At 32.3% G+C, this 114701-nt stretch overlaps 15 protein-coding genes and 1 long non-coding RNA gene across 16 annotated transcripts; 11 read left to right on the plus strand and 5 right to left on the minus strand.

The window, feature by feature from the left end:
• Nucleotides 1-12777: 12777 nt before the first annotated feature.
• On the plus strand, nt 12778-13984 carry LOC139093875 (fatty acid-binding protein-like). The gene is made up of 2 exons (XM_070644727.1): nt 12778-13143; nt 13889-13984. The coding sequence occupies exons 1-2, from the start codon at nt 12778-12780 to the stop codon at nt 13982-13984; spliced, it is 462 nt and encodes a 153-aa protein (XP_070500828.1).
• A 12564-nt stretch (nt 13985-26548) lies between these two features.
• On the plus strand, nt 26549-29464 carry LOC139093884 (F-box and leucine-rich repeat protein 13-like). Its single transcript, XM_070644739.1, has 3 exons — nt 26549-26866; nt 27035-27393; nt 28198-29464. Exons 1-3 carry the CDS (start codon nt 26549-26551, stop codon nt 29462-29464), a joined length of 1944 nt encoding a protein of 647 aa, XP_070500840.1.
• Nucleotides 29465-52176: 22712 nt separating this feature from the next.
• On the plus strand, nt 52177-55926 carry LOC139094890 (pro-resilin-like). Its single transcript, XM_070646118.1, has 3 exons — nt 52177-52246; nt 54790-54907; nt 54966-55926. Exons 1-3 carry the CDS (start codon nt 52229-52231, stop codon nt 55712-55714), a joined length of 885 nt encoding a protein of 294 aa, XP_070502219.1. The 5' UTR covers nt 52177-52228; the 3' UTR covers nt 55715-55926.
• A 2629-nt stretch (nt 55927-58555) lies between these two features.
• Nucleotides 58556-63168, plus strand: tor (tyrosine protein kinase receptor torso). Its single transcript, XM_070646077.1, has 9 exons — nt 58556-59259; nt 59615-59848; nt 59948-60577; nt 60639-61110; nt 61321-61492; nt 61560-62066; nt 62133-62252; nt 62586-62882; nt 62949-63168. Exons 1-9 carry the CDS (start codon nt 59107-59109, stop codon nt 62971-62973), a joined length of 2610 nt encoding a protein of 869 aa, XP_070502178.1. The 5' UTR covers nt 58556-59106; the 3' UTR covers nt 62974-63168.
• Nucleotides 63169-64504: 1336 nt separating this feature from the next.
• LOC139094912 (uncharacterized) lies at nt 64505-65000 on the minus strand. Its single transcript, XR_011544805.1, has 2 exons — nt 64887-65000; nt 64505-64783 (listed from the first exon to the last, which is right to left on the minus strand). It is a non-coding gene; the product is annotated as an uncharacterized lncRNA (long non-coding RNA).
• A 2522-nt stretch (nt 65001-67522) lies between these two features.
• LOC139095124 (trypsin-1-like) lies at nt 67523-69752 on the minus strand. The gene is made up of 3 exons (XM_070646380.1): nt 69113-69752; nt 68228-68782; nt 67523-68163 (listed from the first exon to the last, which is right to left on the minus strand). The coding sequence occupies exons 1-2, from the start codon at nt 69717-69719 to the stop codon at nt 68625-68627; spliced, it is 765 nt and encodes a 254-aa protein (XP_070502481.1). The 5' UTR covers nt 69720-69752; the 3' UTR covers nt 67523-68163; nt 68228-68624.
• Nucleotides 69083-72820, plus strand: Vps51 (vacuolar protein sorting 51). Its single transcript, XM_070646368.1, has 4 exons — nt 69083-70198; nt 70261-72251; nt 72373-72514; nt 72580-72820. Exons 1-3 carry the CDS (start codon nt 70118-70120, stop codon nt 72491-72493), a joined length of 2193 nt encoding a protein of 730 aa, XP_070502469.1. The 5' UTR covers nt 69083-70117; the 3' UTR covers nt 72494-72514; nt 72580-72820.
• Nucleotides 72821-73768: 948 nt separating this feature from the next.
• On the minus strand, nt 73769-75810 carry stv (BAG domain-containing protein starvin). Its single transcript, XM_070646394.1, has one exon. It carries the CDS (start codon nt 75562-75564, stop codon nt 74356-74358), a length of 1209 nt encoding a protein of 402 aa, XP_070502495.1. The 5' UTR covers nt 75565-75810; the 3' UTR covers nt 73769-74355.
• Nucleotides 75811-75949: 139 nt separating this feature from the next.
• LOC139095043 (retinol dehydrogenase 14-like) lies at nt 75950-77126 on the plus strand. The gene is made up of 2 exons (XM_070646294.1): nt 75950-76060; nt 76123-77126. The coding sequence occupies exons 1-2, from the start codon at nt 75982-75984 to the stop codon at nt 76989-76991; spliced, it is 948 nt and encodes a 315-aa protein (XP_070502395.1). The 5' UTR covers nt 75950-75981; the 3' UTR covers nt 76992-77126.
• LOC139093893 (probable histone-lysine N-methyltransferase set-23) lies at nt 77043-77855 on the plus strand. The gene has a single exon (XM_070644750.1). The coding sequence runs from the start codon at nt 77043-77045 to the stop codon at nt 77853-77855; it is 813 nt and encodes a 270-aa protein (XP_070500851.1).
• A 792-nt stretch (nt 77856-78647) lies between these two features.
• Nucleotides 78648-81057, minus strand: LOC139095034 (probable cytochrome P450 9f2). Its single transcript, XM_070646283.1, has 6 exons — nt 80764-81057; nt 80244-80455; nt 79594-80177; nt 79232-79536; nt 79063-79173; nt 78648-79001 (listed from the first exon to the last, which is right to left on the minus strand). The coding sequence occupies exons 1-6, from the start codon at nt 80970-80972 to the stop codon at nt 78824-78826; spliced, it is 1599 nt and encodes a 532-aa protein (XP_070502384.1). The 5' UTR covers nt 80973-81057; the 3' UTR covers nt 78648-78823.
• A 201-nt stretch (nt 81058-81258) lies between these two features.
• Nucleotides 81259-83832, minus strand: LOC139095054 (probable cytochrome P450 9f2). Its single transcript, XM_070646305.1, has 6 exons — nt 83551-83832; nt 82898-83109; nt 82219-82796; nt 81857-82161; nt 81641-81751; nt 81259-81579 (listed from the first exon to the last, which is right to left on the minus strand). Exons 1-6 carry the CDS (start codon nt 83751-83753, stop codon nt 81402-81404), a joined length of 1587 nt encoding a protein of 528 aa, XP_070502406.1. The 5' UTR covers nt 83754-83832; the 3' UTR covers nt 81259-81401.
• A 2054-nt stretch (nt 83833-85886) lies between these two features.
• On the plus strand, nt 85887-87080 carry LOC139093905 (antizyme inhibitor 2-like). The gene has a single exon (XM_070644761.1). It carries the CDS (start codon nt 85887-85889, stop codon nt 87078-87080), a length of 1194 nt encoding a protein of 397 aa, XP_070500862.1.
• A 3807-nt stretch (nt 87081-90887) lies between these two features.
• Nucleotides 90888-98533, plus strand: LOC139095023 (uncharacterized). The gene is made up of 7 exons (XM_070646273.1): nt 90888-91256; nt 92888-93442; nt 95400-95816; nt 96012-96277; nt 96337-97669; nt 97737-98177; nt 98236-98533. The coding sequence occupies exons 2-7, from the start codon at nt 93361-93363 to the stop codon at nt 98454-98456; spliced, it is 2760 nt and encodes a 919-aa protein (XP_070502374.1). The 5' UTR covers nt 90888-91256; nt 92888-93360; the 3' UTR covers nt 98457-98533.
• A 1027-nt stretch (nt 98534-99560) lies between these two features.
• On the plus strand, nt 99561-101759 carry LOC139093916 (serpin B3-like). The gene is made up of 5 exons (XM_070644773.1): nt 99561-99635; nt 99837-100053; nt 100121-100704; nt 101233-101374; nt 101440-101759. Exons 1-5 carry the CDS (start codon nt 99561-99563, stop codon nt 101757-101759), a joined length of 1338 nt encoding a protein of 445 aa, XP_070500874.1.
• Nucleotides 101760-102659: 900 nt separating this feature from the next.
• VGAT (vesicular GABA transporter) lies at nt 102660-106364 on the plus strand. Its single transcript, XM_070646051.1, has 4 exons — nt 102660-103605; nt 103901-104126; nt 104197-104420; nt 104878-106364. Exons 1-4 carry the CDS (start codon nt 103226-103228, stop codon nt 105734-105736), a joined length of 1689 nt encoding a protein of 562 aa, XP_070502152.1. The 5' UTR covers nt 102660-103225; the 3' UTR covers nt 105737-106364.
• Nucleotides 106365-114701: the final 8337 nt, after the last annotated feature.

Raw genomic sequence — 114701 nt, forward strand, 5'->3', positions numbered from 1 at the left:
GATTACTCTAAGATATATCTAATTATAAACAATTTATAATGAAATTACATACATATAAAGTTTTACAAGTTCAGCACTACACATTCCAAAAGTAGAACTCCGTGGAAAAAGCAAAAAATCTGCACAATGTTGGCGTGAGTCTGACCATAGGCCAGATTTCACCGAGTCTAGCCTAGAGATTGAAGTAAACTTGAATTTTGTATGACCACAAGCAAGAATTACGCCTGTTTGGTGCTGAATTTTTCTCTTGATCTACGCCGTGTGCTTTGCGAGCAACTAATGGCGGCTATATTCACTCATATAAATTTTAGAAATTTTAAGAGGCTACAAACCCTCGGACAAACTATAAGGTTGCAGGCTTGCGCATCTCATATGCAAGAAATGATGGCATGTGGTTCTTGGCCGAGGCCAAAAATTAGAACCTTTTTGCAAATTTTTAATAACAACTGTGTGGATATGAACATAATTCTTAGATTTTCAAACATATTTTAATTGATAATAGCTTGTTGAATATAAATTGATAATTATTAATATGAATCATAAATATAATTGAAAATGAATTTTGAAAAACTTAACTCTACTCTTGAGAGCACGCTCTTTGCCTGCTAGGGATACCTATTTATAAATTTATAAACACATTTTAATTAAGATTTCCAATGAAATGGAATATGCTTGATAATTCAATTACAGAAGATTTCCTTGAATATTGAATTTTAAAGTGAACTAGGGTTCGTAAGAGCATTTTTAAGATATTTAAATTTTAGGCAGAGGTGGTTTTTTGTTGTCAGAAAATCATTTTTTCATGTAATATAGTCCAAAATGTTTTCAAAACTTGCAAAACTTTAGTTTTAAAATTCTTTTAAAAATTAGATTTAAATTCAAAAAAATTTTTTTAAATGTTTTTTAATGAATAGTGTTAAATTTTAATTTATTTAATCAAGTTTTAAATAATTCAAAGCTCGAATTCGACTAGGGAAAGTCGACTCAAGTCAACTCTATTTCATATAAAATTTGAGTCGACTTCGAGCTCTAAAAAATATTAAAATCTTTAAAATTTACATTTTAAAATTTATTCTTGGCAATGCATCAACACTGCAATTGTCAATTTAAATTTCCCATTAAAGCAAAATCAATTCATGCGTAAAAATTGAAAATTTCTTATTCAGTCGTTTAACACAACCAATTTTTACCCTGTCACTCCCAAAAAACTGCTCTTCATCTCTGACGATGAAGAAAAAATGCCATTTATCCCTTTAATAAAGCCACTCAATATTGTCATCTATTATTCTCGTCATTTTCCTCCCCTCCCACGTCTATACATAAATCTCCTTACAAGTAAAGTAAAGAAAATGTCAAAAACAGTTCATGTTTATTATTGATTGTAAACTATTGATGGATTCCCGAAAGGAACAAATAAATTTTCTTACAAGACTGATAAATAAATAAAAAATATCTTGCATCAATCATAAAATGAGCGAAAATTTTTTTTGTTATGTAAAAATTGAGAGGAAATGAAAAATGTGGATAAATTTTTATCAGCCTTGCTGCATATGAAGTGGTTTTGACTGTTGTATTTAGAATGATAAATCAGAATTTTTAAGTTTTTTAGCTTGGTTTTTTGGGAGAATTTTATAATAAAGACACGAAATTGTGTACCAATGTTGAGATTTGAAGGATTTGATAAGAATATTCCGAAGTCTAGGCTGTGAACAATATCTTGAGAACGAGACTTGGATTCAGGGGTGTAGCCAGAAGAAGGAGAGGAATACTGCATAGTTCGCAAGGCTAGTTTTGGAATTTTGTCACAAATTACTAGCAAATTAGAAAAAAATAGGGGTTGGGTGTCTGGGGTACTGCCACAACTATGAAAACTCCACGAAAGTCTCGAAGTCTTTGTTTCGATGAATTTTAGAGACAGAGTCAGTTATTGATGAGAGGTAGGGGAAGCGGGTGTTTTTCTGCTGAAACTGAGACCAAAAATACAAGGAAAGTCCTCAAAATTTTCGTTTACAGAGCCTCTAGATTCAACAGCATTAATTTCATTTTTTATGTGAAATTTCATATCCTTCACATGAATTTCAACTTCTCTATTATAGTAACAATTTCCTGTATAGGATTATAAAAGAAGCTACATCTAATCCTCAACATTAAGTGTTCATCATCATAGTGTAATTCTAGAAAGAATTTATCTGCATGAAAGCATTTCCTTTTTGCATAAATCTCTTCATTTACTATTGTACAAATATTTGGAATATTTCATACTAAAATGTCTATTGAAATGAGAACTTTCAAAAAAAAAAATCTGAATGGGAATTGAGATTCATTTCAACTTTTTTCAAAAAAAGTCATATTATAAAGGCACTTTTCAATTTCGTCATGACATTTTCAGATACAGAAGTATTTTTGCATTATTTTTTTTTTTGCAAAAGGGGTGTCGAGAGTATTCGAAAAAGAAATGAATGCACATCAAAGCTAGTGGCAGTTGGAAATATATATAGAATATTTCAAAAGAGTCAACAACAAATATTTTAAAACTCTTAAAAGGTAGCATTCAGATATTATGTAACATGCTTAATTGTATTTAATATGATTTGTATGTAAAATTTTATTTTTAAAAGAATTTACTAAATTTGTTAAATGGGATCAGTAGTTTAAATTGTGGAGCATTGCCTCTACGTGCCTAAAGTTCTGGGTTCAATCCCAGGTTTAATTCCAAATTCTTATTCATTATTGTTGTTCATGAGCAGCGTTTTATCCTAACAAGCAAAGAACGAACTTTCAAGAACTTACTCAACTTAAATACACTACCTAAACATGATCGCGAACGTGAACTCAGCTTACTCCTGAGAGGATGCTCTATGTCAGTTAGGATCAGTGCCTCTAGCTCATAAGAATAGTCTCCCTTCCAATGTTGCAAGTAAGTTTTGTAGCTCAAATTAGAATGGTTAGCTAATTCTCCCAAAACAAGAAAGTTACACCAAAAAGTGCACTGTCTACCCCATAGAGTGTCTATTCCTCTAATAGTTCCTAGTTACTAACACACCAAATCAACACAAAATATCTATATGATTATAAAAAGTTCAAATATTCTTAAAGACTCTTTTTCTCTCATCAAAAGCATGCAATTCTAAAAAAATGAACTTTTTCATCCTCCACATGTGGCAAAGGAAGTTGATAAATAAATTACATAATGTGGATATTTTGATGACATTCTGGATACAGAATAAGAAAGAATACGATATAAATGTGAGATTTAAAATAATGATAAAACCAGTAATTCATACCAGTTGTGTAATTTACTTTTTTTTACATGATAGAAAAAGTTTTGCTGAAAAAAAAAACTTGATTATCTCACAAAATCCTAAAAGTGAACTTTTTCATTAATTTATCTCTATTTTTCAACTTAGTTTAATTCATTTAATTTTTTTTATAGTTTTTATTTTGTTATCAGATTGTGTAAAAACCTTTCAATTTAATTTAGATTTACTTCCTTTTTTTCTGTGAGGAAGTTTTATTTTGAAAATAAATAGAAAAAGTATTGATTGAATTTTTTTTCTAAATTTGCAGCTTAACATTGCTATTATTTCATTAGCAATGTGCTGTAAAGTTGACAACTTGTTGACCATTTCTTCATATTGTCGATTGATGTTAGTTTAATTTGAAGTTTAAACGTTTATTTTGAAAGCACAAAATTGGTGTCTTTGAGAACAAGATCCTAAGAATCATCTCTGAACCTAGGAAGGAGAAGATCTGTCAGCTATACAGAGAGATAGAAGTATTCATTTACTTCTCTGACCATACTGATCAAGTGTGATCCATGAACTCCCTCTGTTGACGACTAAAGCTGGCTTTATCGCTGGCTAAGTGTGATACTATCTCTATCGACTGCTTCCTTCCAGAGAGACTGACACTATAGAACAAATTAACGTGAACAGACTTTAATGGGCTGGGCATGTTATAAGAAGACCTGAGGAAGCTCCTTCAAATACTTACTTGCTTCCTTGGCTGGGGTGCACGAGGGCCCATTGCTGCGCGTAAGAAATTTCTGAAGACAGCTCTATCCTTCGAAACCTTCTGCTAGTTCGGGATATTAAAGACTCTCGAGTCATTTTCAGCATATCTAATCCAGGAATTCTTCGGTTTTCCTCGTGATCTTTTGCCATCCACAAAGTCTGCAGTTGTAAGTTTTAGAACTGAGGCAACAGTTGATGCCTTCAAAAAAGATCTTTAAATCTGATATTGTAGATTGCAAAAGATCATGAGGATGCCCAAAAACTTAGCTCAATTGAAACAAAGACAGAGCACTATAGAATCACATTCTGGCGACATTTGAAGGCCATAAATCACAATTGATCTGTACAGCCAGCGAAGTAAGTAAGTAAGTAAGTACAAAAAAACATCCATTCAATTTCAACCGAAAAATCATTTTAAATCTCAAAATTTCACTAAAATCCCTTCAATTCATTGAACATTTAATAGATAATAAAATTGAGCAATAAGAAGAGCATTCTTACTTTCAAGTCCATTTAATGAACACATATAAATCCTTCTATAGACCACTAAAGAGAGTGGAAAAAATAACCAGCAAAAAAAAAGTATAAATAAATAATGATTCGAATGATCGTAAATCTGTGCAAATTTATCGCATTTACCATGAAATACATTCTCATCTCCTTCCTCGTTCATGTTCACCAAATGCTGCTGTAAAATTAAATTGACGAATAAAAAAAAGGAGGAAGAGACGGGAAAAAAAGAAAATTCAAAGGGATTGCATAGGAAAAAAGTTTGTCTCATAAATTTTCATCATTTTCCAATTTTTTCGATTTCCTTTTTTTTTTTACTTACAGTGTGCCATACACAAGGCATTTCAATCAAAAGACATTTGCTACAATGCTCGTTCAAACAGTTATTTTTTCATCGAAATATTTGCAAACAAAAAGGAAGTAAGGATGAAATGTAAAGGAAAGTAATAACAAATACGCATTTTCTGTTAGGTTTAGGCATTGAAATTATTGTACTGATTTTAAATTTGATCAGATCGTTAAGATCTGAAGGCTAATTTAAAACATTTTGTGGCTAATAATTGTGTTCCTAACAGGCAAAGAGAACACTTTCAAGTAACGTAATGGAATTTTTGTACCATGAAAGCAAGCTCTTTGCCTGGAAGGGTTAACGAGTGAAAGTGCGTCAGACTCTGTATTCAGGAGTCCTAGAGTTTAAAATGGAAATTATAACTGCTCTTTTGATGAAATTTGTGTCTGAAGCATACAAAAGAAGGCTGTTCACCGCGTTTCGACTGATTCACTGATGATTCGAATAAGTATAAATTTAAATCTTCTTCTGCCGTGGACTTATGATCTTGGGATCGGTATTATCATAATTAGCTACCAAAGTAGGAATGGTTACCGACCATTAGACTCACCCGAGCTTGTTCAAAATTTATTAACTTTGCTGAAAATTGGTCGATCTTGTTCAAAATTGTTTCAACTCTAATAAAAAGCTCCAAAGAGCTCTTGAAGGAGGCTGTTGGAAGTCACAGTCCCGGAAAGATACACCCCGATGTTATAACTAGTTAAAGGCAAGTTGATGTCTAGTAAGTGGGTAGTTCTAACAGGTTTTAGCTACTCTGGAGAATTATACTTGACATTTGTGAAAGGGAGAAGGAAGTCAGCGTCATCTGAAAAACGAAATGGCTCACAATTGACCCGTCCGCCCAGCGAAGTAAGAAAGTTAGACAAAATGAAATGAATCTCACTTAACAGAAGACTCTTCAAGAAATATCGAACTAAGAAAACAAAAGAAAACAAATTATTCAAATGAATTCACAAGATGAAATGTATTAAAATGGTCTTTAAAAAATTCATTGCCATGAAAATGGAAAAATCATAAAAAGAGAAATTTTGTTTGTTTTGTATTTTTTTTATTTGTGAGGCTTTTGGAAGGAAAATACAAAAAATGACGCAATTGAAAGGAAATAAAGTGCTGCATTAAAAGGCCCATGACAGTGAATAAATCTCCTCGCACTTCTTTTTATTTTTGGGGGTAGAAAAAAAGAAATTTTCACAATTAGGTTCCACTCTATGGAAATGTATAAATAAAACAGCACTGACTACCGATATAAAATGTTTATTCCGTAAATGTACGGAAATGTCTCTCTTAAGTGTCCATCGTTTACCAGAACAAAATATGTATAAAAGAGAAGTGCGGATGAAAAAGAAAAGTGGTATCAAAATATAAAAAAAATGTTTATTTGCTCAAAAATGATGGATTTTTTTGAGTTAAAATGAATCCTTAAAATGCTAAATTTTTAAATGCAAATTGATAAATTTGGACAAATTATTCAATCTTAGGGATCAAATATTAGGTACCTAAAGGGAGCTTAAATTGTTGAGAAAAGTCCAAAGATATCCTTCCTTAATTCTAGAATTCATCCAAAACTGCAGCACTAACGACAAAAAATGCAGTCTTGAAGACAAAATAGGCAAACATGCAGCCTTGAATGAACTATAAGATACTACTGAAAAATATATATCTGTGGAATTTAAATGGCATGAAATGTAGGCCTGGGTCATGGGGCTCATAGTGAAACCCTATTTTATTCATACAAGGAATCAGTAACCTAACCTCAAATTATGAGGATTAAGAAGTTGGAAATACTGTCGATCTGCCTCGGTTGCTGACTAAACTCCGAGTGTATCAACTACTAAGAACACCACTGGTGACCCAAGCTGTGCTGAGATAAGTACTTTAAAGAATACATTAAAAGCCTATTCATACTCCTTGCCAGCAGGGTCGCAGCCTCACTAACAGGCTAGGTATAGTGGGTCTACAATCTGATACATTCGAAACTTAACCATACAAATAAGCCCACAAGATGGTAAAAGTAGTAAATTATGAGACTGTGCATTCTATAAATTATAATGTCATTCAACATTTCGAGAGACATAACTCACAAACTTTCAAAGATTTTGTCCTAAATCGCTTTTCTAAACTCACGCAATGCACTCTCGTTCATCCTGAAACATTCGCAAATTTTCCCCATTAAAACCATATGCTACATGTACATCCATGTCTATAATTAAATTACAAGCCATTTTTCTAATCCGTTGAAGTATAAATTGCGTTATGATCACCAGCTACCATGATTTTATACACTTATTTATGCCACATATCACATTTCACAAAACATTTCTTTTCCCGTTTAAATGTGTGCCTTTTTTTTGCAACCATTGAACCCACATAAAACCGCCAAAGAAGAAAATAAAAAACAAAAACTTTTTTTTTTGATACCTGACAGAACCAGAAAAAGCAATTACACATATGGATATATATGCGTACTGTTTACATGTCCCGCTGATTTAAAATTCCACAGCTGTAACATTGTTCTGAAACAGATTCGGAAAAAAACAAGAGAGCGACGAAATTTCACGTTTTAATCAAATTTTTTGGGTTAAAATGGTGAATAGACAGCAAAAAAAAACTAGAGTAATTTTTCTGGAATCACGATGTATAAAATGGGTTGCATCATAGGAGCTTTAAATTATTTTGAACATGTCATGTGCTGTGATTTTGATAACATATCACTTTACATTTTTTTTGCTGCTTCCATTTTATGCAGTCGCGACAGAATTTTTATTCATTGTAATGGGTGCTGTTTTGTGGTGTTGACGGTTGTGAAAAGTGATGAGAAATTGCTATTGATTATTGTTCTATTGTGTAAAAAAATTTACTCGAAATTGTGGGTTTTTGCAATCAACATTGTGTAATGTTGAGTAACTGCGTATTTTCGAGAGTTTCCAATGGATTGGCGATGAGGAGAGCAAGGAAGTTCTTCTCAAATTAATGATGACTTTTCTGAAAAATGAGAGCTCCGTAAAGGTAGAAGGGTCATCTAGATGCATCTGCTGCATTTTTGCCAGAACGTTGCTGGTTTCAACTGTAAATGAAGAATTCGAGCTTTGGTCCAGGCAGAGTTGAAAAATGTCTTAGGTCTAAAACTCAAAGCAAATGTGCAAAATGTGGATTAAATTTAAAATAATTATTTCTGCACTTTTTGGGAGAATCTTACATAATTTAACTAGTACATTTAACTAGTGCATATAAAGACTCAAAATAGTTCAAATGAACCCCAAACTAGAGTGCCAAAATTAGAAATGTCCTGTTTTTCCAAGAGTCTTCGAATGTATTGTGAAGATCAGATGGGATCAGTCTTCCTAAGGTGTTTAATTTTGGAAACAATGCAACAGATCAAAAGCTCGGTTTCTGATGGGAATCAAACCCATGTACTCACAAAAAAGTGATGCAGATATCCGGTCTGTTGCCTAACCTCAGAGTCGACCTCAGATTCCTTACTCCCTCACTCTGGTAGATTTGCCTTTATATTACTTGATACCCCAGATTCCGCTCGGCTCAGTCATCACAATAATCTATTCCTTTAAAGATTTTGATATCAATTAAATTAATCCAAATAAAAAGAAAAATTCAAACCTTAAAGACCAAGTTAACCAACTGCTGAAATTCATTAAAACGTCAAAATTAAATTAATCAAAAAAGAAAAAAAAATTCGTCACACAGCCGAGAGCAATTGGAACCCAAAAAAATTTACTTTAGTCATGAAATTTGATACAGACCGATAGAAAAAAAAAGCTCGTAAATTCATCACGTCTTGTGTTTTTTGAAAAACGCGAATCTGCCGTATCACCTCAGCATACTCATTCATTATGATTCAACGTGAGCCTTAACCAGAGCACTTTTCTATTATTTGCTCAACGATTTGCATAAAAAATTTGTACACAGCCATAAAATTCTCACTCATGAACAGTAGTGGGTGGATAGCAGTGTATACTTTTGCGGATGATTTTCGCAAATTTAATTAAATTCAGGAAACGCTTCAAAATGGTTGAAAATGTTTCATTAGACATACAATTTACGTTTGGGCATGATACTCGAATTGAGCGCCTGTCTGTCTATATTTTTCTTTCACTTACTCACATTCTCTGTCTTAATGAAGCTAATAGAATTGCACGGGAAATTACAGCATCCTTGAGTGATGTGAGAAAATTGAATGAAAAATCTGTATCAAGCCAAATTTTATATGTCAATAAAAGTTTCCGTCTTGGCTCAGTTTTTCATCTGTCAGATTCGCAAGTCTGACTGCATTAATTCACGTCTGATGAAGTCGTGAACATTGAAGAAATAAAGGAAGATTTCCACTTTTTACGTATTTCCTTATGAGATGTGATTGTGAGTTTTGTAATTTTAGCTTTCAAAAGACATAAAGGCAGGGCTGGATTTGAAGGTTTTTGGGACAATGTGATTTTAGGTTCCGTTATTTGTCAATTTGGGTTTAAATTTACTCTTTGGAACATGACTCTCAGTTGACACTAAAGAGACTGTTTTCACGTCATAATGTTCCATGTTCCATGTCATGTTGCGTGTTGGTAAAAATGGGTCAAAATCAGCCATCACGATGCCATCAGAGCCATTTGGCGTCTTACTGGTAATGCAGCGTAGTCCCAGTGTCCTTGCAAACATAATGTGCTGTTCAGACTAGTCATGTCCAACTCTGAATTCACTCTGGAATTCACTTTTCACCTTATAAACTTGATCATCATCTCCAAATCCAGATAAAGTCATCCTACGTTCAGTTTTCAGTTTAAATCATACTAAAGAAGTCCAATGAAAATTCATCACTAGTACATGCTTGCAATCAGCATAAAAAAATATTTCAATGACATGTCTGCTTTATATCCATCCCCTTATTACTCATTCTCATCTCAAATTTCAATGCTAATAATCAACTTTGTCTCATCTTCTTGTTCCCCGTACCCCATTCTACATACCTTGATTGAATGAATATATATTAAATTAAAGAGTGAAAATACATTTTCAGAAAGATGAGTAATTTCTGTGAAGCAAGCAGATGAGTAAGTAAGTACTGAGAGTTTTATAAAGTTAAGATTTTATTCAGATACTTCAAAATTTTATTTTTATTTACTTTGTGCACTGAGTGGAGCTTTCTTCCAATTAAATTGAGAATTTTGTGATTTCTGTTAGACTTTAGATGATGTTGATTTTTGGTAGACATTCATGAATTTTTGGGAGATGGAATATTTTTTTGGGAAATAATCAAATGATTCTCAAGTTTCACAAATAAACCTCATGTCAATAAGATGGAAAATTTAAATTAAGTTTTGAGCTATTTTACAAGGTTATTTTTGTTGGAGCTATGAAAAATAAATTTAAGGATTTTTTTTTTGATTGAGGAACGTGTTCTTATCATTTGATCTCCAAATGTCCTGCCCACATAAAGTCTCCTTTATAAAATACTCCTACACTTAGGAGGAAATACTTATATCATTTATTCGTAGACAAATAGGATAAAAATCAGGATTCTCCTAAACAAAAAGCTTGTTGATCTGTCCAGTTGAACTACGATAAATGTTCCTATTTTCTTGATGAAACTAAGAACTACATTCTGAAGTTCTTAAATCGAATCTGATATAATAAGAAGAACTAATGTTGACAGGCTCTGTTGGAAAATTGGAGGAGCCAAAGTCTGACTTAGAAGCTGCCCAAATGTCCAGTGCATTTATTCTCATGGTATTCCCTGTTACCACTAATTTTACCGCTAGCGACCGAGCCTTGTACTGGGATAAAAAATAAACAAATATTAATTAAAAACTTATTCAAACCCTGCCTGAAGGGTGGCAGCCCCACATTTAAGATAGTAATGGCAAGGTTAACAACCTCCCATCTTCGAACGTATCATGTACAAAAAATGGGTGAGACATGTCGTAAGGTGACCTGTGGAAGCTCAATTAAACATGGTCTTTTAGTCAAATTTTGTAACAATGACAAATAATATACAAAAAGCATGACAAATGCCAAGGACCCCATGGGGTGAGCTCCCGAAAGAGGAAGTTTTGGATTTATTGGTAATTGGTAGACGGTTAGTGATAAGGCTAGCTTTAGTAGACGTCAAAGAGAGGTCATGGATCGCAATTGATCTACACGAACTGCGAATGTAAAGTAAACGCATAAGCAATCGTAAACTTATGAATCAAAATTAGTAAATAAGGCCAAAAGCACTGATTCCATATTTCTCAATCTCCAATTTCGAACTTTCCGTCTCTTTTGAATCGATTGATTATTAAGAAAAACACTAAAATATACCAATAAGAGAAAATTCAATAATATTAAAATAATTCCTTTGAGAGTTCAAACTTAAATCATGCAATTTGGATGCTCAAACTGAATTATCGGCGAATATTGATTAAAAAAAACTTTTTCTTGCTTCTTTGAATAAACATTTTTGCCAATTTGCCGAAATCATTTTCATTCAATTTCAGCACAAAAATATTTCTTAAGTTTATTGAAAAAATTTTTTGTTTTTATCCTTGTTGTTCCTCATTTAAGGAGTGAATGAGGGAGAATAAGACGATGAAAAACAAGACAAACATCGAGATTATTTGAAGCTTTTTTTTTTTGCCAAGTGCTTCCAAAAGGATAGGAAAAAAAGACGAGGAGAAAAAAACTTTATTAGCATCGTTAGCAATTTAACTATAAAAGCTTTTTAAAGTTTTAATTTCAGGTCAATGAATATAATGAAGGGGGGTAATAATAAAAAAGCGGAAAAGAATTACAAAAAGCTTTCATCTCGTTTTTTTCGTTTCCGAAAGATAATTAAAAGTCTTCTTCAATATTCTTCATTGTGATTTTATAGATTTATTTATCTCGTTGAATTTTCATCGCTTTATTTTAGTTTTTTCCGATTTTTGTTGGATTTATTTGTTCGAATTGCTAAGTTTTGCATACTATCTGTGCTTGTGGATGAAAATGATTCTTGTATTTTATGATGAAATTTGAGATTTTGGAATATTTTGCATACTAAATCAATGGTTGGCAACCTGTGTGTCGCGCCTGTTTAGTGTGCCACTAAAATATGTCGGAAATGGCATGATCCGTATGCTCCATCAATTTACTAAATATACTGTATCTTGAAATATTATAACCACAACGACACAATCGAATAAAGCTTCGCCACGGAGATCTCATTTAAGTTATATGTGGATGCCATATGACAGCTACCATAGCTTCCATTTGATGGTAATAAAAGAGCTTTAGTAGAGCCTTAAAAGCTCCTTAGCGGAGTCTTCGTCATGCATGTTGCTCGGGAAAGGACATATTGTTCAATAACAATCCCAAACAGAACATCGTGTTCATTCAATTGACGTACAACCGTAAATAAGGGGACCAGAGCAGTATCACAAGAATCTAGAAAATGTAGCTGTTTTGACCAGAACAGAAACCTGTTCAATTGCTTTATTAACACCCTACGATTCACAGTGGATCAATAGGAACCAATCGTCATCATCACTACATATTCATTAAGACATCACTACGTTACAATATTAACGATAAGACGCGAAATTACCCTGAATACATCATGACAGGCGATTTCGATCTATTTTTACGGCGATAAATGCGATTCTTCACAATGTGCTGCTCGGGATTGACAAAAAGTTTTGAAACCACCACGTATAATCAACTGATAAACTTAATACTTACCTATTAAATTACATTTTCTCCGCAGTTTTGTACTAAATGTTTAATCTCAAAATATCTCGTGATACGCTAACGTATTACACTCATTGATAACATAATCAATCACATGTAGTGGGCAATTTATTAGAGATAATTTTAGTATAAAGACGTCTGTTTGAAGCTAAAGTCGAAATATTCACAATAGTTAGTCACTATTTGTATTTTATCAAAATGGAGCAATTTCTCAACAAAAAGTACAAATTGGATAGAACCGAGAACTTCGAGGCAATGATGAGAGAATTGGGATTTAATTCGGTAATGATAAAAATAGCAAAAACATTCACAACTGTAGTTCAACTAACAAAAAAAGGAGATTTATATTCATTAAATTCAACAATCATGCTCTTCTCAACCAGTCAGAAATTCAAATTAGGCGAGGGAAAGAACGTCACAACATCTGATGGCAGAAAAGTAATAAATATATTTGAAATTGAAGGCAATAAATTGATTGAGAAGCAAATTGGAGAGAAAACGCTGATAATTGAGAGAGAATATTTTGAAGACCATATGATAGCAAAGGCTGGATTTGAGAATGGGGTAATAAAATTTAATTAGAATTTATTTGAACTTTTATTGATGAATTTAAACTTTTTTAGGAGGTTTGTACGAGCTGGTGCAAACTTGTGCCGAACTAAGTTACTAACCCGGAAAGCACACTGTGCAAAAGAGGCCAAGAATCGAGCCACAGGCCAGCATGACTCTGGTATCATTCCAGATTCGAGGAAATCCGGCATCAGGCTAGAGTCAAGTCTGCACGACACTAAAGAGTCCAAGCATTGGGCTCTGGTCAAGCATTGGGCTCCCCAGCTTGACTTGACTCTAGTCTGATGCCGGAACTCAATGAATAAGGCATGAATAAAGAGTCATGCTGGCCTGTGGCCGTATTTTTGACGCTGAACTCGATGCATATTCCGTTATAATCACATCGACCTGAGCCCGAATTTTGGATCAATCAACCGACTGGCTTGTGCTATTCGGGTCATCTACATGACTCCAATTTTTTTATAACTAACTCCATAAAAATTTAATCAATAATAAATTTATTAAACAATAAAATAAAAGTTGGACTGACAAAAATACTTCAAAACTATATTCAATTTCCAGCAGTAAAACTTTTTTTTCCATCCTTCCTTTCCATATTTTTTCAATTGCTTTTCGAACTTCAATATTTTAAAAGACCAATCAATTGCAATTTTCATCAATGCATCCAATGTGCTATCGCATAAATGAATGATGACTGAGAACTAAATAATTAAAAATAAAAAATCATAGCTATATGTAGCTTGACTATATAGCAACAGTACATCATAAACCAGCAACTGAGGCTATTAATGGAATTGAGTTGATGTCGATTGAAAATCGTGGAGAGGAAGTGTGATTTATGTATGGAAAACTCATGAATGCGGATATTTTACGTGTACAGCACACAAAGCGCATTTTATGTGAATTCATCAACTGTCAACATCATTTTAAAAAGAGCCTCTGCATGATTATTAATTAAACCATGACGTGTATACTTACCACACTTGCTGTGTTATGGATGATTGAGTGACATGAATGCAGTGAGTTTTAATCATAACGATGGATGATTATTTAAAATGGTTTGGTTGAAAGGCTTATGGGGTGGTGTGGATTAGGCGACTGCCTAATGCTGGCTTTAATAGAATCCACTTTTAAGTCAGAGCCATGCAGCTCTATTGTCGGATTTTCAGCAATTGTCGGACATTATTGATTCATTCACCAGCAAAACTAGGCATGCAAAGGACAAAGCACACCATTTTCCCATATAAACCATGCTACAAAGGAATAATAATTTCCATATCTCATTCCTCATCCCCCCACACAACAAGCCCTTTCATCATCAACAATTTTTAAAATAAGCGACACGGCACTGATATTTACAAAAGCGAGTAATTCTTTCTCATTTTCACACACTCTGTGAATTTTCAGTCAGAGCACATGAATATGGAATGTTGAATGTTTGTGAATGAAGAGAGATCCCTCTTCTGTTCACTAATCTGTTTTTTATTAACATACAACAAGCACCATTTAGGGACGAGAAATGGATGCGATTCAGTGCGAGAAATTAAGAAGAAAAGACGGTAATTTGGAGCAAATGAAATGAAATAAAAGAGAATGTTTAAGGAACATGTATATGTATATAGCATATATGTGAGTGTCAGGGGTGTAGGCAGACATATTTTGAGGGGGTAGATGGGGTTTTGGGAATTTAGAGAGGGTTTTTGGAATTTTTGTCTTGAAAAATACTAGAAAATTGAAGAACTACTTGGGGGAGAGGATAGGGGGTGTCTGACCTCAAGACCCCCACCCCTCTCATAAGTACATCCCCAAGGAGTATATTTGATTACATGGAATGTAAGTAGTACGAATGAAATGCTTTAAATCAGTGCTAAAAGAATTTTAATTAAAAAACTTTTTCTTATTTTCTTCGTTTTTTTTTCATTCATTTTCTTATCAACACCATCGTGAGATGAAATTGAGCGGCAAAGGAAGAAATATTGACTGCATATATGTGAATGCGGTAGTGATGAAAATCTCACATGAGGGAAAAAAATTCTTTCATTTTCACAAGAAACTCATCTCATTTTATCCAATTTTTCTTTACTTTCTCTTTCGTACTCAGTCAGTCACTCATTCTTGTGTGTTTCTTTGCGTTACAAATCAAGAAAAATTGAATTTTTTTTTCCTTCACATTTTATAATATATTAAATAAATGTGCTGAACAATGATGTGTCATGATAGGCAACATAATATGGAAATTTATTTTATTTAATGAAGTGAAATTTTTATGTGGGAGAAAAATTTTTTTCGTCTTCGATTTTCTCGACAAATTTTCATAAGAATATTATGAGCATTCTTGAAGACTCGTAGTGAGGCGGAAGCGAGAAAAAAAGAGAGATTAGAGCTTATAGAATTTGAGTTATTTTAATAAAGCTAAGCAGGAAATTTTCTTTATTGAAAAAGATATTATTATTTAGCAGAGAAAATTGAAAATGTCTTGGAAAATTGAAAAATGAAAGAATGTCAAGTTGTTACTTAAAATTAAAGATAATTTTAAGAAAGCACTTTTATGGCATGATAATGAACTTTATTATTAGGCAGGCCAAGTATACAGAAGGCCAAGTAATGCCTCAGTTCTTAAAGTAACAACTGAAGACTTTGTGAATTGCAAGATATTGTCCGAACTAGCAGAAGGTATCGAAGGATAGTCTTTCCTTACGCACAGCAATGAGCCCATGTGCGCCCTAGTCAAAGAAGTAAATAAGTAAGGATAGAACACAAAAATTTAAATTTTTTAATATTCCTTTATTCATTTTGTATTACTATTAATTTTGTATTCTGAATAGGTTCCAATCACTATCTTCAATATCATCATTTGTTATACTGCGAGATATTATTTTTGATTCAATTGAATAAAATCGTATCCGTTCTAACATGTCTGAATTCATAAATTTTGGGGTATATCCAACATTGTGAGATTCTACTGTTAAATGATTGCTTAAGTTGATCTTGATTTCATCCAACATAGTTCTTCCATGTTGAACTTGATGACAGCTCCAGTCGATATTCATAATTTTCTCCAAATCGATACTCTTTAACTTCTTGAGACCATCAAACACGTCTTTAGGTATATATGAGATTTGATTCATGTAAAATGAGATCTTCTCAAGATTTGGAACAAAATCAAAGACATCGGAACTTAACGATGTGATTAAATTTCCATTTAGAATCAATTGTTTAAGTCCAGTCATTCCAATCAAAGCATCTTTTGGCACAGTTGTCAATCCACATGATATGATGTGAATTGACTTTAAATTTGGAAAATATTGGAACAAATTACTTGGGAAATCTCCAATTTGTATACCAGCCATTATGAATACTTTGACATCAACATATGATTGGCCTTCTAGATGACTTCCATTGATGCTGTAGATACGACCCGATGGTAAGCATGGACGAGCTTGTGTGATTCGACAAACGTAAATAGTTTTGTCGCTCTTCATTGATGAGTGGTTGTAGTACTCACAGTTGAGTATCATTTTTAAGCTTGATTTTTGATAAATTTTGCACTTTTAAATTATTTAAATTTTTAATAATTTTTTGAGATTTTGTTTGAATTTGTTAAACAATTTTTAATATTTTGTTAGATATTTTAGATTTTTTAAAACTGTTGTTCAATTGAGCTGTTGTGTCTACTAAAAGTGAACAATGATTGATAACTTAAGAACAAAATTTAGATATTATATATTCATATTTCAGGTAGAATTGCACAATTTTCAGTCAGTTTCAATCACTGAAGTTTTGCAAATCGAATCTCAAAACCTCAGATGTTATTGAAATAGTTTTGTGTAATTTTACCTGAATTTGGCGGACTATATTTTTAGCGCATTTTTGAAATTTTTTTCAAAAAGGTAGCTTAATAAGACACTTTGTTCGGTCGTTCGTTCGTTCGGTCGGCTGACGCTAAAAACTTTTTAACTAGACATCGTAGAGAGCTCGGAATGGTTTTAAAAGATCAGTTCCATAAAGTTATTGCGGCGCCGGACATTTAAAAGTTTCAAATCAAAGCATAAATACTATAATTAACAATTTTTCATTTTCATAACAACAAAAACACGTTTTTTCATTGTTTTACAGTGTATTTCAATGTTCTTCTAATTTTTAACAGTGTTTACAATTTGAATTATAAAAATCCGTTAAATTATATGGAAGTGACCTGGATCCTACTGGATCTTGTTTGAAAGTGACTTATTAATCAATTACTGATCGCTGGGACAAAAATGCGCTGAAGTAACTCGGTAAGAACGAGTACTTTTGTAATTTTTTGAAACTACTTTTTTGGCATGGAATTTTTTGGAAAATATTTTTTGGAATTTAATTTATTGGAAATAAAATTACTTTGGAATAGAATTATTTGGAAAGGAATTTTTTGGAAATTTTTATTTGGAAAATATTTTTTTGGAAAAACTTTTTTTGGAAGAGAAGTTTTTGGAAAGTTCAAATCTAATAAATTCAAGTCTGTATTTTACTTTTCGCAACATTCCTCCTGTGCTCGGTAACTATTTCCAATAACGGACCTGTAAAAATTAAAAAATTCAAATGGTTAACCTTTGTTATTTTGTATCAAAGTAATAGTCTTACCAATTTATCCTTTACTTATTGCGATTCAGAAGCTTTTGCCGTCAACTGTGAAAATTCTTCAATCGATTCAGCTTTCTTGTCTAATTTTTGGTTTTTTTCCCTCCATCTCCAGGTCTCTTCAACTTTTTTTTTAGCTGCTGATTTAAATTTTTCAAAACTGCTTTTACATCTTTAATCGTTAATAAGTTCATAATTGGGACATTTACCAACCAAATCCTCAATCAAAGTTTATCTAGAAGAAGCTTTAAACGTGATCTTCTGATCATGATCCTGTGATTATGTAAATAAGTACGAAAGGTTATTAAGGCCATGATTGAGTACGGTTCTGATCATGTTCAATAACATAATCTTAAGAGGATGTTAAATAAGCGTACTGTCAAGCGTTATCTTTATCGAGAGCGCGCTCTTTGCCTGTTAGGGTAATAAAATGATAATCCTTGCGATTATGGATGGAGATAAAAAATATATTTATATGAAAATATGTAGAGAAAACAGCAAAGAATATGTCCTGTAAATTTCAGATCCCTATGATTAGCGGAAATTCGAGAAATTAATAGTTTTCATTATCATAACAATTCTTGTTACTTTTTTAACAAAATTTTAACTTTTCTATTAGTTTTTAGTTAAAAACCTGTAAAAAAAACCTAAATGAGGATCTAAAAATCTAAGAGTCTATGCTTTAAAAGGTATTTAAAAAGAAATATTTTAAGAAACATTCAAAAATATTGTTTTGTGTCTTTGCTGGACATAATTAATTATTATGGAATTAGTTCTAATTCCTTTGGAATTGCTTAGAAAATAAAATTCTTTATTTCAAGAACAAGATAAGTATATGCAAAGAATGTCAAGACGGATTAAATTTTTACAATTTTCCAAAAACTGTCGTATTTCAATTTCCACCAGTATACTTGAACGGCTCCTAAACTAATCATCAACTGTAGTAGGGATATCCGAAAAGATTCAAAGAATTTTGTCAAGTATCAGACTGGATTTTTAGTTTACACGCATAACATAAGGACTTAAAACATAACATAAATGTTTTTGAGAGCTAATTATCTACAATTGACAAATTAAGAATAGAAATACACAAATTTCAATTTTTAATATAACTTTATTCATTTTGTATTACTATTAATTTTGTATTCTGAATAGGTTCCAATCACTATCTTCAATATCATCATTTGTTATACTGCGAGATATTATTTTTGATTCAATTGAATAAAATCGCATCCGTTCTAACATGTCTGAATTCATAGATCTTGGGGTATATCCCACATTGTTAGATCCTACTGTTAAATGATTGTTTAAGTTGATCTTGATTTCATCCAAAATAGTTGTTCCATGTTGAACTTGATGGCAGCTCCAGTCGATATTCATATTTTTCTCCAAATCGATACTCTTTAACTTCTTGAGACCATCAAACACGTCTTTAGGTATATATGAGATTTGATTCATGTATAATGAGATCTTCTCAAGATTTGGAACAAAATCAAAGACATCGGAACTTAAAGATGTGATTAAATTTCCATTTAGCATCAATTGTTTAAGTCCAGTCATTCCAATCAAAGCATCTTTTGGTACAGTTGTCAATCCACATGATATGATATGAATTGACTTTAAATTTGGAAAATATTGGAACAAATTACTTGGGAAATCTCCAATTTGTATACCAGCCATTATGAATACTTTGACATCAACATATGATTGGCCTTCTAGATGACTTCCATTGATGCTGTAGATACGTCCCGATGGTAAGCATGGACGAGCTTGTGTGATTCGACAAACGTAAATAGTTTTGTCGCTCTTCATTGATGAGTGGTTGTAGTATTCACAGTTGAGTATCATTTTTAAGCTTGATGATTTTTGATAAATTTAAAGTTATTTGGATTTTTAATAATTTTTTGAAATTTTGTTTGAGTTCGTTAAACAATTTTTAAAATTTTGTTAGAAATTTTAGATTTTTTAAAACTTTTGTTAAATCGTAATGTTGTGTTTACTAAAAGTGAGCAATGATTGATAACTTAAGGAAAAATTTGGATAATTTATATGCATTGTTCAGGTAAAATTGCACAAAACTGTTGCAAAAAATCTCATTTATTGAGATTTGATTGCAAAACTTAATTTTGTTTACAAAAATCTTAACTAAAGTGTGTAGGCGATTTTGAATAAGTCTCTAATTTTTGCACGTTCAATTACATTTTGTTGATATCCTAATTTAACGGTGTAAGGCAAAAACTGAAGCTGTCGATCTAGATAGTATTGCATTTGGAAATTGATAAATGGTAGCGAGCGATAGCGCTGGTTTAGGCGATATCTAAGGGAAGTCATGGACTACAATTAATCAGTACGCTCCAAATACTACATTGCCTCTTGATGCTCCAAAAACTACATGACGCAGAACAGTGATGACAGAACCAGCCACAGAGTCAAATGGAAAGCATTTTGCTGTAACCTAAGTTCCACATAAGTGCATGGTTGCAGTAAGTAAGTACAAATTTCAGAAAAACCAAGCCAAAGACCAATCTGATCAAACATTGACAAAAACAGCATTGTTCATTAAAATGTATGCTCCAGTCTTCAAACTTTCATCCATAAATCTTGCAATGCTCTCAATATCCACAATCCACTTACAATTTGTTTAGAAGAAAGAGAAATTGTTAGATGAAATTGCCAAAAGCTCTCTCAATATTACGACAGCTCAACTTACATCATAAAATGAAAAATTTATTCAAAAAATCAGAACTTTTTCTCCTACACAATCATATCCCGTTGAATATTTCTTTCATGATTCTCGTTTTGTTTTATCTTCGCACAAGTTATCTAATTCATAATGCTTTTAGACATAAATTTCATTTCCAATGTCTTTCAATGATTCATTGCACATACACGTTAAAAAAAATCTTCATCCATATCTCTAAAAAAACTGTAAAAATCTGTTTTATATTCTCAAAATGTTGTTCTTTTCCTCTTCATCTCATGCATGCATATTCAGTCATTCATAAATTTTTTAAAAAAATATTTTTATACGCAGAAAAATTTGCCGTTTTTATATTGAACAATCAGTCGAAAACAACATTTGCATATGATGAGCATGTGCATCACACAAAAGTATTTCTCGTTGCTTTTTTTTATTATTTTTATTTGTTTTAATAACGGCACATCCAACAATGGCAACAATATATATGTACATGTATGAGAAGCTATAAATTCTTTTCGAAATACGTTTTGGTTAACGGCGCGAGTAAGTCGCAAAGAGAAAGTGCATGATATAAAGGAATGAGTGAGGGGGTGGTGGAAACAAAAAATTCATAAAAATCCAATTAAACTCGCAACGACATAAATCATATTTTTTCCGTCTGTATGTTATATTTTTTTTTATTTTGTTCTGAACATTCTTTTAATAGCTCTTTTTTTGCAAATGTAGGATAAAAGATGAAGTTTGTCTGTTGAGGCAGAATTTTGACTGTCTGGAGATCAATTACTTATTGGTAGTGATAAATTGGGTTCTGAGTGGGTCCTGAGTGTTGCGCTTGGTATTGCAAATTGGCAAGTGAAAGCCAATGATAAAGCCCGCTTCAGGCGACTCCTGTGATAGGTTATGGATTACAATTGATCTGTGCGACCAACGAAGTAAGTAACTAAGTAAGTAAGTGAGATAAAAGTAAGCTCACTTTAGAGTATATTTAGAAAGGTGGACAAGGGTTGAGGTATAGCAACGATGTCTATGGTTCACTTTAAAAGCAAACTAATGGTCTAATGGCATACATTGAGTTAGCTCCAAATTGAATAAACGGCTATTAGAGGACCTTATTTTTAATAATAAACTTGGCATTTGTAGAATTTAGCATGAAATATTGAACGAGTTGACAAAAAACCTTTAGAACTAGTCATTAACTAGACAATATCTTGCCTTTAACTAGTCATAACGTATTTGTGTCCACTCGGGTTGAGCTTATAACTTGACATATGGTTGACTAATTGCAGTCTTTTTCACTCGGAAACAAGTCGATTCGCATAGTTTCATTGTTGACATTCTCTGCGTTAAGAAAACTCAATTTTGATGAGACAGCGATGATAGTTACATGACAGTCATACGAGTGTTAAAGTGAGTGACATACAAATATTTGATAAATATGAAAGTTTTGCCCACACATCGTTGAGACACCAGGATTCCTGGAAGAAAATGTGAGTCAATTTTTGGAGCTGTCACTTGGTTCTTAGTATACTGCCTAAATATACTTGTCGCCGTGGTGTCAACATTTCAATGTTTCCCCATAGTTATAGCAACATATGATCAATATGTCTCAAAAATATCTCTAGGTCACTCAGGTAAATATTACTTTATGGAAATATTCATTTAGAACGTAAAGAGGACATTTGCTTCCATCGCTTAGCATCCTTTAAAGAAAAACGTTCAAACTACATCCTTTTCATACACTAAATTGCTTCAAAAATCTTATTAACATTCCCTAAACACCCAAAAACAAAAAAATGCATCAAAATTGCAATCACATGCGCTTAAAAATTCCACATCACATCCTGACACCGTTTTCCAAAAATAAAGTTTTAGTGTTTTTTAAAACAAAAGCAAAACAAAACTCATTCAGTACAAATGTAGCAGCGAGAAAAATAAAAAAACTGCATGGAAAATTTATCGCTTTTATACTGAAATGTGTGTACAAAAGTACTCTTTTATTTCGGTTGTCGGTTGATGTGAAATGATGGCAAAGTGTATCATTTTTCAGTGGCTTTTAAGCTATAAAAAGCTTTCGACTATCAACACAATAACGAGACGTGAGTACAATAACAAAAAAATACCAGGCGAGTAAGGGAGTGAGAAAGAAATGAAAATGAGATGGGATCGGAAAACAATCAGTAAATTATGCTCAATAACAGCCTGCACGCAAATGTCTGTACACCTACACATTTTCATTCATAATGGAAGTTATAGTATTTTCACCACAATGCATGCACTCAACAAAAGTGAATTAAATGATCGTCTTTTTGTTCTCTCATCTGATGTTAATTAAAATTCAATTTCTGCAATGCATGAAATCCATTCATTATTAAAGAAAATGTTTTTGTTGTTGTTGGTTCAATGATACTTGAAATGCATTTGTTGATTGTTTCTTGAGATGCTTTTTGCACATCTGGGTAGGAAGTTAAGTTTATCGTGAGAATAAGTAGTAAATAGAAATGCTAGGAAATTGAGAAGATTGTTTGGGGATTTTTATTGAAATTCATGAGGATTGACTAAGAATTCATGGAAGTAAACTGTTGATGAGGCATTATTGCATTTACTTACTTACTTACTTACTTCGCTGGCCGTACAGATCAACTGTGATCCATGGCCTCTCTCAGATGTCGCCTATAACTGGTTCTATCGCCGACTTCCGCCTGCCAATTGCCAATACCAAATGCAATGCTGTCTCTATCGACAGCTTCCTTCCAGGAGTTCTTCATTATTGCATTTGGTATTGGAAGTTGGCAAGTGAAGGTCATCGATTTTAGGCGACATTTGATTGAGGCCATAAGTCACAATTGATCTGTACCTTAACAAGCAAATGGCCAGCATGCACTTAACAGAAAAACCACTTCGATACCCAATAGAGGTCTTTTTGCCTGTCAGAGGTACGACTAATGAAAAGATATCCAGGGACGTACCCTGAATTTATTCTCGAAATATCTGCCCAAATTGATGAAAATTTTTTCTCTAAAAATGCTGAATTTCGATCTTTAATTCTCCTCTTCTCCTGAATAAATCCCTTGAGATATTCATTCTAAGATGTAGCAGCCATGTAAGTGACTAAATACGCCTCTAAGTCAATATTAGAAAAATCAACAATTTTTGACGCCAAGGACAAAGCTTAAAATTTTATGTCCTCGCAATTTAAAGCCTTTTTCAATAACAACCAGGTACATCAATATTCACACATTCCAACAAACCCAGCATTGTGAAGCATGTTCTATTAAATAATGTAAATGAAGGCTTAAACCATTCCGGTACAGATTTAAGACTTTAGCAAACACAACAAGATCAAAAACGAGTACAATATTTTTGCCATAAAAAGCGTACGCATCAAACATTTTTATTACATTAAATGCGTCAAAAATGAAGGCATTTTGTTGCTCACAGGAACGGATATCTACAAAGCACAAATAAAGTGAATTTATCTTACTAATTTTCTCTATTTTTATTACATCTCTTCACATTCATTTGAGTCCCAAAACTGCTTGTCTGTTAATAAAATAGAGATTAATAAAAGTAGCAGGCAGCATCAGCAGGGTATGGTATCAACACACATGCTATACAAATTCCTTCCTTTCAACATCCGAAACTTTGAAGATTAGAAGGAGAAAAAAATTTTTTTTTTTACAACTTGCTTCATTAAACACAACACACGAGGCTATAATCTCATCCTTGTATTTGTATTTGCTTCATGTATGTGCTGTACGAGAAGATGGCAAAAAAGGAAAGGCACGGAAACAACTTTGTAATGAATCACATACGCATGAATTCACCATTTTCATCACAACTAAAAGTCAATAAAAGTGTTAAATTATTCACATCAATTAACTAATTATTGAAGCTTTCAACAAAAAACCTTTCTCATTCAATATACACGATAACTCATTGCCTCGATTCACGAACACATCATCATCATCATCATCACCTATATTCATTTTAATGCAATTTTCATCAAAATCAAAAAAAACTTTTATTATTTTTCCTAATTGAATTATTTAAGCGCGTGATTGTGAGGAAGTTTAATACGAGGAATAGGATTAAGTAAGGAAATGTTTTGAGGATAAAGCGCATTTTGGTTTAATAGAATGAATTGGATGCAGTTAAATTCTCCCGATCGGCAGATATTGAAATTTTGTCATCATTACGAGTGACTGCTACTTGGTTATGAGTATACTGCTAACTTGCCGTCGTGGTGCCAACATTTCAATATATCACGATCGGGTCTTATATAGTGATATTCTTTGACTTGTATTAATCTGAAGGCGTGCCTCCAAATCACATTGAACCGTGCAAAACATTATTCATTCATGATTGCTTACCTGTTCGTATAGATCAATTGTGATCCATAGCATTCAATTGATGTCACTTGGTCACCTGAAGCTGACTCTATCACTGGCTTCAACTTGCCAATTGCCCAAACATGCCCAATGCCCAAATCAGCACTATCTCTTTCAACGATAGAGCCGATCAACGATAGCCGTAAATTGGCCATAGAAGGATTTTATGGGACAGACCCGGATACATTGTAACTGACATTAGAAAGAGCTAGGATTAACACCAAACCTAAGATCCAAGACCTTTCAATTGAAAAATCTGACATAACAAAAAGACAAACTATTCAAAGATTTTCAAAAATAAAAGCGCCTGAAAATAAGAACAGCAATCAACAACATTTAACCTGACAAAATGCCAAAACATTTCACCTCACTATTTCACGCCAATTCCACCCCCCAAAAAACATGTACACAGAGAGCGTGTGAGAAATAAATCGGAACAAATTGAATTTGAAATTTGTTTTTTAGATACATTTAGAGAGTGAAAAGCTGCAAAAAAGTTTCGCTTTTTTTTTCGACAATAATGAAGAAGAATTGGCAATGGTATTATAATTTGATAAAATGTATTTAATCGTAAATATTGATGAATGAAGCGAGGGATAATAAGATTTAATTAGTAAAACATTGAGGGTTAGTTTGATAGTTTGTTGTTTTATTTTAAGTTGAGATTAGGTTTGGACTGTGTGTGGGTATTTATTTGATTTGAATGAATTTTTGATGGAAATGAGAAGTCATGTCTCTTGACCAAAGCACGAAGTCGACTTGATTGTTTTTAAGGAGTGCAACGTTTGACTTGAGTCGACTCATAGACCTCAAGTCGATTTGAGTCGATTCCAAAAACTTCTAGTCGACTTCACTTGACTTCGAGCTCTGCTCTTGACTGAACCCAGATTTCAACGAATCTGGCCTTAATCCGCTGGCTGTTGAACAAGTCTTGGCCGGATTTTTATTCATTTCTCACCCATGTGCCTTCCGGGATTAAGTAAAGAAATATGAAGTTTTTTTCAATAATTAAACATATTATCAGTAGCATACAGGTGATTACAGCTGTTCAAAGTATCAAGTATATGAATCCTTTCCATAATATATAGCTCATTATTGAATGAAGTTCGTAGTCGCAGCAATAAATTTTATTGTGGGAAATATTTGCAATATGCTGTGCAATAAAAATTAAAATTCACGGAAATGAACTCAATATTTTATTAAAATCCCTCAACTGAAGTAAAACAATAAATAAAGAAGGTTCATTAAAATAATAATGAATTGAAAATAAGGATGATTTATTGTATTGCAATTAAATTCGACGCCTTTAGGATTTTTAAACTATTTCTAGGTGTTGGGGTGTTGAAAGTGTTGATGGCAAACAAATTGAAAGATTAGACCAAGATGTTAAGTACCCCCGCCGCTTTGGATATGCACCTAGTGGATATTCAGCTTCATAATGACTGAAAACTCAATCTATAACCAATAGTGATCCACAAAACGTCACCAATTCCTGAAAAATCATCTAAATGCCACCAAATACCAAGCCCATCTCAATTTGAGCATCCCCACTGGCACCTCTACCTCATCAAACCATAAAAGATCAACAAAAACTATTAAGCTTCGTCACAGCATTCATCTCATCTTCAAAATTAATCTCTCAACTCAGCGACATCAAAAAGTACATTTTTAATTAATTTTCTCTTCAGTCACAATGAAGAAATCAATAAGTGAACACACAAAGCGGATAAGAAGTGCACCAAAAAAGGAAGAAGTGAAAAAAGCGCCACCAAAAGAAGAAACTGACAAAACTCCAGGAAGAGGAAGATCTTCGCTAAGTTCAATTCCGCGACCGAGTATTCAAGATGTTTTAACGACGACCTTACTGAAGGCTGAAGCTGAAATTGAAGCTAGCATTAAGAATGAACCACCAAAAGAGGAAATAGTTTTACGGGAAGAACTCTGCAATGCTTATCGATTTGTTGTAAATTATGGAGTATTTGAACCAAACTTTGAGTGGCTTCCACACGAGGTAACTTCCTTGATATTGAGAATTGTCTTCAAACTTGAACTTCAAATTCAATTTTTTTAGACTTTCGCTTTCAAGTTTAAATTTAGTTTTTCTAATTTTTCTATTTTTACAAATTAAACAACTTTCGATTAGCTCATTAATGTTTATTTACATCGATTCTAATTTTAGCTACTCGTTCACATTTTTCAATACCTAAACACGCGCGACTTGATCGAAGCTGGTCAAGTCTGTCGACAATGGATGGAAGCAACTCAATATTTCAGATTATGCCGCAAAATTCTTCTTCATTTTCAAATTTTTAAATATTCTGACACCGCATATCCAATGAATCGTTTCCTCAGCTGCTCACGATTTTTTCCAAACATTAAATTTTCAATTGTTAAATTTTCGCCAAAAAATGATGCCTTTTGGGAGCTTTATGGTGAAATGGTTGAACAATTGACATTCAATTCATGTATAATTAATAAACCAGAATTTTTGAGAATTATTCGACTATGTCCTGGTTTGACTATGTTGAGTATAACGAGGTGAGTCAAATGAAATTATGAGAATTAATAAATTGAATTTTTTGTGCTGATTCGCAATTGAAATGATGAATGAAGTGCACAGTGAATACCTAGATTGTTGGTGAATTTTTGAATGGTTTAATAGAGCTTTTAGCGATGAAAATTTTGTGGTAATACTAATTGATGTGCAATTTATGAATCGGATGGGCTTATTAGATGACTGTGTTAATGGCTGCATAATGATATTGTGAAAAATGATTGAATGAGATGTTTGCTGTGGGATGATTAAGCTTAAATGAGTGAATAGAGGGAATGTAAACAGTGTTAACTCTTTGAAGCAATGATGGGCAATCTGTGTGCTGTCGGAAATTCTTGGAAATGCCATGAACTGTATGTCGAGTGTGGTTTCGTTTGAGACTTAGCACCAAAGTGTGTCGGCTTTATATTATTTGATCAATCGTCATGCTGCAAGTTCACCTATTTCTGCTCAAGGGGCGCAATTAGCGGAGGAGGGTGGAGTAATGAAATATTTAAGGAAATTGGATTTTCGGGTTTCACAAAAAATCCTAGCAAATTGAAGAATTTTGTCCAAAAACCCAACTCTGTCATCAACACAACCCCTGAATATGTCCCCACTCTTCTCCTTTAACTCCTGAATATATCTCCAACCACCTCCTCCGCTGCTCTCTCCTGACAAAGCCTCAAAATGTCCGGATATTCTTCGAAAATCCTCTGGCCACCCTACCATGAATACGCCGACGGTCCATCAATTTCACCAATACACAAAATTTCAATAATAAATCCTCAATTTGTTTCCATTTTTAGATGCGACGATTTATACAAATCATGGGCTGTTGTAAAGAAAACAAATCTCATCAAAATGAAACTGCCCCAAATGACATGGTTGAAAATTCACGAAACATCGTTACTAACTAAGGATGTTTTCAATTTTATGGTTGCAAGTATGCCAAATCTAACAGCATTGACTATCGCAAATTGCTTTGGCAATTCAAAACCAAAAGATAGAGCCGATATATTAAATGCCATAATCGATTTCATCTCTAAACGATCGGAACACATAAAAGTTTTAAATCTTGTCTATACGCAAACGGATGATTTGTTTCTGGAGAAATTGGCTGTAATCAATGGCCTTAGGTTGGACGAATTGCGTTTGACATTTAATGGCGTCGTTACAACGCTTGGTAAATGTGGAATATTAATGTTGATACGTAATCAAAAATATTTGAAGATATTAGATCTAACCGATAGCAAGAGTCTATCAAATTTATGTCTGATGGAGATCTGCAAACATATAAGTCAATTAAAGAAGCTCATCCTCAATAAATGTTGGCTTATAAATGATGTCGGTCTACGTGAAGTTCATCGTTTGTTACATTTGGAAGTACTTGATATAACGAGTTGTGATCGAGTCACTGATTTGGGATTGCTTGAGGGTCTTATACCACAAGGAAAGAAATTTTTTCGATTAAAGGAGCTTTATTTGGGATTGTTACCATATATGAGTATATTAGCTGTATATCGACTTAGTCAGCAATATGATGAACTTCAAGTATTAGATCTATCAGGCAGTTCAAATTCAATTACAGACGAGACATTGCAAATGATATTTCGTTATCAGCTTAAATTGAAGCACCTTAATCTCGATTGTTGTGCAAAAATAACAGACGTTGGAATCACTGGATTATCAGAACATGATGAGCTTGGCAATTGTCAAAACTATATACCGTTTACAATAAATAATCTAAAGGATTTACGATATCTAAATATCACCGGATGTTATCAAATAACTGACAAATCCTTCCTTAAATCATTTGATCTACCCGAATTAAAGGAAATCAACATGTCCCGTTGTCACAATTGTACAGAAATTGGTATAAAAGCTCTATGTAAAAAATGTCCATTGTTAGAAGTTATTGATTTGTCCGAATGTTTTCACGTCAAGGACAGAACTGTGGAAATTGTAACTGAACATCTAACTCGCTTGGAGACATTAAAGCTCAACGGATGTGAGCAAATAACAGATGCAATTTTAGATGATATTGCAGACAAATGCAAATATTTAAAGGTTTGATTTGTTCAATTCGTATGATGATACTTATGTCTTATTTGTGTTGTGCTGATGCTTAGTTGTTAATCGTTTTGTCTCATATGTGATTTAGTTATGAGTCTGGAATGTTTTCTTAACCTGAATGTGTAAAAATAGTTTGGAACTAGGCCAACGTCTGAACATTAACCTGAAGCGAATCGGGAGTCGCATAATACATCAAACTTCGTGTTTTGCTGGAAAAATAGGTCGAAATCAGCCGTCCAGTTACCATCTGGACAACCTTGAACACGTTGTGTTCTTCATGATACTAATTATGATCTCGAGTAGCACTAATCAAGTCATTGGTCAAAAATAGGACTCCAAACCGGATTGTCTGCGACTTGGTACCGGATTTGAAGCCGGTACCATGCTAGAGACAGATTTTGGATCAATTAACTAACTTATACTATTCTGAAAAGTTCTTGTGTCCATTCTAGCAATAACTCGTTTATGTCAAAACATCTGTGTCATATGGCTAAGGAATTCTATGAATTTACATGCTGTGACCACAGTAGGAACTATAATAATACAATTTATATGTTTGTAAATTAATAAGAGACTAGACTAAACGAATGTTTGAGTAATATCATGACTAATGCATCCATAACATTGTAAAAATTGCAACATTTAACAAATTGTGCGCTTTAATCACATATCCAACAATAGTCATGACTCCGACCATGACGAAATATTTTTTTTTGTCATTTTTTCAGCTATTGACTCTTTTATCCTCTCTCTTTTGCAGAGTTTATACATTCGTCGTTGTCCGAAAATTCAAATAAATCCATTCGAGATTCTCAAACATGTTCGCTACATTTACAACCAATAAAATCAACCCCCGATGGCACAGTCATTGACGTCCCAAAAAAAAAAAGAAATAACTGATGATTTGTGGTGAATGAAAAATATTTAATTAGTTAGATGTAAATTTTTCCAATGCTATGTCATGATATAAAATAAAGGTTCTGAAACATATGATGTAATTAAAATTCAATTATTTATTCATTTATTTTAGAGTGGAATTGAAATCCAATTTAAATGTAAATAAACTAGACTATGAAAAAATATAAATTTAATTAAAAACGGTGATTGATTTAATGATATTATACATATGTATTTGTGGATTATGTGGTTAATTATAGCATTATTGCTTCTGATTTTAAATTAAATACCTGCAATAAATAAAATTTTTCAATCCAATCCGCAATTAATTTTATATGATATGAATGTAAAACGATTTTTAGAGTTCAAGTTTCAATTGCTATTCAGGAATAAAATAAAATCGATTAAAATTAATTTATTGAGAGTCAATTGAATTGACTCATTAAATTCAGGAAATGATTGAAATTGGGACATTCATTGAGGATAATTGCAACCATTATAAAATTTTCCAGGTTATATTGCACTTTAAAATGTATTTCTGGTTCATTTATAATTTGATTTACAAATGGTCATTGTAAATTTAAAGAGATTGTTGATTGAGGCAGGATTGAACTTGTTATCATAATTTGGGTATAGGGAGCTGATTGTGGATTCAAGTTATAGTATGAAAGTTAAGTAAAACTACAATTTAAGCACAATATTTCATCCCAGAATAGCACAAATCGGTTACTTGATCTGAATTCTGATTCTAGGTCGGAGTGACTCTAGCATGATATTGAATTTCGGTCCATGGTCAGCGTGACTCTAAAATGGTATCGGATTCAGTTTAAAACCGAATATTCCGGCCCCAGGATGGCATAACTCTAGCATAATGTCAGAATTAAGCCGAATCCGACACTAAATCAGAGTCACGCCTTAGGAGTTCGGTGTAAATTCGACACTGTGCTAGAGTCATGTTAGCCTGATGCCGACTTTCCGATCAATTAACTATTTCATGTTATTCAGAATTGTCCAATTGAGTAAAAAAAAACTCAAAATTCCGTTAAATTCAAAAATCACATTCATAACAATTTCGATGAAACTTACATTCGATGAGAAACATCATCTCCGTCTCACATCCACTTGACTTGATTTGAATTTTTCAAAACCGTTACGCGTATTTCCAAATTTTCTCTCCAGAAACCATAAAAGTAAAGACAAATGAACAAAAAATCAATCATCAATATTTCCCTTAGGACCACCATATGTGCTTACGCATTTCTTCACATTTTTCAATTTGATTCAACAGCATCGATAATTATAATTGCGTACTGGAGAAAATAAATTAACTGCCTCAGCTACCGTCTTGACATTTAAATTACAACAATAAATACTTATTGTACTAAACTCATTAAGATGATTGTGTTCATTACGCATTGTGTTGAAATTGATGGACATGTAGGTAGCCAAAAAAGGTGTCAATTGTTTGTTTATTTGTGAATTTTATGGCTTGCTACTTGATCAAATAATTCGCTAATTCAATCAAAATTATCTCTTTAATAACAAATTATTTTCCTTGTCAACGAAAAGCAATTAAATGAAACTTGACTTTTTTCCTGCGTTGGATAGTAAAGTATCAAGTCATCATCATCATCAATAACAGCAACAACTACTGCACGCAATTATCGTTTACATCATACCTTGAAGATAATATTAATTTTTTTAATTTCTTTCTTCTGATGAGTTTCCGATTTTTTATTCACTTTTTGGTATGAAATATGTGTGACCGGTTAATATACTGCGATACTAAAGAGACTTTTTACCTCGTCATGCGGAGGCATATGAGTCTCCGATTGTAAATTACAGGCTAGCTTTATGCGATGCTTCAATAACGTGAAGATAAACGTACATTGTATGAAGATTACTCTATTGATGCGGCATGAATTTCACGATGACGATGATATACGTAACAGATATTTTTTTATATTTTTATTAAATGATTCGATGCGCATAGTGAAGAAAATGGCTATTGGGTGTAATTCAATATTTCAGAATCAATTTTGTAGTTTTTTCATCAATAACCGGTTCATATGGATTTTTCACGCCCACATAATGTTCAGGACTACTCTGAAAACATCAATGATACCAACCCGAATAGTGCAAGTTGGTTATTCAATCCAATATGAGGCAATAAGACGACGTGACTCTGGCATGGTGCCAGATTCGAAGTCAAACCAACTCAAACCTCAAATCAGAGTAATGTCGGCTTAAACCCGGATTTTTGATCGATTAACAGATTTGTGTCATTCAAGTTACACCAAGTGTATCCCCTTCACATCCTCAGTGACAAATTGAGATGATATATGAAGCGACAAGCTTTATACGGCAATCATCATATTTACTTTTCAGCAAACAAAAAGCTGTTTCCTTCAATTACTTAAAGAAAAAAAATGTAAGCTCAAATCATTGAGTGCTTCAATGGAACAGCCACTCAAGCTACTGACAAAAATATGTGGTACATCCCCGATATGAACGGGGAATTTTTAATAATTTTCGATTTTCATGCTCAATTTGAGAAATAAAATCTTTAGAAAAAATAATAATAATTCCATAAAAGAAACACTTGAATATTTTTTGGAATATGCTGTAGATAATTACTGAAGTACTTAAAAATTAAACTTCAATCAGTCAAAACTATCAGAATTCAATTCCTTTCAAAATTTTTGAATACTAATTCACTCACTTCATGGAATAAAAGCTTTGAATAACAGGATCTTGCTAGGTAAATTCACTAAAATTCAATTAAAGCTTCAAATCAACAAGTAAGCACAAAATAATGCTTTATGCACCGAAAGGTCGCAAATTTTCAATCAATTTACTTACAAAATTGCCAGTGCTACTTTCACAGAGTCTCTGTAACAGTGATGGGCAACCTATGTGTCGAGTACACACTTTGGAGGTGAGTTTCGACTGGAACTGAACACAGCAATCTTATCATTCGATTTCCAAGAACTTTTGACGGCACATTAGTGTGCTGCGGTACACAGGGTACCCACTACTGCTTTATAAGATCAAAATTCCCTTGAAAGACAAAAAGTCACACAAAAAGAAATCAGCTTCCAAAACCACAAAATTACTATAAAAAATGATGAGCTATAAATTTCCTCAAATTTCACAGAGCAGCATTATGTCACTTAACATCACTTAATCTTAAGATTACGCTTCCCGCTAAAGTGAAAATTTCTTTTCATGTCACAGACTCATCACGATCATCTTAAATAGGATTGTAAATTTGTGCCTATATTATTAAGTATATCATTTATCTTATCAGAAGTCAATTTCATTGATTTGACTACAAATGAGATCATTAAAATTGACGGGATACATGTAAATAATAAAATTTCCATTTCCACTGATAATCACCATGAAACAGTACAAACAAAAATGATAGTGGTCGTCTTCATGATACTTAATGGCACTTAACATGATGAAAATGAGACTTGTTAACCTGCTGGTTTTTATTTAATTTAATTTAACCTATGTTAACAACAAACGAGCCGCTTTTAGATAAATATTTGTCAAACTTAGGTAAATGATGATTGTTTGGTATTGATTGGATGCACTCAACTAACTGATTGTGGAATTAGCGGTAATCAATTAGGATGTGAGTTGAAAAAAAAATGTTTTTTGTCTGCATTCATGGAATTTAAAGTCTTTTTTTACAAGTTAATCATTTATTTTCTCATTTAAATGGATATTTTCAACTGAAGGAACTAATCAGCTAAGTTTCTTATTGTTGCATTCACTAAGACACATGGCATTTATAACAAAACTGGAAATTATTTTATAAAATTTGGATATATTTACGAATTCTTAAGCAAGCAAATAAAGTTACAAAAAAAAAGTTATCTCCAATATATTTAACCGGATATCTTAAACACATTAAATTCTAACATCAATATGAGCTGTCAAAAGATAAGAATTTTTAAAAATAAAATCATCCCGATGTAGGATGTTTTCGCAAAAAAGATTGAATATCTGACTACCTGACTAAATAATTCCGAGAGACACTTTGAGCTTTTGAGGCCATTAGCCATATAACCAAACCTCATCTATTGTCGTCAGCCACATGGACGCCAAACGGAGGCGGCTATCATTTGCTGTCAATTAAAGAGATTTAGTAAAGCCTTAAAAGCTCCATTGTAGAGCCTTCTTCATTTGTGTCGCTCGGAAATTATTGATCAGCTAAATATAACATAGTAACAAGTCTGTTTAAAAATAACTCTCAAAATCGCAAGAGTTCTTGAGAATCCACTTCTTACAATTTATTTATTAAAGAATAATTCAATCAATTGTTTATGCTAGATGGACAAACAACCTTGAATAGCTACAGCTCCCATGCTAGCTTTTAATATTATTTTAGCAAATTTTTACTAGATGTTTAGTTACGGTAATCATCTTCTTCCAAACAATGAATCCTGGTGATTTTGTGTAAAGTATCAAGGCGCCATAATAATAAATCGTCAAGACGTTAATTAAAAAACAAGCGATTAAGTGTGTCTTTCGTGATTTTTTTGAATTATTTTTAATACTGTTACATATCAACTGTCTTCATTATAATACTCAATATGATTAAATGTGATCATAGCAGAGGCATAGCTAGGCAATTTTTGTGAGAGATGGGGGGAGGTGTGTGATTTGGAGGTCTAAATATGAAGATCTGAGATAGGGCACACTATTTATTTCATGGAATATCAATAAAGTAAATATGCTCAAATTAGGCATATTTGGCTAGTTTTTGGGTCGCTAGGGAAGCTAGGTTTTGGGCAAATTGAAATATTTCTTCCAAAATTGTAGAATAGGTTGATTCTTAACCCCCTCCCCCTGAATACGTCCATACAATAGTGTTCGTGATCAAACGATCCAAAATCAAGCAAGAAGCTCCAAACCACCTCAAATCCGCTCATCATCTAATTAATAAACAGCACAATCGTGATGATTCAAAATAAAAAATAAATATTAATGAGAAAGATAAGCAAATGACAAGAAAATTTCAAATGTTCAATGTGTGTGAAAAGTTGCCTTACAATTGTTATTGTCGCGTCATTCCATCATGAATACTGTGTCACACTAATTAACTCTTCCACTTGAACATCCAAAAAAAAGCTGTACATCCCAAAACAAAATCCATTGTAATTTTCATGATTTAATGCGATAGAATATGAGCTTACGATCATACTCCTCTTCATTACCGATGACATAATTTTTTGTAATTTTTTTCTTTCTTTTCTCACAGACGCAGGTGAGCATACAGCGATTAAATCTTCAAGTCTCATCAAGTAAGAAGAGGAATGATCTTCATCTTTTTTATGGTGAAAGTGAGTGCAATTTAGCATTTTTTGAAGGTGCTTATGTGAAGATTATAAATACACTAAGTAATTTTTTTTTGTTTGTGCAATTTAAGCATATTTTTGGGGAATTTTTGAGCTTTTTGATGAAATTGAAGAATTTGCTAATATCTTCTACTTCCAACTCAATGAAAGCAAAAGTCATTAGATTTTCTTGAAATGTCATGATCAGCTGCCGATATGCGTCGGCCGCCGGGGACAACTGCTGTCTTTGGGCGCCGGCTGACAGGGACAGATAGTAGCGGTAAGCGACTACTGGAAGAAGCAGATGGTGACAAAGGACAACCGTTTTTCAACACTCTGATCATCACATTAGTAACAGAAATCAAACAAAATCTTGCCAAAATCACAAATAATATTCCGGTGAAAAACAAGACTAAATCGATCAAAAGCTTAATGCTATGCACAGAGCATCAAGAGATAAACATGATGTCTCCAAAAATAGAAATTCCCAGACGATTAATTTTGACTTTTCTGTCCCAAAACAAAGCGAAAGTATTCATAAGACTTATTAAAAATATTTTCTTCAAATATTATTATTGTCTTCTCTTTTTTCGGCAAACTAAACGTACAAGTCATAAAGAAAAACAATTATTTTTTATTATTTAAATGAATTTATTAATGTGAACATTTTTATTACATAAGCTAAGATTAGCTTTGTTGCTTTATTATTATGATTAAATTGCATAAAAGCTTTGAATGGGAATATTGTGAATGAATTTGGATTCTTGATGATTCATATCGGTTGATACAGATTAGGAAACGTTTACTGATTCCGATAGCTTTGTAGAGAAGAGCGGGGATGATGCATGTCTGCGACATGTCTGGAAATTTAGAAACGAGTATCACACGAGAAGTGTCCTAAGCAGGGTTTTTACAACATATTCTTGTGCATTATTTGCATGTGACATATTTCCAAAACACACCAGATTCTGCTTTTAACAACCCTGGTCCTAAGATTCATTCATTTGCGTATCGTAATAATTGAACGACCCCTTACTACATACTGATTTACTTCGCTAGCCATACATATCAATTGTGATCTTTGGCCTTCTTTACTTTGCGCCTGAAGCTAGGTCTATCTCTGGCACGTTTTCCAATTATCGAGACCATGTGCGACCCCTTATAAACTATAAATTTTTTACGGCACACTTTATTAATTCGCAGTAAAAATTGCTGAAAACTTAAGGTAAATGGCATTTAAAAATTTGACTGTTCGTGACAAACAGTTTAACAGTTTCGATGAATAAGATCAGTTAAAATGTAAATTTCTTCATAAATAATCAATTCATTCATATCGAGTATTATGAAGATTATCCAATAGTCCAATTTAACAACCTGATGTAACCCAATAAGTTAATAATAATTTGATAATGATAATTACACATTACGCAGCTCATTAAAAATTATTTGATGCGTTTTTGATGAATATTTATTGAACTTTTACTCATGTATTTTTTAAGTATAATTGAATCGTATTAATCAAATTATCTTTATGCAAAATGATTGATTTATAATGACTTTAAAAAGTGGATGATTGGAAAATTATTGAATTGATTTCTTTATCAATCAAGGCTAGTAAAAGTTGGGTGATCGATATTTGAATGACTATTGAGGTTTAACTAAATGAAAATGCTGCAAATTAATGCAAACTTCAGATGAGTAGTGATGCATATAGTCAGGTTCCCTGCTGTCATTTCAAAATGACTTTTTCTTCATAATTTCCAAATAATTTTTCAAAAATTTCGATAGTTATCCAAATCATTTCAATTACTGCAACATCATTGAAACTAAATAAAAAATTTTGACACAAGTAAAAAGTCGTGAATTTGCTGCTCTCCTTGAACTTTACTCCATTCACTCACAAATGCATAATCATAAGTCATGAAGAATCCACCCATAAAATTAAAGTAAAAATTTAAATGATTTTATTAAGCTTGATGTATCAAAAGCTCATTATATCATTTTTAATAGTATTTATGAGCTACTTTGGAAGTTAAATTATAGTTATTAGGAGGATTAAGAGAAATTTTAGTGGATATTTAGAGTAAATCTGGAACATATGGATAATTATGACTGATATGTTGTTAAGTAGGTCTAAATGATGTCAAAATCGCATTACAAATTTGAATTTTAGTGCAAACATTCTCAAAAGAGAGCTTCAATCCTAAATGAAGATCACTAAGGTGCTCCAAAAGCAACAAGCTGTAGGGCGGTAATGAGGGAATGCTTTCATGCAGTTAAATGTCGAAACTGAGAATTTGTACAAGCTTTTTGAATAAGCCAGTATTAAAAACAGATTGAAAGTCTTTTGTAGCAGCTTAGACTCCAATGTAGAGGCGCCTCCACTGGAGGCTCTAGCTTCCACTGGAGGCTTTGGCTTTGATGAGGTGTCCAAAAAAATCGAGTCGGACTCCATGGAGTCCGGACTTTTGGAATTTTGGAGTCTGGAATTTTTAGACTTTTGGAGTTCAGATTCCCAAAGTCCTGCCAACTCTGACCTAGACTCCAATTCGGAGAATAGTTCCAGTAAGTAAGTAAGAAGATCACCACTTTCAAGCTCAATTTACATTGAATAATCCACAATGTTAACATTTTAATTTACAAACCATACCAATCACCTACAGTCATTAATAATTAACAACTCAAACTCAAACAAATTAGCTCCCTGAAAGCAATCAAACAACAGAAAAAAAAGTTTCACAAAACTGTCGTACATTAAAAATAAATCAAAACTGAACATTAACACATTTTTATTTAATGAATGGTTGCAAAAAAATAATATTAATAAGTTGCTATACTATTTATCAAGCACTGGCATTACAAAATAAATAATTTTTCAAAAAAATCACCGGCATATTTTGAAAACATACAAAAAAATCCCACAAATCGTCAGTAAAGAGCACTAGAAAGAAAACATGCTCAAGGTAATTTATTTCAATTGAAATCAAACTGATTATTATCGATGATCATAAAGTACATTCACAACATACAAACAAGCAAGACTCAAGAAGAAGATCACAATCAACGCCGCCGCTTAGACGACTCTTCATTTTCTATTGTTACAATGACATCATCTATTCAAAAGTCTTCTACTTACTGAAGATCTACGCGGCATAAGAAAAGAAATACATAAAAAGTAATAAGTATGAAAATGTGGTTCACGTACAAAAAAGATTCAAATTAAGCGAATGAAGTCTGCATTAATGAGTGAATTAAGGGGATTAGTGTGTGGTTGGCAGTTTATAGGTGGTTAAGGCGCATTTTCTGACAAAAATTTGAGTATTAAATCGAATTTTAAGCTTTTAGAAGGGGATAGCTTTAGTCTCAATCAGAAAAGGTTAAGTCCATAGATTATAAGGTCAATGACCAGGAGCGTAAAAAGAGTCAATTTTATCCTATTTTTGGACAAAATTCTACAATTTTCAAGGGTATTTCAACTTAAAAAAATCAAAAAAGCATCCAAAATTTCTGACTACGTCCTTGTTACTGACCCTAACAGACAATGAGCATGCTTTAATCTGTAATGTGCGAACGAGTTCTTATTTTCGGAATTTCAATTTCGAATGGTTCTTATTAATAATCCAAACGAAAAAAAAACTCTAAATCAGCCTTTAATGATTGATTTTAAAGCTTGATTATGCTAAAACTAAACTAAGTAATTGAAAAAAATTAAATGAAATGTCTCAAATAATGTAGAAAAGTGAATTAAAGACATTTTAGTTTTTTATTGTTTTCTCATAATGTTTGTAAACAAACAATGAAAACAAAATCAAAAATTTAGAAAATTTTTTGAAAAAAATAACTTTAAGCTGACAAATTTAGCTTCAAACTTCGATCAAATTATTAAAAAAGCTTCAATGAACATAATTAAGTTAGTTATCTTGATTTAAATGATACAATCAAGCTTAAAAAAGTGAAAAACTAACATTTTTAATGTTTTGATGTTTTTCAAGATGGCGGACTTTTTTCTGAAAAACATTCGAAATATTATTCAAATTTTTTCGAATCAACGTCCGCTTCAGTTATTCGCACATTACAGGCCTTAATGATACAATAGTAGCACAATAATAACTAAAACCGTTCACATTGTCTGCTAGAGTGAACTGCCAATAACACCGAACTTTCAGAAATTTAACAATTCCACTCGGGAACAAGAGAGCATTAGAACTACACATGAACTTGCCTCTAACTAGTTATACCGCATTTTTGTCCACTCGCTACACAATTCTACAAAATCAAGCTTCACAAAATCTCCTATTTTGTTTGTTCATACGGGAAAAGAAAAGAAAAAAATTAAAATTCAGTCGACCACACAACAAAAGTAAAACATTTGCGACATTGACTGTACTTACCTTTGAACAAAACAACAAAAATGTGTCTTTGCAATTAAATGAAGTGTATTTAGAAGACAAGTAAAAGAGATGACAGAAATGTTACATTATGCATTAATTTGTCTTTGAGCATTTTGAGTGAACCCGGACAGAATAATTTGTCATGTTTTAGTCATGAAGACTTAGTGTCATAGAGATTTTAGATGTTAGATCTACTTGATATTATACATTTTTTGGAGATGATTATGAGTTTTAAAAGAAATTAATTTAGCTGACGCCTTAAAACTGCTTAAAATTTTAGAATTGTAGGAAGTTGATAAATTTGGAGGCTAGCTACTAAATGGACAGCTTGGAATGATGCCTAGTTAAACACTCGACCTATAGATCCAGAACGACTAATGACATACATATTTTATGGAAAGTACCAAAGAAAATGTCATTAGTCGACACATTATGGGACATTATGTCAAGTTGCCCACTCGGGGTCCGACTAGGCTCTATAACCAAATATATCCCTTAATCAAAAACTTTCTAAATTATTCAGTATGGTTCAAATATGGCTCACATAAAAAATATTAAAATCATTGCCATGTTTCTTAATTTATTGAATATCAAGTAATTTCCATTCAGTCATCAAGTAAATTGTATATGACTAAATAAGCTGCCAACCCCTCCGGGTCAAAAGTCGTAATGCGTGAGCTTCAATTGTCTTGTTACCTATTTTCATTATTTATGTAATTTCACGCATTAATCAAAATAAAATAAAAATCATATTGACGCTGCAAATTCAGAATATGGTGTTGTGCTGCATACCACACGAGTAGCTTAAAAATTAAAAGAAGAAAAGAAATAAAAGAAAAGAAGCAAAAATTTTACTTTTTAGTTGTTTTTTATGATTTTACTGAAATTTACATAATAGTTCATTGATATTTTTTTCAAAAAAAGCCTCTCCATTTATTTTAACATTTCTCGAATTATTTATTACTTTATGATTATTATTACCGTTTCCGTAAATACAACTTTTTTGTTCATAGTGAAGATGAAGGCGGCAATTTCTGTTAAATTGTTATGAAGTGCTGTTATGAGAAAAATAAAATCAAAATTGCGATAAACTTATATTATTATTCTGCATCGCTAGTCGATGAACGTCTTTAATTAAAAATATGACAACTGATATGATATGAGCTTTTGAAATATTAGATAATTTTATGTAAGAATGCTATTTTTAATGTCATATGATTACGAAGTGATATTAATGTGAAGAAAAAGGTCAAAAAATTATATAGTCTAATGACACCTAAGTGCATAATACCTTACAACAGCAATCATTTGTTGAGAATAACGATGCATAAATTGATAAGATTCCAGTGCCAGACACTAAAGTATTGTATTGTAGTTGCGGTACTTATTGTACTTTTCATATTGTACAGTGAGTACTTTTGGAGTGTCTGACCTTTGCCTAATTTTATGCGTAGGGAGGACTAATGGCACTTAGTCAAATTTAATTAAATCTAGACAACGTTATTCGTCCTTAAAACTAGAAATTCAACTAGTCAAAACCTCTTCACTCTGGATTATCACTCTATCTTCCTTTGATTAGTGCTGCAAAAACTGTGATTTGCAATTTAACGAGACCCTTTAGTTTTTATGAGTTAATTAGTCCAAATGTCCAAAATCCGATAGAACTAGTCATCAACTAGTCATTTTAACCTGTCAATAACCTTTAACTAGTATAACTTTGGAAAAGTCGATTGATGTCGACTCGGCATCAATACCAATTATAGTCGTCTCCAAATTCTGCACTAGATTAAATGTCACACTCTATAAAGTTCGAGAACTACTGACTTATACACTCAAATTAATCGATCTGCCTCATATCATACAATCAGTTTTATAAACAATTTAATGTATTGCCATTCTGTGTAAAATTGTATACAATTAATTGATAAAGATACTCATCATTTTTATCATTGACATATTCAACAAAATTGCGTTTGTATTGTAAATTTAGCTTGGGGAGTATATTTATCGATGATGTCTTCTTTTCAAAAAGACTTTAATGTGAGATAATTAAAGGGATTCATACTTTGTAATTTTGTAAAGGTTTTGTCTCCAGGCTGTTCTTCTAGATGGTAATCTGAGGTATTTTTATTATTTTTCTCTGTTATTATACAATTGTTGGCAATGTTCTATTAACATGAAAAGCAAGTCGACTTGGATATTGTAAGGAAAAGTCGACTCAACTCCATATATTATTCGGGTCGACTTCAAGCTCTGTTAAGACAGGATAGAGGTCTGCGATCTCAAATTTCCAATTCAATTAAAAATCAATGGCTTACAATTTTTCATCACATCTTCACAAAAGCCTCATTGATCTGAAAAAGTCGATGATCGCCCCGAAAAAGCTTTCAAAACATTTCTATACAAATACACCAGCAAAACAGAAGTTTAAGATACTATTGTTCAGCTCATATAATAACGAATTGTTGTAATAATATTGATCTCAAAACACACAATAAAAAAGTCAATCAGATAATGTATTTTGCAACATCTATGCCAAAATACGACTTAAGTGAAAAGAAAGGTGTTTAAGAGTCATTAATGCTCATTAGTAATTAGATGATTTCATCTAAGTCATCGATCAAAATTTTATCGCTGATTTCCCACGATCATAATTTAAATTAATTCGAAATTAAGTCATGCTTCTTAAATATTTAAGAGTTCAAGTCCTTGGTAATTGAAGACTTTTAATTTCCAAATGCAACTCATGCTGTTTATTGCAAATCATTCATCATGAGATGTTCATTAAGTAAAGTTCATTCATTGTTAAGCTACCAGCATACTCGAAAATTTGATTCGTGCATTTTTCATGATGAAACAATAAATTTTAATCCAATTTCTTCACAGGCATCCACAAATATTTCATCATCGACAAATGCATGCAGTCAACACTCGAAAAATGGGTAAATTAATTTCACACTTGATGAATTTCGTGAGATTTCTCGATTTTATTTTGTTTCTTGTTTTAACTCTTGACAGCAACATGAACAAATGGAATTATCAAAATTTAATTTTTGTTTTTTGATGAACAAAATAGTGAAAAATATTTGACATGCGAATCATTAACGATTTAATGAATAAAACGCACATTCATTGTGTAATTTCCTAACAGACAAAAAGTTTGATCTAGTTTAATATATTCAAAGTATAGCAACTGCCAAATTTCCTTCATCTGCTTTCATTTAGTCCATATAAACCTTTCAATCGTTTTCATCCGGATGACATATTTGTATGGAGATCAAGAAATCAATCATTTGGATGAAACGTGTGCCAATGCCTTGAATATAGTAGTTCACCATGCTCGCTAGCGGAGTGTGCTATCAGCGTACTTTGTTCTATTCCTGCTTATTTGTTACTAAAGGAAAGTTCGGAAATTACGTAAGGATTAGGGTAGGGGAGAGGGCGATCAAAACAGAGAATTTGTAAAAGCTTTGTGATGTGACCAGCAATAGAGTCGAATGAAAGCCTTCTTTAATAGCCTAGGCTTCAAGTCGGAGCATGGTTCCAGTAAGTAGGGTAGAAAGATCGTAGCTAAAACCATGATTTTGATCCACAAACTAGGATATTAAGGAACATTTCTGACCATTTTTGACTTTGTTTATATTGAATATCTTAATAAAATTAAATTCACAGATCACAACTCATAGCATCCCACCCAAGTCATCAAATTATCAACTTTACAGACTTTTATTTAAAAATTCGTAAAATTCATCAAAATAAATTTTTAAAATATTTTTATTGCTTAAATGATAACATAAATTATGAAAATTAAGGATAAGAAGAAATTCAACAAAAGGTTATATCAGTAAAATGAAGGATAAAGTCTTACTTCTCGTGTACTCTTCATAGTTGCGTCATCGAACTCTCTTTTTCTTTTGGATCTCCCTTTCAATAACATTGATTCATTGTATAAACAAGTGTGGTGAACTCGAACAAAAGTAGAACCTCTCACAAAAGCATCTTGTTGTATAGGATATGTAATATCGTTTTACATGGATTGGTTCAAATTAACTTACAACTGTTAAGTTAAGAGAAAAGAGAACGACAAGGTGGATCAACGTCGATTGGAAATTTTTATTGAAGCGAAAGTCACAAAGGTGTACAAAAAGGGAGAAAAGGTATTTTGGTAAATTTAATATTGTATGTTTGGTACGCTTGTGTCATGCTGGCCTGGGGATACTCTTTCTCACATTTTCCATACTTTGTGTCTTTTGGATGATTTGGCGATTTTGGTGATTTTCAATTTGTTTTTTGATATTTATTGATGCGCTACCCTATCTGGCAAAGAGGATGCTCTCGAGAACTTGCCCTAAATGTACTAAATGTGAATGATCGTAAGAGTTACTCTGACCTTGAAAGCATTCTGTCCCTATTAAAGCTAGCTTCTTTGTAGACTCTTAGATGTCAAAGTAGTAACTTTTAAGAGTTTAAATGAGTAGCTACAATTCGATAGATTGTAACAACAGCAAATATAGAAAAATCAAGTTCAGGATTATCTTCATAGAAAGTGTAATAAAAACGTTGATGTTCAATAGTTGACGCACCTCGCCAAAAAGTCCACCACAAAAAAAGTCTTACATATGTATTTAAATCGATTAAAAGCGAGAGCGAGATGCACTTGCAAGATGCAGTTCTCAAAAATAAAAAAAACACGCAAAATATCATGCATATATAAAGGCGTTGCATTATCCATTGCACTCAATTGTCCATTATCATCTGAATTGACAAGACTAGACGAGTTTAAAGAAAGTAAAATTTTTTGTGGTGCAGTTTTTAAAGAGAAAAAAAACCTGAAAAATGAACCGAATTTGTACGGTAAGTCGAAAAGAAGTGCATGCATAATAAAAAAATGAAAGTAAGGTGAAAGAGTAAAGAAAAAGGACTTTAAAATAATCAGTGCAGATCAGTGCAATAAAAAAAGAATTGAAAAACTTGTTTTAAAAATTTTCTTCTCCTCTTTGCCGTCTTCCATCGCACTTATGGATGATGTAACTATGTGACTATCTGATTACAGATTTTTTTGATGGTCTTGTCTACATCATTTGCTGAACCACCATCATTGACATATGGAGCACCATCATATCCATCTGGATGGGAGACAATCTCACCTGGATATTCATATGAGCCACTTGTAGGTTCAACACACTACACATCACATGCTGTAGGTCATATTCCATCAGAAGGAGCACATATTGACTCAAAACTCCTTAATACAGTTAAGCAAGTCATTCTTGCTCATGAAAACTCACAAAGCCAAGTTGTCTCAAGACCAAGCGGTCTCTATGGAGTACCAAAATCAACATACGGTCCACCAAGTCATGGATGGCAACCATGGACATCAAGTCGTGTAAGTGACCTCTGGTTTGATCATCCAACTCAAAGCTATCCAGTTGCTTACTATATCGGACATGAAAGTTATGCACCAGCACACAAAGGATGGCAACCAGCAAGCAAAGGATGGGAAGCACCAGCATACAAAGGATGGGAAGCACCAAGAAAGACAATCGTAGTTCAAGTTCCAAAACAAACTTATGGCGTACCTAAATGGTAAATTCAAAAAATATCAAATGGTGCAGAAGAGATTCATCAGTACATTTTTTACTCATTTCCATCATCATTTAAAATTTTTTAATACCTTTAATTATAAAACTGCTCGCAAAAAAAATAAAGTCACCGTTTTTATTCGAAAAAAAAAAGCAAATTTCAACTTTTCATTTCGGATGAATCGCGTGATGATCGTCATACCGGTCGATTATAAAACACAATTTGGTAAATACGCTTTTAACATTACCACTTATTAGCTTAACGCTTCATCTTTCTTGTACAATTCAATGATGTGCAATACACAGGAAGTGGATAGAAAATGTAATGAATCCGAAAGTGACTGGATGACGTGCATATAAAGCGCATTTTTATGGAAATTGACATATATTAAGATGGTCTCTTACATGTATGAAGTGAAATTATTGCGGTACTTCTTTTTCGAGGAGTCGCGGTTGTGCAATTGGATTTAGATGGACATTAAAAAAATTATTACAAGTGGCTAAATCGATAGATGCAAATACGACTAGTGATGGTATGAGAATTACGATCCTTGGATTGTGGAATTAATATTTGTGTTAATATGGCTTAAATACGTGATTAGATATCCATAAAATTAGCAATTTCTGTAGTTTTGCTGCTCTATGAAGCGTTTTATAGTCCATCCGCTTCTATTTTGACTGAAATACCTCAAAACTCCTTTAGAAACTCCTTTGGAGTCTCTCCATCGTTCACTCATGATGTCTAACATTTGAAGTAAGTAAAGTACGGGATGTCATCCCCAAATGACCCCCCAATTGTAATATAAATTATTATTTACTTAAAGGTCGCGACACTTACCGAGATAGAGGAGAAAATAAGTTAAGTAAGCCAATATTATGATCCATGATTTTTTAAACAACAAAATGACTCGTTAATGCTGTGACATTTGACAGTGAATAATTTATATAAAAAAAGTTAATGTCATAAATTAATGTAAAAGTTTCACTTTACTGCATGACTGTACGTGTTTTTTATTATGATTAATTTACAACTTACTTATGATAATTGTGGATATGAATTTTGATATCTGTTAATGATATTACAAGTAATGAGGTGTTTTTGGGAAGATCAACTTGGGTGACATAAGCCGTAAAATTATATTTTATTAAGATAATTTCCACAATTTATTATACTATATGTCCATACAGTTTTGTATCTTAAAAGGACAAAAGTAACTTAATTTCGTAGCCTAAGCTTACAAAAGATGCAATTTAAACTACATTCCCATTTTTCTATAGCTTTTCTTTTATTTGATGTCATAAAAGCGTAATTGCGGTGATCATGTGGTGATAGGTGTGATGTCAGCACAGTTGTTGACCGCTTTAACAATGATTGATTGATTTATCTAACAATAGATATGTTTCTTTAGACTCATTACATTCGGTGAATCACTAAATACTGCTGAACAATTTTTATCTTGTTTTTATCTGAATTTATCTGCATGGGAATTTGAAATCAGTAATATTGAATAAGAAATTGATGCACTTAACTTAACGCAGTGATGTACATCTCTATCGAATCGTTGAAAAAATGTAAATATATGTAGTCCTGTGTTAGACCAATGTGTATATTAGTGTATAAGTCAGATGAAACCCGAAGATATGGATGATCATGATTATCCTCACCAAATTGAGCTCAATTATAGTCTCTAATTTAAGTGAGTATAGTCACTGTCTATTATGGTTTTGAATTCCAAAAACCACTCCCTGTCTATGTTCCTAGATCAGTGGTGAGCATCCTGTGTGCCACTAAAAAATTTTAAAAATACCACGAAATGCATGTCGTTTGTGGTTTTGGACAAGGCTTTCCACAAAGGTGTGCAGCGAATAATAAAAGGTTGCCCACCACTGCCCAAGATGAACCACAGAAAATATATTGCATCTCGTCTGATGCTATATAACATTGCTGTGGATAACAGTGTCATAAATTCAGCTTTGTGACAAAAACGATTCATCAATCATCGCTCTCTCAATAAATACATATAACTAATTAGCTATGCTTAAGAAAAAGTCTTTTGTAGACTGGATGGATGTATATAAATTTTATAGGAGAGTCACAGTCCATTATTCCAAGGATTTCTTTTCAAAGGAAACAGAATATAAAGATTGTAAAGAATATTTAATACAATTACCTCATTTTCATCACCATAAAAATAAGTTTCTTGCTGCACGAACTAAATAATTGCTTGTTATTATCGAAAAAAAAAATTGTGACTTTCCTTCAATTACATCTTAAGGTTTTAGCTATGTAATAGCAATTTAAGCTCTTCAGATTATAAAGTATATCATTATCCTGGGAGTAATAAAAAGCTTTGAACAGTCATTAACATGATTATGAGTCTGAGGAGATGAAAATGAGAGGAACTTAATTTGATTTGATATCAAAAGGCTTAAGATAAGATTAATAATCAAATAATTATATTTAGTACTTAACTTGAGCTTGTATCCAAATAATTTTCACTCTATCTTCACTGTTACTTAATTTATTTGTAAGCAGACATAAATCAAGCTCAAAAGCCAACAAAGCTTTAGCAAAAATCAAGTACCGCACGGACAACACAGCAAGAAATCAGATTAATCTAAAAAATTTAACTTTAAAATTCAACGAACGCAACTATTAGCTTATTATTTTGCATACTCATCATGCACATAAAGAGAACTGATGATTGCGATGCCATTTAGTGTTCCATTTCGCTCGCAGACGCGCTCTTTCTAGTTTACAATGAAAGTGAATGGTCTTTCTCGCGAGACGAACCCCACCGAAAATGAAATAATAATTCAGATTGTATGAAACGCTTTGGTAGATACGAGAAATTTTTATGTACATGTCCATGCTGTGAATTTTTTTCTTTCATATTTCTGATTCATTTCTTCTTGCAATTTTTTTCTCTCTTTTTGCTTTGTTGGTGTAGCTGATCATGACAGTGTTTAAAAAATAAGCATTAAATATTTTTTCCTTCATAAATTCACTATAATGTTGTATTACACATCCAAAAGGTAAATAAATACGCAAGAAGAAGAAATTATAAGATGGTAAGTTTATGTTGTTTGGTCTTGCTTCTCTTTACGACTTGTTAGGCAATTAAATTATTATTGAATTTTATATTCTCACGTAGTCATGAATTTTTGAATTTGACAACTTTCAAAATTATATTGAAGAGAAACCCGGAAAGCTCATGACGAATTAGTTGTAAAAAATTAAGACCCAGGACGATTTGACTCTGAACTGAATATGAATTTTATCGGATCTGGCCTGAAGTCACAGTCACGATAACCTAAGGCTAGATTTTAAGCCATTAATACGCCGTGTATCTTCCGAGAATGTGCAAAAATATACACAAAAATTGATATGGTAAATGATTAATTTGAAATCTCACAATTGACACATTGGATGCTAGTTTTGATGTAATAATGTTTTATAGACTTTATCCATAAACGTGCTTTATAACAACTTCATACCTTAACAGACAAAAAGAACGATTTTAGTTATCGAAGTGATATGACTAGACTATGAATGCATGCTCTTTGTCTGGTAACTCTATTTATAACTCCTAATAAAAATTTAATTTTTTCCGTAGAGTCTAAACACACAACCTCTTAAGCAGTAAGTGTTAGGAATCTTAAGTCAATAAAATCTCTACATTCTGAATCTAAAGCACTATTCTAATATGTTCCTATATGAACTGTCGTGAGAATTGTGCGAATCCTTGTCATACCGCTATACGCTCTATTTAATGATTGAGATATTGATTTCTATTGAGAATCGAGCCAACGTACTCACAAAAGAGTGTTTCATATGTCCAGTTTGTTAACTAACCTATCGACATCAGTTGCTTCTATCAGGGAAGAGCGTGCTCTCAAGAGCAGAGTAAGCTGATAGCAACGCTCACGAGCATGCTATTCTAGTATATTTAAAATGAGCAAGCTTTCGATAACATGATTACTTGTTAAAGGGGCCTTACCATTGCACTGGCAGATATACACATATATACCTTGATATCCAAGATTCCACTCTGCTCAGACGTTATCTAAAAATTTCTTAAGTAACCAGTAAACAATATTGATACTTAAATATAGCTCCAGAGCACAAGAAAACAAACTCATAAATTAATCTCCTTCTTTGTTGCATAAATATACACCATATGATGTACTTTTAAGATCTACACAGAGATTTGAGTACACCCCAAAGGTTTTCTTCGTTTTGTTTACAAAAGTTACTTACATGCTTGGAATATTATGTAATTTTAAGCATTACAATGTATTATTCAAGCCCTTAAAGTACGAACATCAAATGCCAATCATTTTATTCAGGTGCTATTGAGGGACTGTCATCTGTCAACGCTTCTTCCACGAAAAATTGATAAATTAATTTTTTATTTTCATTAAACTTCGATTATTATTCGTTCCCATTTGCATGATTAAAGCATGATTAAGGCATATCCAAAATAAATAATAATTTAATTTATTGAATTTTCGTGGTTTTATTATTATTCAAATTTTTTCATGATTAGCATAATTTTCATGAGAAACTCTCGAAGTTCGTTTGCAGTTGCATGCTCATTTCCTTTGATTATTTGCTGTGCAAATTACTTTAAATTATGCTTTTTATTACATGCTTCAAGGGAAGTTGAGATCATGTCGTTACATCCCATTTGGCTCATTTGATTATGTAATATTGTGGTGGGCAGGAAGAGCTCTATAAAATAAGTAATCTGAAGAGTTTAGTCAACATGTTCTTGAGCTTTGAGATTTTTTGAGTGCTTTTGATGATTGTGGGAATTTTTGTTTAGTATTCTTTAAGTATTCTAATATTTAAAGTGATACGTAATCCAATGGACGACTGGATGATATGAAAACTATTCTATTAGGCCTCTGGTTGGCAACATGGCTCAATTTCCAAAATGTTATAGCCGCACAATAATATACCGCGGCACTATGACTAGCCACTACTGTATTAGACATTTCTAAGTAATTTTTGTAAATCTAGAATATTTGGGGCTGATACATAATGAACCTAGTGTATTATCCCATCAAGCATGACGAGCACAAATTTAAATTCCCCGTCAACTGAGGGTTTCTATGTCAATTCTCGATTAATGGATGATGAAACCGAAAAATAATGAAATCACCTCCTTCAAATGTAGATCATCAATTTTTACCACAAAATGAGATTGATGTCCAGATGAAAATGTAAGTACGGATATTACGTATGGACGTAATATCAGAAAATGATCAATATTAGGGTCAAATCCATTAACATAAAGTAGTATTTACATCAAATTGGATTAACAAAAATTGCTTATTATTTTCATATGCCGAAATAAAATTACTAAATGTGTGAATTTTACTTTTCATTTCTTAAAATAATGTGAATCGGTACAATAATGCCACCATGCATCTAAATATGACACAATCATAACAAACCTTTTGTTTGAAATTTTAAAGACTGATTTTATTTATTTTCTCATGAGTTTGCAACATTTACGAGAAATTGTAATGGAATGAAAGCAAAGTCAAATGTATTTTTGATTGTCTTAAAAAAATCTTCGTTTATTAATTGAGCATCATTATTGTAACATGAATTGTTACTTAAAATGTAAAGATGTTCTGATAAAATTAATGAAATAATTATCTTGGTTTTTATATACTAAAGGAATGAAATCCTGTTTCTGAAATTCTTGAGGTTTATAAACCCGAGAAGCACAAGTTTGTTAGTCGATCCATAATCCGACACCAGACCTACGTGACTTTGACATGGTTCCTATTAGAGCGCAAAGTCGATTCGAATTTTGTATGGAAAAGTCGACTAAAGTCAATTCAATTCCACACAAAATTCAAGACGACTTTGAGCTCTGATTCCTGTTTTAAACCGAATTTATACGGAATACGGCACCAAGTCAAAGTCACGCCGACCTTCGGTCAGATTTTTGATCGATAAATCATTATATATTATGTGGGATAGCTTTATTTTAAAGCCTTTAACAAACTGCTTAATTCTTTAAATTATTGCCTACACTTCACTAAAGGAACCATAAAATCAATAAAATAAATGGTAAGTTTAATATTACTTACACTAAATTCCAACCTTAAATTTAAATATTCCTCAATATTTTCCAAGAAATTCAGCAATATCCACAGCTAACCATCGAACGGCTTCCTAGTAAATACAATGGACACTGAGAGCAATTTCATGCAGCAATTGCGATCATCGCTGTTTTTTTAAAAAAAAATATCGTACAGTACGCAGTGAATTATAAATGCGACGATCTGTAAAGAAAAATAATAATAAAAAAATCACAAAAAAAATGCTATGCGAGTAAAACACACGAGAAGGAGTCTCGCGCTCTCCGGTGAGAAGTTCACGAAGCCGAATAATGAAGAAAGAAAAAAAAAACATTGAAGCTGGGATGTTATGAAGTATAAAAAGCAGATGACGGTTAGATATTTACCATCAATTGTAACTTAAAGCTCGAGAACACCACACAGTATTAAATATTAAAAGAGATGAATAAATTTGTTGTGGTAAGTTATGGAATAAGCAAAAGGAAATTAAAAGTGTTTGGAAATTTTGTGCAGCATAACATAAAAAGTGTCATAAATAATCGCATTATGGACTAAAGATTACTAAAGTGCATTAATATGGATGAAATCCAATTTAATAATCAGTGAAAAAAAACATTGCGTGTAATGCTAAGCTGAAATTAATCTTTTAAGCTGGATGATTGTCATTGAGTGATTTCGTAAAAAAAAAATAATCAAATAATTTTGGCATTAAATGTTATGAAGAGAAGAATTTTAATTGCAAAAGATAATTAAACTGTGTCAATGAAGATAAATATTTTAATGAATATCGATCTATAAATTGGAATTAAATATGATTGAGTAAATAGTCGAAAGCATCCTTTAAAGTAAAGACATTAGTCAAATATTTCGCAAGCGTCTATCATTTAAAGATTAAACAATCATAAGGATGTGCAAATAAATATGTAATCAGTATGGGACGCTTCAAGACAGGCTTAAAGGTTGCAAATTCCGAGTGGACAAGTATACGTTGTAACTAGTTGATGGCAAGTTAATGCCCGATTGATGACTAGTTCTAATGTATTTATGTCTCCTTGGCAATGCAATGAAAAATGAAAGTGGAATCTTAAGAATGAAAATAAGATCAAGAATCTGCATTTTGTTTTGATAAACAGCCAAAAAAAGTCATTAATAATGCATGGATTCTGTTGCAATGTCAACAACCAAAACGTGTTCAAAACGTGGATCTATATAATGCTTAATATATTTTTAGAATTTGAATAAATTACGAATAAATCTTGGAATTTGGTAAAATTAAATTAGAAGTCAAATGCATATCATTAATAAAGAATGTGAATGCTGGATTGATGATCAGAAACATTTGGCTTTCGAGTCAATAATTCCTGAGTAAAGCAAATCCTTAATCGTAGCTCTAGCGATCTTCTTATTGCTATATTACTACGGTTTTCTATTAAATATTTGAATTTGTCATAAATTGTACATTCACTTGCCATCAACGAGTTATAACGTAATTTTCTCAACTCGTGCATTTATAACACAGCCATAACAATCCTCCAAAATGCTAGTAATAACTTCATAGTAACTTAAAATCCGAACAAACAAGGAGCATGCTCATGATTTTGCTCTCAAAATTAAGCATGCCCAGGAATATACTCACAAAATTGAGCATCCTCAATCATATTGATTGACTATATTCACAAGCACGATCATTTAGATGGACACGCTCATTGTCTGTCATGGAAACACTTTCCTTCAATTTGAAACGAATACTTAAACTTCAAATTTCTACAAAATTGCTCATGCATCTCCATACTTTCAATTTTCAAGCATCAATTTTGTACATCTTCAACAAAACTAAGACTCGACAGGAAAAAATTAATTAAAAAATTTCACGACATTTTCATAATTCGCAAAAAACGACGTGAAAGTTCAAATTGAGATTTATGCAATGCAATTACGTTAAAATGGAGATGATCGTATTGATGGCTAATAATAAAAAAAAAGATGTAAAAAAAGTTTCACTTTCATTAGAGAAAAGTGCAGAGGAAAAAGGAGAAACAATACCGAGAAAAATGATCCTCAACGGTTAAAAAGGCAGGCACGCTGTTACAGCAGAATTAATCGTTTGTGATTTATAGGAAACAACTTTCAATTTCATTTTGTGCAGTCGTGGCTTTAAAAAAACAGTAAAACAAGTAAATTGAAAAAAGAGATGAATAATAACATCTGAAGTATGTAGGAAGATCCATAATGCGGAATTCAGTTGATATGCAATAAAAATATTTTTTTATTTAAGTGAAAATTTTTCATAGCTCATGAAACGTGAAATTATGAAATTTGACAGTTTTTAATTGTGAATTGTATAATAACATCCAAGTTATTTCCATTTTTTCACACAGTAAATCATGCATCATCATTAATCTCTTGTGAACCAAATGGTGGGCAAATTTAATGAAAAAAAATACAAAAAACATGACATAGATATGGTTCAAATATAATGCTACAAACCCAGATAATGCATAATTGATAGGTCGTCTTATAAAGTCGTATGGTTAGAAACTATTACAGCATTTTATTGACCTCAGACTCGTACTTTTACTTTCATTTTTTTTGCGCTCTTTCTTTCTCTCATTGCTTCTTTATCTTCGAACATCATTCACGGTCGAAAATAGACGGAAAAGAAATGTTATTACTTCTTATTGTGATTTTAATTATATAATTTTATATTTTGTTGTCTGTGCGCTTGACATTCTGCTTTATTAATGACATTTTGGAATTTATCGCGCTCACTTCTTTTTTAAAATTAAAATTTTGAATTTTGTTAAAATTTGAATTTTTTTAAAATCATTAAAATTTTACAAGCTTTCCAAACACTGATCATGATTGACGCTGCTAGTAATTCCACTAATTAATAGTCTTAACCTCAATCACAGCACGAGTTTACACTAAATTGTATACTCACTTAAAGTGCAAATTACAATTAAATTACATAATCTAATAATTGTCTTCGTTTTTCTTCTCAGGTATTTGTTGTGGCTTTTGCCTCAAGCGCCTGCGGTGAGGCTGGCTACGCATATAGCCGTCCATCATCCGGTGGACACAGCAGCGGTGGTTACAGCGGTGGATTCGGTGGATCATCAGGTAAATTTATGAGTGCTAAAGTGATTTATTGATTTACTAATGATTTATTGAATATTAGGTGGATATTCATCATCACACATTGGAGGTGGATACTCATCAGGATCAGGATTCGGTGGTGGATTTGGTGGTGGTAGCTCAGGATACCAACAAGTCGCCATCGGACACCAAGGATCAGAAGGTTTAAACATTGACCAAAAGTTATTGCATACAATTGAACAAATCTTGGTTCAACAAGAAAATATTGGAGGCGGTGGACGTGGAGGCCATGGTGGTCATAGCGGTGGACATGGAGGAATCAGCTCATCATATGGCCCACCTTCACAATCATACGGACCACCATCACAATCATATGGACCACCTGGCTATAGCTCAGGACGTGTTGTTGGTGTCCAATTCGGACATGTCCAACCATCTCGTCAAGTTGCTCAATACTTGAAACAAGAATCAATCTCAGGTGGATATGCTCCAAGTCAATCATATGGTGCTCCATCAGGCGGATACTCATCATCATCATTCTCAGCTCCATCATTCTCAGCCCCAAGCAGCTCATACGGTGCCCCAGCAATCTCAGCTCCAAGCCAATCATACGGTGCTCCATCAGGCGGATACTCATCATCATCATTCTCAGCTCCATCATTCTCAGCCCCAAGCAGCTCTTATGGTGCCCCAGCAATCTCAGCCCCAAGCAGCTCATACGGCGCTCCATCATTCTCAGCACCAAGCAGCTCATACGGCGCACCATCACGTCCAAGCTCATCATATGGCGCACCATCACGTCCATCATCATCATACGGAGTTCCACACTAAAAATGTTATTCAAACATCATCAAAACATGCCTGCCTACATGAACCTAAATCCTACTTATTATATAATCTAACGAGAGAGCGAGAGACAATTGCATTTCTTAATTAATTTATTTGTTACCGTTGTAAATAATTCTTGTCATAATCATACGAATAAGTTGAAGGAGACGAAGAAAATGTTTTTGTTAAATAAAATAAAAAGTTACAGTCGAAAATCATATCTCTTTCATTTATCTTGAATAACATTTTGTTGCAAATATTTTAATGGTCACTCGTCATTAGTTGAGATGTTGCGTAAGTGTATCTTATATTGAGGATTTTTTTGCAGGAAGGGAAGGTCTATGATTATTGTGTTGATTATGGTGATAAAAAAAATACTAAGTGACCAATTAGACAGGTTTGTTATTGATGATGATTAGGCATTTTATTTCCCGATCAGCATACTAATCAATAATCATCAATTTATCGCTTGATTATGACATGCGCTTATGTCATGAAAAATGCGACAAAATTTTCGTACTTGCAAATTTCTTTCTACAGTTGTCATAATAAAAGTAAAAGATTAATGAATGACATATGAACATGTTTAAGCATAATTCAAGAAAGACTAATGACAAGCAATTGTAAACTGTTAATGAGATCTGTCGATGTGAACTTTTTGCAACTATTCATAACTAACCCGAGCAGCACAATTCGATGAATCGAATTTTTCGCCAGAAATAGCGATTGGAATCAGATAGGTCGGAATCAGATGGGGTTGAAGGTCAGTAGTCATGGTGTCTTAAGGTCAGGGATCAGCAGCTGTCATAGTTTCGTAATGTCAAAGGGTTATTCAGGGGAACTCCTGGCATGATGACACCATGACAGCTGTCATTCAACCACCCTTGACCCCACATTTGGAAAAATTCATTAATTTGCTAGGGATTTTCATGAAAATACTCCAAAGCCGACCTTAATTCCTTGTGTTAAGATATCTACCTTGGGATAGCGCTGTCTAAGGTAGGGTTTCCAAAAACGGGAATTTTCTCGGTAATTCCCATTCCCGATTCCCGAAATTTCATGGGAACGGGAATTCTGGAATCCCTAGTCTAAGGTTTCTACCTCAGGATATCCCTGCCTAAGGGTATCATCCCGTCTTATTATTAATACGGCGACTTAACGATCTTCTACCAAACACAATGTGCTGCTCGGGACAAATGAAGTGAAATGCCATTTTGTGATGACTTTTACATTTGAACTAAACTCATTACGGTGTATTCAATGATATTTTAATGTAAAACTTATGAAAGCAATTAACTCATCAAAAAATGGGCTCGTTCGGATTACAGTTAATCAAAGTCAATTCGAGGATGAATGATTTTGATTCAATTTGAATGGTTAGCGTCTCTACCATCATGATAAATTAATGCAATTTGCGTACAATTTCTCGTTTCTGCATTTAGTTTCAAAGTTTCTTCATTTCATCTGATTTTTAAAATATGATAGAAAATTTTCACGCTTTCAGTCTGTCTTTCGCTGCAGTATTGCACAATCAACTGCTCTTTTAATGTTTATGCTCTAGTGCTTGTTTGTTGTTTACTTCCCTTTAGATGATTTATAAGGCTAGAGAGCTATTTTATCTTTTAATTGGACTTTCTTCTGGTAAAAAATACAAAAAGTTTGAGATCATAAATACTGATTGTTATTGTATTTTTTATGCATAAAACTGATGAAGATCTATCAAAAGTATATTAGAGGTGTAACTTTCCTTTCATAAGTTCAATTTTCATAAACGATTAACAAATTGAATCACCTACCCGAATAGACTAGGACATTGCTTATGAGTATGGTCAGAAAATTGATCATGGATTAAATTGATTGATTGAAATGATGAGGACGCTCATTTAAGTGAATATGCTCATTGTCTGTAAGATCCGAGCATCACATTGCAGTCTTAAGAGTGTCGCTATGTCACCGCTTTTAGGACAGGATGTGTTAATGCTCTGAGGGCCATGTGACGTCTGATATCGGTGAAATTTCGAATTAATGTGAAAATATTTGAATCCATAAATGTTTTATGTAATGCCTGGATCATTAAGATCTTTCTGATGGGACATCACCCTGTTTTTTTTTTGCTATCCGACCTACACCATTATTGAATATTCTGCAATTATGTACATTGGACTCGGAGTATCGTGTATCAAAACATCTGATGAAAAAACCTTTAGCTATTCAGATCATTTTGAGATCCAGAGCTGCGCTAGGGCGATTTGCGGCTAATGATTGTTTAAAGAGTGAAGGTGCACCAGACCACAGTACTCAAAAGACTTTAATATATATAGTGAAATCAAAACCACTCATTTAATGACGCTATTATCAGCTTATTGTCACTACCCTACAAAGGGAGGCTGTGAGCCGTGTTTCTACTAGACTTCCTAATCTATAATATGGAAAATACACTTGGATGCTAAGAATGACTAGTTCACAGTCCACATCTAATGTTAAAGATTAAGATCTTTTGGAATCATTTAATTGAATAAATTGTATGAAAAAGTTAACTTGACAGTTAGCAAACAATTTTTGTTTCAAGTTGACAGACACCGCCATCTATTGCATTTTTTAAGAAACAAATGAGAATGAAATAAAGCTGAACTTTTCATTGCGACTTGATTGCGGCCATAAATAACAAATCACAGCATTCTGACAACGGCTGATAACAAATCATAACACAACATATTCGATTGTTATTTTGACAATCATATTCGCAAAAAAATAATCTTATTTGATTTCCTTTTCTATGTGCTTGAATGGCTTTAATAAAAAGAATAAAATATTTTGTATTTTAAATTTTTAACTCGCACAAAGTTGATTCCGTTTTTTTGAATAAATTTCAATAAGTTTGTGACAATAATTCTGTTTTCAATTCAGTTCGATTATAGCCATGGGAGGTACCGGTCATCTTTAAATTTAAAAAATCATTTCCAGGACTTAATTTTTTGATTTGTTCCAAAAAAAATGTGCTAATTTTGAGAATTTCCTTGAGACTATATATTTTTGTGAATGAATCTACCTAGTTAAGTGATATAATCAAGAATTAAAATATTCGAAAAATATAAATTATTCTACCTGCTGACCCGATATGTAGTTGTTGTGTTAATGAAATCTATAGCAATAAATTTTTCTATGACGAAACAAAATAATTACCTTAAAGACTACCAAAACGGAAACGGATTAGCACGAAAGTGAAAAGAAGAAGCAAAAAAAAGTTTATAATCATATGCGCCAGGTTGTTATTTAAGTGATAAAATAACATAACAGGTAGACGACAAGTTTCCATTCAGAAAAAAAGAAATTTACAAGAATAAAATTTAGTTCATTTTGAGAATTGATGTGGTTAAGATAAGAATCTAAAAAAAATGGGTGCGATAATGTTTAAATATGTGCAGCTATTATGTGTTGCATTTTTTGTGAAAAATTCCAATTGTGCACGCAAAGCTGATGTTGTGGAAGTTGAACATTTAAAAATATCATCGAGAATTGCAATGTGTCAGCAATTCAATCCGAATATGGTGAGTCAATAATTGAATTTGATAAGAAAGTGGGAAATTTTAATTAAATTTTGCTGTCATGTATTACGGAAAGGCCAAAATATTGTGACCCAAGTGATTTTTGTGAATTTTTTGTCAAATCAGTGGTGGGCAACCTTTTAATTTTTCTGGCAAACCTTTAATAGTATGCCTCGACAAGGCATGTGGTTCATGGCATTTCCGAAAATTTTTGACGTCACACAGGTTGCCCACAACTGCTGTAAATCCATTGAATTAATCAAAATACTCAAATTTGCATTAAATTTTAAAATTCATTCGAATCTTGAAATCAACAAAATATCAAATTATTCAACTTCCTTCCTTTCTCGATCAACAGACACTCGAACAATGCTACAACAACATAACGTCAGACAACTCCGCCGAGGATATCATATTGGAATATGAGACCAAACTTAATGAAACAGATTTTCATCTCTTTTGTCGTGATGCTCATAAAATGATAATTGAAATAGATCATCACGTGGATTATACAGATGACAATGAAACATTCGTATTTATGCTAATACTTGAAGAATCAACTGGAAAATTTTTGGATCGAATGATTTACTTCGTAAGTGAACGCAATGTTTTTATTTCTCTATTGATTTTATAAGTTTAGCAATTTAAAATTCTAATTGACTTTGTTTTCAAACAAATTATTTTATTGTAGTCTGATGAGAAATTGACAAAAGTCACTGTGGATGACCTGAGTACGAAAGAGTCTACGAGTCTTTCGTATAATATTACTGTCTATGTTGTTTCGTCAAATGCCGCTGTTCAAAGGCTTGGAACTAAAATGTTTACGACATTAATGGAAGATTTTAAACCGGAAAATATAACAGAAATGGAATTTAAAGATCATAGTGAGCTTTATGTAAATGAAGACGAAGAAGAAGCTTTTAATCTCACAATTGGATGGAAACCAGCTAGAGATCATACATGTGATTATGAAGTTATCATTTTTGGTGATCATATGGAGCCTAAACCAATTTTATTAGACAGTCAGTATGAATATACATTTACAAATTTGCAAGCACATCAGAAATTCAGTGTTGGAGTTAGAGGCGTAAATGTCTATAAAAGTTTCCGGAGTGTCGAGCAATGGCGTGAATTTTCACTCAAAATATACTTCGACTTTAATGTTAAAATTAAGCATTTAGGTGAAGATTTATATGATATAAATATAAAATGGGATGAGATTGAGCCACGTCCGAAAAGCTTTGAAATTGAAGTCTGGGATCAAGGTTCAGAAACAATTGACAATATTACAACTGGATTCTATCATGCTAAATATACAGGGGTAAGTTAAAATATTTTATAATATCAAAATTAGCAATATTAATCATATTATTAATTTTCAGATTTCCAATTCCTTTGATTTTGAAAAGCTTGAATTATTTGGTCCAAATATCAAAATCATGGTTACTGGATTTGATGAAGACGATATTGAAATGTTCAGTGATAATCGACTTGAAGTTTTAAAAAAGAATCCACCAAGTAAAATTATGCACAGTTTATTTTATGCATCAATCGTCTTCATGATTGTCCTGATCATTGTACTTTATAAAATCTGGAAGGGCAGAATCGATTCATTTATTTCCCTGATGGCACAAAAGAGAATTGAAGACATGGACATCGAAGCTGTTAAATCAATGTCATCAGGAACTGTTTTAGAGCTGATTTCTGAATTAACAAAAGATGAATTTATGGAAGTTGACAAAGAGAATATTTCAGTGATGGAGCAACTTGGTGAAGGTGCATTTGGATTGGTGAAGAAGGGATTAGTCATAAGAAATGGAGAGAAGGAGCACGTGGCTGTTAAAATGATTAAAAGTAAGTACTGCTTCCTGTGAATGCTTAAGTATAATCCTTAGGTCATAAATATCCGGAGACAGATTTCCGGCAAGTTCAACCCTTATTTTTTTAATACCTTGCCTGCCTGTACAAAAATAACAAACTCTACAGCCACTAATCTGTTTATTTAGCACAAAAAGATGCAATATAATAATTTCTCTTCCTTTCATTTTTTCCTTCTTTACGCAGATACCTCAAATCTTGAAGACATCAAGCACTTCCATCAAGAAATAAAAGTAATGAAGTCAGTTGGTCATCATGAAAATATTGTCAGCATTGTTGGACATTGTACAGCGGATATTAAATATTTGATGCTATTGACTGAATATTGTGATGCTGGAAATTTATTAGACCTGTTAAGGTAGAAATTGTCAATTTTATTGCTATTAACCCTTTTTAATTATTGTTATTTCCACTTCCATTAATAGGTTTGAGTTCGCAAAGCAATTAAAGTTTTATGACACAAAAGGAAAATTTTCATCATTTGAAATAACAGTGGAAAAATATCCAGACAGTATGCTTAATTTTGATGTGTCTGAAAAAGACAAAAAGGAAATTTCCTACAAGAACATTGGATGTTCGGAAGTCCAAAAGAATCTCTTCGTTGTTAATCAAATGTACGACGATATCAATAATAATGCAAATAGTAATGGACAAGTCCTGCATGGAATTGAAATGACAGCAACAAATTCACTGTACCTAAAATTGAACAGTGACTCTATGAAACCAGGAACAGTTATAGAACTCAGAACAAAAGTTGAAGATCAATTGAATCCAGTTGATGACTTTTTGACATCCAAGGATCTTCTGTCATTTGCTAAACAGATTTGTGACGGAATGGACTTCCTGTCACGTAAAAAAGTCGTTCATCGTGATTTAGCAGCGAGAAATATTCTCGTCTGTTCCAATAAAACTGTCAAGATTTCCGATTTTGGGTGAGTAATTTAACATTTTATTTTAAATTAAGCATTTAAATTTAATCGGACTTATTTAAAATGCAGATTAAGCAGAGACATCTATCAAGATAATTTCTACAGAAAGACTGGCAATGGAAAATTACCAATCAAATGGCTTGCATTGGAATCAATGACTCATCAAGTTTATACTTCTCAAAGTGATGTGTAAGTAGATATGTAAATTTGATACTAGCTGTAACCATTTAGATACCTTGGCAAAGATCAAGGAAATGATTCATTCTTCCTGAATAGCACTAATTGGTCAATCGATCATGAATCAAGCTCCAGACTGACGTGACTCTGACTTGGTGCCGATTCGATTTAAAATCGGATTTGGCATCATATCAGAGTCATACAAGCCAGTTGCTGGGTTTTGGATCGGTCAACTGTCTTGTGCTATTCGGGTGTGAACATTGAACTAAATTAAGACACCAAACCCTCTTTAATTCCAGCATTAAAAACCAAATTCCTAACTAATTAATCAAATTTATCTTTCAGATGGTCATTTGGGATTCTCCTCTACGAAATCGTAACCTTAGGTGCTGTGCCATATTCATCCATAAGTGTTGAGAATATCCTAAAAATATTAAAAACAGGATACAGAATGGAACGACCAAATCATTGCCATATTTTACTATACGAGCTGATGATGTTCTGCTGGCATGCAAATCCAATGGAACGTCCAACATTTGATGAACTTTCAGGGAAAATACAAAATTATTTAACTATGGAGGATATTTGGGGTGAACGTATTATTGATCTGCAGAAGATGTTTACTCAATGTGTGAATGAAATGTAAGTAATTAGGTCTTGATGATAAATTTTATTTCTTATTCTAATTATTTCTCATTTTTATTACAGGAACTATATGAAGCCATTAATATAATTAAATGTTGAATTACGACTATAGAAAGGCTATAAAGACATTATTATTGTAATTACATTAGAATAGTTTTAAGAATATTTTATGGACAATTTTATTCATGTTTGATAGTTTTGTGACATTTATTCCAATTTATGCTGTAGATTTAATTAATAAGGTAATAATCTAGGAAGAAACATGGCCTAAAATCCGAATCAAGCCTGATCTTGGTATCAGATTCTCGAACATTAATGCATCGTGTGCCTTCCGGAAATGCAAGCAGGACATTTATGGACCGTTATGATTGATGACTTATAAATTTAATATGATTACTAGTTTTTAAGTGAATTTAAATATTTTTAATAAAATAAGCTTTTGTACAAAGGACAATAACTTCTGTGGTCTTAATTAATAGGTCATAAGTACTAATACGTAATATTTAATAAGAAAAACTTATTTGCGATAATTATTTAAATAAATGTTAATATCAAAGCTGAAGTAAACAAATTGACACGTGGAACTCTCGAATAACACATTGTGTTTGCTAAGGCATTGTTACGTCGTTATTTTAAGGGTATAACGCGAAGCTTCTCTGATAGAATATAATACAATAGAATATAATGTTGGGTTCGCTTATAGCAACGGCACTGCGATCGGTGATCTGTTGTACCATCCCGAATTCTCTACAAAATGCCTAAAACCTTGATGAAGCCAATAATAGTGTTGTTTTGGTATGTCTGCATCTACAAAGAATGTGTAAGCTTCTCTGCTGGTACCTTAACAAGAGATGTCGGTCCATTTTAACGACGAAAAATGCGACTTGTCGAATCATATCAATAGGGACTATGAATACATTTGAAAAGACGGTTAGGATTTTATGATACAAATCAGAGATAGGACAAAGTTGATGTTTTAAAAAACTATTTTATTGTGAATATGATCCAATAAATCTATACAAAATCAAACTTTACAGTGATGGGCAACATGTGTGCTCACACTAGTGTGTTGCCAAAAATGCTATGAAACACCATGAACCGTTTGCATTGTACGATTTCGATCGAGGCTTATCACTGAGTTGTTTCACAAAAAATAAAAGGTTGACCACCACTGATCTATTTCAGAACCATTTTTATAATTAATACAACTTTTATTCTTCAGCTACACCAATTATTTATTTTGTTCAATTGGAATTCCATGTTCTTAACATTTACAGTTTATTTCATGACAAAAGAATGAATATGAAAGGTTGGTTTAGGTCCATTGAAGGCACAAGACGAAGACGAGTTGGCTTCCATCGATGTTGTACTGCTTGATATTCTCCACAATCTGAATTTATTTATTCAGAAGCTCTTGTATTTATAGGAACTTTTCCTTATCATATCTTGTATTTCAGCATAATTTTTATCAATGAACATTCTATGTTACAACATTTTTGACAGGTAAATAATAAGAAGCTAAGGTATACAAATCAAAAATGTTTCCTTATCAATTCTTGTAGTAGCTGCAAAACAAAGACATTTCTTGATGTCATGGCATTGAAAAATAAGCAAAAAAATTTAATATTAGAGAAAAAAATATTTTTTTTTTATTATTTTGTGTGAAAAAAGTGTGACCAAAATCCATATCAATGATATATTAAATGAGAGTTTTCTGCCAATTCCATAGAGTTGTCAATGTCCATTTAAGTGTGTTCTTGAGGTCATCATTTTTATATTCCGGATCAGTATCAGTTTTTGGATTTACCAGCAGCCACCTCCGCATCCGCCCATGCCTCCCATACCGCCCATACCTCCCATGCCTCCCATTCCCCATGGTGACATCATTGGTCCCATTCCTGTAAATTTAAAGAAATTAAATTTATTAAAATATTCAAAAAATAAATTTTGACTTTTTTTGATAATTATTCAATTTGTCAGTTAAATCAATCCATAACTTACCCCACATGTATGGATTCATTTTTATTAGGATTTGTTAGTTTTAAACGTCAGAAAACCAAAAGCGAACTGATGATTTTTCAACTGAAAAAATTTCTTTTTATACTAAAATTTGTGACAAAAAAAGTTATCTAAAAAAACAATTGACATAACATAAATTAATGATTACAAGAAGACGTAAATACACATTATATTTTCGCAATATAAGATAAGTATCTTATTTTATTGGAAAAGTCAATGGCAGTAAATGGAAAGAGAATTATTAATTTTACTGTCACTCAGGTGAGTTAGATAAAATAACAAAAGAATATGCGGAAGCTTCTATTTTGATTAAAAATTCTTTTTTTATTCGTGTTAAAGTTGACATGAGACATAAGTAGCACGCAATACAAATACGCAGTTTTGAAATTATAATTAATTATTTATTTATTTGTAAATTGAAGATTCATGAACTATTTTATTTTAGGTATGAAGTCACATCAATGGAAAATCAGTGATATCACATAAGTACTCCGTCATGGTGATTTCTTTATTTACTGTCAAAACATATCACATTATCTTGAGAAGTGTCATGGAAACATTTATGTCGGTCAATGTCCTTGACATACACTTTTCTAAAATTGTAAATATTTTGGTTTTAGAATTTTGCTATTCGAAATGTCTAAAAATCGTAAAAATTGCATTTTTTCGGGTTTTTTTCATGCATCTTGATAAGATGCCGACTTTTAAGACTTTGTGACAACTCAAGCAATGCAAGTTTTAAAAAATCAATTTCCTCGCATTACATAATAAGTGAATGATTGCTAAAAATTGCAATTTATAAGAAAATAGTGTCGGACTCTTACTCAGTGCTGAATATAGAATATATTCTTCAATGTGATTACTTAATCTGCACAGACCACACACTAAAGATCTGAAAGATTCACAAGACATTAAAATTCTTATCGAATTAATTGAGATATTTTTTTGTTCAAAAAGGAGATTCTAATCCATAATTTTGAATGTTAAGTGTATTCCTGACACATCCTAGATTACATCGCTACACAATAATGTAATACACTGAAAATGTCACTCAGGAGTGCTTTGAATTGTGTTTCTTCCTACGTCACAAGAAATTTAATTTTGTTGATATTGATAAGTGCTTCGCAAAATATTTAGAAAAACACTGAACAAACAATGAGCAGTCCATGAGTATGCTATCAAAATTGAGCATGCTCAATTATATTGTTTGATTAAACATAAGAGGACGTTCAGTTGAGGTATCGTGGATGTGTTCATTGACTGATAGACATAAAAAACTGAAATTAAAATATTAAAACTTATGCATTCAATTAGGAAATTAACATTAGAATATTTTCATTATATTTATTGACCAGATTTCATTTCAATTACAAAAAATTAATAAAGGTTATTTTGAGTTGCCATACAGATGATATTGATGTTTGATTAAAATTTGATATAATAGTGATTAAAAGTACATTCCTCCCATGCCACCCATTCCGCCCATTCCTGTTAATGATAAAAAATAATTTTTAATTATAAGTTAGTTTAATATTTTATCTACAAAGTTGTAGAACAGGAACAAAAATTGTAAACTGAAATATTTTCTTAAAAAATCCCCCAAGAGCACAAATCGGTTAATTGATCAAAAATTTGGCTCCACACCCGAATGGACAAAAATACAAAAAAACAATTTATCAATTTTAAATGAGCTTGGCATCAGCGAGTTACAACTTATTAAAATTGACTTTGACTTGATGCACGATTTAATTTGAATCCAGAATTAGTTCTAATTTCGACCAAGTGGCGGGTTTTGGATCAATTAATCGACTTGTGCTCATCGAGATCACGAAAGCATTTATTGCTGATCTAAATTATGAACAATCTTATCAACTTTGTCACTATTCATTAATTAACTTGTAATTAACTTATTATATTTTTTTTGTGAAATTATCATGGAGATTTTTATCTTGTTGTTAAAATGCGTAGAAATTTATCACAAATTACGTCTAAAATTTATAATCGAGAATTTTTAGGACTTTATAAAAATCACAGGCTTATCCAGACCAAATTTTTTGAAAACCAACTGCTAGTTTTTTATAATTCACTCTGATTTCACCTTTTTGTCACTTGATTCTTGCTAGAGATTTCATAATTTTAACAATACAAAATAAAAAAACCAACCAATTTTTAGTCTTCATTATTAACAAAAATCAATTTTTGATTTAGTCCCAACTATATTCTGTAGTTCTGTAGAATAAATTTCTTATCTTTTACCTGGCATCATTGGATATGGCATCATTGGCATCATTCCTGTATGAGAAAAAATTGAAGAAAATCAAATTAAAGCTTTTCAAGTTCAAATATTTCTCATAACAAACCTGGCATTCCCCACATGTATGGATTCATTTTGTTTTGATTTTTTAAGATTTGTTGTTTAATGTCTCAAAAAAGTTCAGTTTGACTGTCGATTCGATTGGACGGTAATTGGGCCTTTTATAGTTTGAAGAAGAATGCTGTCAAAAATTATTTATCTTAATGTAATTGGAACAGCAGCTTTAATTGACCGACTTGTACACATTTATCAGGAATGAGCTGAACTGAAAAAGGTAAACAAAAAAATCAAAAACAAAATGTCATTTAAAGTTGGACATGCATGAGTAACTTTATTAATTCTTCAAATTTTAAATATAATTATTCAAAAATTTGATCCAGGATGGTCCATGGTCAATATTGATGTACCCAATTTAACAAAGGCCGATAATTCATCTTGAGGTCGTCTCCGGTTAGTTGATATTTAACAGCATTGATAGCATGGACAGAAGTTCTTACAGCAGACTCCACCGCATGGATAGAAGTTTTTGCAGCATGGAACACATGGATTACAGCACCAGAACATTGGAGACATCTTTATTTTTGGTTTGATTTGAAGTTTATTAAGCTTGAAAACTTGAAGAACTGATGATTTGATGACAAGAACTGCTAGTTTTTATACTAAAAAGTCAATTGTCTGGAAATTGATTGAATGGAACTAAAAACTCAAAGTAATTTTTATGGATGAGTGTACTTATCAATTTATTGCTTTATTTTCTAATTGTGTGACCATAATCCATGCTAATTAACATTATGTCTATTTAATTAACATCCATTTCCTATCAATAATGAATTGTTATTGCTGTTGTCGACATTGTAATCAGTCATCGTAAGGCTTAACATCCACATCCGCCTCCCATACCGCCCATACCTCCCCATGGCATACCACCCATCATTGGATTCATTCCTATTGAAATTTTTGAAAACAAATAATTAAAAAGAAATTGATGATAGGCTCAATGGCTACTCACCCCACATATATGGATACATTGTCTGGTTATTTGTAATTGTTTTTTAAGCTTACTTGAAAGTTGGAATTGAATTGATGACTTTTAATTGTTAAATCTAGCTTATATAGTGAAATTCTAATGAAATCGACCGCAAAACCTCTGACATTTTACAATTATTGATTGCAATCTTGCAACTGTAATTATGTAGCATCGATCATTTACAATTGATAAAGCAAATATTGTTCCTGTAAATTCAATGGTAAATAATTTTCAATAACATTTGAGTTTCAAAGGTGAATTTCTGTGACTTTATTGTTTAAAAATATTTCGTGATGCAAACAAGTGCGCAGTTAAATTCGTCTAAAGGAACGCCGTGTAATTCAACATGATTGAACGTCTTCATTTCCTCATGTAGCTTCTAAGCTCCAATATTAGTGACTGATTTGATCCATTCGGTTGCTTCTGATACTTTTGAGTAGACACCTGGATACTTTTCGTCAGCACATGAAACACCAAAGCTAACAACACCGAGAAGAGTTCCATAGTAGACACTTTCAACTGGACCGCCAGAGTCACCTAGAAAGAAAAAGAGAAAGAGAAATAATGATTTTAACCTGCATCTAAAGGTTGTAAAGGAAGGGATTGACATCAATGACATAGAGGCATGACTAGGTGAATCTATCACTGTATAGTCTAAATTGTGAGACATAAGACCTATTGTTACATGCTGACTAGTTTCACATAACTACTGACCAACCTCATTAGGCCCGAACAGACAAGGAGCATATTCATGAGTATGGTCACAGAATAGAGCATGTTCAATCATAAAGATTGAGTATACCAATGAGAACGCTCATTTAGGTGACTTTTCTCATTGCCTGCCAGATGGGAAAGTGAATCATTTACCTTGACAAGAGTCCTTCTTTTCACCAGCAGCACAAAACATATTCTTAGTAATCATATTCGGATATGCAGTTTTACATGTCTTTGAACTAGAAATCTCGACAATGACGCCTCTCAAAAATTCACTTGACTGCATAGCATCTTGAGTAGAACCTAAACCTGAAGTCAAGACATGAGCACCTTGATAATACATGTAGGATTCACCAAGTTGAATCGCTTGACGTGTTGAATCAAATTTCAATGGTACTTTGAGCTTAAGCAACATGAAGTCATTGTCAAGTGTTGAAGCACTGTAGTTTGGATGAGAATAAACACTCTCAACAGCATGAATTAAGCCACCACGTGATTTACGTGAGGAACCTGTTCGGATTGTGAAGTTTTGAGCATGTTTTTCTTCACCACAATGAGCAGCTGAGAGGATCCACGATTCACTGATTATTGATCCACCACAAATATGTCTGTCGTTGAACAGAAGGGATGCAAAGTATGGAACATTGGTGATATCCATAATTTGACCTCCGACAATTTTACTTCCTCCTTCACCTTCCGATTTTCCAAAACTTAATTGTAAAATGATCAAAAAACTAAACAAAATATATTTTAAATCCATTATTTGAGTTTGAATTAGTGAAGTTAAGCTATGAATTAAGTTAGAAAGTGAAGAACTTTAGCTTATATAGCCATTAAAATTGTCAAAAAATATAGAAAAACGATAAAAATTTGACAGGTCTGTAGTTTATTGTCTTCATATTTTGATGGTAAAACAATAGAATAAACTAATTCATAGATTTTAAATTACCATAAAGACCATTCATATTACCAAAATGTACTGATTTGATGATTAGAAATCATTAATGTTAGAAAAACCGTTACAAAAAATATTTGAAATTATTCTTTCTGATCACAGAGCCCTCTGAATTTCACACCACGAAAAAGTTTTGTTTACGTTTTATCAAAAATTTTTCATCATCATCAAAAAATAGAAAATTAATTAAAATAGCATTAAATATGGCTGAAAAAACAGAAAATCCGTACGATATGAATAGCTCCAGCTTTGATGCTGACAAGTATTTACAAAAATTACTTAAGGTTTGTCTCCAAATTCCCCAAACATATTGAAATTGTCAATTTCTAATTATCTCAACTTTTAGTCATGTAATTTAAAGCAAATTATGGACACAGAGGCTATAATCGTTAAAGATACACAAACATTGACATCAGAAATGCAGACATTAGTTTATGAGAATTACAACAAGTTCATCTCAGCAACAGAAACAATTAGAAAGATGAAAACAGATTTTCTGGAAATGGAAAATGAGATGAAAAAGTTAGCGGATAATATGAAGGAAATTACACATTCTAGTGATCAAATAACTGGAACATTACAAGAAACAAGAACGGAATTGACAAAGTTGACAGAGAAAAGTGCACTCCTTAAGAAATTGTCTGGAATCTCGTCACTTCCATCAATATTGACTCAATTAGTTAATGAGAGAAATTACATTCAGGCTGTTCAAGAATTTACTAGAGCAAAACGTGTGTTGGAACTCTATGGCAATCAGCCATCATTCAAAGGCATACAAGAAGATTGTGCAGTAATTATGTCAAATTTACAGACAATTCTCAAAGAGGATTTCCAAAGAGCAGATAAGAAGACAATTCACTTGACAGAAACTGGCGAATTACTCCTTCAACTTGGCGAAAGTCCATCAAATCTCTCAAAAGAAATGCTTCAATTCGCTACACAAAGATTACATGACGAACTAATTCTCCTTGGTGACCAAACAGAACGCGATATGATTGATTTTGTCGATATTGGAATTGAGGGCTTTTTAAATGACTTGACATTAGTCACAAGCTCATTTTACGAGATGTTTGTGACGAAACATTTTGACTGCGAAGATGATAGTTTCCAAGAATTAGCACGATCGAATCTCAATGAATTTGTAAACAAAAACATGACCGCATACTTGAATTTAGTCCAAGAAAGAGTTGAGAGTGAGACGGGTGATACACAAATATTATTACGTGCTTTAGATCGTCTTCATCGACGTTTATGTGCAATGAAAAATCTCGGAAGAGGAATTGAAATTTCTCGTACGGGAATTGATTTAATTATTCATTCAATACAGCAGCTTTGTCAGACACACTATAAAATATTAAAAGATTCATTTAATGACAATTTAAGTTCAATTCGATTGACTTTAGTGACATCGAAGAATGATGGAAGCTTGACGGAATTGATTGATACGCTTTATGTTAATACAATTGAGAAGGTTAAGGGCGTACTGCAAGATCTTTTAGTTTTTCTTAATCCAGAATGGTCATTTAACATTAAAATGGAGCATAAAGGAATTTCATGCATTGAAGGCATTCGCGAGAATCTTCTCGTTGCTTTTTTGCGTCATATTTCAACTGTGGTGACGTCATTTTCGGATATTAATTCATCATGCCCAGCAAATCTCTTGTTAGTTCTCTCAAAAGTTTGTTTAAAGCTTGAAAAGGGCGGAATTCGGTCGCTCTTGAATCTCGTCGATGAGCTTTATGAAATTGATTCTGAAAATTCGTCAGTTTTGACTCATGAAACGGAATTGAACTCAGAAATGCTGGAATCTGCAAAAACATTACTCGATGCATATGTTCGAGTACAAGGCATGAATGTCTCACAAATGTTACGCAAAAGTGTTGAAACTCGTGACTGGATAAATTGTTTAGAGCCTCGATCTGTTCGTGCTGTAATGAAACGAGTTGTTGATGAATTAACGAATATTGACGGAACTTTGGAAGAGCTTTTTGAGTCTGGACAACTTAATACGACAACAAGCAGTGACTCGAGTAGAAAGACCCATTTTAGCATGTCAATGCAAGGAAAATCGCAATATCGATCAACTTTATCTAACTTTACATCATCACAAGCTGACAATAGTTTAGTACATCGATTATTTTCGGAACGTGTTGACATTTTTAATTCAGCTGTTGACTTTTCAAAAGTTTCAATCATGAGTGGAATTATAAGAATCAGCTTAAAAACCTTATTAGAATGCGTAAGATTGAGAACTTTTAGCAAATATGGACTGCAGCAGATACAAGTCGATGCACATTATCTACAATTGAATCTATGGCGATTTGTTGCGGATGAGAAGTAAGTTATTATGTGCTAAAAATTAATTATCGTGATTAATTTTTTGATATTTGCTGCTTCAAGCTATACTTTGATGCCTGCCTTAAAAACCTTTAAATATTCATTGCTTCTTATTTTCCAGCATAATTTACATTCTGCTTGACGACATTCTCGGCTCAGCCGTGCTTAGATGTGTAGAGAAAAATCCCTCAGGAATGCTAATGGAACCAAATGCTGTGGATTTAATTGTCGAGAGATTTTAAATGAAACAATTATGATTTATTGTGAGTCTTAATACAGTTAAATTATTTATTGTAATTTCTTTTTTTTTTCATATTCTTCTTTTAAGTTTTATTCTCAATGGACGAGGGATTGAATAATTGAAATTGGAGAATTTAAGTATTAGCTGCAATTGTGAGAATTTGTTTCTATTGATCAACATTGTGTTGATACTCACCACTATACTACCGAGTAATTAAATAAATTTATAAAAGTGACGAAATTGTATGAATCATAGAATTTATTAGGAAATTCATAGTCATTGAAGAGGAAAAAGATAAGATTTTTTTTTTGAAAAATCATTCAAATTATTCTCACGTTCTATAGTCAAAATATTACAAATCCAGCACAAATTATTAAGGATTGCAATATCTGGAGTTCCCTGATTTCATTAATAATCGAACTAAATTTCTTCATAAATTCGTTATAATTTTGTATTAAAATAGATTAATTAAATATGAAATTCTCTTGAATTTTGAAGAAAAGCTTACAATTTCTTAATTCTATAAAAATAGGCCGATTAAACATTTTAAAATTCTACATTTTCAAATTTCTCAAAAAATATATTTAAATTCTAAATTACAAGTTCCAGACTTAATGTTTTCTATAATTTTTAAAGCACTACTGTTAAAATTGTAAATTCTCCAATTTTTTGTTTATTAAAAATCAATCCCATTTTTAAGTCAGGTTTTGGGATGTTCCTTCATTATGTCTGATCAAATCTAGACATGCTGCATACATCCCAAAACCCATTTTTTGACAATTTAATTTCCTCAAAAATTCTTAGTTATTAAAATTATATTTTAAAACATTTTTATGCATTCCATTGTGCACTGTTATAATGTACAAGGATTAACAACATTATTTATAATCAGAAGACAGTAGAAATACAAGAAAAAAAATATGTTAATTTATATAAGAGTACTTAAATATTAGAGAAGAAATCAAAAGGAGAGTAGCAAAATTAAGGATTTTTAAGTCAGATTCTTGAGATCTTCAAAAACGAAAAAATAAATTTACTAATAAAAAAATTGAGAAAAAAAGAGTTTTTTTTATTAATATTTTTAAAAACTATAATAGGAGCGGGATTAAAAAAGATGTGGTTAGTTGACTGTATAAAGAAAGTTATTCGGAAGTTCAAATTAAATCTTTTTCGGAAATTTACGTTTAGAAGTCGTTCATTAATCAATAAAATTGGATTTTCAAATTCTGATCTGATCTGAAATTTTGAAAATTTAAATTTAATTTCAAATTTCAAATTTTTTCACTTTTAAGTTAATAATTTATTAATTTGAACATTCATTCCGAATCATTTAAAACATCATAGTTGAACGACTCCCAAAACTGATTGCGAATTATTATTATTATTTTCATTTATAGCTTTTTTTGCACCTTTTTCTTGTAATAACATTGACTGCTTTTAGTGTAGTTATTTAATTGCGGATCTATTAAACTAATATAGTACATATGTAATGTGAAAAAAATGAATAACTAGGATAAACACTGATATAGAGTCCAAAAATATAATTATTGATGAACGTTCAAAGAATTTGTCGCACTTAGTCAATCCAAATATGCTTTTTATATTGAAAAAATAACAACCTTTCTTTCATTTTCTTGTCGCACAAGCAGGCAATGACAAATAAATTTGAACATTCTTCAATATTACAACTCACAGTGTCCACGACCTACAACAAATTATGACGTCATAATTATGCAGAGAAATGTGCAAAAGCATTTAACGAGTTGAAATGTTCAGAAGGAACTGAAACAATTATTTTATTATTATTTTTCTTGAGTAGGCATTTCTGTGTTTCACTCTCTAATAAATTTTTTATCTATTAATCTATGTCTGCTTCTGTCCATTATCCTGTTTATTCATTGCCCCAGCAATTTTCTCTTCTAAACTTGCTTCAGCTGATTTTTCTGGCACATCTGAACTTGTTTGTTGTTGTACTTGATTTACATTATCGTATGATGAATTTTTCGACGTTCCATTCAATTCCAGCGTTGGTTGGGTCTGTTCCATATTATTTTGATCTACACTAGCCTCTTGTTGTGTTGCATTTTCATTGCTTTTACTCTTTTCTACACCATTATTATTACTATTATTGTTTGCTTGCGTCGCTTCCTCATTCTTTGCTTCTAGGAGTGAAATAAGGCTATTAATGCATTTTATTGCTTCACGTCTGGCATTTTTGATATTATCTTTTCCTTCTGCATCGATATCATCAAGTTTTAATAAATTCTGTGTCAACATCTCATCCAGAAAGAGATATTCCTTACGATCAGCTCCATTATATTGCTCAACACGTCCCATAAGCTCTAAAACTGATTGTTGGATCTTTTGGATTTTGGTAATTGAATCTTCAAGTGCTTTCTGTTTTGCAGCAGCTGCTCTTTGTTCTTCTGTTGGCTGTGGCTGCTCCTGAGGAATTATAGGAACTTGCTGTTGTTCTGGAACTGGCTGCTGTGGAGGAGGTGGTTGCTTTGGTGGCGTTTGTTGTCGCTGAGGAGTCGAAGATCTTTTTACATTATCATGTTGTACTGGAATTGGACGTTCAGATGATCCAGATTGTCTCAAATTATGTACATTTGGATTTGCACCGCCTGATGGCGATTTTCTAGGTTGTTGACTGTGAATTGGTGATTCACTGCGACGATTTGATGGACTTGCAGAACGTACATTCGAGAAAAAGTCAGGAAAATCAGTACGAACTGGAAAATCTTTAGTTCGTTCAAAAATCGATCCATGAGGCATATTCATCTCACTAAATCCCATATCATCCATATCACTAAAATTCATTGGTGGTCTACCAAAATTATGATTTTGATTTTGAAAATATGGATTTTGATGCGACGACTGAAACGGTCCTGCTGATGATTCAGCTGATGCAAAAGCGGAGGAGGACGTCGAATTCGAAGAATTTTGCGCTGATGCATTCGAATTGGCATTAGAATTATTTTGTTGAGTATTATGATCTCTATTTATGATGGGCTCATCACGTCCCTCGACGAAAATCGGAATATGTCGAACTTTTTGGGAATTTTCCATTCTTCACGAAATTTCTTATAAATTTTCACACTTTTTTTTTTCTTTTTTCACAGATTTTTCTTCTTTCTTCTTAATTTATCTTTATTTCACAAAATTTAATTAAATTTTTGTGTCAAATCACTCTATGTTTTGTTCTTAACACATTAATAATTTAAATCACACTAATTACACTCTCTGAATGTGGCTATGATTAATTCTTATAGATTTTTCTTCGATCTTTGTGGAACTTACTCGATAGTCTACACCCAAAGAAATTTTTTAAATAACCTCAATTAGAAGTTTCTACGTTATGAAAGTTTTTATTTATTTTTTCTCTCAGTGTTTGATGTTCAGTAAAAAAGTTCATTTCATTTCAGTTCAAAAACTATTCAGTAAATAATCTCATTTCAATCAAGTTTGTGTATATTTTGTTATTCAATGAATCTTTTAATCACATTACCTGTTGTAGTTGCTGGAGTGATTTATCTTATCAGGAAACAGCGAGAGTATACATGGGGTAAGTAGAAGATGTTGAAATAATTAAAAAAATCACGAAATTAATATTAATAATTTGCGTAGGTTGGGTGAAGAATAATTCAAGTTTAAAAGACAAAGTTTTCATCATAACTGGAGCCAATTGTGGACTGGGATTTCAGACAGCTAAAGCACTAGCTAAACGTGGAGCAACTGTTGTACTAGCCTGCAGAGATCTGATTAAAGCAAATGAAGCAATCGCAAATATCAAGTTGGAAGTTACTGATGCAAAATTGACAGCACTTCCGCTGGATCTTGAAGTTTTCGACTCAATAAAGTCATTTTGTAGAGATATAAGTCGAGAATTTCCTCAATTTGACTGCATTATTAACAACGCTGGATTATCCATAAAGACACCATTTGAAACTGATGAAGGAATTGAAGTTCATGTAGCAGCAAATCATTTAGGACATTTTTTGATGGTAAATTTGTTACTGGATCTTATCAAGAAGAATAACGCAAGAGTTGTCATAGTTTCATCAAATTTACACGAAAAGGGAAAGATTAATTTGGAGAATTTCTGGAAATTAGTGGATACAAAACATCCTAAGCAGCTTTACGCAAATAGCAAGTTGATGAACTCTTATTTTGCTAAGGAACTGTACAAGAAAGGAATTGATGTTCATGTATGCAGTCCTGGATTGTGTTATACAGATTTATACCGTGATTACAACATAAAGTTCTACCATTTGATAGCCTTTTCTCCAGTGATTCTTCTATTTTTGCGATCAGCTGAGCAAGGAGCTCAAAGTATAATCTATTGTGCTACAGATAATGAAAATGATGAAGAAAAGAATCCAAACAACTCGTATATTGTAAGAGATCTTCGTCAGTCAAAGTCAAAGATCAAATTAGATGATGATATTTCTGATAAGCTGTGGAAAGAAAGCATGCGATTGTGTAAATTGGATTAAAAGCCATTAAACTATTTGAATCGATATTAATTTTGGGGAAGACAATTCAAAATGAACAATTTAGAAATTAGGAATGAATTAGTTGATAATTATGAACATATTGATAGTAATTTAGAGTATATTATTGAAAATATCCTACAATCTGATGATGGAAGTGATGAATACAAAAATTTGGAATTGGATTTTCAATCTAGTATAATTAAATCATGTAATTGTGAATTAAATAGCTGTGAAAATGATGGCTGTCTTCATGGTGGAAATTATAAAATAAGAAATAATCAGCTAGTGCTACGGGAAGATCGAAAATCTAAGGATTTAATTTATGAATGCAATGAGAATTGTGAATGTTCAAATGTATGCTTAAATAAGTTAGTTCAATTCGGTCCTATTGATGGACTAGAAATACAAAATTTTGGTACCAAAGGCTGTGGATTAATCACCACAAAGAAATTATTAAAAGGAACTTTCATCTGCGAATACGCTGGAGAAATTCTTACAAAATCTGAAGCAATTAGACGCGATCAATCTAATAATTCTATGAATTACATTTTATGTCTCAACGAAATCTCATCAGAATCAAATTCCAATAAGATTCAAACCTTCATAGATCCAAGCATGAAAGGAAATATTGGAAGATATCTTAATCATAGTTGCGATCCAAATTGTGAGATTTTAAGCGTTCGTGTGGATTCAATCATTCCAAAAATTGCTATTTTTGCAAAAAGGGATATTTGTGAAAATGAGGAGCTTACATTTAGCTATGGAACTGTCGATTTAAATTTTATTAATGAAAATAATAAGAAATTTTGTTATTGTGGAGCTCAAAATTGTAAAACTTATTTACCAAATTTGACATTCTGTTAATAAATAAATTTTAAAAAATTAATTATGTAATTTTCTGCCAATTAGTCAAGCTACTGCCACAGAATGATTATTTCATCATATTCATATCAAAACATTTAAGAGGAATAAACGATAAAAGTATGAACATTCTGGCGATCTAAAAATAGAAAAATTTCTTTAGAGAAGATATAAAATATAATTTTTTGGAATTTGAATATGTCACACGATTATTTTACATTTACTCAATTGTACACAGTTATTTTGGGATCGCTGAGTATTATTTTAATGAGAAAAGAATAAAGTATAACAAGGTTCGAAAATTCTTCGAATTAATCAAAATGTCGGCCTCAAATCCGAGCGGCACAAATAAAGTAGACTCAGTCACGGAATTTTAAAGGCTTCGATTAACTTCCTTTATTATTTCCAAATGGAAGCCGATTCGGTTTGAAGATCACATGTCTGCTAAAAATAGCTTCCGAATCCCCTTTTGTTTAAAATATGGAATATAATATATCAAGGACCCTTAAGAGATCATCCATTATAGGTCGAATTCAAATTAAGTTCATCACAGTACGCTAAGAACCGATTGAAATATGCATAAAGTATTATACTTCACAAGTGTAAGCAGAAAAAAATTTCATGCAAATTTTAATCGTTTTTGATTGACTAACCGGAGTAAAATCAAGTGAATAGTAATGTAATAGGCGGGTTGGAACTACATGCTATACTTCTAAATTCCTACACACTTACTTCACACATTTTTCTACGAATTGATAAAATACCTAAATAAAAATGAAAATAAAAACATATGAATTGAAAAGAACCTTGACATTAAATTTATGAACCGGCATTTTTTCAATAAAATAATTTGTGAATCATCAAAAATAACAACAGACTGTATTTTGTAGCATGTGACAATTTTTTTTTTTTTGATAACAATAATATTTTGGTGTGTGCTGTGAAAATGTAGTTTTTGATTGTCATTGTATTCAAGCTCTCGGTTTTAATTCTACCCAAATTCCCTTTTCTGGCTTCATTTGGAAAGAATGTTTTTGAAATTTCAATGGAATTTGAGTCTTTTCGGTGACTTCAATGCTGAAGTTAAGCAATAAATAGAAGAAAATTATTTTGACTTCCATCAATGCAAATCTGCTGCCAATGCAATTCCTGAAATGTACTTCCAATGAGAATTCGAGTCCAAAATGATTTTCATGACATAAAACCTTACCTTGGACCAGCACCGAATGGCAAATAAGTAAAATCTTGAATTTTATGCTTATTCTCATCATTGAACCTTTCAGGATCAAACTTTTCAGGATTTGGGAAGTATTTTGGACTCCTGCAAGCATGATAACTTATTAAATTCAACATTTACTGGAGATGTAGTCATGCATTACCTATGGAACATCCATATTGGAATCAGGAATAAATTCACATTCTTCTCAAATTTCAACACTTTGTTGTCATATTTCAGTTCAAAGTCTTTTGTACATAAACGATCTGTCATTGGTGCTGCTGGCCATTTTCGAAGAGTTTCTGATATCACTTGATCGAGATACTTCATTGATTGAAGCTGTTCATAATTGATTTTCTGATCATCGCCAGTTTCACTAGCTGTTTGCAGGATTTCTTCATATAATCTTTGCTGGATGTCTGGATTGCAAGCAAGTTCATAAGCAACGTAGCTCATCGTTTGTGCGACCTGAAAAAAGGTTGAAGTTTATAAAGCATCCAGCAGGCATCAAAACCTAAAACTTACAGTTTCAAAACCAGCTAAGAAGAAAATAAAGCACTGAGCTGCCAAATCCATTTCATCCCACTTCCTAGTCACTTGTGACTGTCCAACATGTGACTCTTCAACTGTAGCAAATCCATCAGTGCTTGTATCTTCATTATTGTTGTTGTGTACAAGTTTTCCTTTTTTAGCTTCCAACATTAAATTAATCATGTCTTTGCGAACAATTCCTAATTTTTCTCTTGTTCTCATTGTCTCAATAAGTGCTTCCTGAAAAAAGTCACAGCTTTCTTTATCCAACAAATTTATTTTCAATGCCTTCATTAAGCTAGGAAAAGCAAGGTAACCAGCAAATTTGAGACCAACTTTAAAAGTAGCAAAATTTGTGACTTTCTTGGCAATTCTGTAGAAATCGTTTGTGGGATTCTTAAAGGAATTAACTTCAATACCAAAAGCACAGCTTGCAATGTTATCGCATGTGAATTTTGATGCAAAATCTTTGAACTCAAAATTGCTTTCGCCTCCATTTTGGATGTCCTTTTTAAGAGTTTCAGATGATTGAATTGCGACAGTGCTTACAAATTCGAACATTTGACGCATCTTGCTGCCTGATTATTTATGGAATGTATTGAAATATAGATTAGATAAAGAAAAGATAATTTAAGCATATTAACCAGTAAATGCAGGCGATAAAGTTGCTCGCATGTCTCTCCATTTTTGACCGCTAAGTGACACAAGATTTTTGCCAAATAATGGGTCTATATCCTCAGTAATCAAGACACGGTGGTCCATAAAATGATCAAAATCCTTTACTGTAAGTTGCTTTATTAATTGAGGATCTCTGATTATGACAATGGGCCGACGGAACTCGAATATGCCTGAAACTCTGTAATTTTTGGATCATTTTAGGCTGCTATAGTTTTAAATTGATAGAATCTGGTATTTTAAGCGACACAAATGAAGAAGGGTTCACCAGAGAGCTTTTAAGGATCCGTTAAAGCCTTTTTATTAACGAAAAATGAAAGCCGGCTCCGTATTTATCCCATACGACTACGAAATTTAAGTCTCCGTGACTCAGCCTTCTTTATTTGTGTAAGTTGAGAATTAAATGGATCAACACAAAAGTTCCCATCATCTTCAATCTAAATGTCAAAAGAATTAACCTTTCTCTCATCTACCCGTCCATCTACTTACTTTTCATTCTCAAACTCATTAAACCAATCGTCCAAATTTTCATTAAATGGCTTTGGTCTTATAATCATATTGATATTTGAACCAAAAAAGGGTTGAGGTTTTCGGAAAGGAATTCCTTGTTTTTGAAAGAAATCAAATGTAGATGTTGACCACTTATAGACGAAATACACGAAAACAGCTATTAAAAACAACAACAAAAATCCAGTCATTTTGATAATTTATTTTAATTCACTGACCGAAAGTCAAAAAAGCTGTTGCGACAGCGATAAAGGCTGTATGTTTACTGAGTCGTATCTTCACACTGATTGCTGGATATACTCTCAATTCTCCAGAGAATTTTATTTTAAAAATTCTCATTTAATTTACTCTTGATATGATGCAATCACATGTGAAACATTCAAGTGTAGAGATAAGTCAGCTGTTGGGAATCAAAGCATTTTGTAAGAGAGAATTGAAAAATTGAGAGAACTTAGTGATAAAGCATGTGAATTTTGTTTTAATTTATTCTTAGAAATGCTCAATTTTTTATTGCAAACTCATCGTGTGAACATTTTTTGTGAATATTTTAATGGATTTACATCATTCTTAAAACTTAATATAAGTACATTACATAATAATTGACCAGAAATACTGAATTGTTACACTCTGGGTTTTAATTCCACCCAAATTCCCTTTTCTGGCTTTATTTGGAATGGAAGGTTTTCGAATTTCAATGGAATTTGAGTCTTTTCAGTGACTTCAATGCTGAAGTTAAGCAATAAATAGAAGAAAATTGTTTTGACTTCCATTAATGCGAATCTGCTGCCAATGCAATTCCTGAAATGAACGATCAATAAGAATTTAGATCCAAAATGATTTTCATGTCATAAAAGCTTACCTTGGACCAGCACCGAATGGCAAATAAGTAAAATCTTGAATTTTATGCTTATTCTCATCATTGAACCTTTCAGGATCAAACTTTTCTGGATTTGGGAAGTATTTTGGATTTCTGGAAATAAAGAAAGTCAATTAAACTAGCAAATGTAGTTTCCTCAGGGACACAAAAGAATAAAGCCTTCTCCATATGTGTCGATCGGATATGTTAATGCCTTACCTATGCAACATCCATATTGGAACCAGAATACTATTCACATTTTTCTCAAATCTCATCACTTTGTTGTCATATTTCAGTTCAAAGTCTTTTGTACATAAACGATCTGTCATTGGTGCTGCTGGCCATTTTCGAAGAGTTTCTGATATCACTTGATCGAGATACTTCATCGATTGAAGCTGTTCATAGTTAATCTTCTGATCATCGCCAGTTTCACTAGCTGTTTGAAGGATTTCTTCATATAATCTTTGCTGGATGTCAGGATTGCAAGCAAGCTCATAAGCAACAAAGCTCATCGTTTGTGCGACCTGAAAAATGGTAAAAATTAATCATGGATCAACCATACATCAAAAGCTTAAACTTACAGTATCAAAACCAGCTAAGAAGAAAATAAAGCACTGAGCTGCCAAATCCAATTCCTCCCATTGTCTGCTTACTTTTGATTTTCCAACGTGTGATTCTTCAACTGTAGCATATCCATCATTATTGGACTCTTCACTACTATGTACAAGTTTTCCTTTCTTGGCTTCAAGCATCAAATGAATCATGTCCTTACGAACAATTCCCAACTTTTCTCTTGTTCTCATTGTATCAATAAGAGCTCCTTGAAAGAAGTCACAACCTTCTTTGTCCAACAAGCTTATTCCCAATGTTTTCATTAGTTTAGGAGACGTAAAATATCCAACAAGCTTCAATCCCATTAATGGACTTGAAAAGTTCATTACATTTTTTGCAATTCTGTAGAAGTCGTTTTTGGGATTTTTAAAGGAATTAACTTCAATGCCAAAAGCACAGCTAGCAATGTTATCACATGTGAATTTTGATGCAAAATCTTTGAACTCAAAATTTGTTTCACCTCCATTTTGGATGTCATTTTTAAGAATTTCAGCACTTTCGATGGCAACGGTACTCACAAAATCAAACATTTGACGCATCTTGCTTCCTAAATACAATAATTTTTAAAGAAGATAAGATAAGTATATACTATGACATAATCGACCTTGAAGTAGGTCATTCACATGTTGTTTTGAAAATATTGCTCACCTGTAAATGCTGGTGACAAAGTAGCGCGCATATCCTTCCATTTATCTCCAGTAAGTGAGACGAGATTCTTACCAAATAATGGATCTATATCTTCAGTAATTAATACTCGATGATCCATAAAGTGATCAAAGTCTTTAATTGTTAGTTGCTTGATTATTTGGGGATCTCTGATGAGGACAACTGGTCGGCGAAATTCAAATAGACCTGAAAGTCTGTAAATTTGAAGGTTTTATGTTAATTAAGATTCGACTTAGCTGAAGATTCAACTTCAAGATTATGCCAACAATTGCGATTTTTGACAATTTGCCGAATACCACAAGTCGGTTAATCGATCCTAAATTCAGCACTAGGCTGGCATTGATTTAAATTAAATCTGGCGTCATGCAAGAGTCACGCCCGTCTAAGATCAGATTGCTACACTAGAGCATCGCGACACTCAGTTCAAGCAGCACTGAATTAACCAATTGTGATATTCGGCTTTTTGTGTCCATTTTCAGCTTCAAATCAAGCCATACTAAACTCAAAAACATCATCAATTTCGCATATATTAAAGAAATTTCATGAAAAAACTAAAATATTGCACAGATTTTATATCTACATTTTACAGTTATGTCAATGACTAACCAAAAATAAATTCACATCTGTCAACTTACTTCTCATTCTCAAATTCATTGTACCATTCCTTAAGTACATCAATAAACGGCTTCTTTTTCAGCAGCATGTTGATATTAGTTCCAAAAAGTGGCAATGGTTGCCGATATGGAATACCTTGTTTTTCGAAGAAGTCATAGGTAGATGTGGACCACTTATAGATAACATAAACTAGAACTACCAATAAAGTGATAAACAGCAACATGATAACAATGATATTAAAAATTAAATCAACCACAAAAAATTGCTGTATTCCGTCCAAAAATCACAATTTAACTGTGGTTTGTCTTCTCTTTACTTTAGGTTATATTCTCTGCCGCTCTCTCAATATTTCAAAAATCTGAGTAAATTACTCAGGATTGAACGAAATGGCATGTGAAAGCTTCATGTGTTGATAAACAAATCCGATAGTTGAGCATTGAGTCATGTGGTTTTGTCTGTATCACAAAAAAAGGAGATTAAAATAATTAAGGCATTTTTGATTGGTAAATGCGTCACTTTTGTCTCGTGCGAGCTATCTTGAAATATATGAATTGGTTTTTTAAGTAGATTTTTCATAGTGACTGTATCGAATACTTGAACATCGATGCTTCTTTCAGAATAAAATTGTGTTTTATATTAAATGGTGAATGCAATGTATTGTGGAAAATTTCTGGACTACCTTCCATGAATCTAAAGCTTCAGCAAAATCAAATTAACCCCAGAGCAACATTGTCTAACAGTCAAAGAGCATGCTTTCATGGTAAGGAAAACCACTTAGGTGCCGTAGTAAAGCGGTCTCTTTGCCTGTTAGGAACAGAAGTGTCAAATATGTCGATCATCGTCGTTGAATTTAATTGCTTAATAAAGAACAAGCCTTTGAATTTTTCTTTCCAAATTTCGTATTTCTGTTTTACATTCTAAATATTAATGATATAAAGTGAAGGTCGTCGGCTCGAATTCAGCTATTTCCAAATTTATGATTTTTAAGAAGTTTAGATACTTCAACTGCTTAATATACGAGTTTAAGACGAAATTTGAGCTCTTAGTAACTTTAGATTAAGAAACGGGTAGCTGGAAAAATTGGAACTAGAGCAACTACATTACCTCACGAATCGAATATTGTTAGAACGGACCTGAAAGTATCACGTTACTCTGATCGAAACTAGAGCCTTAATTTATTTAAAAACCTGGTTATGAAAATTGTATTCTAGATTTTATATCAATAGTAAATATGAAATGTATTACAAATAATATTTAAAGGAATGAATTGTTCCGGACGATAACTTCGACAAATAAACAATAATCAATTACATTTAATGAATTTTTACCTTTTATATTTCCAGCTAAAACTATACTAAAAACATTTTTAATGAAAGTTGTAAAAATTTAAAGCGTTAAACATTAAAGCGGAAAAAAGCTGCATATCATTACATCATGCATTGATGTTGTAAATCGTCCATATGCCATCAAACACTTCATGCTAATATATGTAAAGGCTAGTAATAAATTTTATGTTTTCTCAGAATTTTCACAGAAAAGAAAACCAATTTGCATGTTAAATTAAGCATAATGTTGAAACAGAATTTTGTGCTTTTCATGATCAATTTTCAAATTTATGAAAATTCTAATATGCAAATTGTTTGATACAAGAACTTCAAAAAATCTAAACCAGCTTTAAATTAAATTCCAATTAATGTTTTCAATCTCAGGATTAAAATGTTCTGAATACCTAGGTTGATCCCGGGATTGCATAATGATCAATCCCTGTATAGAAAACACTATTCTCAACTGAAACACAAAAGTATAAATTCACCAAATTTAGTAACCAATTTTTGAGTCCATATGACTGTTGAATTCAGAACTTTTGTAGCGAAGCATTCTTCATTTGAGTTGCTCGGAGTTGTTAGCAAAAGGACAGTCATCGATAGAGTCAGCATCAGGCGCCATCTTCGAGATGCCATGAATCAAAGTTGATCTGTACGACCAGCAAAAAAAGGAAGTTTATCAAGTAATCAAAATTATTTGACATTCTTTTGAAAAGCTCAATTTAAATATTGTATTTTGGGCTTTTATCATTCTAAATCATAATTTGGACATTAATTATCAGTATAAAGCTTCCGAGAAAGCATATTATGCATTTTACTCTACAATCGATATTAATTTATTATATTGGTAAGTTTTACATGTATCAACATGACGTATTTGATGACGTACAGACGATTTACACCATCGATGCTATGGAATAAGCAGTGCACTTTTTTTCGCATATATCTTTAATGCTGCAATATAGTTTTACTTTATAAACTCGCTTCAATCACCTAAGTTTTATTCAGTTTTATTCAAACTTTCATCAATAATGGACATAGTTCAAACAGCTAGAAATATTATCAGTAAAAATTCATCAAATGGAATTGATGATCCATTTTATATCCTTAATCTTGAGGATGTAAAGCAAAAATACGAAATTTGGAAGGAGAAAATTCCTAGAGTTGTTCCTTATTACGCAGTCAAGTGCAACGACGATGAAAGAGTGTTGAAGCTTTTGAGCAATTTAGGTGCTGGATTTGATTGTGCATCAAAAAAGGAATTTACTCAGATCCTTAACTTAGGAGTAGATCCAGAAAGAATTATTTATGCACATACAGCAAAGCAACTTTCGCATTTGAAAGCAGCAGCAGATGAAGGAATTCAGAAGATGACTTTTGATTGTGAAGAGGAACTTCAGAAGATTAAGAAGTTCCATCCATATGCAAAAGTTGTATTGAGAATTAGATTTGACGCTAAAACATCTTTCGTAAATTTAGGACCAAAATTTGGTTGCAATCCAATAACGGAAGCTCCAAAATTAATTCAAATCTGCAAGGAAATGGATATGAATCTGATCGGAATCTCATTTCATGTTGGCACAGCTACAACAGATTATAAAGTTTATGGAAATGCTTTGGATGCTGTTCGGAAGTTATTTGACTTTGCTGAAACTCTGGACATGAAACTCAACTTTGTGGACATTGGAGGTGGATTTATGGGAGACAATCCAGAACTTTTTAACAAAATAGCATTGACAATCAATACAGCAATCGATAGAAACTTCCCATCTGAAGATATTGAAATCATTTCTGAGCCAGGACGATATTTTGTGGATACAGCCTTTTCAGTTGCAGCTCAAGTGATTTTGAAGAAGAAGTCAGAGGATGGACAAATTTATTACTTCATAAATGAGAGCACATACCTATCATTCTGTTACTATACAGATAAAGAAAAATTGAAATATTCAGTCATCAAAAAATCAAACATCAATGGTGATTCAGAGAAAAAGTTGTCAACAATATGGGGATGTACATGCAGCTCACTTGACAAAATGTATTCAGATATAGAATTTCCAGAATTAGAAATTGATGATTGGATTGTTTTTCACAATATGGGTGCTTACTCAAGAACAATATCTTCAGATTTTAATGGATTCTCCAACAGAAACTCTTATCTTTTGGGATGGAACGAAAAATCAGACAGAAAGTCTTTTACTTTAAGTTATGTACAAATGGAATTTTGAATTACGTTGAAAATTTGAAAGGAAGAAAAAAACATTAATTTTAAATAAAATTTATTCGAATACTATTGATGATATAGCTAGTATTAACTAGAAAAATAATAAAATAAAAATCACAATTTGTAACAATAGTTATTAATAAATATTTTGCAATGTTAAATGATAAGCATGTGACATAAAAATTTTCAATAGGTTTCTAAGAATTTTAAACACTTGAACTAGGTGGTGAAAAAGAAATGCAACGAAAAAACATCAATAGAGTATACATCAATATAAATGTCACTATATTAGTATGAGCAGTGGTGGGCAACATGTGTGCCGCGTCATATTGGTGTAACGTGAATAATCTCAAGAATGCCGCAAAAGTTTTCAACTGACTTGAAAACGGATGATCATTTAATGCTCTTTTTTCTGAATAATATAGAATTGATTCACTTCATTGATATGACGTATGAAAATTTTTTTCGATATGATATGTTGCATAAAAAAGGTTGTCCACTAATAAGTTAGAATATTGGCCAACCCTAGTGGACGAAAATATGTTCGTTAGAATTAGTCATCGACTGGACTTTAACTTTCCAACAAGTATATACAAGTATAACGTATTATGTCCAATTGGGCAATCAACATTTATGACCCGAAAATGCACTTGAATTTTATCAGTCTAATCAGATTTTGACAGTTTCGAGATAGTGAGATGATACATGAAGCTAAGTGGTTAAGCTAAGTACGACATAAAGTTACTTATATTATGCGTTTATCAAACATTTGATATGCTTATTTCAATGCATTTGAACTTCTTCATGTTAGATTGTTTTCTAGAATTCCTATGTTTATCAATTGTAACTTAAGTGTATTTATACATATAATAAATCACTATTTAAAAGAATAAAAAGCCACCACTTGAATTCAAATTGACAAGTGGGGATTTTCAGAATGATTTCATTAAGAAATACCTATAGAATATTATTACTTTCAAATAAGTATTACCTACAAAGAATTGTTTTATTTTAATTTATGATCCAAATAATCAAAAATACTTTTTATGACAAAATCATCAAATAAGATTAATTTCAACAAAATTGAAATTCGATGTTTACGGCATAGCTATTTATCTTGCGAGGTCACTGTCAAAAAATATGATGATGATAATTTTTTTTAAATATTTACAGAAAGGTCATTGCCAATAATAATTTTTTTCTGGTATCGCAATTGAACTTCCGTATTCTCTTCATGTCAATGTGTAAAAAATTATCTTCGTCATAGCATCAGCTGATTTTGTATATCCAACATTTAAATAACAAGCTTCGTTTTTCTTCTTCCTTTTCTAAAGCAATCTAAATATTTCGCATACATATTGTTAACAATGATATTCCACTGTTGTTTTCGTTTTCGTACAGCATGTGCCGGTTTGTTTTGTGTGCAACTTAATATGCGATCTGCACGTACACAAAGTTTAATGACCTTCAGTGAGAAAAATAGTTTGCGAATTTTTGTGCGTAATTTGACTTTTTCGATTAATTTGATTAGGTATTGATACTTTCGTGAGCTACACAAATGAAGAAGGCTTAGCCACGAAGGTTTTAAGGCTCCGTTAAAGATCTTAAACCGAATGTATATCATTTTTCATCTAATGTGGGACTCTGGCATAGACAGAAACGGTGTTAATAAACAGACTTTTTGTGTTAATAAAAGAGCCTTAAAAGCTCCATTGCTGACCCTCCTTCATTTGTGTCGCTCGGGTCTATTGATTTTAATAATAGAAGCTTTATGACCATCCAACATTTAAAAGTAAGGACATTTTAGGAATTAAGAGCATCAAAAGAGCATCTTTTATTAAACGTCATACATAAGTGACTTAAAAGCATTCAAAACCAGTTTCTACTGATAAAAAGAGTTAGGAAAAAGGTAGTGCAGCAATGTGTTAAATGATACAAATAAAAATGAAGCATAAATTTGTAGAATGTTAAGTAATCTTCAAGGTTACCATTTTTTTCACTTTCACAAATAAAGCCAAAATTGTTTTGATAAAATAACCTTGTTGAACACTCATTGATGTTTTGATGTTTACTGAAGAGGTCACCAATTATCTTAAAAATGAAAAAATAAGCAGACCAAGTTTATTGAGGATATTTATACCGTTGCAGCGTTCAATGAGAATATGCAGTCTGGCTTTTTAATTCACTACAAAAGCCTCATCTTTAGAATGATACGCAGATAGAAGATATATCTCATAAAGTTGATTATCATCAAGGAGAAAGCAACATGGTGGGAAAAAGCCTTTGAAACGATTAGTAATACCTGATTAGAAATAATTAGAAATCCCAACTTGATGATTCTGCATAAGCAAACAACCACTTTTCCTATAAGTCACCTAATAAATTTCCCACCAGTTGAGTGGGCAAAATTTCCCATCATGCTGTTTTTCCCAAGTTTTTCCCTCGGATTTCTCTCATTCTTAAAACTCAAGTGCATTATTTCTTATCACTAGATATTGTAAAAACGGTAGTTGAACATGAAGGACACTTGTTAAGAAAGGGGCTGTCCACTTATTACGTATCGCTCTTTAGGAAGGTACTTGACTCTAACTTAATGCCGGATTTCATCGAATTTGACATGAATTTAGAGTCATGTTGATCTGGGTCCAGATTTTCAGCAATTTCTAAGCCATGTCTCCTTCAGAACCCCTGACACTTTATCAATATGTTTATCTCTTTAAGTGTATTATTTTTTAATCATAAAGTTGTAAACTATTGTTTGCATAACAGCTATTATCGTAAAAATAAAGATATTAAAACATTGTGATTGTAAAGTTTATCAGTAATTTTAACGTCATCATCACGTTTTTGAGGGAATTTTAATGAGTGTATGCTGATTTAGACTGCAAGAATCAGAAATGGATATCCGTATTAAAATCTACACTCGTTTAAGGTTCGGACAAATGAGTTTTCTAAGCAAACAGCATGTGGACGACTTATGCAGGAAATATAAAAAATTATGAAGGCTTTTTCGAAAGTAAGCAAGTCACTTGAATCATCCTGCAGCAAGTTCTCACTTAGATTCACAATTTTTACACGTACGAATTCTTTGCATCAAGACACACGATTTTTCTAATACGTTCAACAATTCATTGTTTTTAAATTGAACTAGTTAATTATGCGTGATTTTAAAGCAGTTAATTAGCAGGATTTTCCAGAAAGTACTGCTGACAATTTCAAATTTTCCTGACTAATCTGACTTAAAATATTCTTAATTTGACCTAAACTGCCAACCCATATGCCACATATTTCGCAAATCTGTGCTAAAATTGCGTAAACTCATCACCAAATGAATGCATCTAAATTAAATCAAACTGAGGAAGCGAGCAATAGCTCGTAAGATTAATGAAGCATGTTATCAAATGTAGATCATCTACAAAATATTAATTTGTGTATTGCTTCACGTTTACATTTTAAAACAATCGCACTTTTTGTGCTTTCGTTGAACTTGAAATCTTTTTACAGTGAAACCTCGACATTGGATTTACTTGGTGCTGCATTGAACTTCATTATAAAGTTTATAGACACTTTATTGGGTTTTATAAAGAAAAGCCATTGGAACTTGTCAATTGAAATTCTGTAGAAAAATGTTAAGACATTGAAATTAGTTTATTGGATGTGCTGAGGATGTGCGATGAAATATCACAAAATTCATCGACATCTCACTGTCATTTAAGTAGCAATAATTAAGACAAATAAATGATAAAGCAGAAAATAAACAATTTTTTGTTATCACACGTTTCTCATTCAATTCTAGTTCGTGTATCACCTAGAGCACGTCGAATCGTATCAAAAAGTTCTTCCTATAAACGACAAAATATTTTAATATTTTCCATAAACAACATTACTGAAATTACTCCATCTAACGTGTGTAATGGAATAAAAAAAAATAAAAATAAACACCGACGATGAATAAAACCTGAATCAAAGGCACAAAAAACCACAACATTGTGATCTTTTCATCAGTTTCGATTAGTTGCTGTTAGATCTCCGATGAAGACGCACTGAAATATATTTGTGTCTAAAGTTTTTAAATTCGCTAATAAGTGGTCATTTAGAGTGTTACAAGTTGTTCATTAATTTACATAAAAAATTAATTAATGTGAAATTTTGCGATAAAATTGATGAGATATAAAATAGTGTATGTATTAATTTGATTAAGTAATAGAATTAAAGGTGAAAATTAAAGTGAAGCAATTGGAAATAAATTACAAAATTGATTTTGAAAAAATATTAAAAGTTATGGTGAAATTGACAAATCAATTAAATGAGAAAATTGGCAAATTTTAAAAAAAATGTGGTCTAAACTTGAAATATATAAAACGAAAACGAATATGACCTTATGCAAATAATTTAAGGATATTTCAATTTTAGAATTGAAATTTTCAGAATTTTGAATTGAAATTTCATTTTAAATAGAACTTTTGCGGTTCAGATCTGAGCTTCTCGTTAAATGCGTTTCAGGACGAACGACAGTTTGACGAATGACAGATTCCCAAACTACCGCACTCAAGCCTATAGTAGGATCCGACTTTAGTAAATGCATTTAAAAATGAATTGAAATATTTAAGCATAATACACAAAAATTTGTGATTGGCCAATTTTCTGACTTTATTTTTAATGTGATATCTGGTTTATTATGAGTTCAAAAAAAAAAAACTTGGAATAAAAGTGAATCAAGTTCCTGATTTTTTTTAAGATTAAGAAAATTCGATAACAAAAAGTCGCACTTAAGCAATGTTGCATTTTTTGGTATTTTTAAAGGCTTATAAATATACATACATTTATGTTAAGTTCATAAATGAGTGTCGAACATAAACATGTGCAACCCATTATTAATTTAATTGTTTTGCTATTAAACCTACCCAATAATTTAAATATTTAACACTTCATCATCACGATTATTTGATACAAAGAATTAGTGAACTTGTCAAGATTGAAAAGGGCAAGTTTACATCATCTAAACGAGCTTTTCCATGACCTCTGAGTAACAGACAGAAGTTAATTATTTGCTGATTTTGTTAAATCACGTGCGAATTACAAAGAAATCCCCGAAATAATTCTTTTGAATTCAAGTTTTTATATTCATTTGGTGAAAAAAAAATATATACTTCCCCGTGATACATTTACCGAGAATTTACGGAAGACGTTAAACATTCTTGGTGATCATACTTGAATAACATATCTTGGGTTATCAATTAAAAGTCTGGTACCAGGACAACGTGACTCTTGCATAGTATCAGATTTAAACTGAGTCTGAAACTAAGCCAGAGTCATGTAATTTTGATGCCAATTTGTTCTATTCGATATAAGCAGTCTTACTTACTTTACTTACTTCGCTGGCCGTACAGATCAATTGTGATCCATGGTCTTCCTCAGTCGGTGCCTGAAGCTGGCTCTATCGCTGGCTACCGCTTGTCAATTACCAATTCCAAGTGTGACACTGTCTCTATCGACAGCTTCATTCCATGAGATTCCATTAAATTGATATCAAGAAAAGTTTTCCCGATAAGCTTAAGCCGATATTAAGTATTGACTAACATTTGGTTCTGAGTATGCTGTCACCTCGTCGTTGTGGTGACAATATTTCATTCCTTGCCGATCGGGTGTCCTAATTTTTAAAAAATGCAAAATTCTTTGGAAATTTTTCGAAAAAATTTAATCTTATGATTGGGTTTTTACGTTACTCCAACTGACTTCACCATTTAATCACCATATGCATCTTTATTTTTTAATTCGTCAAATAAACAACGTCTCTTCATTATTTTATAGGTCAATAACAAAGAATATTCGCACGCTGCCATAATTGACACAAAAAACATTTAAAGTGATAAACAACTTCAAGTGAAAAAAGTGAAAATATCATAAAGATAACGACTGTCAATGTCATAAATGTAATTGAACTATAAGGTAGAGCTAATCAAGTGCTATCAGAAAGTCAATATTTGGAACAATTTGTGATTATAAAATAATTTAAAAGAAAGTGAATATTTGCAAAAAAATAGTTCAAGTTTAAAGTGTCAACCTGAAAAGTTCATTAAGTGATCGAGCATAACTAAAATTCTAAGCAACAAACTCAATAAATAACTCATTGCCAAAAAAGACTCACAAAATTAACATTTTAAAAACATAAACAAGTCAAATCTAGTTTGAACTAATACAGAAGCTCAATAGCCACAAGAGCAGCAATAAATTTAACATTTTTTTTCTTGAATGAAAATGAAAGTGAATTAACAGCTACAACAATGAACAAGTTGATGATAGTAAAATTGCTGTTTGTAATACATTTATGCCGATGCGTACGCACTGAAGTCATAGAAGCTGGAAGTAAGTTTAAAAATATCACATTTTATTTCAATAAAAACTGGATTTAAATGAACGGGAATAAAAACAATAAGATGAATATAAACTACATATGTGCTATATTCACAAGGTCGAATTATGTAATATTTAGCTATTTTACAACAGGTGAAGAAGTAGTCGAGATAATAAAAATTTAATTACAGTCATTAGAAGCTAATTTTCAAATAGGATAGAATTATTGAGTCGGCACGCTGATTGTGTGAGCATTATGACAGTTACTAAGTCATTAGTCGGAATGTTTTCAATATTTATTAACATACCCTGATTTAAATATTCAATGGGAAAGATCCTTGCCTTGATTCAAGTATAGAGATTAGGTGCTATTGACTTATTACTACTGTGACCAGAGCTTTTGTGGAAAATATCGGGAAACTTTTGGGAAAAATTGGGACATTGACCCGACTTTTTGAAAAATCGGGACATTTTGAAACTTTGTCAGGACACAGCAGAAATGAAGGAAACTATATCAGAGTCCCGACAAAAATACAGCAGATAACCGCTCTACTTATTACATTCAAAAAGAGGAGGGGGCTAAGTTCCATTCAAACGTATTGCAACGAATTTTCCAACAGCTCTATAAAATTAACCCGGAAGGCACACGGCAGAGAATAGCCCAAAAATTTGGTCCAATGTGACTCTAGCCCCAGGCAAGATACGATAAAATTTGACCTCAGGCTGACTTTTCACTCGCTTGAGAACAGAGATGATGAATCCACTTCAAGCCAGATTCTAGTCAGCATGAACCGGATTTTCGACCATTTTTACGTCATGTGCTTTCCAGAATTAAATTATATTTTATAAAATATAACATTAATTCCATACAGGCATCCGGTCAGCACAACATCATAAAATTCTAAGAAAATGTCTATTCTATACCAAATGAATCATTAGAATTTACCCTCCACTTATTAGTAATCCAATAAACTTTCCAGTGCACTGCCTATGTGTTACAAACATATCAATTAATTAAAAGTTATTTCCATTAAAACTTACTTAAACCTGCTTGAACTCACAAATTAAATCAAATATTTCTCAACCTTTATAAATTATTAATTTTTTGAACCATCTACAAGACCTAAAGAAATTTTGTAATAAAAAGCTTCTTCAATTGCGATACTGCAAAAAATTTCTTAATTAAATTCAATAAAGATGCTGTTGCCGGTGATGCAATTTAAGCTTTTTATTTATGTACATCTTGACATTGAAAAAACTCCGAAAGTAATAACATATATCGTCGGATGTTTGCGAAGACATAAACGTTACAATCATCATGATTAGTGCTGTCGGTAAATTGTATTTTCATTGCTACTTGACCACTGAGTTTATTGTATGTTAAACATGTAATTGGTCGATAGATGGATGGGCAAAATTGAAAAAATATTTGATTTATTAATGAGTTTTGATGAATATTTCAAGCATAGTTGCAAAAGAAGTTGCCTATGACATGCACAGAAAACAGACATGTCTGTGATATACACTGACAACTGATCTGACACAGTTTTTGCCTGTGACCCCCTGCAAACAGACATTATCTGTCATAGACAACGTACAGATTGCCATTCTAGTATCAAGGATTGTCTGTTCGCATGGAGTGTCTGTCACAGGAAAATCTGGGTTTAAGGACTGTCCTCATTAAGCTTTAAAAATGAACGTCAAGTCACACTGCTCAAATCTACATCAAGCTTCTGACTCCCATTCATCATTTAAACTACAATTTTTAAATTCATCAATATTTATTTATAAATCGTCATTATATACAGCTGTTCAACATTCAACCTGCTTCAGTTTTTTTCCCTCTCATCAGCTGACATGAGTCACGTTTCGCATGCCGTATAAGCAAGTCGCATGCTCGCATTTAAATCTATCGATTTGCAATGTTAATATAGTCCATAAATTAAATAATTTTTTTTCCATTTTTCAGCTGAAGTTTGTGAATTAAAACTAGACGGGAATCTAAAGCTTTTATCCGTGAATGAATCATGGATAAACACGAATAATCCATGCATTAGTTATAAATGCAGTACTGATGTGAAAATTGAAAAGGTTCAACAGGAATGCAACACAACATGTGACAATAATTTTGTGTATAAATCAGTTCCGGGTGAGTGCTGTGGCAAGTGTTATGCCGCATTGTGTACTGATGAGTATAGTAAAAAGTCATACCAGGAAGGAGATGTCTGGAAGAGTGCTGACAATTGTACAATCAATGAATGCATTAGTGATGGATTAGAAGTTCGTGTAAATTATTATGAGAAGTCATGTCCGAAGCTGAAGAACTGTCCGAGGGATAATATTGAGACTAGAGATTGCTGTGCGTATTGTAACTATCGTCAGCAAAGTAAGTTGTTGCTTCAAAGCTTTTAAATACAGTAATATCCTTTAGAGTTCGGCTAAGAACCGCAGGCCTGTATTTCCTGCATTTTAAATGAGCAGGAGCGACTGTAACTGATAGTTTCCCAAAACTACCGGCCTGTAGTCCTTAATGAACCCTAATTTCGACAAATTACAACTCATAACTTTAAATTTCTTCCAGGATCTTCATCATCCCAAATAAATCAAATAGAACCAACAGAAAGAGATACATACCGTTCACATCCCTGCCTTAGAGACTGCAAAAAAGGAGATTCACGAACCTGCCACTATGACTTTATTGTTGAAGAATATGAAACAATGAGTAAAGCATGCTACAATTGTCCACAAAATATGACTGACTGCTATCGTCCACACTGCATATCTGCTGATGGAATGAGAAGGAGAATTATCGTTGTAAACAGAATGTTCCCTGGTCCTACTATTGAAGTAAGAACAATCTTGTTCTGAGAAATTCTAAAGCTAATTAAATTTGCATCAATTTTCAGGTTTGCTTTAATGACACAATCGTTGTTGACGTCAAAAATCACTTAATGTCTGAAGGAACGTCAATTCATTGGCACGGAATTCATCAAACAGGAACACCATACATGGATGGTGTACCTCATATTTCACAATGTCCAATTTATCCAGGACAAACATTCCGTTACACTTTCTTAGCTGAAAATCCAGGAACACACATGTGGCACTCACATTTAGGACTTCAAAGAAGTGATGGTCTGGTCGGTCCATTGATTGTAAGAGAAGTTGAAGAGTATCATGAAAATTTGTATGATTTTGATGTCTCAGAGCATATTTTGTTGACAATGGATTGGATTCATGAGCCTGTAAATTCAAAATTTACTGCACATTATCATGGACGTGGTGACAATAAGCCATCAAATGTTTTGATCAATGGACGTGGAAAATATTATGGAAATTTGACAGCAATCAATAGTTTAACTACAACTTCAACAACTCCAGTAACTGTTCCAACTAGCTCTACAACAACACCAGGAACTGTTCCAACTAGCTCTACAACAGAAGCATCACCAAAAAGTGTGGATCTAAAGGACAAGGAAGAAGAATTCATAATTATCACAGAAGAACTAACAACGGCGACAGAAGAGGCTGAAACAACAACGGAAGTACCAGAAGAAACAACAGAAGTACCAACTGATGCTCCAGAAACAACAACTTACAGCTATGGTCCTGAGACTTACCACTATCATCAACCCGGACAACGATTTAAAAGATCATTAGCACCACCAGATAAGGATTCATCTCTAGTTCCATATGAAATCTTCAATGTTGTCAAAGGAAATCGATATCGCTTCCGTCACATAAATGCTGGATTCTTAAACTGCCCAATACAGTTGTCAATAGACAATCACACATTAATTGCAATTGCTACAGATGGAACTAACATAGAACCAAAAGAAGTAACATTTTTAGTCAGCTATGCTGGTGAGCGTTGGGATTTTATTGTCAATGCAAACCAGGAAGTCGGTAATTACTTCATAAGAGCTCGTGGAATGCTTGATTGTGCATACTCAAGTTCCTTCCAAATGGCAGTTCTTCATTATAATGGAGCTGACCAAGAAACTCCAGCTGGAAATCCTAAAAGTTACAGCTTCCAAAGATCTGGAACTACACTTAATGCTTTGAATACTCCATATGGCTTAAATGGATCAATTTCTGTTGCCGAAACAGTAATTGTTGGACAGACTGAAAACCTTATTTCAAAACAGGAACCAGATGTTAAATTTTATTTGTCGTATGACTTTTATGCCAAAGATAATTCACTTTTCCATCCAGCTGGACTTTATGGATTTAATAATGGTGAGTATAGTTGTAATCATGCATATATGCTGCATATTGCTAATACTTTCATATTTTTCATATTTAGTGACATTCGGTAAAGTCTACACCCCACAACTCAATCACATATCCATGAAACTCCCATCAATACCAGCCATGCTTGCCAAAGACTTGTTAGAGCATGAATTTTGTAATGCATCATCATTAGAAGCTCAAGGCATCAATTGTAAAGAAACATTCTGTCAATGCACGCATGTTCTTCAAGTTCCTCTTAATTCCTTGGTTGAGATTATTTTGATAGATGAAGGTGTTGTGTACGAAGCTAATCACATGTTCCATTTGCATGGAAATTACTTCCATGTTGTTGGAATGGACAGAATTGGAAGTAGTGTGTCACTTGAGCAGATTAAGGAACTTGATGCTGCAGGAAAGTTGAGAAGGAGGTTTGAAAATTCTGTTAAGAAAGATACAGTTACTGTACCTGATGGAGGATATACAATTATTAGACTGTTTGCTGATAATCCTGGACGTAAGTTTAGCAATTTCCATAATTAAGCATTTTGATCAAATTAATTTTCCACTTCCAGTTTGGTTAATGCATTGTCATCTTGACTTCCATGCTGAAATAGGCATGTCAGTTATCCTAAAAGTTGGCGAGTTCGATCAGATGCTTCCCGTGCCCAGAGGATTTCCTAAGTGCCAAGACTTTTCAACGTCTGACGAGAGTTTTACGTCAGGGTCAAAAGTCTTTATTTCTTCATTGCCTACTTTACTACTTGCCCTAATACTTAAGAACTTTTTCAGTTAACATTTTACATGTTACTCTGTTTTGTACAATTAGAAAAGAATTGCCTATTTAGAAATTAAATTTTTTGTGATACTCATGTCATGTTTCATTTTCATACTTAAATATGCTTAATTAAATTTTTGAAATTTTTTCAAATAAATCATCTAATATTTTTAATAATAAATGTGTTTGACTTTATATTAAATATTTAGCTTGTCCTTAAGGATTCGGTGTATCTAGGCATATGCATCTGCTTAAGTCAAAGCATTTTCAGATTAAGACACCCTTTTGCAGTGGCAAAAGCTATTGACAAGTGTTGACTTTTTAGTTAGAAATCGCAATGAAGTCACTAACGCCATCTATTGAAAGTAATAAAAATTTCATTTAAATTCATAAGCAACTCCAAAAGCATTTCTTTTCAAATTTACTTGATAATTTGCAGTCGCTTGGAGTTCACGTGTGATTTTGACGAGCCTGCAATTATGAATAGCCAATGGGCAACTTGTGTGTATCCAGTGGTATTATGATTCTATTATGAATCCTATTAAACGGTAATTTAGGCACTAACTTTAAAGTTCTATGCTAAGTCGATATATGGTGTCACAAATAATATTGTTTAAAACTCGAGCGACACAAATGAAGAAGACGGTACTTTAAAGGATACGTTATGCCTGCCAAAAATAGGCAACTTCTATTTTATATTAATAAAAGAGGATTAATGGAGCCTTAAAAGCTCCGTTGCAAATTCTTTCCCATTAGTTTCGCTCGGGGAAGTGAGTCATCATCCAAAAAAGGTTCCCCACCACTGCCTTACTCATAACAATATCAACTGATAAACAAACAAGTGGTGAAATTCATCATATGGAGAGGAAATTATCGGAAACGCATAACATTTAATTCAATTAAGTTTCTCAGTAAATAATTCAAATCTATTCTTACTATTTTGCATGCGAGCAAATTTTGAGAGAAATATGACGAATTATATTCTGATTTATGATTTCTCTCTTTGTTTTATAGAACTTATCTACAAGTGCACGAGGGTTGATGATAAATATAAATATGATTTAAAATTCACAACATTCTCAGTCTCAGTATTAAGATCGTCAGCATCACATCATTACAAAAATGGGAGAAAGGATTATAGAACCAGATAGTGAAATTGTTAAGGCATTCAATGCGTTTGCAATTGATCTTTATATGGTAAATTTTGGTATATTAATTTAATTTAGTCCGAATAGCATAAATCGGGTAAATGATCACAAATTCGTCTCTAGATCGTCGTGACACTGATGCTTGGTGCTTGATCCGATTTAAATTCGGCATCATGTCAGGGTCACGTTAACCGATTAATCAATTTGTGCTTTTCGGCTAATATCAACAATTTTTGACCATTATTGTTAGAAAACTGCGGAAGGACGTAAAGGAAATCTTGTCATATCACCAATAACATTAGAGATTCCTCTCACTCTGGCAGCAATTGGTGCTGGTAAAGGCACACAAACACAATGGGAAATAATGAAAGCATTAAAATATGAACGAAAATTTACCACTGCAGTGCTTGGAAAGGAATGTAAAACGACTATGCAGGAAATAAGAAAAACAAAAGGAATTAAAGTTGGTGAGTATGGGAATGCATGACGGAATAATTGCCTAAGACTAGCAGTTTTGTTTGTCAATTTCCACAGCAACTCGAATGTACATATCGAAAGAACTCAAACAAATCCCATCATTCAAGCACATATCAAGGAAAATGTTCGATTACACACCAAAGTCCATAGATTTTACCAATAGAAAATTGGTAGCTGAAAAGATCAATCAATTTGCACTTAGCAGTACACAAAAAAAGCTCGGAAAAATCATCTCAAAAGAAGAGCTTGTCGAAAACACAAAAATGGTCATTGCCAATGCAATTTACTTCCGTAGACCATGGGATGAAGAATTTGATAAACGAGAATCATTCAAAAGTCCATTTTTCGTCGATGATCGTCATACAGTTTATGTAGATTATATGTGCTCAAGAACAACCATGAAATATGCATCAATTAAGGACCTCGGCATAAGACTGCTGGAACTGCCGTTCAAAAAATCAGATCTTGTTATGACATTTATTCTACCAAATAATCCAAATGGGTTGCGTGACTTTGAGAAGAAACTTAATACTGTTAATATCATGGAAACTGTAAAGTACTTGAAGCCTATTACTGTTACTGCTGAGATTCCAGTTTTTAGGATTGAAAGTAGTGTGAATATGATTGAGCCATTGAAGAAGGTGAGCAATTTATTAAATTTTCTTTTGTGCTGATCTGTATCTAGGTTTGAAGTATTATACCTTAATCATACCCATTTATAAGTCTAAGCTATCAAATTGGCATAGTTGTGACAATCGTATTAGTACTGACTCCTATCAATTTCCATTTCTAACAATGAAAGTTCTACTATCAATCAGGAGCCCTTCACTTATTCCGTAACGGGAAAACTTGACTTTTTAAACCAAACACTCCCCCTCCTTTAAATCCTCCTTGGAACTTTATCTCTATGAAAATATTCATTGTTCAACAAGACCTCCAGTCCCTCCCTCTATGATCAATACTTAATAAGTAAACGGCCCCTTACTATAACCTTCCTCAACATAATTCTTCCAAACAAATTCATATCAAGCAAGCTTATAGCTTAATAAAATCATAATAATATTATTATCAGCATCATGTATTTCACCATCGTTTGCAAAACGATTTGCGTAAATGAAAAAAAGTTCTATGAATAATTTTTTATCACTTTCTTCTCTTTCTAAGCACAGCTGGGCATCACGAGAGTATTTTCCCCAACAGCACAGTTTCAAGAAATGTTTGACGGAGAGCATGGTGCTGTGCTGAATAATGTTGTGCAAAAGGCATGCATTGAAATTAACGAAGAAGGAGAGAAGATGTCGACATCAACAGGTGAGGGTTAGGACACTCTAATCTTGTTACTAAAATATTCAATCCTTATCATAATCACCCCACAGCATCCATAATGAGATGGACAACAACCCAACAGACAGATCATTTTAGCTGCTTCCATCCATTCATGTTTATTGTGAGATGCACAAGAACAAATTTGATTCATTTTATCGGACGTGTCAGTTTTGAAAAGGAAGATATTTCTTATATACCTGAAAATGTGTACCGAACAACGACCGAGAAAGCTGTACAAACTGAGTGTCTTTATGATGAGAATGAAGCATCAACAGACGAGGAGAAAGGGATGCTTAGGATGAATCTGAGTGATACTAGTGAAGAAAATCAAAATATTCAGCAAAATGATGTTGATGAAGTTGATCTTTAAGCTGTTGTACAAAGGAGTTCAAAGTCAAATGCGAATGATCGACATTTGTTGAAGTGACTGACAATGTCCCTTATTTTTGAAATGTTTCATTATTATTTTTAAAATTTTTAATGTTTTGTGTATTTGAATAATTGTTATATTCCAAATACACCTCAAAGTTTGAAAAACGTTGGAAAAAGCTTGAAATTTTGCATAGTCATGTGCAGTTATGTACTCAAGGTACTTAACCAAATAGCACAAATAGGTTAATCGATCCAAAATCCGATATATATTTGGAGTTTTATGCATAAAAGGATCAAATTATTCTATTTTGATTGTTCTTACAAGATTTTAGTCCATTTTTTAAGTTAATAGAAAATTTAAATTTATTTTTGAAAAATTTTCTTCAAAAATTTATATTTTGTGGATTTATGAGAATTTTTCCATACAAAGTTCTGAAACTGCGGTTTTTCTTTCAAAACCGCGGTTTTTTAAAAACCGCATTTTAGGGTCAAAAAGTGCGGTTATGCGGTTTTCGGAAAACCGCTTCCAGAAACCCTAGTTTGTCGGGAATAAAATAAACCTCAAAATATGATAATAATTGCAAATATCTTGAAATATTGAGTAGTTCGAGTGTTACGATACTGAATAAAATGAAATAATTGATACAAAGTTATCAAAAATGAACTTTGTGCATCAAAACTTCCTAACGGTCAAAAATAATTCAAATTTCACTCCGCATTCGAATCTAACATGAACCATTCCAGAAACTGAAACAGAATGAAAAGAAAATGTGTGTACTATGCTGTATCGCACAAAAGCGAAGATGAAAAACTTTTTTTTTCCATCCCCCCACAGCATCCCCCTTTCATTTTCATCCACATTCCTTTTTCATCTTCATTCCAGTTTCACCACCAAGATTTAAACAAATCTTCTTAGCATAAATTAATTAAATATTAGTGAAACTGTAATCCATTTCATATTATATTTAATTTAATTTTAATCAACAATATCGTTGCATCATTTAAGTGATAAAATTGGGCCGGAAATTCATCAATTTAATGTGAAAAATATCAATTGAAAAAAAGGCAGTTCATATCCCTTCTATTTTTTGCCAAAATGGATTCTAATCGATAATTTCACTCACCATATTCAACCAAGAGGAGAAGTGAAAAAAAAGTGAAAAAAAAATCAATTTTTTTCTTCTCATATTCAAAGCAATAGTGTCGATTTTGAGTATAGCCATAAAAGTACACATGAAACAATGAAATTTTAGTCGATAAGTGAATTAAGTGTTCATTGTAATTCATCAATTATTAAAGTATCTAATGTGATATACATATCTATGTGAAAAAAGAGCATAAAACTTTAAAAAAACATAAAAATCACTAAAAAGTCTTCCAAAAATAAGAAAATTAAAAATTTCTTGACAGTTTAGTCTTCCATAGTTAATAAGTATATTAAAACGTTAAAGAAATCAATTAATCATGTCATTTTTAAGTAACTTAAAAGGCGCTCCAATGCCACCAATTAAAAATGTCTTAAAGGATGCATGGCAACAAGCAAAGCAATCCATTCCAGACAGACAAAAGCAACAGCAGTACGAAGATCCATCAGCAACATCTGAATATGGTGGATCGTCTCAAATTTCGTCGCATTCATCGCATCGTCAACCACATAATGTTCATTTTGCTGACGGAATTGGTGAGGATTATGGACAAAAACCAACGGAATTGAATCCATTGAATCCATTCAGAAATCCTAATGGATATGGTGAGGAAAATATACAACAAAGTAGTTATCAGTTTGAGGAAACTGGTTTTAATCAAGGGGATAGTAATTATCAGCAAGGTGGATTTCCGGCCAGGTAGGTTGATATGATACATAACCTTTAAGTTTAGGCACTGTTTGCAGACATGATTGAGTTTATAGTTTGACCGTACACGCTAATGTCACACTTTAAGTCTAGCAAAGAGAAAATTCAATGCTAATGCATAAACCTGCAACTTTGCAGCCTTTAAACTCACATATTCAGCTTCATCTGTCAAAAAATACCTTTTCAATGTCTTGTCAGCAATTTCCAACTCAATCTCCATTGAATAGTTTCAATTATCACTCATTTTCAACAAATAACCTCAAATTCTTTCATTTTATCCTTTCAGACAAGCCAGTACACAATCATTTGGTAGTGACAGCACATTTGCTGGTGGTGAAGGAGAAGGTGGACCGCCCGGCGTTAAAATTACTGAAATTCAAGCGGCATGGAATGTCACAAATGCTATTCAGGGAATGTTTATTGTCTCGTTGCCATTTGCTGTATTACGTGGAGGTTACTGGGCGATTATTGCGATGGTCGGTGTCGCACATATCTGCTGTTATACGGGAAAAGTTAGTATTGAATGAGATATTCATTGTAAATATGCATTTTGAATTTAAAAATGATGAAAAATCATTTCAGATCCTCGTTCAATGTCTATACGAGCCAGATCCAAATACAGGAGAACCATTACGAGTTCGTGACAGTTATGTAGCAATTGCAAAAGTATGTTTTGGTAAGAAAATTGGAGCACGAGTTGTCAGCGTTGCACAAATTATTGAATTGCTAATGACATGCATCTTGTATGTCGTTGTCTGCGGTGATTTAATGGCTGGTACTTTTTCCGACGGTCCATTGGATTCAAGGTGAGTTTTTTTATTCTCGATTGTCTCGTGCCTGTTTTACAGTTTTATATTCGAGATTTAAAAAAATTGTAGATCTACGAGATATTGGGTGAGTCACATGTTTAGGAGACTTTGATGGTTTGATGTGATTTATTGGGTTATTGTTGATTTATTGGATAATATTTATAAGATAGCTACGCTCAATTGACTGCAAAATTGTGCGCGAAATTGGGTACATGTGTTGATGGATAAATTTTTCATGTCGGCATTTTATAATGGAATCTCTTATTGGCTAAGATCTTATGAGGATATTAAGCATAAATTAAGTTGTCGCCATCCACAATAACCCAAGCTTTTAAACATTTTATGTAACTTTTTTGCACATTTACAGTCACAATTTAGACAAGACTAGTCATCAATATAAATGTCAAATTGTCAACAATTTTCTAATTCCAAATTTCCATTTTCTCAATTTTAGATCCTGGATGATGTTCTGCGGCATCTTCTTATTACCATTGGCATTCCTTAAATCAATCCACGCTGTATCAGTTCTATCATTTTGGTGTACAATGTCACATCTTGTCATAAATGTTATCATATTGGGATATTGTTTATTGGAAATCGGCGACTGGGGATGGTCGAAGGTTCGATGGTCAATGGATTTAGAGAACTTTCCCATTTGCCTAGGCGTCATTGTCTTCTCATATACGTCACAAATATTTTTACCGACATTAGAGGGTAATATGCAGGATCCATCTAAATTTAATTGGATGCTTGATTGGTCACATATTGCTGCGGCTGCATTTAAAGCTATTTTTGGTTACGTTTGTTTCCTTACATTCCAAATGGATACGCAACAAGTTATCACAAATAATTTACATTCAACGGGATTTAAAGGATTGGTAAACTTCTGTCTTGTCGTAAAGGCCGTACTCAGCTATCCGTTGCCATATTTTGCCGCTTGTGAACTTCTTGAACGTGCATTTTTCCGCGGCAAGCCAAAAACAGTCTTTCCAAAGATTTGGGAACTTGACGGTGAACTTAAAGTGTGGGGATTAATGTGGCGTGTTGGCGTCATTGTCTTTTCAGTCTTGATGGCATGCTTCATACCACACTTTTCAATTTTGATGGGCTTTATCGGAAGCTTCACTGGAACAATGTTGAGTTTCATTTGGCCATGCTACTTCCATCTTAAACTTAAAGGACATTTACTTGAACAGAAGGATGTGGCATATAACTATTTTATTATTGGACTCGGATTTCTTTTTTGCTTTGTCGGTATATACGATTCAGGAAATGCACTTGTTAAGGCCTTCGAAATTGGCTTACCTTTCTAAATTCATGAACAGCAACTTGTTGCCGTAAAAAGAACAAACACAAAAATTTTTGCAACTTTTATTTTCGTCTTTATTTCTCGTATTTTTTTGGTTGTTTTTGTTTTTGCCTTATAATTAATTAACGAGATCAACGATGAACTAACGGTATTTCACATTTAAATAAAGCAGCATAAAGGACTGAAACACGAGACGCAGGGGCAAATCAAAAGGGAAAAGAGCTTTGCCGAAAATTTTTAATCGGAACATACAAAACAACATAAAGTAAAAAAAGCCAAAAACATGAGAATCTGTCGTCTTTTATGCTTGTTCTTTCCTCTTTATTGCTTGCTCGATTTGCCGGACCGGTGGGACTTTTTATAGAGATACAAATTAAGAAAAGAAAACCAAATTAACAAAACAATAATTTACAAACCAAATTAGATGGGAACTGCACGGATAACAGAGAAAAATACATTTTTTTGCTGGTTTGCAAATTCTCTCATTTCGATAAAAATGTTTGAAGCACACAAAAAGAAAAGATACGAATGAGTAAGAAATGAAATTAATACAAAATTTATTGATGAAAGTGATGGAAGCGCATTTTTTGGGGGGAAGTGTTGGAAATGATTTGGTTTTGAGGATTTAAAATAGATTTTATTGAGGACCTAACTTGAAAGTTTGAAGATTATTAACCTTGCTTGACGTACAGATCAACCTTGATCCATGGTCTCTGTTAGTTGGCGTCTGAAGCTCACTCTATCGCTAGATGCCCTTTGTCAATTAAATTAAGTGGCCATTGCCAATTTTAAAGAGTTTTTGATGGATATTTTGATTTTTGTGTGGAGCTAGTCCATTCCATCTGTTCCTATTACATCTCAATTCCATTCAAACCTCATATCCATAAACCAAATCATCCACAACACCAATCCATTCCCTATCAAAAAAGTGCGCTTAAAATCGAGTGTAAAAAGATTAAAAGGAATGCTTAAGAGGTAGAACAAGCAAATCAACAAGCAAGAGATACAGTCACACGAGGGGACAAAGAAGAGAGGTAAGCCAAAAAGATTGTGGAGATGAAATTTTGGTGATGAGACCGAGACACGGAAGAATTTTTTGAAGATCTAAACACGATGAAAAAAAAATACCGCAAATGGTCAAAAAACATAAATCTTTATGTTCACAGAAAAGTGTTGGAACTGCCAAAAAAGGGAAAGAACTTTATTGAAATATTTAATAATCTTTTAAGAAATGAGATACTGTTGATTGAGCTACAAATGAAGTTACAGATAAACGTGAGTGCTTTATAAATAAATTTTATAAGTAAAAGTTTTTATTTTTAGTTTAATATTTTAAGTAATGAAAAGGCAAAAAGGAATTAAGCAGTTGAAATTATCTTGTCAATTGCTATTTGATTTTACATAGGAGATATGATGAATATAAAAGGCAGTTTATTTATTGCTAGAAAATCGAAATGAAACATATAAATATACAATAATGAATATAGAAGTATTTAAGGTTCAAGTAGCCACTGGAGAGTCTTAGAAAATCTGCGTTGGGAATTAGAAATTAAATTATTGATGATCATTATGACCAAAATATTAGAAAGCTATTTTAACAGTTTTATTGGGTTAAAAAGTAGTAACTTAAATGTGTTACTTATTTATTGTGATCATGTTCAAATTTGGGTCTTAGATTACAAGAATAGGTTTACCATCTGACTCTGTTACTGACTGTCACCTAGTTTGTACAAATGCTCTATTGTCGAGCTGGCATTCTTTCAGCACTGTTCTGTGCCAAGTAGCTTTTGGAGTTCCTGTCTGACGATTCCCTGTCGGATTCTAATTAGAGGATGTGAAATGAACTTATGATTCAGTCCCAAAAATGACACTTTAACTTATCTAGCCGTACATCTTAATATAAATTTGTTAAAGAGCTCTAAATGAAATTCTAATAACCTTCTAAAATCAGCATTTCTACAAGAATATCAAAATGCTACTTACTCGAATAGCTCAAATCAATTAATCTTTCAAAACTCAGGCTTTAGGCAAGAATGAATCTGATTTGGTGACGGCTGTTAATATACTATTCGAGCCTGTTTACCTGAACATATTTAAATCAATTTAATTTCATTAAAAGCACAGCAAATTGATCAATTCTAACCCAATCGGCACAAACTATTCATGGTAGCCAATTGGTTGCTGGTTCTGATCAGGTAATTATCATCCAAAAAGTTCCGCGTTGCTCAAGTTGAAATCTACAAACAGTTGTCTTGTTTGGCTATTTGAATCGTTTTGTAAAACATAAAAATAATGAAACATATAGCTCCGTATTATTGACAATTTTTTTGTTTGTTTTATAATAGTTGATAGTAAAATAGTAACTAAAGAAGAAGTTTAAACTAATTTACGAAGAAAAAAAATTTGTTGAATGATATCCAAAAAAAAAACTTAAATTTATTGACATATCGACAATAATACATAATTATAATATTTATGAAAATTCCAACAAATAGAAAAAGCATAAAACATACAAAAAAAAGTATTTTGATAGCTTGAATAAATTAATTATATATAAAGTAACTGCAATTAATATCCAACGTCTTCCAAATATATTTCCTCTCTATTTAAAAAATGAAACAAGTGAATGAAACGTAAAGTTATATAGATGTTTATTAAATTAAATTATATTCTGTATTTAACAAATTTACAAATTGATAAAAAAAGTAATATTAAAGAATGCTAAAAACGATTTTAAATGAAGAAGTCAAATTTTCAAAAATGCAATGTTTAAAAATGAGAGTTTAAGTGCTCATTTTTGAGCAAATTTAAATCGTAATGATAAAATTGACGATGTATGGTTAAATAAACTTATAAAAAAGATTGAACTCTATTCATTTTGAGGAGTTTCAGTGAAATATTAAGTCAGAATGGTTCAATGCGACAAACCGAAATTTTTGCCATAAGAATAGGTCAAAATATGGCGATATTGGGTCGTCAGCTCCATAATTCAAATCCTTTTTGGGTATTTATTGACAAAAATAAAGTTCCGATTTTATCCATTAAAATTTAAGAATTTTTATAAACCATTTTAGTCTTTTTTGAATTTTTTTCAAATATGAACAGAATAAATTATTAAATCCAGAGTTGGCTCAAATTTTGAATGGAGTCTTGTCAATATGAGTCGTCTTTTTCATAAAAAATCCAAATTGATTGCAAATTAACTTTGAGCTTGCTGGAAAAGACGACTCAACTTAAATCTGATTAATCTCCTATTCCTCCTAATTAATAAGTAAACAGTCCGGCCCATAAATCAAAAAGTGAAAATTAAAAATTCAAATTCAAACGAATTTCCAAAGAAATAAATCAATTCAATTATAAACTGAAATCAATTATAAAGCAACTTATGTCAATATTAATAATTCGATTGATCATTTTAGATCTGATCGAATTCGACCTAAGAACTCCTACATTGAAATTGACTTCTTCATAGAAATTGATAGTTATACAACTCTATTATACAATTATATCTGAGACAATATAAGAAAGTTTCTTTAAAAAATGAAATATTATAAAGCAAAAGCTTTTCAATTCCCCCAAAAAATTATCAAAACCCCCAAAATTTTGTTACTTCCAAAAAATTGAACTTTTCAATCCAAATAATTTTTCCCGGAGAGTTTTTAAAAATCAACTGCAAAATGCGATAACTCGAGAGCAAAAAGGAATTTTTGCAATGCATTTTATAAATATAAAATATAAAAAAATATAGCAATTGTAAAGACTGAACACAGACATTGCTCACATGAAGAGCTTTTGCTTTATAAATTTTACACATAAATAAATGTAGCATGACAATACCGAAAAAAATAATAAAAAAAAGAGACAAGAATGCGATAAAACATGTAGATATAAAAATAAACTGAGATTTAAAAGTGTAACCAAGTCTTCCATTTTAAGAATATATTGAACGATGAATGATGAAAAATGTTATAAAAAAATCTTAATAATGATAATAATCCATTTATACAATGCACATTTGAATGAACTATTTTCCTGATTGAATCGAATCGAATTGATTTAAAAGACGATGAAAATTTTCTCTAATCTTTCAATAAAACTCAGCAAATCGTTTTGTTTTCTAATTTTCTGTGATTTCGAAATTGATATTGATAAAATATGATAAGAAGTCAGGGTGTGGAAATGGGGAATGGGGAAAGTTTAACTAATTGTGTGGCTTTTAGTAGTGATTTCAAATGATATCCTAATTGGGATACAATAGAGTTTTTACTTTTATCTCGGAAAATCTTGAGGAAAATTGGACAATTTTGTCGAAAAAGGGCAAAAAAGGATCTGCTCCCATAGCCCTCACCTCCCTTCGCCAACCTTTGATAGGGCCATGTGGTCATATGTACTCATACATATGTTATATTGCAATGCATCCTTGCTAGGTCTGAAAAACTCGTTTATGCCGTACACTTAAAATACTTAACTGCCTAGGGTGCACATTGCCGTAAATCACATTTTTCAAAGTATATATAAATCGGTCGAAATCAGTCTTCACGGTACCTTAAGGATAATTTCAGGTCTTTCCATTAAATCAGCGATTTAGCGATGCCCTATTGAAGACACCGTGCTGTTAAAGCAGCGACATAACGGTGTTCTAGTGAAGATACCGTGCTATTCGTTCAATCCATCTAAGATAATAAGATACCGAACAATTGATGCAGATTGCTATCCGGACCTCTAAATTGCATTTTTCAGAATACGTCACTGATTAACACCAAATTACATATTAATTCTGCATAATAATTAACCTTAACCCAACAAAACCAAAACCCCAACATAAATTTCCACCTATCCACACCATGATAAACCACCGTTCGATCTCTAAAAAAGCCACCGTGACTTTTTTTACAAGCTGATGATGGGAAAAAAATAAGAGTTTCATTGCAGTAGCGAGAAAAAACAAACGAAAAACTGGCACAAATAAATCATGCAATAATGCAATTTTTTTTTTATTCATTCCACAATTGAATTGCATCGCCTCTTAATTCATGACTGCATAAATACATTTCTTATTTCTGTATTTTTTTTTATTGAGATCATGGAATATAAAATGGTTTATTGAGATTAGAAAAATTAATCTGACAAATAATTGGTCGATAAAAAAAAGTACAGACAGTGAAAATGAAAAAAGATCGAACATTAATTGTGCATTTTACAGCAAGTAAATGAGATAATAACTAAAAAAATTGCTAATTGATCGTATAAGAAAAATAAGAATAAAAAACCTTAATGTGTTAATTATGAGTTAATTAATTAAAAATAATACAGAAACACACAAAAAAACAAACTATTACAAAAAAAAATTCAATAAAATGTTATAAAAATACAAAAGGGCACGTTTTTTATGTTAAAATTTTTTGAAAAAGGACTAACGCATTTCAGTGCCGCGATTGAATTGAAGTAACAAGAAGAACTACAACAAGAGCAGAAAGATGATCATAGATGCAAATAAGAAAATCCGCGCTTTTGAATGTCGCGATTATGTAAATTTTAACCATCTCTTGTGCTTTGTCGTTTATAGCTTGAGATGAGAGGTTTGGTTGTTGCTGGATGTTCACTTTGGGGTTACTTGGGGGTTATTGTTTTACTATTGGCTGATTTAGACGTCAACAAAACGATTTTGTGTCCATCAAGTAGAACGGTGACCTAACGAGTTTATGAAACACTATATATGGGTTTTTTGTGCTAATTTGTGAAAACAAGAAAACAACTTTTAAAAATTTTGTGAAGGTTCCTGCACCGAGATATGAGCATTTAAAGATGCAATTTTTGACGTTCTGGAAGTCAAAATGTAACTCCAACATAACAGCACCAAAAAATTTGAAACTTTGCTGTTTTTTGTGCAACCCATACCCAGTAAAATAAGCCAAAAAAAATTTTTCAAAATAGTTCCGCTACAGAGTTATATCCATTTTTCGATTTAAGTGCCGAAAAAGTAGTGAAAAACTCGAAAAATTTTCACACTTTTTAATGTGAAACCTTCTGTTAGTTACCTAACAAAAAGAGCATAAAATAATTTTTGGATTAGCTTATGTGGTAAGATATAGCCGTTTTCCCGTGCAACCTAAGATCAAAAAATTCAATTTTTTTTACAATTTTGCATGTAAATTACGCAAGACTTTACCAAAATTATTGAAAATAATTGAATATTGTGCATACGTTAATTGTTCATAATAAGTTTATTAAATTATAATTTGTGGATTATATATAGAAATACAAGATAGTGAAAAAAAGATTTTTTTAGATTTTGAGCTATAACTTCAACAGGAAGTAACAAAAATTTTTGTAAGTTTGTCTGATTTATTTGCAATCATTACTTGAAACAAAAAAAGTTTCATAAATTTTTATCAAGATTTTCAGTTCTGAGAGTAAAAAATATGAAAAAAATAGTGATTTTTACTACTTTTTTACGCCTTCATATGAAAAAAATTGCCATAATTTTTCAAATAATTTTTTTTCAAAAAATCTTTTTGTTTTGTCTTACTAAGTAATGTTTGCACATAAATCAGAAAAAGTTACAAAAATTTTTGTTACTTCCTGTTGAAGTTAGAGCTCAAAATCTAAAAAAAATCTTTTTTTTTCACTATCTTGGAGAGGAAAATGGCTATAACTATATATAATCCAAAGTTTATATTTTACTAAACTTCTTATTAACAAATAACGTAGGCACAATATTCAGGGGAATTTTCAATAATTTTGGTAAAGTCTTGCGTAATTCACATGCAAAATTATAAAAAAATTTGAATTTTTTGAGCTTAGGTTGCACGGGAAAACGGCTATATCTTACCACATAAGCTACATCCAAAAATTATTTTATGCTTATTTTGTTAGGTAACTCTTGCACAAAAAACAGGCAAAATTTAAAGAATGGTCAGGTTTGTAGATTTCAGATTAAAAAGTGGAAAATTTTTCGAGTTTTTCACTACTTTTTCGGCACTTAAATAAATGGATATAACTCTGTAGCGGAACTATTTTGTGCTTATTTTACTGGATATGGGTTGCACAAAAAAACAGCAAATCAAATTTTTTGGTTGTTATGTTGGAGTTACATTTTGACTTCCAGAACGTCAAAAATTGCATCTTTAAATGTCATATTCGGGAACCTTCACAAAATTTTTAAAAGTTGTTTTCTTGTTTTCACAAATTAGCACAAAAAACCCATATATAGTGTTTCACTAAACTCGTTAGGTCACCGTTCTAATGGACACACGATTTTAGAATACAATTCCTTAATTGTGCATTTCAGGATACCACAAAATTTAGGAATCTTACAGCCGACTTCACAGCCCTAATAGACAATAAGCATACTCACCTAAATGAGCTCATAAGGGCACTCATTCAAAATAATTGAGCATTCCTAATTTTGTGAGCGCAATCATGAGCATGCATCTAGTCATTTCGAGTAAGACTCACATTTCAATATTCGAATATGTCAAAATTATCCCAAAAAGTCAAAATGCGCACCATCCACTCCCAAACCACAAATCCAACCACTTATCCAACAAAACCTCCTGCCACAACATATCCGAATCCATACGAAACAGTAGAAGCAGCAGACAAACAGGGTAAATATGCAATATGACAATATCAGCTAAAGATCTGAAAATCGCTCGTTCACAGTTTCCATATTTAACCCTATTTCTTGAGAATTTGACGGCACTTTTGCTCGATCGTCGTCGCTGTTGCACATTTCAGTATAATTTCTTTTTATTTAGAATGAGAAACCACATACATGAGCCGATGAAAGGAATTGAAGAAGAAGCAAGGAAGAAAGAAGAAAGAAGTAAAAAAAAAATTGGAAAATGTGTAGACCAAGTGGATACGACATATAAAATATATGAAAAAATATATCCAATATTTTTTTGAATTACAAAAGGTAAAAAGGAAAGAAGCTGCAACAACAAAAGGTAATCGAATGGACATTAAAGACAGTCAGAAGCATTGGAATACGAGGTATAGGTAGAGGTAGATATGAAAGGCACGAGACATGAGGTAAATATATATACACAATTTTTATGTTGAATAAATTTAATGCCAAAAATTTAAATTTTACATTTTTTTCTTCCTCACAAATATAAAAAAAACTGAGGCTGTCAATAAAAATTCAGGCACTGACAGTGGATGAAGAATAAATACAGAATTTTTTTTTCGATCTTTTAGATAGTTTCCATACACAAAGTTCCATTCGTGGAAAATAAAAAAAAATCGAAAGTGCAATGAAAAAAAAAGGATGAATATTCATTGTAAAAAGCCGCAATCACTTGAATACTGTCCTGAGTAATGAAAAGAAGAAGAGATTACAAATCGCAATAAAAAAAGAGGTAGAAATTCTCGCGAGCAATATATGGGTACATGACAGCCTTTCTCGTTCTCTTTAATTGTAGTCGCCTTCTCTTTTCTCGTATGTGTGTAATTTAAAATCATGTACAATATCTCGCTCCATCTTACTTTACTCTTTTTTATTTTGTAAGTTCAAAGAAAGCAAGACAAAATTATTTTAGGTAAGGTGGTGATGGCATAGTTGTGGAGATGTAAAGCGCAAAAGTTCTTCTTAATATTACTATTTTAAGGTGTGGTAGAATGGGAATTCAGAGAATTACACTTAAAATTAAAAGTTCCTGCCGATCCTGAAGGTTTGCAAAGCATTAACAAAGAGATGCAGACGAGAGGATTAATGAAATTGCTCCAAAAGCTACATGGTGGAGAACAGCCGCCGAAAGATTGTCAGCTTAACATGATAAGAAATTTGTAAAACTGGTGTCAGAGCCAGCAACAGAGTCAAGATAAAAGCCCATTAAAGCAAAATAGGCAGATTCTGACATGATTCTGTACAGTGGTCGAATTTAAACCGAATCTGATACCAAGTCAGAGTCACGTCGGAATGGGATTGCAGACTTGGATTAAAACAGATTATAGCACCAAGT

This window comes from Chironomus tepperi, unplaced genomic scaffold, assembly GCF_022539635.2.
Source record: "Chironomus tepperi strain 1889 unplaced genomic scaffold, CSIRO-AGI_Ctep_v1 contig_33, whole genome shotgun sequence".
In the NCBI taxonomy this organism is placed as follows: domain Eukaryota; kingdom Metazoa; phylum Arthropoda; class Insecta; order Diptera; family Chironomidae; genus Chironomus; species Chironomus tepperi.

Bases quoted from the DNA above. Each gene is read 5' to 3' on its own strand.
- LOC139093875 (XM_070644727.1), top strand. From the start codon at position 12,778: ATGGAGCAATTTCTCAACAAAAAGTACAAATTGGATAGAACCGAGAAC. The intron at 13,144-13,888 runs GTAATAAAATTT...AGCTATATGTAG, and splicing joins AGGCTGGATTTGAGAATGGG to CTTGACTATATAGCAACAGT.
- LOC139093884 (XM_070644739.1), top strand. From the start codon at position 26,549: ATGAAGAAATCAATAAGTGAACACACAAAGCGGATAAGAAGTGCACCA. The intron at 26,867-27,034 runs GTAACTTCCTTG...TTCTAATTTTAG, and splicing joins TTGAGTGGCTTCCACACGAG to CTACTCGTTCACATTTTTCA. The intron at 27,394-28,197 runs GTGAGTCAAATG...TTCCATTTTTAG, and splicing joins ACTATGTTGAGTATAACGAG to ATGCGACGATTTATACAAAT.
- LOC139094890 (XM_070646118.1), top strand. The intron at 54,908-54,965 runs GTAAATTTATGA...ATTGAATATTAG, and splicing joins TGGATTCGGTGGATCATCAG to GTGGATATTCATCATCACAC.
- tor (XM_070646077.1), top strand. From the start codon at position 59,107: ATGGGTGCGATAATGTTTAAATATGTGCAGCTATTATGTGTTGCATTT. The intron at 61,111-61,320 runs GTAAGTACTGCT...TTCTTTACGCAG, and splicing joins GGCTGTTAAAATGATTAAAA to ATACCTCAAATCTTGAAGAC. The intron at 61,493-61,559 runs GTAGAAATTGTC...TTCCATTAATAG, and splicing joins AATTTATTAGACCTGTTAAG to GTTTGAGTTCGCAAAGCAAT.
- LOC139095124 (XM_070646380.1), bottom strand. From the start codon at position 69,719: ATGGATTTAAAATATATTTTGTTTAGTTTTTTGATCATTTTACAATTA. The intron at 68,783-69,112 runs GTAAATGATTCA...TTTTCTTTCTAG, and splicing joins AAAGAAGGACTCTTGTCAAG to GTGACTCTGGCGGTCCAGTT.
- Vps51 (XM_070646368.1), top strand. From the start codon at position 70,118: ATGGCTGAAAAAACAGAAAATCCGTACGATATGAATAGCTCCAGCTTT. The intron at 70,199-70,260 runs GTTTGTCTCCAA...CTCAACTTTTAG, and splicing joins ATTTACAAAAATTACTTAAG to TCATGTAATTTAAAGCAAAT. The intron at 72,252-72,372 runs GTAAGTTATTAT...CTTATTTTCCAG, and splicing joins CGATTTGTTGCGGATGAGAA to CATAATTTACATTCTGCTTG.
- stv (XM_070646394.1), bottom strand. From the start codon at position 75,564: ATGGAAAATTCCCAAAAAGTTCGACATATTCCGATTTTCGTCGAGGGA.
- LOC139095043 (XM_070646294.1), top strand. From the start codon at position 75,982: ATGAATCTTTTAATCACATTACCTGTTGTAGTTGCTGGAGTGATTTAT. The intron at 76,061-76,122 runs GTAAGTAGAAGA...TAATTTGCGTAG, and splicing joins ACAGCGAGAGTATACATGGG to GTTGGGTGAAGAATAATTCA.
- LOC139093893 (XM_070644750.1), top strand. From the start codon at position 77,043: ATGAACAATTTAGAAATTAGGAATGAATTAGTTGATAATTATGAACAT.
- LOC139095034 (XM_070646283.1), bottom strand. From the start codon at position 80,972: ATGACTGGATTTTTGTTGTTGTTTTTAATAGCTGTTTTCGTGTATTTC. The intron at 80,456-80,763 runs GTAAGTAGATGG...CAAAAATTACAG, and splicing joins AATGAGTTTGAGAATGAAAA to AGTTTCAGGCATATTCGAGT. The intron at 79,174-79,231 runs GTAATGCATGAC...TCATGCTTGCAG, and splicing joins CCAATATGGATGTTCCATAG to GAGTCCAAAATACTTCCCAA.
- LOC139095054 (XM_070646305.1), bottom strand. From the start codon at position 83,753: ATGTTGCTGTTTATCACTTTATTGGTAGTTCTAGTTTATGTTATCTAT. The intron at 82,797-82,897 runs GTGAGCAATATT...TATTGTATTTAG, and splicing joins TTTGTCACCAGCATTTACAG to GAAGCAAGATGCGTCAAATG. The intron at 81,752-81,856 runs GTAAGGCATTAA...CTTTATTTCCAG, and splicing joins CCAATATGGATGTTGCATAG to AAATCCAAAATACTTCCCAA.
- LOC139093905 (XM_070644761.1), top strand. From the start codon at position 85,887: ATGGACATAGTTCAAACAGCTAGAAATATTATCAGTAAAAATTCATCA.
- LOC139095023 (XM_070646273.1), top strand. From the start codon at position 93,361: ATGAACAAGTTGATGATAGTAAAATTGCTGTTTGTAATACATTTATGC. The intron at 93,443-95,399 runs GTAAGTTTAAAA...TCCATTTTTCAG, and splicing joins TGAAGTCATAGAAGCTGGAA to CTGAAGTTTGTGAATTAAAA. The intron at 98,178-98,235 runs GTAAGTTTAGCA...TTCCACTTCCAG, and splicing joins GTTTGCTGATAATCCTGGAC to TTTGGTTAATGCATTGTCAT.
- LOC139093916 (XM_070644773.1), top strand. From the start codon at position 99,561: ATGGGAGAAAGGATTATAGAACCAGATAGTGAAATTGTTAAGGCATTC. The intron at 99,636-99,836 runs GTAAATTTTGGT...CATTATTGTTAG, and splicing joins TTGCAATTGATCTTTATATG to AAAACTGCGGAAGGACGTAA. The intron at 101,375-101,439 runs GTGAGGGTTAGG...ATCACCCCACAG, and splicing joins GAAGATGTCGACATCAACAG to CATCCATAATGAGATGGACA.
- VGAT (XM_070646051.1), top strand. From the start codon at position 103,226: ATGTCATTTTTAAGTAACTTAAAAGGCGCTCCAATGCCACCAATTAAA. The intron at 104,127-104,196 runs GTTAGTATTGAA...AAATCATTTCAG, and splicing joins TCTGCTGTTATACGGGAAAA to ATCCTCGTTCAATGTCTATA. The intron at 104,421-104,877 runs GTGAGTTTTTTT...TCTCAATTTTAG, and splicing joins GACGGTCCATTGGATTCAAG to ATCCTGGATGATGTTCTGCG.